Genomic DNA, 111,722 nt, shown 5'->3' with positions numbered 1-111,722 from the left:
TTTCAATAGTTAAAGCATACAATAATGATACACAATAATGTGTACCCGTTCTGAATGGGTTAAGGATTCTCATTGTCTGGGATATTATTAATGTCTTATACACAGGGTCTGATTTGCAATGGTGGAAAGTACTTAAAGTACTGCACTTAAATAAAACTTTTGGTACTTTTAATTTATTGGAGTATTTCAATTTTCTTTTATACTTTTACTATAGACAAATATTGTACATTTACTCCAATGCAATTATTTGAAAACTTCAGTTACTAGTTACTTTTGTAGATTTTGATTATTATTACGAAACAAACGTTAACCGCTTCAGCCCTATTTAAACTTTGGCTATTAAAACAAAATAGCAGATCTATTGTACAAGCACACAACACGTTGCGATGTGATGCGTTGTGTGCTTGTAGATCTGATATTTTCAAAAGATTGTGAAATGTGCATTTGCATAATGAGCATGTTTACTTTTGGTACATTAAGTATATTTTGATGCCAATATGTTTTGATTACCTGACTTTTACTTGTAATAGAACTCAATAGAATAGAAACTCAATTAAGTATGCATTTCCTTGAAAATGTAGACTCTGATATGTCATGATCGCTACAATGTGTTGTGAGTTTATAGATTGGCATTTTTTGCTATTTTGTTACAATATATATATATATATATATATATATATATATATATATATATATATATATATATATATATTATGGGCACGGTGGCACAGTGGTTAGCGCTTCGCCTCACAGCTAGAAGGTCCTTGACTACTCATGCATTGAAGGAAGCATGAGGTCAGTCCGTTGTCTCCCCAGGCGTGACAGAGGGAGAGCAGAGCCCAGGATTACATAGGCAATTGGCACTGGGTGAAAATGGGTTGCAAAATCGTGGGATAAAAATGATAGTCCACCCTCCACTCCATAGTATTGCCAGTCCATAGTCTGCATACAGCACAAAGCTGCTAGGGTCATGTCATCACAGAAAACGTGAAACCAAGAGCCACTTGTCAAGCTAGGAGTTCCTCGATGCATGTCCCACTAGGAGCAGACCCCATGGCAGACCAAGGACCAGATGGAGGGATTACATCTCCACACTGGTCTGGGAAAGCCTGGGGATCCCCCTGGAGGAAGTGGCTAATGTTGCTCAGGAGAGGGAAGGCTGGAAATCTCTGTTGGAACTGTTACCCCCGCAACCCGATTCCTGATAAGCGGTTGAAGATGGATGGATATAGGGCTTGAAGCTTGATTGATTGTCTTTGTAATAATTCTAACCTTAGGGAACGGCCACACTACACTTTTATTCGGTCTATGAGGGCAGATTCTGCCAATGCATTTAAATAGGAATTACGTGTTTTTTTCCCCCCCAGAAATCCGCAAATGGCAGCAAGCCGCTCGATTCCCATTGAAATGCATTTCCCTCATAGGTAGAATAAAAGAGTGGTGTGTGAATGTGCCCTTGCCAGTATCTCAAGTTATGGCAAAATGAATGCATTTGAATAAAAAACTGTCGATGTAACCCTTAAAAAAAGAAGGAAAAAAATTTTTTTGGGGCTTTTATGCCTATATTGGATATAGGACAGTAAGTAGACTGACAGGAAATGGGGGGAGAGATGGGGAGCAACACGCGGCAAAGGTCGTCCGGATCAGGAATCGAACTGGCAACGCCGCCAGGCATCCATGCCTATGTGGCAGTGCCTAACTGGTATGCACCCCGATTTATCCCTTTAACAAGAGTCTGTTTTTCAAGCCCCCCCACCCCCCATGAAGAACAGGGGGAGGAGGGACAGTGAATCCTTGTCCACGGGGCCCAGAATTTGATGTTCCTAGTTTCATAGCCTGGAATATCAACATTCCTTAATAGATGAATTAGGACACTTTTCAGATCAAGTACAAAGCCAAGTTTGTTTAACAAATAAATAAATAAAACAGATTTTTGTTGTTGTTAAAATAATAGCTCTATATTCCCATATTAACAATTGTTATAGAGTCTTTGACCAGTAACAGTTGTACAGTTGTCCAGCTCTTTATTAATAAGAAAATTCAGTTCATAGACACTTTGAAAGAAAGCAATGGGAACCCTGTGGAAAACCCAAACTACAAGGACGTAAATCAACAAGGTGGACAGTAAACTTAGTAGGCTACATTTACTTGAGTGGGTCTACTTGATTACATTTTCGGAAAATGTGTATTATTATTTGAATTATGAATACAAAATCCTTATTCTATAGGCTACTTAATCTATCAGAAGGAAAATAAAATGTGAAGAGTACTTTTATTCAATAAGTTGTAATAGTGTTTCTAAATGGTAATACAGCTACTTAAAACAAATCGGTAGGCCAGGCCCTACTTCCACCACCACTGACTAACTAATGATCTAAATCAATAATCACATTCACAATCACAACACGATCATGATTTATACTTCTGATCAATGTTGCACATAATAAAAACATCTCCAAACCACCACTAGGTGGCGCGGTTTTTCCTCCGATGTAAACAGAGTGACGGCAGCGTTTTGCAGTGGTGGAAAAAAAAGGACGGTCTGGTCTACGTCATTATCCACTATGGCGGAGGTTGGGTGAGCAGCCGGAGTGTGTACGTGAAGCGGCGTCCTAATCTTTCGCGAACAATATCACAGCCCCGTGAGACGTGCACGGTGCCCCCCACAGCGCCCCTAAAATGGCCCTGAACCCCAGCGCAGAGGGCAAGAGGGACCCAGAATGTACCGAGGCGGGCGATCCCCATCCACGCCCGGATTCGTCGTCGAGCGCCACCTCGGCGGCCGCGGCCAACCAAAATGGCGATCAGGCTGGATGCGAAGACAGTGTAATGCCCGAGCAAGAGGCCAGCGAGCGGCGGAAGAGCGGGCAGGCGGCGGGGGACGCAGCCCGGAGCTCCAGCGGCTCCTCGCCCCTGCCGCCGGGCCACGGCAGGCCGCCGGCGGCCGACGATCCGCTGCTGCCGCGGAAGAGCTCCTTCCAGATCCCCAGGAAGAAAAATGCAGGAGGGAAAGGTGCATGGTTGTTGCTGCTTGTTGTTGCTTTGCCCACTTTCGTTTTAGCTTTAGCTCTGGGTTCCATAGCCGTTACCAAGGAGTTCTCCTTAACGGCTATGTCAGCGGTGAGCCCCCTCGTCTGGAGCAAAAAATACAAAATACACTTTCGCGACCCACCAAAACAAAGACGGTTCTGAGATGTTGAAAGCCTACTTTCCTTGGTGGCAACACTCAGAGCGCCCCAGCTCACGTCTAAAATACACTTCTTGGACAGAAAAGAAAATGTTTCACCGTTGGTTTTAGCGACTCCACAGCGCCCTCTACAGATCCTGTCAATAGAAGATTCCATTGACCAGATCTAGCCTTCCGTTGAAACGTTTTCTTTCCCGGCCAAAACCAGTGTATTTTAGACGTGAGGTGGGGGGCTCAGAGTGTCCCCACTATGTAAAGTAGGCTTTCAACTCCACAACGCGCAACGCCGTCTTTGTTTTGGTGAGTAGCGATAATGTATGTTTTATTTTGACTACAGACGAGAGTCTGAGCAGCCAAGGGCTCATCGGTGTTTCACAGTTAAGGAGAACTCCTCTTCTAACGCCATGTACCAGAGCTAGCTTTAGCTTATTCTGGACGGAGACAGTCGTGCCTTTCATAATGCTGCTGCTGCATGTAGCCAAGTTAGCCCTTTTTAGCTAGCCCCGGACGGTGGTGTATGTGTGTGTGTGTTTCTAGTTCTACTATACACACATTACTTATATTGGCATAATGGGTAACATAATCCTTTGACACCGTTATTAGCCAACGCTGTCCCGTCGTTGGTTGTCTCTACGTCGCCCACATGGAGGAACGTGGGGTGTTTTGCCGCACATTGTTGCCTGTTGTCCACGGTTGCCCACCATGGAAGCTGCAGCAGACCCTTTTTCCTTGCTCTGACTCTTATGGAAGCGACAGGCCGGACAGAGGCACGTGAAGCGAGGCTGCTGACCCCAAGACAAGTCCCTCTTCTTAATTGTTCTTCAAAGGGATTGCTTTAGCTTACCGGATTCTAGGAAAAAAAACGTGTTGATTTCAAGAGCCACTCAACTGTGTGGCCCAGGGTGGCTCGTGAAATGTGGGTTCCCCCCTTCACAGTTCACACCTCACCTCGGCCCTTGAACCACCAATTCTGTCAGTTTCAGTCAATTCAATTTTATACACCACCACCACACCCATCTCACACACAGTAAAACATTGTAACCTTTTCTAAACGGTTACAAATGGATACAATTGGGCTTGTTTTCCTGTGTAGATCAGCCAAGGACTCTGAACATGGATACAATGAAGCCTTTTACTGTGTTGATCACCTAAGCACCCTGAAAGTGATATGTATTTGGCCGTTGACGACCATTTGAAAAGGTTTCGTGCCAGGGACCTCCATGAGTGAAGATGTCAATATAATATTTTCATAAAGAGCTACACAAGCTCACAACGCACGTTGCAAGCTTGTAGATTGGGCTCTTTCTGAATAGCTGGGAAAATAATGGGTCTTAAGTGTTCCTCATTTTGCTGGGCGCCCCCTCAATGACCCCACCTTGGTGTGGACGGCCTACAAGTGCCATGACCCCTTTGAGTGAAACCCCCCTCCCCAAAACATGGTCAGTTTGCCAAACCCCACCCGGATGCTTTTTAGGCTGTTTCCCTGCTCGAGTGTCCCTGGTACAAACTCAAAATCTGTCCCGAGTTAAAGATCTGTTCGATCTTTTGCAGTTCCCCAGCTGCCCACACGCAGACATGGCACTTAGATTCTATTTGGAGACGGTGGACGCCACTCGGATGAGCAGTAGTGGTTGTAAGCTGTGTTTGGCGTATCACGTGATTTGTTTATATGCAAAAGTTAAGGCAGTCCTTCCTTAGCTGGACCAGGGGCCCTCTGAGCCAACCCCACCGTGTGAACTTTCTACCTGTACATTGAGTGGGTTGATGTGCAATAACTTAATTTGTTCGACATAGCTTTGGAAGATTCACAAACCCAAGACCTGGCTTTGTGATTTCACCTTATCGATAACCACTCCTAGAGAGTGCTGCACAATTATGACTAAAGTGATAATAATCCTGATCATTTTGCAGAATATTGTAAGGGTTAATGATATTTGGTGGAAAAAAAAGGATGATTTGATTATAATCTAAATGTATTTGTTGCTCATTGTGTTTACTGCGGCATGTCTTTAGCCATATAATATTTAAAGTCCTCTGTGATTTTATTGTGGCGAGATAGCTTGCACAATGTTCATGTTATTAACCCCAACGTAACGGAGAGGAGACGAGACGAGGACAAGGTGCAACAGCTGACAAAATATGAATTTGAATTAATTACCCAGGTTTCACGATTACATGATTGTGGAACATAACATCACAGTCTTGTTGTTGTGGCTGTCAGTGTAGGGAGTAATGTCACTCCATATCCGTTTGAATTGAAATAGGTTTTCTATATTTAGGTGATAGGCAGCACATGGTGGTTACTGTTGTATTCTTTTTTTTTTAAACAGTTTTTCTAATTCATACTAGGTAATCTGGCTGATATTGACCTTCTATCCTGACACACGATTTGGTAGACGCCTCTGTTTGTTTATGTTGTGGAGAAACTAAATGTTCCACTGCAACATAGAACGGTTCGGTTAATATATAATAACTGTTCCAATTGTATTTACAAACGCAGTTTAGAATGCAGATGAAGCTCTCAACCAATATGTCGAACAAGGATGATTTGAAAATAACATGTTTTTTGTTGTTGTTTTGGTTTATTTGATCGGTACGTCCCTACTTGGTTTAGCATATGTGCAGAGTTGGAGTATGCAATGTGGATTGAGACTAATATCTCTCTGTTTCTCTCTCTCTCCATCTCATGGATATGTTGTGGAGCACACAGAGATCTCTTTCTTGGGCCTACTCTACTTGTTTTTGTTGAAGGGAATTGACATCCTACTGCCGATTCCAGCAATTTCCAGGTCTACCACTAGCCTAGTGGAAACACAAACGAAACGATGTTCTCAAAAGTCTAGTGATGATACTATTGATTATCCTTTCACGTACAATCCGATTTCATCATTATTTCGTCGGGAAGGTATGAGCATTTACACTACACTTTCTTGAAGATTATTGGGTTGTGTGTCCCACTGTGCGAGTAGACCCTTCACACAAGACTTCTTCCCCGACACCCCTGTGGTGAAATCTGACGAGGAGAGGGAGGGAGTGCTGCATCTCTGTGTTCGCCTGTGATGATGATACATGCTCAGGTGGATGGAACTTTCTTTTAGTAAAATCCATCAACGGAAAACTATTGCGACGTGACTGCAAGTTAATACATGTGTGGTTATAACGACACGTTGAGGCACAGTTGTTTACAATGCGATAGGCTGCCAGAGTTTTGTCTTAAATTCACAGCTGTTTTTTGTGTCATGACTGAATCCGAAATGCTTCTATACTTTAGCTTTTAAATTCGCTGGCGATGGATACATCTTTTCCTCCTCCTATGTTGCTGCGCCAGCCGCCTGCTTATTTGTCAAAACTCGGGAGAGATATCTTGACTAGCTGTTTCAACTACAAGATTTGCACCCCGCTGTGCGCTGATTTTCAAACGTGTCAGATATTTTCTAAACCGTCGGGAGGGTTGTAAAAAGCCTATTAACATAAGCGCCAGCCATTTCACACTACGCAAGAAAAACTACGCATCATGAGCGATTTTGGGCTGTTAATCGCCAAGGTCATAGATTCCCGAAATCCCACAACATTGGGCACAAACTCGGTTAGTCTGTGGGAGTCTTTAGGGTCCATGTGGTTAAATTAATACCCTGGTAGCAAGCAAATTAGTCTTATCTCAGGAATGTAGTCTCATCTCCCTGATTGTAATACATACATGAGTCTAAGCTCACTCACTGATAAAAGCAGTGAAGCTATTTCCATTATTATGTTAGCATAATTGAGTGAAATAAAAAATTATAACACAAATTGTCCCCCTACCCCTATACATTACAAAGCAATGCACTATGACTCAAAGACTGCTGCTAAATTAATTCAAAGATTTGGTTGTGAAGGCTGCTGCTCTTGGCAAAGACTGACTCTGTTCTCTGTATGTACGTGTGCACTCGTGCTTATTGTCTATGCCAGCGGTTCTCAAGGTTGTGGTCCAGCGGCACGTGAAAATAGACCCTTACAGGTCTGTAACACTGATAGTGTACAAATGGAACCATGGTTCCACTCGTACACTCTCAAGAGTTATGGGGGGGCCTTGAAATTAAACAGTTTGACAACTGGACCCATCCCTGGAGATGAAAGGGCAAGTGTACTCGGTCTGCGTCAGAAGTGGCATGACGTATGGAAGCGAGACCTGGGCCCTGAAGGTGGAGCATGAAGAGAAGCTGAACAGAGCAGAGTTGAGGATGATCAGATGGATGTGTGGTGTGGTGTCACTGAGGGACAGAAAGACCGGTGCAGAGCTGAGACAGAAGATGGGGGTGGAGGCTATTGTGGATGTGGTGAGGAGAGGCAGACTGTGATGGTACGGACACGTGAGGAAGGAAGAGAATGATTGGGTGAAGAAAGTAATGCCGTTTAACTTAGAGGGGACAAGAAGGCCCAGTGGCCAGCCTAAGAAGACCTGTCAGACGACCGTGTTGGCTGAAATGAAAGCACTCGGCATCGACCATGAGGCGGCCATGGACCGTTCCCGGTTGAAGAAAGCCATATTGAGAATCCAGTCCAACCCAGTGGTGCCTGGAAAGCGGACTTTAAATCGATGATGATGATGATGACAACAACCAGTGTTCTATGCTAATACTGTCTCTCCCCTCCTCTCTCTCCCTCTTTGTGTGTGTGTGTGTGTGTGTATGTGCGCGCTCGCAGGTACAGGTATGTATGACTTCCTCCCCCCTGAGAGCCGGGGGTTTGACGACCTCAAGAAGCTCCTCGCCTCCTTCTACCTGGACCAGTCTTCACGGGGGTCCTTCACCTATTGTAAAGCCAGGCTCATTCACAATGAGCTGCTGGAGAAAGAGGTTGGTTCATTCTAACAGTATGTCCACACTGGCTTTTCTGCCGTGGCTTTTAAGCATCCCACCTTAATTTTTACAATTACAATTGGCTCAAAGTTATTTGTAAATTGGTGTCTTTTTGAAGAATGACGTTCCTTTGTTTAACCACATCAACATCGACAATAGCAGATCCACGATGTCTGCATCTTATATCTGACAAAAGCTGAGAACCCCCAATTTAGCGCACACACTCATTCCAGTTCCTCAATGTTGTATCCGGTTCCTCTGGTTCCTCCAGGTTCCGGATGCCAACCCTAAGCGGGGCCTGGAATCCTGGATCCCATGTTGTTGTGTAGATACTGCAGAGTCTTTTGATTTATTGATGTGGTTCAAGACCATGATCACATGGTACTGTACATATGGAGCACAAACAACATACAATGAAGTTCAAAGTTCAAGTTAAAAAAAAAATCACTTTAACACCCTATACCAGAGTTCAAGGCCATGTACTAGGCCCTCGTTTGTTCCATTTACACAAAGTCTTTTCACCGAAAGTAGCCTATCTGCAGACTCACAAAGTGTCGCAGCCGCCCCCGCCGCAATACGGACACTTGGGTTGATTTGGTTAAACGAAGGCAGGTCATTCTTCTAAAAAGACTTGTCTAATAATTGTAATAACACAATTAATTTGGACCTTTCTTTATAATCTATTATGGTGACATTCTTACATTCACAGAAACGATGATGCTTCTCCCAAAAGGTTGTTATAATAAACGTTGCAGATTGTCTTGATTTCAATCCAACCCTTTATATCGTCCTTCCTATGACCTTGAGAATTCCGGCGGTGTTCAGCCTAAAGTTACAAATAGTCCTGTGTAACAGATACGTGTCCACATAGCGGTTATCTTCTCAGCAATGTTGCGTGTGAGAGATTCACCAAAAATGTTAAAGTAACAAAAAAATACATATATATTATCAACTATCTAATTCAGTGTTTCTCGACCTTTTTTCTGCATGGGCACACTTTTCATGTCCCAAGAATCCATGGGCACACGAACATAATACAGGGGTGTAAATATCGTCACTGTCGGGAAGAAAGTTTGTACGTTTCTTCGCAAAGGTTGTCGCACAACAGTAGTGAAAACAGCCGATCTACAAGCCTCGCACCGCGAGGCGTTGTGTGCTTGTAGATCGGCTCATTTTTAAAATAATAAATACAATACTGGCTTTCAAGCAGTTTCAAGGGGCACATTGGACCCTTCTCAGGGCCACACCAAAGGTCCCCAGGCACAGTGGTTGAGAAACACTGATCAAATGCACTGAGTTCTAGTAATATATTAGAGATTATGTTGCAAGGAAAACACCCCTGGACTGTGTTCTGAGTTCTAGTAACTACAAAAAAGATACCCAGGCTATTGTTGATGAGCTATGCATGTAAAGCCACAAAAACAACAATCACTTGGCTGCACCAAAATTGCTCCTATAATATTTTGTTCATAAACGTGACACATTTATAAAGAGGTCTATGACCAACAACTGTGCACACTTGTCGTGGTTGTGCAATTAGTGGAAACGTTGATTCTGGTCCAAATGGACATTGGAGCTACAGTATAAGCATATCATTGTTATTGTGCTGTTCAGTGTCTGTGATGCGCAAGATGCTTGTATTTACAACCTCTTGATGCTTGTGTTTGTGAAGTACAGACCACAGAGACTGATGTCAGTTTTTCCTTTTGCATCTTGCCAGTTCATAGAGAAGCGCCGAGCCATGAAACAGGAAGGACGAACCGAAGCGGAGTTGGCCGAGTCTTACTGCTTCCTTTTCCCCGACAAAGCCAGGGTAGGTCTGCCAGCCGAGCCTTGCCTCGAGCCCCAGAGAGACCATGACTCACTGAATGAAGTGGTCACGTGGTTCTCAAACCTTTTTCTATTCAAGCCCTTTGTACACTCTCAGAGTTACAGAGGGTCCATTTTGAACCCTGCTCAAGTAACCCAGAGGTTCCCCAGACCCCACTTTTGAGAACAAAATTTGTAAAACCGTTGAGGTGAGAAATTGATAATGCAGTAACAGAATAGTGATTCATATTTGATCATTACTTCCTACCGGTGTTTTCCGAGCCGACCATGTTCCGCCGGACGCACCTGGTAAGTTTAAATACGGATTAATTCATCACCGTAAGCAACAAAATCCTTTTTAAAATCAATCAGATTGTTTTGTTGTTACTTTTCAGGGTCAGTGTATTAGTTTATGTGTATTTAGTGGGATAGTATCAGAGTGCCGGTCGGTTATTGAGAAGTATACCCCTTCAGTGTGATAAAGATCCCTCTGCTTTGTGTCTAAATCACCCTGTCAGTTGTATTCTGCTCCCCATTGATTACCCCTTGCATAACGATGACGTAAAAACAAGTGAAACGATGCCCGGTATTTCGGTCGGGCTCTGCTGTGTAAGACAGGGCTTTTTCGACTCTGGGCACCCCTGTAAATAACCTTTTCATCCACGGCACCCCTGAATTACACTGTTAATTTTTGGAATCTTATATCATATTACGTTACGTAAACATGCACATCTTTCCACCTGAGTTACGGTATGTTATGGATAAATATCCGTTTCCATCAGAATAGACTTATACTTGGTGTTTAACCACCTGAACCCCAGCATCCCTTGTGAGCTTGTAGATGTGCTATTTTTGGCAAATGTTCCGCCACAGGATAATGGATGTTGGGGATATTTTGATTATCGCGATATCGTAAATCATAATTTCTTTCTGGTCACAATAATCGCGACACGAACCGTTCATATCGTCCCATCCTTAACCGAACAACAGTGATATGCTTTTCATGTGATTGTGAACGCCTCCTCTGATGTACCCATCTTCTGTCTGTGCAGCTCCCGTGGATCTGTGAGAAGGGTCTGAGCGTGGGACACTCAAGGAACAGTATGTTAGGAAACCCAGCATCGGGTGAGTCCATCCTCTGCATGTGCAGGTGTTGCATTTGTTTACTACACAACTATTGTTTTTAGTTTTTGTATTAACCCATTTAGGCCTAGAATTATTGAATGCTTTAACTATTGAAAAGGTATACAAGGTATACAAGCTCACAGCAGCGCTGCGAGCTAGATCTGCTATTTTTGAAATAATAATTTGATTTGAATAATCTTTTTTGAAAGTGAACATTTGTAACTCAAATATTTGCTCCTTTGGGGCCCCTGATACAATATTTTGAGATGGGGGGGTCCATGGCCAAATACATATCATTTTGGGGGTCCTTCACATGAAAAGGTTTGAGCACCGCCAACATAGAAACATATCTTTTTCAAAAAAAGAAGGATTCAGAAGACACTTATAGAATCGGGTCAAAATATTCAAAAAATAGCAGATCTACAAGCTCGCAGCGCGGCACTCGGTGCCACACTGAGCTTGTATATCTGCTATTTCTTAATAGCTAAAGCATAAATTCTTGCGCAATAATTCGTACCCGGTCTAAATGGCTTAATATGCTTCAGTCTCTGAATGGGTGCTCTCTACTTAATTTATTTAGAGGGAATTTGTTTTAAAATGTTTCAACAAAATTGTCTCATAGTGTTGAATCACAGCAAGTTTGTCTCAAGATACTTTACATTAGAGCGGGAATCTGCCACGACCGTGTCAAGGGGGAAAGAGAGAGAGAGGAAAGAGACAGCAGAAGCAACACCTATAAGGATAACGATAACGGCATGTGTAATAATAGTATAACATAATGGTAGTCCACAGCCATGTCCCACAAGATCATCTCTGCCCTTAATCTAACACTGATTGACTGTAAAGGGGAACACACACAGGACGCGGAGGCGACGCGTCAAAACATACACCACCATTATTTTTAATGAACTAACCCACACCGGCGGCGTCAGACGCACGCAGCCGCCGGTCTGCCGCATCGATACGCTGTTGTTCTATTTTTCCAGCGTTGCCGCACGGTGAACATGTTCTCCTATGGTTCTCCCCACCGGGGGAAATGGATGTGCTGCCGCATCCAGTTGGGGTTACCGCGCGGTCATTTAAATTCAATCCTGAACTACTGCCTTCTAATGACTACTGACTACATTGTATAATATCCATTCATAATTTATACATGTGTTATTATGCCTATCAACAGTTGCTACTTCATTCTTATTGCTGTCACTGCTATGATACCTTAATTCCCCTCCTTGGATCAATAACGGTTTTTACATTATCTTATTTTATTTTGTCCTCTGGCAGGCGTCTCTGACATGATATAAAGTTACAGTGGAGGATACCTAATACACAACTTAGCAACAGCTGAGAATGGCCTATAAACTGATGAGTCCTTGTGCTGTCGTATGATTGGCGTCGTATCAGCGTGTGCATGAGGTCTCTGGCTAGAGGTGTTCTCCTTCAGAATATCAACAAACATGACGTTGCTGTCGGACCAGTGTTGATTTTGTCGACTAAAACTATGACGAAAAATGTTTGTCGACTGCGTTTTTTTCACTGACGAAAACTAAATAAAAGCGAAATAAAAACTAAGCTGTGATGACTAAAACTAAGACTAAATATATTGACAATTTTGTCAACAAAATAAAAACTAGACTAAAATGTTAAGGAGGGACTAGTGCTGAAGAGAGTTTGGTTGCCCTCAGGTGTTGCGTGCTGAAAATAGCCGATCTACAAGCTCACACTAGATCGGCTATTTTCAGCACGCAACCAAGTGTAAAATCAGTCATTACGATGCCATCAAGGCCTGCCAAAATACATTTTAGTTGACTAAATCAACTGTAGATTTAGTCGCCTATGATATTTATTTACCGAGTGCCGCGCTGCGAGCTTGTATATCTGCTATTTTTGAAGAATCGTGGAAAACTGTGCAAGTCTATGAATATTTCAACCCGATACTATAAATGTCACGTAAATCCTTCTAAGGTTTTTGAAAAACGCATGTTTCTATGTCGGCGGTTCTCAAACCTTTTCACGTCGCCGACCCCCATCTCAAAATATTATGTATCAGACAGGGACCCCCCCCCCCCCCCCAGAAGCAAAGATTTGAGTTACAATGTTCGCTTTAAAAAAACGATTCAAAGATTTGCAAAATAATCTGCAAGCTTGCAGTGCTGCACTCGGTGCCGTGCTGTGAGCTGGGTTAACTTTTTGCATTTTTTTGTAAATGAATGCCCTTTGTGATCATGTAAAAAAAAAGAAAAAGTAACATTTTATTTTCTTCCTTTTCCCTGCCAAATCCACTCTTCATCACACAGTGAAGTGTCTATATATATATGACATAAATGGCTAATGCATACTTCTTTTCTGTCACGGCAGGTGTGTATCTCTCCAAATACTCCGATTTGCTGCAAATAAATCCGTTTGAAGCGGGTGTCTTTGGAGACATGATCGTATTTAAGGTTATGCGGGTAAGGAAGACCATTCATGACAGGATCTAGTTTAAATGATCATATACTGTATTACTAGTATCCATCAGTGACACGTATTTCAAACCAATGATTGATTGTTTCCCCCCAGGGCCGAATAAAGCACATATACGACAGCATGCCTAAGAACGCTGTGGAGCCGAACCAGAAGTTCGACTGTCACATTTCCAAAAGTGCCACCAGGGTTTCATCATTGCTGTCATACAGAGCATTTGAGCTCACGCAGGTGAAGCATGGGTTCTGTCTGATGCTAGAGTGCAAGTTGGGAATATAAAAAACTAATGAACAGTAAAATCATCTTTTGAGCGGCTGTAAGTGATATATTTTGTTAAAGTATGTGTTAAATATCTCTTCATATATATTCATAGTAATCATTGTTAGTGTTTATTCAGTGAGCAGTCTCCCCATCTCAAGCGCTTTTGTAAACCGAATATACATTTTCAGGTTGGGATACCAATTTAATCCTATCATCAGGAGAATTACTCTCAGAATGGAGCTTTAACAAAACTAAAACGTTTTTAGTTTTAACAATAACAAAATAATCACTTAAAGCACCATGAATTAATCCATTTGTTTATCCATTTATAACTCATTCATAACTGCAATATAACGGTGTGACTATCGATCAGTATTTGTTAATGCTATATGTTTTTTGTTCTTGTCTTACAGCAATACTTTTTCGAGTTTGCATTTGAGGAGATCAAGGCACGGCCAAGGCACGTGTGTCCGTACGCCGTGGTCACCTTTACGTACAGAGGCAAAGATGCTGTGTCGGCTCCATTGACTAGTACACACAGGTACACTTTTGTTTTTTAAGTAGATATGCAGGCAAGCAGCATGCGTTTTAGAAGCAAAATCTAAATGAAACCCTTCGGACAATTTTGTAGTTTTCCTCTACAGGCTACAAACTACAGAAGGCTAAAAGAAAACATGTCAGGCTTACCTTAGTAGAGCTATTCAGAGATGTTCGTTCGTTGTAAGCCATCGTAACAGTTTATTTTGTATTTGTTTTGTGTGTTCAGAGTTAGTTTCACAGTACTCTACTGTAGTAGTTCCAAAGACTACTGTATTGTTTGAACTCTACTGTATAGTTCCAAACACAACTGTAAACTGAATCCTCGCAATGGGTGTTGATGATATTATACTTGAATGTGATTAGTATCATGTGGAGATCAAAGAGTGAGTGGGTCTGCCTCATAGTATGCAGTGATGTAAGCAACACAACAGCAGCTAATGCAATTAGACATGGGTGTGTTAGATTTAGGTATGCTAATGCGCAAGTATTTACAGCTGTGAAACTTATTGTCAATATGGGCACATTGGCACTACTAAATCTAATCATCATTTAGCAATTTAACAAACAACACAACTGGCCTAGGGTCATTCCCTGTTAACACTTCTACATGACGATTAATGGTCACTCAAATAATTACGATTAATGATTTAATTGTGTTTTTGTCGTTAAGAATTACGCTTCTGTTTGGCTTTTAGGCAGATATGACACAACCTAAATACTTACAAATATAACGCGACGCGTTGTGAGCTTGTAGATCGGCTATTTCCACAATATATTGAAGATTTTTGAAAATATATTAAATGTTTTCAAAATGGAAACCATTATGACGAAATAATTGCGATTATGTCAAATAATTGCAATTAGATGATTATGTAATAGTTATGACAGGCCTGTTAACACTACACAAACAATCTATTGGTTTACTATGTAATAGTTATGACAGGCCTGTTAACACTACACAAACAATCTATTGGTTTACTATGTAATAGTTATGACAGGCCTGTTAACACTACACAAACAATCTATTGGTTTACTGGTGAATATAACAGTATTCTTCCTTTCATCAACAGGTTCAACATCGTTCCTCAAGCACACAGAGGTACGTATTTTGCATCCTACTGTACATGCTTATTTTCTTGAACTTCTGACAATACGAGGTAAAACTAGGACATTCTTTTGCTCCCGGTATCCACATAGACATTGTGGATCTTTGTCTGTTATGTCAGTCATCGATGATGTCAGTTGTCTCTGATCTATGATGTTCTTTGACATATGACTCCACATTTGGGCAAGGTCACGGCTCCATTGATTTTGATAATAAACATGAAGTTAAATATTTAAAAAGAAAAACATGTGGAAAATCGAGGTGTAATATAAGTAAAAACTGGTATTATGCACTGTAGCAAAAAGTGATAAAGTGGGTCAATGTATACAGCGTCTAAAGCAGGGGTCTTCAAAATCTTAGTCGAGAGAGAGATGAAGCAGGGACCCCCACTACCTTTTCAAAGATTCCATATAGTTTCATTGTTTGCCAGCACGATCATCAGTGTATTTTGGATTCATGTAAATTTGAGTTTTCAGATAATTAACCACTTGAACCGTCAAAACTTTATAAACTTGACCTATCACTCTGTTAGGCACTGCGAGGCGTTGTGAGCTTGTAGATCTGCTATTTTTGGTGAAGGTTCTCAGAATATAGACTCTAGGGTTCAAGTGGTTAATATAAAAAGGGAGAAAAAAAAAGTTTCTATCACACAAGGATTTGGAGGACCCCCTGTAGAAGACCCTTGCCCTAGACATGTGTTAACTGCTGTCTGGGTGTTTAGTCATGCTATGTAACCTGTGATGCTGATGTGATTCAGGAAAGAGCTGCTACACGGTGTGGAGTGGTCCACTGATGAACAAGGGCCAGGAAATGTTCCAGGTCTGCGTACGCTCCTCCACCCGCCCCTACCTGCCTTTCAAACTGTGAGTAAACTAAAAGACACATTTCTACTCTGCCGAACATATCGCCCGTCTAAACAAGCTCATGTACATGGGCTATAGGGCATAGCAGTGAGTTTACTGGTGCCACTAAAAGAATCTCCCTGCATTCCCCCCATAGACTTTTACAGAAATATTTATAAGAATTATTTTAAGCCTAGAATCAAGCCATCCTTGGTGAATAACACATTTGATTCTGCTACACAAAGGGTAATTATTAAAGTAGTATATTATTCAGTAGTATATTATTTAAATTGTATATTATTTTATTGCGACCTATGGTCGCAATAAAATCTTCACAGAATCAAAAGTTTAATGGTCATGATTCACCAGGATCCTGGATGGCTTGATTCTAGGCTTGAAAAAACCTGATGAAGACAGGTCAAAATGTTTCTTCTCAATCATTGATTCTAGGCTTAAAATAATAATAATAATAAATATTTTTGTAAAAGTCTTTGGAGAAAATGAAAATTCTTGGTGTACGGCATCATTGTTTGATGAAGTAAAATGAGCATACTGTAGTGTAGAACCTTATCTCGTTTCCATGTGATTACTTTGTCCAAAATATCGATTTTTCGGTGTTTGCGTAATGATAAAAAAACAAAAACAAAGTGCTGCACATTTTGTTTTCAGAACATGGTTGATCATTTCAAATAAAAGAATCAACCGGTATGAACGAGGCATCAACTACCGTACATGAATACCTTTCTATGAAATATTTCAGGCCCGAGAGGCTGGACCTAAGTCGGGGAATGCAGTTGGACCAGGCCAAGAGGAAGATCCCTGCAGTGCTGTTCAGCTGGGACACCTACACCATCACACGGGAAGGTCAGTGGAGCGCGTGCACCCCGTTCACATCTTCAGTTTAAGAGGCAAACAGTTTGGGGTGCAGCTTCAACAGAGCTGCATTCTCCCGCGCACACACCTGTCTCTGCGTCATTGCTCAACGTTTCGGTCAAACGCGGATACCGTGTGTTTGAGAAGTGTGCATCCAACGTTGATTGTGCGTTTGCTTATTTTTCATAAACATTCTTTCAATGCGATGGGTTTCTTTGCAATGCTACTGAATTCACATGAGTTGGGTGTTTTAGCAGCAGGACTGTGGTGCAAATAATAGTAATAATACATTGTAATGCACTTTATATTTGACATAAATCTCAAAGTACTACATGGCATAAAACTCAAGAAAATTGATAAAACCTAAAAAACAATTAAATTAAGGTCAATGGTAAGAGACCCTACGATTACTTCACAAACAAATGTATACAACAGTTTAGTTGCGGTTGGATAAAAGCCATGTTAACAAGCTTGTTGACAGTCATGAAGGAACTAGGCTACATTTGTTGGCAGAGCGGAGTAATAACAAAATCATAAGCTGTTGTCTCCCGTTACTTGATACATAAATAGATTAATGTAGAACTGTCGTATAAAAGCAATGACACACTAAAGGCTGCTTGGTGTACTGTAAATGAGCACAGCTGTGATTACATTTTTATCAATGCTTAAATCCCAACTATGCTGTTAAACAACTCAGTCACTCAGTCTCATAGGATATTGCTTACATAAAGACATCAGTGGCGTGAAAATTATAATTTGTAGAATACATACTTGTTGTTAACCAGTCTATCCTGTATGAGTTCTCTCTCCTGATTGTATGAAATTATTGGTATCCTGGCCTAGAAATGCATTTTCTTATTATTATTTTTTTACTGAAGAGCTGTAGAGTCACACTCCAATAGCAATGATTGCCATGGGAATGTAGAACGATTTAACACTTTTTCATTCAAGAATCGGGTGCATTTTCCAACTAGGGTTTATAATCTCATTTGAACGACCTGTTTGTAACGTTCTCTCTCCCTCGTCCGTCCACAGTGTACAAGTGTGGGATGTTCTGCAGCCTGTTTGAGGTGGTGGACGGGAAGGGCAAGCCCGCCAACGGCAGCTTGGCAGGATTGGTGCACAAACTGGAGAGGGACAGGATGGTGAGAGCACAGATTCACCCAAACGACCGATAAACATCGAGCCACTGGCCTCATGTCAATGTATAATTGAGACGGTGTCTCTTCTTCCCACTCAGGTGCTGGTGCAGCCCTTGTTCGACAAAGGCTTTCTCTTCCTCCTGACTTCCACTCAGATGGTCAATCCCGACGGTGCGTTAAAACCATTTTCACACTTTTTTAGAACTGCTGATTTAGAAGGCATTTGTAGGATTGCAGAGTGAGCTTGTAGATCTGCTATTTTTGATAGCTTATTTGTGCAAGTCTTTGAATATTTTCTACCCGATTCCATAAATGTCTTCTAAATCCTTCTTCTAAATCAGTGGTTCTCAAACTTTTTCATGTCAAGGACCCCCAAAATGACATGCATTTGGCTGCGTTGAGTTACAAATGTTCGCTTTTAAAAATATATATTCAAAGACTTGCAAAAGATTTCACGATTTTTCACCACCACGCTGTGAGCTTGTTGATCTGCTATTTTCAATAGTTAAAGCATGAAATAATTCCAGGCCTAAATGGGTTAAATAAACGATTGTGTGATGTTCCCGTCTGTGAACGCAGATCCCTTTGAGATAAGTTTGCTTGTGTGTGTGTTTATTCCCAGAGCGGTGGGGGCGAGTGGAGAAGACTCTACATGCGCTGTTTATCTTTCAGGAGTCGAGGGCAGTCGCCAAGTATCGTGAGTATTATTCCATAATATCCAGAAAGTATAACATGCTTTTTCTTCGCCCCCTTTTTAACATCCAGACTTGCTCCGATCCACATCAAACTTGTCACAATGTTCAGGTGTCTGCCATGGCAATATAGTCCCACCAGGTGGCAGCAGTGTTACAGCTCTGTGTTTGACACTTCAAATGGCCATAACGTGAACATGGCCTGATCAGGGCAATATTGGACTAGATTTGAGTTTTTGAGTTTCCCTATTTTTGCTATTTCAGCTATTTCAGTGTACAATGATTACGTGTAGACCTGTTTTGCCCGTTAGTAAATTATTTATTTTCATTATTGGTTTTGGTCATTGTCGGCAATGTCTTTGTAAATTTAACTCGTATTTGCCCTGCACAACTTGTGTTCACAAAGCTTAAAAGAAAAACAGAAATGCAATCATTAGTTACATGTTCCATTTGTTCAATGCCAAAACTACAAAGAAATCATGACACAGAATTATTGGCATGAACGATGAACTGTCAACCAAATTGTCTCGATCGTGACTAGGGATGGGACGATACGTGATATTATCGTTTGTCGTGATAAAAAAAACACTGACGATAATCGTATTGTGGAGATTTAATTTATCGTGATATTGTCCTCCGTCATGCACTGGGATCAATTCACCTTTTATTTGCCAAGCTTCATATCCAGTACCATTTAAACCGTCTATTGGTAAAACATACTTTATACAGTCTCTTTTTCACTCTCTACCAAATCTCTTTGCCAAAAATCTACAAGCAATGCACGTTGTGAGCTTGTAAATCTGCTATTTTTTGACAAATTCTCTGCCCCAGGATAATGGATGTGGGGGATATTTTGATTATCGCGATAATATTGTAAATTTCTTTTGTCACAATAATCGTGATATGACATTTTCATATGGTCCCATCCCTGTCCTCCCAGCACCCCCAGTACCCAGAGAAGTGGACCCCCTGTCGGTAGACCACCCGCCTGCCGTGCCGCCCCCCGTGGAGCCCTTCCTCCCGGCCCTCCACTATGCACTGTACAAGCTGCGGCCCAACCCAGGCAAGGACCTGAGCGCTGGCGTGGAGCACCGCGCCAACGAGTACCTGAGCCGCCTGGAGGTGGCCGGGGTGCGGCCCTTCATCGTGCCCGACTACAAGCAGAACCTGGACGAGCGGGGCAACAACTACCCCGCCCCGCGCGCCAAGCACAACATCGAGGGCCAGCTGCGCACGTACGTGCACAACCCCGGCAACTACACCTTCGCTCTGGCCAAGGCCCGGGACATGATAGACAAAATCCGGAACCCCGCGCCCCAAGTGGTGCACGTTTTGCCGACGGCACACATCGTGCCCACGCATGTTGTGCCCACGCATGTTGTGCCCACGCACATTGGGCCCGCGCACGTCGTCGTGCCCGCCTCAGCCGCCCCGCCGCTACCCCCGGTGGAATACAGCCCTGTGTCGGACTGGGGCGGTTCGGACATGGGCTCAACGCCGGCCGAAAGGTTGCAAATCCCGCCCGAGCGCTCGTCTGCAGAGAGGCTGGAAGGCGGCGCTAGCAGCAGCAGCAGGCGGAGCGGCAGGTCGGGGCACCCGTCCCATTCCAACGGCTCCCAGGCCGAGCCAAAGTCGTCGCGGCCGTCGTCGTCGCACGGCGGCGAGTACGGGCCCACGGCGGCGGACAAGGACAAGTACGACAAGGACAAGATGAAGGAGCTGCTCAAGCTGATCCACCAGCACAAGAAGAACCTGGGGGGCGAACCCGGACCTGGGGAGAGGAGGCCGGAGGACGGGCCCGACGCCGCCTGGGACCCCCACAGCCTGAAGAGGAAGATGGAGGCGGACGACTGGGGCCGCGCCAGCAAACACCCCCGCTCTGACCCTATGAGCAACGGGGAGCCCAGTAGAGGTGAGCAGGGCCCAGCGGGTCTGGATTAGGGGTGGGCGATATGGTGATAATTATCGTTGAGACGATACAATGTGTCCACGATATGCCTTTTCAGAGGTATCGTATATATCGTGATACAATTGAGGGAGCCTCATAAAATTCCTGTTTAATCGTTAATACGGAGATTCATTGGAGAATTCAATTTAAACCTGCATTTTGGTCTAAATCAGTAGTTCTCAAACTTTAAAATGTCAAGGTCTCCACTTAACTCTGACAGTATACAAATGGAACCAAATGGACCCGTAAGGGTCCATTTGGTTTCATTTGTATACTGTCAGAGTTACATACTTGTAAAGTTCAATTTAGACCTCCCAAAAGGAACCCAGAGAGTCTAGTTGTTGTCAAGTAACTTGAAAAATAACCATAAAAAACAATGTGAAAAAGAATCGTGATAAAATCGTGTATCGTGTAACAGCTTGGGAAAATATCGTGATATAGTATTTTTCCATATCGCCCACCCCTAGTCTGGATATATATATCGTCACTGTCCGGCAGAAACCTTGTATCTCCAAGTTTCAGATGTGTACCTGGGCATTCACAGAATACTCGAGTATTCGACTATTCGAATATCAAATCACTATTCGAGTACTGTACATCAAAGTCGAGTATTCGCCAATATTCATTTTAACTCATTCCCTGCCAGGCCCGATAGTCCCGAGATTATTCCAATGTCTTTCCCCGCCAGGCCCGATAGTCCCGAGAATTAAAAAAAAAAAAAAATTTTTTTTTTTTTTTTTTCAAAAATTTTTTTTTTCAAATTTTTTTTTTGACCCCCAAAAATGGAGTAGGCATGATAGCAATCGCGAAATTGCATGTTTAACCCCCATAGCAACCCCATCTTTCAAGCATGGCAGCCATTTTGGCAGCCATCTTTGTTAAACATAGTGGCTGTTATCTCATGAATGCCTGAACGGATTTCCATTCGGATTTTTTTGTTTGAAAGCTGTGAGCAATGTGAACACACGTGGTGCATTATCTAGGCATGGGTGTGCATGATCCGTGCACACCCAATTACATGGAAGTCTATGGAGACGAATGGCAGGTGGGAGTACGGAGGTATGTTAAAATGGCGGTCAATGTGTTAATATTATTATTATTATTTTTTTGTATTTTTTTTTATTCTAAGCAGTGGCAATCTATGCAGCAGTGAGCTCTAGTGTTGGTATTTCTCCTAATCCATTCATGGTTGATTGTTGTCAAATCATATCATACTGTATGTAGTAGGCTATGTGACGATGTGCCGTCATATAAGTGGCCGCCACTCAATGTAGGAGGGGAGGGGCGCCAAAACTGCAGCAAGCGCAATGCACAACAGTGTGTAAATACTTTACTTTACTTACTATTGCTGGCTTTATTACTGTAGTTTGTTTAACAACTTAGACTGTGTCCAGGGTAGCAGCCGCGGGTTCCTCTTGCTGAGTATATCCACAGTTTATAAGGACACTCTTTACAGAAGCTCTTGCGGTGATGTCATGCTTCATAATTCAACTTTATCTTTAATATGCTTATCCAATAAATGCGTCCAGCATTATTTTAAAGAATCCGGTCGCGAGTTATGCAACATGTTTGGAGTGAAACTGATGATCTTGTGTAGTCTATTAGCCTACATTATAACATGTAATCATAACGCATCTTAGCCTTGCAACCACTGTTGTGTTGGTGTCGAGTCACTTCACACCAGCCTACTCGTTTATATCATTTCTAAAATAAATGTTTGAAATACAACATTTATTCAAAATTCAAAAATAATTATTTGATTCAAATTTCAAATCCTTCTATGTTTTTTTTTAAAAACCTATGATTCCATGTCGGTGGTTCTCAAGCCTTTTCATGTGAAGGACCCCTGATATGTATTTGGCCACGGACCCCCATCTCAAAATATTTTGTTCCAGGGATATACAAGCTCACAGCACGGCACTGAGTGCCGTGCTGTGAGCTTGTAGATCTGCTATTTTTGAAAAAATTTTAAAATTAGAATTTTGACCCGATTCTATAAGTGTCTTTTGAATCCTTCTAATGTTTTTTGAAAAACCTGTTTCTCTGTCAGCAAAATCTGGCCAGCCATCGTCAAAGAAAAGGTCCTTTTCACATAACTGGAGCTCAGTTAGTCTGTTCTTGAGAGACTACTATGTCAGTGGTTCTCAAACCTTTTCATGTCAAGGACCCCCAAACTGATATTTATTTGGCAACGGTCCCCCATCTCAAAATATCTAGTTACAGGGACCCCCCCCCCCCCCCCCCAGAAGCAAAATTTGAGTTACAAACGTTCGCTTTAAAAATACATATATTCCAAGATTTTCAAAAATAGCAGATCTACAAGCTTGCAGCGCGGGCACTCGGTGCCGCGCTGTGAGCTTGTATATCTGCTATTTTTCACTGGTTAAAGCATTCAATAATTCTAGGCCTAAATGGGTTAAAAAATACATATATATTCAATGATTCAATGTCTCGGCAGACGACGCGGGCCTGGAAGACGGCGGGCAGAACTTCAACCTGATGTCGGTCATGGAGAGCATGGGAATCTACGACACGGACCTGAGAGCCCGCGGCGCCGCCGCCAACAGCGCCCCGAGCTCCTCGGTCAACGAGACCCAGCGGCTGCTCAAGATCCTGCTGGCCACCCTCAACAAGGCCATGACCCACGGCGCCCTCGCCGGCGTCGGCGGCGTCGAGCCCGGCTTCGGCGAGCAGCCCTCCTCGGCCGCCGGCCCCCCTGGGGTGCCTGTGGCCGCGCCGACCAACTACGTAGCGGTGAGTACCGGTTGTAACGAATCACGATTATGACATTTTTACGTGACGATTAATTGTCACTCAAGTAATTGCGATTAGACCAGGGGTCTCCCGACGTTTTCCTGCCAAGGAAGGGCCCTTTAGTTGAGAGAGGGATGAAGCAGGGACCCCCACAACCTTTTTGTGAATTCCATATAGTTTCATCGTTTGACAGCACAATCATCATTGTATTCTGACTGTAACGGGTCCCCATCCGGAATCAATGGGGGTGAATTTACTCAAATCAAATTTTTGTCTTAGGAATGTGACAAAAACCAAAACATATTATTGAACTCTAGTCTCCATGGCGTGACTAATCAATAGGAAAAAAAAGTCATTTTGGGGGTGAACTACTCCTTTAATATAAAAAGGTTTGGAAGATTTGTAGGACCCCCTGTAGTAGCTCTGAGGACCCCGTGTTGAAGACCCCTGCTGTAAAGTAACTGTGATACTGTGATACTTTGTGTTCACAGGAGGACATGGACTGCAGCCCTGCCAGCCCCCCCAGCCCCCCCAGTCCCGTTAGCCCAGGATCCCCGCTGGAGAGGCCCCATACATCAGATAACCCAGCCTGGGCTGTCCCCACCCACCAAGGTACTTACTGCACTGCCATCTATCTATCCACCAGTCCACTGTTTCATCCAAACACTGGCTCGGTATTTTAGATCAGGGGTTCCCAAACCTTTTTGTCTCAGGGCACCCCTTAAATATTTTTTAAATCCGAGGCACCCCAAACATTATAATTTTCACTCCCAGGCAGCACCTTATATTTATAGCATATCGTCATTGTCTGGTGGAAACCTTGTTATTTTCAAAACCGTTCATTTTTTATTTATCATTTATAAAATGTACTAAACTAGTGAAAACAGCAGATCTGCAAGCACACAACGCATCGCGAGGCGTTGTGTGCTTGTAGATCGGCTGTTTTGTGAGACAGTCTTGCATGATGAAGCAGGGCTTTGCTTTACCAAAAGATGTACACATTTGAAACTTGGAGATACGAGGTTTCTGCCCGACAGTGATGATATTTTAGTGATTATGTTGCAAGGAACACGTAGAGATTATAGCCATTTTGGTTAGAACTGACTGAAAATAACTTTGTACTTCAAGTCTAAAATGATACAAAATATTTTTTCAAGTGTCCAAATAAATTCCCAATATTATCAAATTATCTCGCGGCACCCCTGGACTGCCATCGCGGACCCCAGGGTGCCCCGTCACCCACTTTGAAAACCCCTGTTTTAGATAGTTATTAGAGAAAAGAAGAGTGTTACAATGTTTTCATTTACTTCTTTCTATCCTTTTAGTGATTTTATTTTTTTTAAAGCGACGCGTTGTAAGCTTGTAGATTGGCTATTTTCACTAGTTTGAGTCCCGGGCATATGTCTAATTTCTCTTTGGGTCACAGGCTAAAAAGTTTTGGAACCACTGTAGTCTGTTTGTTTGGGTCTTCAACCCTTTAAAGGAGTAGTTCACCCCCAAAATGACTTTTTGTCTATTGATTAGTCATGCCATGGAGACTAGAGTTCAATAATATCTTTAGTTTTTTGTCACATTCCTAAGACAAAAATGTGATAACAATAAATTTACCCCCATTCGTTCCGGATGGGGACCCGTTTCGAAACCGGTCCCCATCCGGAACGAATAGGGGCAAGTTGCTTGTTAAATGTAAGCATCATAATTTATAATGTTTTTATTAAGCCATTCAGAACGGGTACACATTATTGTGTATCATTATTTTGTGCTTTAGCTATTGAAAAATAGCAGATCTACAAGCTCACAGCGCGGCACCGAGTGCCGCGCTGCGAGCTTGTAGGTCTGCTATTTTTGAAAAATCTCGAACATTTGAATTTTGACCCTATTTTTGACCCGATTCTATAAGTGTCTTCTAAATCCTAATAGTTAAAGCATTCAATAATTTTAGGCCTAAATGGGTTAAGATGATCAGGTATAAAATGACAAGAATACCTGTTTACAGACATTCTCCCTCTGCCTCCAGAGCCAGTTCAGACGGTGCCTGAGCCTGTAGCCAGCGTGGACGCTCACGCAGAGCCCAAGCCGGCCACCGTGACGGAGGTAAAGAAGGCGGCCGTCGTGACGGAGGTAAAGAAGGTGGCCGCCGTGGCCGAGGTGAAGATGGTTGCTCCCGTGACGGAGGTGCTTGGGCTCGTTTTTTCTGGAACCACAACATTCATAATGACATTTAGATGGCATATTATTTAAAAAGACGCCTTGTTGTTTACTAGGGGTGCCACAATACTGAACCGAACCGGTATACAGAACCGAATGGCCCTGTACCGAACCGAACAGCCCATACCGAATGATCAGAATTTCTTATTTTTTTGGGTGTGGCCATATAAAAAAAATCTTTTCTCTTTCTGTACACTTTTTTGGAGTAAATCTTCCTCCTAGTATAATCATAATAACTGATTATCATGTTTTAGGGGGGAAACAAATGATTGCACCCCATCTTTAAAATTTACTGAACATTTTGGATTCTTTATTTTTTCATTTAAATTTTTTACTGTAGCGAAACCGTACCGAAACCGTGAGCCAAAAACCGAGATACGAACTGAACCGTGGCACCCCTATTGTTTACCTGCATTTATTATTTTAGTTTTATCCCATTTCAATGATATCAGTTATTTCCATTCATAGTAGTATTTCGGACTATTATGCTGCTAATGCTATATTATTGAATATTATTGAATATTTCGCTCCACTTCTTTCTTTTTTGGGGGGAGGGAATTCTCTGTGAACCACCAGAGGGCGGCCTCGTAACACAGGTTGAGAACCACCGGTTTTTAGACAGATGCAAGGTTCTTGGTTTATCTGGGATTCCACCCACATGTTGATGATGATCTGTAGATCAGCTATTTTCACAATTTCAGCTTCTAATATTCAGGGTTTCCACGGTTATGAAATTCCTGGATATATTTTTAAATTAGATTTTTTTTCCAGTACTGGAAAAGTTTTGGAATTGATCAAGGGTCCTGGAAGGTCCTGGAAAAATAGCTATGCATTGTTTTTGGTTATTGATTTTGTTAATGCCTCTGAAATGACAAATTAAACATTGGCCAAATTGTCAAATTATATAAGAGGCAGAAATAGCAGATCTACATGCTCACAACGCCTCGCAACGCGAGGCGTTGTGAGCGTGTAGATCGGCTATTTTCACAATAAAACAGTGTTATACAAAATTCCTCTACTCCCCAGTTCAAATATGATTATTTTGTGTGTCACGGCCAGAAAAGGTTAAGAACCACTGCCATACATTTTTTTAAAAGCGACGCGTTGTAAGCTTGTAGATTGGCTATTTTCACTAGTTTGAGTCCCGGGCATATGTCTAATTTCTCTTTGGGTCACAGGCTAAAAAGTTTTGGAACCACTGTAGTCTGTTTGTTTGGGTCTTCAACCCTTTAAAGGAGTAGTTCACCCCCAAAATGACTTTTTGTCTATTGATTAGTCATGCCATGGAGACTAGAGTTCAATAATATCTTTAGTTTTTTGTCACATTCCTAAGACAAAAATGTGATAACAATAAATTTACCCCCATTCGTTCCGGATGGGGACCCGTTTCGAAACCGGTCCCCATCCGGAACGAATAGGGGCAAGTTGCTTGTTAAATGTAAGCATCATAATTTATAATGTTTTTATTAAGCCATTCAGAACGGGTACACATTATTGTGTATCATTATTTTGTGCTTTAGCTATTGAAAAATAGCAGATCTACAAGCTCACAGCGCGGCACCGAGTGCCGCGCTGCGAGCTTGTAGGTCTGCTATTTTTGAAAAATCTCGAACATTTGAATTTTGACCCTATTTTTGACCCGATTCTATAAGTGTCTTCTAAATCCTAATAGTTAAAGCATTCAATAATTTTAGGCCTAAATGGGTTAAGATGATCAGGTATAAAATGACAAGAATACCTGTTTACAGACATTCTCCCTCTGCCTCCAGAGCCAGTTCAGACGGTGCCTGAGCCTGTAGCCAGCGTGGACGCTCACGCAGAGCCCAAGCCGGGCTCTGCGGGATCTACACGCTCACAACGCGAGGCGTTGTGAGCGTGTAGATCGGCTATTTTCACAATAAAACAGTGTTATACAAAATTCCTCTACTCCCCAGTTCAAATATGATTATTTTGTGTGTCACGGCCAGAAAAGGTTAAGAACCACTGCCATACACTACCTGTCTTAAGGCATTGCGCATAGGAGTAAGCAACTCGTTATTGACCTGAATTATTGTTATATAGTCCTGGAAATCGGGTTAAATATTCTGGAAAAGTTTTGGAAATTAATTGGTAAAGATGTGTGGGAACCCCCTGTATATTTGACAATTTGACCAATTTATAATTTGTCATTTTAGAGGTATTAAAAAGTCCTTACATTGTCACTTTAGAAATGTGCAGATACCCTCTATACACTTAAACTTTATGTTGGGTTGTTCACTGTTGAGTGAGAAAACAATTTTTCACATTAAGTTAATCATCTGGGGACCCCCCAAAATAATTTGGGCCACAGGTTGAGAACCAGTACTCTAGATAATAAGTGCGTCTAGCTAAAAACGCCTGCATTGTAACCCTAGGTGAAGAAGGTCGCTCCCGTAGCGGAGCTGAAGATGGCCCCTCCTGAGGCCCTGGCGGCGGAGGTGAAGAAAGGGGCTCCCGAGGTGGAGGTGAAGAAGGCGGCTCCTCCGGCGTCTGTGGCGGAGGTGAAGAAGCCTGCGTCGCCGCCGCCCCCACCCAGGATAGTGAACATAGTGGAGGAGCCCCCGCAGCGGCCCTCCATCAGCCTGGACACCATCCTCAACCAGGAGGTGTACCACCTCACCTCTGACATCCGCAGCCTCATGCAGAACCAGCACATCTACTACTCTTCTCAGCTGCCCCAGCGGCTGCCCCCGCAGCCCCGCTCCTGGCTCCCCAACCGCGCCTTCTCGGGCTTCGTGGTCCCGTACGTCACCCCAGTGCCCGTGCACGGGCACGTCAACGCGCTGTGCGAGAGGATGGGCAGGCTGCTGCCGACGCCGTTGATTCCTCCGACTCCCCCTCCTCTTCTTGCTTCCCCCAAGGTCACGGCCCCATCTTCCCACGCGCCGGGCTCTGACCTCACGGCGCCAAACCCATCCGTCGGTGCCGCCGCCGCAGCGGCCAAGACCAAAGCAGAGCCCTCCCACTCCAAAAGCGACCGTAGACTGGGCACCGTCAAAAACTCCTCCTCGGCCAAGGCGAAAGCGGAGGCCTCCTCCGCCGCGCCCGAGATCTACTCTCCGTCCCGCGTCACCCCCGACTCCCCGGAGCAAAGCCCTGCCACCCCCGCCCCCGGCTCCACCCTGCTCGCCAACAGCCTGATCGGTCAGCTGAAGCCTGAGGTGTTCACGAGCCTCGTGGAGATCTTCAAGGACGTCACCAAGAACACGGTCAAGTTCTACATCCACTCGGAGGGTGAGGGAAACGGCAGCAGCACCATCTGCAAAGAGATCCAGGTACGTCTTAACCCATTTAGGCCTAGAATTATTGAATGCTTTAACCAGTGAAAAATAGCAGATATACAAGCTGCCGCGCTGCGAGCTTGTAGATCTGCTATTTTTGAAAAAGTCGTGAAAATGTGTGCAAATCTTTGAATATATGTATTTTCAAAGCGAACAGTCAAGTTCTGCTTCTGGGTGGTCCCTGGAACTAAATATTTTGAGATGGGGTCCGTGGCCAAATACATATCATTTTGGGGGTCCTTCACATGAAAAGGTTTGAGAACCACTGACATAGTAGTCTCTCAAGAACAGACTAACTGAGCTCCAGTTAAGTGAAAAGGACCTTTGATGATGGCTGGCCAGATTGCTGACATAGAAACAAAGGTTTTTCAAAAAATCTTAGAAGGATTCAAAAGACACTTATAGAATCGGGTCAAAATTCCAATTTTCACGATTTTTCAAAAATAGCAGATCTACAAGATCGCAGCGCGGCACTCGCTACTAGCTACTGTTCAGGGTAGCTAGTAGCCACCACCTCGGAGTCTGGGGATTTGAATCCAGTGTATCCGTCTTGGCTGAGCACCTGTACGACCTACGAACACAATTGGCCGTGTTTGGACTAGGGAAGCTAGTGAGAAGGGCGAGGGTGAGAGTGTTTGAGAATCCCTCAGGTTAACAGTTCTTTGAAGAAAATCAGCATGACTGTTGAGTTTAATAAACACTTATGGAAATGTGTTGGAAAAATAATCCTGAATCCACTCTTAACCCATTCTGGACGGGTACACATTAAAGTGTATTACCCCCTCAGACCGGGAACACATTTTTGTTTATTACAGTATGTATTACAGTATGTACAGTCATTTCTGAGAATATTTCAAGTTTTTCTGATTTTTCTCTATGAAAGCCAAAGGTGTAAGCTATCAAATAGTTTGGAATTTTGTTTCTAACTGCTACAGAGGCTGAGAAATACGTTTTCCAGAAACACAGTGGGTAATTTTCAAATCGGACTTAGTTCTTTAAGGCTTTATTCAAATCTGTGGCAGATATTTTTTTATCTGTATCTACCATCCACTTTGAATGGAAAAATATCTGGAGAAAGAGATTTCTTTATCTGTTATCTGTCCCAGTGGGAATGGGCCTTTAGGCCTATTACTCAACATCTCTAGAAATTGTAATATACAGTATAATTTATGTATAGTACTAAAAATCCGTTGTGGACGCGCTGGAGCACTATGTTCTTTATTGACGGTGATCATGGCACGTTTTTTTTTTTTTTTTACACTCTGCAGTTCCACTGTATTGGAGTGTGTCAGAGTGTACGGCTGCAAATCTCATGCGCTGCTACTGTTTTATTGCAATCGGTCGGGACAGTCCTGCACAGTTGTCACAGATAATAGATTGTTCCACCGTACTGCAGTAAAAAATAAAAAAGTTAACAAGTGCAGCTCTGATAGACTATCCTCTGCTTTTATTGTATCTTCCTGCTGCCTATGTGTACAGTACAATATCGTCACTGTCGGGCAGAAGCCTCGTATCTCCATGTTTCACATTCGTAAAAAAAAAATCTCGCAAAGTAAAGCCCTGCTTCATCATACAAGGCCGTTGCACGAAAGTAGTGAAAACAGCTGATCTACAAGCACGATCTACGACGATATGTTTAGAAGAGAGAGAGAGAGAGAGAGAGAGAGAGGGGAGAAACATTTATTTCTTTATCACTAACATGGCAGCCTCATTTTGGGCATGTCGTTATAGATGGGGAAAAAAGTAAAAAATAAAACTGTTTTGAAACTTTCGAGGAAATGGCGTTATCTAAAAGCTCGGTGCGACGTGAGCGATAATATTTTCACGCGAGCGTGAAAATATTTAATATAAATATTTGATAAATACTTAAAATTTCAAAAACTAATATGGGAATGTAATGTCTAAGCTGGTCTCTCTCTGGTCCCCCCTGTGCAGGAGTACCTGCAGAATGTAATGTCTAAGCTGGTCTCTCTTTGGTCCCCCCTGTGCAGGAGTACCTGCAGAATGTAATGTCTAAGCTGGTCTCTCTTTGGTCCCCCCTGTGCAGGAGTACCTGCAGAATGTAATGTCTAAGCTGGTCTCTCTCTGGTCCCCCCTGTGCAGGAGTACCTGCTAAGGGAATGTAATGTCTAAGCTGGTCTCTCTTTGGTCCCCCTGTGCAGGAGTACCTGCTAAGGGAATGTAATGTCTAAGCTGGTCTCTCTTTGGTCCCCCCTGTGCAGGAGTACCTGCAGAGTCTGGGCAACAGGGAGTGCAACCCTCAGGCCTTCCTGGAGAACAGCGGCAGCCTGGACAAGCTCCTCATCATCATCCAGAACGAGGACATCGCAGCACACGTCCACAAGGTGGCGTCCTCCTCTTGTCATCAATAGGGCTGGCTGTCGCCGTTATATTTATATGATTATGATTTTACATAGGACGATTAACTCTTTTACTGGCATTTATAAGGATCTAAGGATGTCTTATAACGCCATCAAAGTAGCATACCCTTGCGATTTTATAGAAAAATATCCATCCATTATTTCCAACCGCAATCTTTTGTAAAAGACACCCTAATAAGTCTGTAACTTTGACAGTGTACAAATGGAACCAAATGGACCCGTTGGGGTCCGTTTGGTTCTATTTGTTTACTGAAATTTTGAGGTTTCCCCTTAACTTTGACATTTGAAGTTTGAGAACCACTGATTTATCTAATACATTAGCTATATTTGCAGCTTGTGGACAAAACAAACATGTCTTAATAATATTTAATGAAAATAATGCCTTGCCTTGTTTTTCCCTGTTAGATCCCAGCTCTGGTGTCTCTAAAGAAGCTGTCCTCTGTGAGTTTTGCGGGCGTGGACTCCCTGGACGACGTGAAGAACCACACCTACAACGAGCTGTTCGTGTCGGGGGGCTTCATCGTCTCCGATGAGTTCTTCCTCAACCCGGAACTCATCTCACAGGGTGAGCACTGAGCACGCTCCACATCTCCCCCGTGTACCCAGGAGGGACTCGCTAAAACACTGTTTCCCAAACACTGGGTCAGGACCCATTTATATGGGTCACCAGTAAATATATATTTTTTTATTCCTTCAATGTTGTAATTATTTAAAAAAGTATATTTTTAAGGGGGGAAAAAAAAGCTTCTTTTCAGAAAGAAAATTCAACATTTCTTTTAATCATAAAATCCAAGGAATTCCATGTAAATGTTTTTATAGAATTACTTAGATAAGTAGTGAAAATAGCCGATCTACAAGCTTACAACGTGGCGCGAAGCGACACTTAAACTTGAAGATCTGCTATGTTCACTAGTTTGCGTCCCGGGACAATGTCTAATTTCTCTTTTGGGAGAATTGGCACTGGTCCCAGCAAAAATGGAATGGCTAACCAGTTGTTGTTTTTTTGTTTGTTTGTTTACAGAGCAGTTACAGGGTCTGCTGGGGTTCTTGGAGGAGCAGTGCACCCCGGAACACCCATGGCAGTGGAAGGTGCACTGCAAGTCCCAGAAGAAGCTCAAAGAGCTCGGCAGGTCAGTGCCCCCACCCGTCGCTTTGGCCGTGCTTCCAGGAAGAGTACACACACACACACACACACACACACACACACAGTCAAAAATCTGTCAATTTAACTCAAGAGTGTGTGCTCATATGCAACCAAATCCATTCGGTTCTCTAGAGTTACAAATGATTAACTCTGTCTTACGAATGATTAAAAGCGTCCGTTTGAACTTGTCAAATGGATGAATGAACCGTGAGGATTTCAGTGTGGTGGCAGAGGTCCAGAATAGCTCGGATTGTGGTGGTAAAGAGGATTTTCTTTTTGTCGGGTGGAAACCTTATATGTCCAAAACTCTTACCTTTCGGGATTAATATTCAAAAGCAGCAGATCTACAAAGTTCACAATGTTTCGAGCTTGGATCTGCTACTTATGTGTAACCCTGTAGTAGGCGTAGTGGGATCACTACTTATGAGTTAACTCATTCGCTGCCTTTTCAAAATGGCTGCCAAGTACCTACCAGGATGCCAATTCCATGTAATTTTTAGTGCACGGATCATGCATGCCCATGCCTATGCCACCATGTCTGTGCACGCTGTTCACAGCTTTCAAACAAAAAAATCCGCTTGGAAATCCGTTCAGGCATTCATGAGATAGAAGCCATTATGTTTTCTTCAAATGTAAACAAACATGGCTGCCATGTTTGATAGATGTGGTTGGTATGGGGGTTAAACATACAATTTCGCGATTGCGATCATGCCTACTACATTTTTGGTGGTCCAAAAAAAAAAAAAAAAATATATATATATATATATATATATATATATATATATATATATATATATATATATATTTTTTTTTTTTAAATGGCTGCCAACTCGGGAAACTCGGGCCCTGGCGGCCTCTAACAACGGTAATAACTCGGGAAACTTGGGAGGGGGCAGCAAATGAGTTAATTTACGAGGGGGAAAAAAACACGATAAATTAAAACGTGGTGACGGCAGCGACATGTTTTTTTATTCCCTCCTGTCACGCCCCCACAGGATAAACTCCAACGCCATGGGACTGCTGAACCTCCTCACGGTCTACCAGAAGAAGCACTTGGTGGAGTTCCTGCCTTACCACGAGTGTGACACCCAGTCCCGCCAGGCGCCCGACCTGGACTGTCTGATCAAGCTTCAAGCTCAGCACACCCAGCAGCGGCACCTCATCTTCCTCACAGGTAGCAGCAGCAGCCGCATTATCAGTGTCAAGTAGGGCTGTCACAATTATTACATACTCGTCTAATCGCAATTATTTGAGGTAATCGCAATTATTTTGCATAATCGTCAAAATCGTTTCCATGTTGAGAAATGTTAATATACTTTCAAACACTTTAAAAAAGTAGTGGAAATAGCCAATCTACAAGCTCACAACGCGCCTCATCGCGAGCTTGTAGATCTGTTATTTCCTCTATCAATGTTCTTTTTTAAGTATAAAGTTGTCAAATATGTCAGTACTTTCTTTGTATATTTAAGTTATGTGTCATAATTGCCATGTGCAACTTCAAAGACTAAAAGCCCAACAGAAATGTAATTGTCAACGACAAAAACACAGTCGCAGTTATTTGAGTGACATAATTCAAAAATGTAACGTTCAGTTTACGCAGTCATGATGATTTGGGGTGCTATGGCATCTGCATGCTTTTTTCTTTTTTAGATGAATCTGTACATGAGACAATCAAGTGCTAGTTTATAAGCACTTCTCGATAAGTATAAAATCGTTGAAATAATCGCTGAGAAAATGATTCCTCGTCATAGGCCTAATGAGTGAAGTGTTCAGAGACTAGCTTGCGATTCTGTTGCATGTCGGGACACTTGAATATTCTTGAATATTTTTCGATTGAAGAATGCATATGGAAATTCTTTGACACTGTAAGAATCAAAGGCTTTACTTGTTTGTCCAGTCTTGTCCTTGAATAAATTGCAGCATTTTGAGCAAATTATTTTTATTTATTTTTATTCCTACTTGCCTTTTCAGAGAGGCCATTTGAGATGTTCCTCCAGTACTCCAGGAATGGAATAGTGATAGCGAGCATTGATGACATCATGACCAGTTTCCACAGCCTGATTGGCTCCATCGATCAGAATGAGCTGCCGACTCCGCCCTCTACAGGTGGGTAATAGTAACAGCAGCTTTTGGACTTGAACTCGTTATTTCAGGTTGGACTCATTTAACTGAATACTTAAGACTTTCATTGCATTCAGTTGATTTTATAAGGTAGAAAAGTTGGTGCTCTAAACTCGAGGCCAGCGTTCAAGTCCACAAATAACAGAAAAGGCTCACACACTGGGACAAAGACATTGAGGCTTTTTGGATGCAAAACATTAAATCAATGACTGACTGGCTGACTGACTGACTGACATCACTACAGTGCCCAAATTTGGAGATGACATCACATACTGGCCTGGTCAGTGGTCACAGAACACCATATATGGGCATAAAAGAGTTCCAGTCAGACGATAGATAGATGATGACTATTCTGCCCCAGTCTGGGTTCTCCAACATTACTTCTGAGACTCCTACAGTCAATCCCCCATCGCACACCCCCGGGCACAGGACTAGTATTGAATTACAAGGTGAAATAAGTGACACAAGGAGTGGACATTTCGGTCCTCGGACCGTCATTCACACTGAATACATGTAATGCAATTGATATAAACTTCCAATGAATGAAGAGGGCTAGGCTTATTTGTATCTATTTGTAGCACCACATTTTTAACCTAGGTAAGAAAACTACTGCAAAATAAATAGCTATTATTGCAGTTTTGTTTTGTTATGGCTCTTGTGATGAACGTTTTCTCTCTCTCCCTCTGCCTCAGTAGTGAACGAGGAGTGCGCGGAGGCGGAGGACATGTCACTGGACTCTGACGACGGCGGCGAGCCCTCGGCCATAGCCGAGCCCTCCTCCTCCTCCCAGCAGAACCAGAGACCCCCCGTGCCCCCTGCCCCCCAGGGACCCCCCGCGCCCCCTGCCCCTGCCCCCGCAGCAGCAGCAGCAGCGGAGAAGCCCCCGCAGCCCCCGCCCCCGGAAACCGAGGAGTTCCGCCCCCCGCTCCCTGACCAGCAGCAGACCACCCCCGGCAGCACCCCCAAGCTGTCCACCGCTCTCAGCACGGCACTCTCTCAGTTCAAGGCCACCAACCCCATGGCCTCGGCGGGCGGCGTGGATGTGGGCAGCATGTCGCCGGGAGGCTTCGCCGTCAACCCCCACCAGAGCTTCTTGTGCCCCACGGCCTTGTGGGCGTCCTACACCGCGGCCACGGCCTTCACAGCCTCGCCGGCCTATCCCGCTTCGCCCTGCAGCATCACCCAGGAACAGGAGTACCGGCCCCCTGCCCCGGCCTCCGCCACCACCGTCGCCCCCACAGCCCCCACGCTCCCAACCCCGGGGGCGCCCCCTGTACCTCCCCCCCCTCCGCACCTAACGCCGGCCCCAGTCCCCAATCTCCTGACGACCGCCCCGGCCCCCTCGCTTCTGACCTCGGCACCCAGTCTCCTGACCACGGTGTCGCCCCTGGCCAACATGGCCTCTCTCCCCATGGAGGTCAAACCTCCCCCTCCGCCTCACCTCATGATGCTGGGTCACATGTACGGCTCCGACCCCACGGGGGCCTACACCTCCACGAACAGCGCCGGCGGGACTCCCACCCGGCCGGGAGACAGGACGCACGGTGCACCCGGGGAGGCTGCTGTGTGGGGGGCGGCAGGGAAAGGCGCTTGTGACACTTCCACAATGCAGGGAGTGGCCCTTCCTGGTGCGGTGGCCCATAGTGGGCTGGTCCAGGCCGGGGAGTGGTCCGAAGCGGTTGGTGGCAACACCCCTGGTAGCCAGGGAGGCAGGACTCCAGTGGACTGTTCCGACAGCCTGGGAGCCGCTGTGGGAACACCCACAGTGGGGGGCTCGGCGGTCAGACCTAAGCTACCCACACACGCACTCCACAGCGGGCCCTACGGTTGTATAGGTGCTATTCCCGGACAGATGGACCAAGGGGCTCTGCGTGGGCCCATGGGTCCCGGTTCGTTAGGGGGCTACCGGGGGAGAGGGGTCCCGCCGGGAGCGCAATGGCCCAGGCCGGGACTAGAAGGGCCTGGGGGTGGACCCTGTTCCTGGGGCTATCCAATGGGCAGGGGAAGGGGACAGGATTACTACACATACTCTCACAGTTACTCCCCCTGAACAGACAGACAGACAATCATGGTGACCTAATAAAGGGGAACACGCCATACTCCAGAGACTTATTAGAGCTGGCTGAATGTATATAATTACTTGTCATAAAATAAAAACACGTTGATTTAAAAGAAAAAGGAAAGAAAAAAACAAACACACAAAAGAAAGAAGGATCCTGGTTTTTCTACATTAATAAATAAGAACTTGATACAGGCAGTGCCGAGTGTCCTACTGTCGTGTATACTGTATTACGTATGCTCTTTCCATGTGAGCCCTTTTAGACCCTGTCCAAACCACTATATTTATATTTGCCAAGAAACGCAATGGCCTTCCAGCTTCTCTCGGATTTGTCACGTAAATTTCTGTTTGTCCCAATTTTGGAAATGGTTTGTGAACAAGGGGCGAAGGCTGATATTTTTTTAAGGAATGACACTTTTGCTGTTGGTTTTTCTTTTTTTCTTTTTTTTTTTTCTTTTTTTTTTTTTTTTACATCCTTGGTTCAAAAGTCTAATACAAAATAAAACATGTTTCAGACCTTGTGTGTGCAATGGTTTTGATGACGGTGTCAAACGAGCCATTAAAATAATAAACCACTCCTGTCTTTTATGTCCTCTCTCTCACTCATATCTCATTGTTTTTTTTTTTTTTTTTTTTTGCTGTCCCCTTTAATGACAGCAAAGGTGGAACTACTGTGTCAGCCATATAAATCTCAGAGCAAGAGAAGATGACTGCGATGAGCAGTGAGAAGTTCCATGAAGTTGAAAGAGTTATGTGAATAAAAGCGTATGCCCTTTGAGAGCACAACTCTGACTCGGTACCTCAGGCCTAGGCCAGACAGAGCTGGATATGTCATATATCCCGGTTTTTCAGATATCCACATAGAAATATATCTAGGTCCACACAACAAAGATATCTAGGTCTAAATGTATCTGAGTCCCCAGAACTCTACTACGGGGACAAGAACACACACAGTAAAATCTTCAGAGATATCCGGGTTCCATGTCTACACGGATCCAGTGAATCAGATATTTTAATGTCTCCACTTATTTATCCGGTTACAAAAATATCCAGCTTTGCGGCCAAAATATCCAGCTTTGTGTGGCTGCAAGCCCCAAACGCACAAAAAAATGTCTAGCAAATGTCTAGCTTCAGAAATATCCAGCTCCGGGTAGCCGGCACCTTAGTCTTCCTCCAGATACTCTGGGACCTTGGTTTCCAAATGAAATGCAGAATCCAAGTTCAGGGGCGTCGCAAGAGGAAGAGTGGGACTGAGTTCCCAAGGTGGAGGGGCCTTGATTATTTTATACTTTAGCTATTGAAAAATAGCAGATATACATGCTCACAGTGCGGCACCGAGTGCCACGCTGCGAGCTTGTAGATCTATTTTTGAAAATGTGTAATAATTTGAATGTGTTAAGCGAACATTTGTAACTCAAATGTTGCTTATGGGAAACTGGTTTTTCAAAAAACCTTAGAAGGATTTGAAATATTCAAAGACTTGCAAAAATGTACAAGATTTTTCAAAAATAGCAGATCTACAAGCTCGTAGCACGGCACTCGTGCCACGCTGTGAGCTTGGATATCTGCAATTTTTCAATAGTTAAAGCACAAAATAATGTGTAATGTGTTCCCTTCCCAGTCTAAATGGGTTACCCCCCCCCCCCTGTCAAAGCAAACCTGGGCTTCCATAACACCTCAACAGTGCCACAGGCTGATCACCTCCGAAAGTTCAAAAGTATAAAGCGCATAAATTAACATCCTTTTCAAATGGTTGACATTTGGGTATTGTAAATCCTTTTGATTGGTCTTGTGTAATATTCTAATATTTTGAGATATGGATTTTTTATTTTCACTAGCTGTAGCCGGCTACGCCATAACCCCCCAAACAGTACGAAAAAACAAGACCTTTCAATATTTCTCTGCATGTGCAATGAATCTAGAATATATGAACGTTTATTTATTTGAATTATATTACAAAAGAGTAATACGTTCATCAGAGAACGTTTTAGAACAGTGGTTCTCACTAAATGACTAGAATATCTAGAGCTATTTTAATACACACCAGTATTATTTGATTTCAAGGCATTTGATGCAGCTGCAGGGATAGAAGGTGAACGGCAGAGGCCGCTGTTTCCTGTGGGATACTGGCTCAAGTTGATAACACCTGCTATAAAGGGCATACATTACAAATATTGTGGAAGATGGGTTAACTTAACAGCTTTTCCTTTTTATTTGCCAGGTAAGCTTATTACGAGAAGAACGTTATCCTCACGTGCCCAGCTAGCCCTGATACATGACTGCCTATCATGATGATAGATAACCGGCTAGTGTGCAGGTGAAAAAAATAGATAATTGGTACTTCCTGTGACGCAGTTGACTGATGAGTGCAGTTCTTCATTTCCGTGTTTCTTTTTTCGTGTGAAAAATGGTCATTATAGGCATAAATATCTAATGCCACTGTAGTAAAGTGGCCAGGGGCAACAATATAAGCCCTTAGGTAGCTGTGTTAGCGAAATTATGAACTATGAGCTCAGCTAGGACTCAGGAGACTGAAACAAACTACCCTAGAGAGACAGAGCAGAGGTAGGCCTTGAATGTTTAATGGTATGGTAGCCTATGTCATGACTTAATACACTTGGACATTAGCCTATCTATGCTATAGTGTAGCCTAGCTTATAAATGTTTAAAATACATATTATACAGATAGGCCTATATATGCCTATATAAAAAAACTCAGTGTTCACTCAGTGTTTTGGCCTACTTGTGGGACTGCTTGGATAAGTGGTCCAGGGGGTCCTCAGCTGAATTATTGATGATTAATCTTCACCATATAGGCCTATGTACCAGCACAACTAGTGTAGGCTACCAGAGAATAGTGACTATTAGACTTGCACTGTGATCATTGAAAGTAAAGGAATTCTGGACAAGATGACAGTAGCCTACCACAATGAGACAGACCAAATGTCTAACAAAACAAAACAAAAAACATGTAGAATTTAGAGGGAGGCTCTCTCCATTCCGACATGTCGCCACTCCGAAATGGACTTCTTATTGTCGGAGTGGCGACACTCCCCATGGGCCTAAGGTATAGCCTATCCCAGAGGTAAATCTTATTAAACATGGGTCTATGTATGTGCTGGGGTCCTTGAAACAAAGAAGGCTGAGAAAGGGTCACTGGTCACAATATTATTATTAGAACCACAGTAAAACTGATATCGTAGCCAATTTATTCAGGTGTTTGTACTGCAAAGATACAGTGGGCATTGTTGTAGCCCTAGAATATTGCTGTGATATAGCCGCAAATTGCAACACTAGATTTTTTTATACTCGGATGAATCTAGGGTTGCAATACCTCCCATAGGGATCCAATGCATGAAAACAGTGTTTTGCTATCTGATTGTATTAAACGACTTCAAACTCACCAATATTGTGGCTCTATGGAAAGCTTGGAATTTACTCTTGCTATCTGCAAAGTGTTTGTTTCTGAAAAATCCACCGTGGAATTGTTATGATTTTATTTTCTGTCAAGAAATTCAGTTCGGGTGATTATTTTTTCTAAGTGCTGGAGTTTGGAAGCGCTCGTGGGAAGTCACTCAGCAGTCCTGTGTACCAGCTGGTTCTGTCACATAGCCTAATGCAGGAGGCAGCGGGACGTGGTGTTATAGAAGACGAGCGCTTCCTAAGTTCAAGACTTAGAAAAAAAACATGGCTGCTCGGATTTTATTGACAGAAAATAAAATCATAACAATTCCACGGTGGATTTTTCAGAAACAAACACTTTGCAGATAGCAAGAGTAAATTCCAAGCTTTCCATAGAGCCACAATATTGGTGAGTTTGAAGTCGTTTAATACAATCAGATAGCAAAAAACTGTTTTCATGCATTGGATCCCTATGGGAGGTATTGCAACCCTAGATTCATCCGAGTATAAAAAAATCTAGTGTTGCAATTTGCGGCTAGCTGTGATATTAGGCCTACATACATTTCAAGACAAGTTTTATGTATTATGGGTTATGTATTCAATGTATTTGGAATACACGAAAAATGTATCCCTATGTATAATATCGCAGCCATTCAAGACCTACTATTGTTTATGCTGTGCAGACAACCTGACCCATGCCAGTTGAATGAGTAGCCACTATAACCCAACATTATGTTCAACATCTATTTGTGCTTGGTATCTCTCTCTAAACGCAACATCTAGTGGGAGAAATATGTGAAAAAGGTGTTCACTTCCGGCAGAAAGCGTGAAAATTTGCACCTAGGGGTATTTTTGTGCGCTGAATTCAAAAATTGACGGTCCCAAGCACTTTTCTCAAATTCACTTTTCTCTCATTCACTTACCATAGGGTTAGGGTTAGGAATAAAAGACCACCCAAAAATCTTCTTTAAGTAGCATGTGAGGGGTCTATCTAGGGGGTTTTCATGATTCTGAATCCATTCCAAGCATTTGTTTTGCACAAAAAACATTCCTTGGGCAAGAAATGGACCCCACAAACTATGGTTTAGTGATGAGTCATCACTTTTCAAAGTTTTGTTGTGTCCATTTCTCGGAAAGGAATGTTTTTCGTGCAAAACAAATGCTTGCAATGGATTCAGAATCCCGAAAAACACCTAGTTTGACCCCTCACATGCTACTTGAAGAAGATTTTTTGGGGGGTCTTTTTTCCCTAGTATGGTAAGTGAATGAGAGCCACCAGATCCCATGGGAAAAGTGCTTGGGACCGTCAATTTTTGAATTCAGCGAACAAAAATACCCCTAGGTGCAAATTTTCACGCTTTCTGCCGGAAGTGAACACAATTGCCTTTTTTTGTTACATATTTCTCCCACTAATCATCTGACGTCTAGGACAGTGGAGGGAGAGCTGAAGAAAGTACCACACCTGGGGTAGCCTGCTGAAAACAATGGCCCGGCCAGAACAGACATCTACATGCCAGCCGGCATAAAAGGCAGCAAGTAAGTAAAGTAAGTGTCTGTGTGTGTTTGTGTGTGTGTGTGTGTGTGTGTGTGTGTGTGTGTGTGTGTGCGCGTGCGTGCGTTTAACAGGCCCTAGAGTTTTAATAGGCCTTTTTTTTTCATCTTTAATACATATTCTAAATAAGGTGTCTTGTTAGAATGAGATGGGCCTTTCACTTTGTATGGGTGACAGTGGAGCGTGACGGTGACGGGCAGGGGTGTCGCACCAAATTCTGGGCCCTGGGTACAAGGATTCATTGACTGGGAACGCATTATTACGAGTTATTTTGTGCTTTAACTATTGAGCTAAACTATACAAGCTCACAGCAGAGCTTGTAGGTCTGCTATTTTTGAAAAATCTTTAAAATTTGTGTCAAATCCTTCTAAGGTTTTTTGAAAAACCTATGTTTCCCAACTCAACATATTTAGTTCCAGGGACCCCCCAGTAGCAAAATCTGAGTACAAATGTTCACTTAAAAATAATATTCAAAGATTTGCACATTTTCACGACTTTTCAAAAATAGCAGATCTATAAGCTCGCAGCATGGCGCTGTGAGCTTGTAGATCTGCTATTTTTCAATAGCTAAAGTATCCACCTCTTTCTGCGGGAATTTACTGGAGAACTTTTTGCACCACACTTCCGGTTAACAGCAGACATACAAGCTCACGTCGCGTCGCAGATGCAGCCGTTGTGAGCTTGTAGATCACACTCGGCTGCGACGCTGGAAGCTCCGTCCAACTTTTGCGCAATGCACGATGGGATGTCGGAAAGTTGTGGATAAAATAATTAAGTCCCCCCTCCACCTTGGGCCCTAGTAACTCCATTCCCCCCCCCCCCCCCCTTGTGACGCCCCTGGTGACGGGCCCTATGTCTGTGTCATAGTGTGTCTGAGTGGCTTCTCCTCCACTCTTCCCCCTGATGACTGTTTTGACAGTTCAATAATAGCCTTGGTTTGCCAGTGAGGGGCAACGCACCCCCTTGAGCAGTGAATGCAATTCCACATTCGTTATTATTCACAATAATAATTAAAAAAAAGAACTGTTCCCCCATTCGCGGTAATTAGATTCTTGAATCAAATCATTTTGTTGCCCCTTTGGATCCCGGCCCAACCACTAGAAAACAAAATAACCCCCAAAAGAGCCTCGTGCTTTTTTAATTGAAGCAGAGGACGGGGTGTTTTAGTCAACAGAAGGGCGCCGGTGCCAGAAGTGTTTTGGTCCAATGCCACTTTTTGAGAGTTCCTATAGAACAGGCCAGGGTAGGCAACCGTAGGCACGGGTGCCAACATTGGCATAGGGGAGGGTGGCACACTGGCATACTGTACGCGTGTGTGAGGATTTTTAATTAAAATCTATTGTTTTTTTAGTTTATTTTTTAATTTTTTAAATGATTACATTGATACAAGTAACTGGTATAGCTATGCTGTGTAGCTGAAACGTATTACGCCTCTGTCTTATTTAATTCACGGCTGACATTAAGTTATTGCAGCCATATCATTTGTTTTGGATTAAAATGGCCTCCAAATAGCATTAGGATGTGCAGTACGGATCGCTAATCCTAATTTTGAAATGCTGTTAACATGAAAAGGTTTATCCCTAAAGTCAACTGTTGGCTTACATAAGCAGGGCAGTCAGGACAGCTCTGTGAGAGAGGACGTTGATGATCACATTGTGGCCTGATGTGCAGTGGTGTAAAACAACTAATTACTAATTACTATGTACTCAAGTAGTGTTTCTCAACCACTGTGCCTGGGGACCTTTGGTGTGCCCCTGAGAAGGGTCAAGTGTGTCCCTTGAAACTGCTTGAAAGCCAGTATTGTATTTATCATTTTAAAAATGATTTAAACTAGTGAAAACAGCCGATCTACAAGCACACAACGCCTCGCACCGCGACAGCCTTGTATGATGAAGCAGGGCTTTATTTTGCGAAGAAACATACACATTTGAAACTTGGAAAATCAAGGTTTCTTCCGGACAGTGATGATATTTACACCCCCGTATTATGTTGGTGTACATACATTAACCACTTGAAAATAGCAGATCTACAAGCTCAAAACGCAGTGTGAGCTTGTAGATCTGCTTTTTTCAAAAGATTTGAATACCTTTTGGACATTTGAAAACTTGTGAAATGGGACTTTTACTTTTGGTCCTTTAAGTATATTTTGATGGCAATAGAGTATGCGCATGCATAAAGTGAATGGGAAATCGAGAGGCAAAGTGAGTAGCAAAGTCGCTTAACGTTGTTTAATGCAATTAGATAGGACTTTTCTGTTGGGATGTATGGGCTGTCAAGGCCAGAAAGTAGTTTTTTGCTACTCAGTAGACGATGCATAACTTCCGGGAATGAACTTTGTACATTTTTAATTTTGAATACCGGACATGTACGTACTTCCAACAGATTGTTTCGACAATAGGGTATTGATTCTTTTACTCAAGTAAAACACGTGAGTACTTATTCCATCACTGGCTCATCATACCATGAGTCCCAGCCCAGCTGTCTGTGTCTGGTGCGTCACAATGGTTGAAACAGCTTAGAGAGATTAAACAAAAAAAACAGCGAGAAATCGACAGAGCACCTGATTTCTATCCTCACGATAATCTCCTAATACCTAACCTCATCCCATCCCTCAGTTCATTGTCTACAGTGCTACCACTGGAAAACCACAGGTCATAAATAAATGGTACATTTATGTAGCGCCTTTATCCAAGGCGCTGTTCAGAGATTGTGCATTATATTCACCCATTTACACTCATTCATACACCGATGGCGAAGGAAACCATTCAAGGCACCAACCTGCTCACCTTGAGCAACTAGGGGTTCAGAGTCTTGCTTAAGGACTCTTCGACACCAACTCTGGGGGAGCCCGGGATTGAACTGGGAACCCTTCGGGAACCCTCCGTGTTCAAGACGGTTTCTCTACCCCTTAGCCACTGCCGCCCCTATTGATATAGTAGAACATAATAGTAATCATCTAAGAATTTGTAGCTTCCAACATGACGTTTGGGAGAATTGTTAACCCTTTAAGTGCCTATCCCGAACATGTTCGGGATATTCGGGATCAAAAACAATTTTTTATTTGCTATTTTACTTACCCCGAGCTGCTTGGAGCAACGTGGGTGGTCCCGGCTCGCCCAGCGCTCACCAACGAGAGACGCTAGATGCTCCGACGATTTATTCCATTGAAAATGGTTTAAAATAAAGTTTAGACCCCCCCCAATGTTCACCCAATGTTCATTGTAGGCGGCGCGACGTATTCCAGGGTGCCTATCCCGAACATGTCCGGGATATTTAATAAAATGAATTATTTTATCGGAGGCCTCAATGAAGCCCCGGTCTAGACGTCCATCCTTGGCCGGGACTTAGACTCGGCCATCCACGGGCCGTATTCGCGCTAACGGCCAAATCGCGCCGCCCACTCCAATAATAAATCACATTTAGACAGGATTTTCTCCGGATTGTGTCCCCAGACCCAAAGAGAAAGTTTTTTGCGGCTGAAATAGCTTTAGATCGGGCTTCTAAAGGGGTTAGCATTTTGGCTACGTGTCAGCTAGCTTCCTCCTCTCGACACCCAAAGCATTGACTGGAGTGAAAACACAAAGCAGTTGGGGGAGGGTCGACGAAAGCTATGGGGCTTTTAAGCCGTGACATCATTTTGTAGGCAGAGGAGAATCTGCCCCCAGAGCATTTTCTGTCCCTCGCTATTTCAAAAAATAACGACTAAAAAATAACGACTAAAGTATAATTCTAACACTTTCCTTTCAACAACAAAGAGAAGAAAAATGTCTAAATAGTAAAAATAGTAAAAAGATTCACGGAAACTGGGGGCAGAAACTCTCCTCTGCCTACAAAATGATGTCATACTTAACAGCCCCATAAAGAAGGTCTATGGAGATTTTTCTGGCACTCTAGCACCCCTTGTGGCCGGATGGCACTGTATGAGTTAAGATGGTGGAATTATTGAGTAGACAAATATATATTTATTGCGACCGTCAGGTCGCACTTACTATCAAAACCTCCACAAACTGTGAGTCAGTCAGTCAGTCAGTCCGTCCGTCCGTCCGTCCGTCCGTCCGTCCGTCCGTCCGTCAGTCTGTCTGTCACACCTCACACGTCACACTATTGCCCTGCTCATATCTCCGCAACCGTTGCCCCGATCCATGCCAAATTTTGCACACACACTCCTTGCCTGCCAAACTACAACCTCCAAGGACCCCCGGAGCTCCAGGGACCCCCAGGTCCCTGGGGGACCCCCAGATGTAAAAAATGACCAAATGTGCAAAAATGATCAAATGACCACCCCAACGGGGCTGCTCACGGGGAATTCCCGGGGACCACCGACTCCTGGTGCTCCAGAACGGATGCCAAAGTGGTGGCGCCCCCAGTGGAGGACCCCCTCCACTGCAGCTCACATAAAATGCCGAAACTCGGGCTAGGAGCGTCCGGGAGAGCCGGGGCCGGTACCTATTCGTCCGCCAAGGCAACGCGGAGACCCCACCCCTCATTTCTCACATGGCCCTCTTCTAGCGCCACCATGAGGCTGATTCTTGCAAAACACATTTTTGGACACTGCTCCTACAGATTTTGCCCTAAAATCACACAAATCGGTACACACTATGTCTACACTCATGTCATCAACATGGATCTGTCCCATATAGCGCCACCATCAGGCCGATTTCTTCAAGCACATTTTTGGACACTGCTCCTACACATTTTGCCCTAAAATCACGCTGCGACCTGACGGTCGCTTATCTCCCAATTAGGGAGTCTTACTGGTCATATATATCTCTATTCACATCCCTGGCAGCAAATCTCGGCTATGTTGTCAGCACAGGCCAACAACACCCTTTATGCCTCGTCACATTTTGTACACGCTGTAAATATGGTCATGATGATCGACTGATGCAGCATGTGACTGCACATGTGCAATGGAGGTAATTCTTGAACTGAAAATGTAATAATATTCGTGAGGTTTGCTTACCAGGGTGGCCAGTGGCAAAACATTTCTATTACTGATGTATGTTATTTATATCATGGGTCTTCCCCAGGGGGTCAAAATGTACTTGAGTAAAAGTACAAAAGTGTTGGTATGGATGGAAATGTGCTCATTGTGCACTGTGCAGAATGTCCCATTTCACAAGTTCAAAATATGTCATTTATTTTTTGAATGAGCTTGTAGATCGGCTATTTTCAAAGGGCCGAACAATACTCAAAAGCCACACAGTATAGTAACTAAAGTTACTCAAATAATTGTTGTGGAGTATGAGTATAATATTTGCTGCTGGGATGTAGTGGAGTAGAGGTAATGAAAATTGGAAATAGTCCAGGAAAGTAAAAAAAATACCTCAAAATGTTACTTGAGTAAATGTACTTACAGTAAGTACTTTACACTGCTGCATCTAAGCTATTTTCATCTTTCAGAGGGTTACTGTAGGGAAAGCTACCTGGGTTTGGCATTCTTCTTGTTGTCATGTCTTTGAAGCTTGTTGCTTTGCACCTCCCTGGAGCCTGTTGTGTGTGATATGGGATTGTGCTTTAAAGGCAGAGTGTCCTTTCTTCTGCCAAGAAAACTAAAGGGCACAAAAAAAAATCTATAAAAGATCAAGTCTTCTCTGAAATCGGTGCAACTGAGCGGGAAAAGAGCTGTTGCCCAAGTTGAACGCTGCCCAGAGAAATGGGTGATAAAGCCAGCCTTAAATAGGATAAGCTGCTCATCACGCCCAGGGCTGGACAATGTCAATCATCAGCTTATTTATTTTCTCCCTTTTTCGTATCTGTTAACGTTAACGTCAGTTTTGTTTGTTTTGGGTGTCAAAACCAAGAAAGGGATTTTGTATTATCTCACTTAAACACTAAAGCCAGAGTGCCAGACTGACTGGCAAAAATAGCAGATAGTTCAGACAAATTCACAACACGGCACGTTGTGTGCACGTGCTATTTTTAATACACGATCCTGGTGATCCTGAGGTCATGTTAGGATAACTTCTGACCGACGTACCTGCACTGTACTGTAGCAGAATGTGAGTTTCTATTATCAATGGAAAACATAGTTAATATAAAGTTGATCTTTATACTAATGCTAAACAAAGAGACAGGGTTTTAAGCAGAGATGAGGAAGATTGAATTGAGAGAATATGAGAATATCTCCCATGCATGGTTCGATAATGTGTTGCATCTTTATGCGAAACTCAATTAATTATGATGAAGTCTAACTTCTAATATCTTCACCAATCTGATATAGACAGACCCAAGGTATTGAATTGAACTGAATTGAAGATTGAATTGAGAGAAATATGAAAATATCTCCCATGCATGGTTTGATAAAAGTGCTGCATCTTTATGTGAAACTCAATTAATTATAATGAAGTTTAACTTCTTCACAGCTTCACCAATCTGATAGACAGACCCCAGGTGGTGTGACCTGGCACCAGCACCTCTTCCACATTTATTCTTGGCGCATGATTTACTGCGTACTTGGTTTGGTGCCAATATCACAAAAAAGGTTCACAGGCTCACAATGTGTTGCATTTGCAGCTTCAGTTTCCTCAGGGTCCTGCCCCCCACCAGCAACGCACGAAGGGATGGGACGATATGAAAATTTCATATCACGATGATCGTGACAAAATAAATCGTGATTTACGATATTATCGCGATAATCAAAATCCTTTATCCTGGGGTGGAACATTTGCAGACGCGTTGTGAGCTTGTAGATCGGCTATTTTTTGGCCAAGACATTTGATAAAGAGTGAAAAAAAAAGACTGTATCAAGTACGTATATTATAAGTAACTTTTACCAATTATAGAGGGTTTAAGTGGTACCGGATGCAGCTCGGCAAATAAAAGGTGAATTGATCCCAGTGCATGACGGAGGACGATATCACAATAAATTGAATCTCCATGATACGATTATCGTGAGTGTTTTTATCACGATAAACGATAATATCGCTTATCGTCCCATCCCTGCACGCACGCATGCACGCACGCACGCACGCACGCACGCACGCACGCACGCACGCACGCACACACGCACACACACAATTATTATACTGCATTTTTTACTTCTCTGCAATTACTGTAGTCACTTGTTATATATATTTACGCTATATGCAGTTATATTAGTGTTCTCTTGATTGCACAGTGTTCTCTTGATTAATTGTTAGTCTTGACTCATTTGTATTTTATCTTGTTTTACCTCCTGCAATGTTGCTACCTATATTACCAGCATGCTTTGTAATTGTATAGGCACACGCGACCCTAAACACCCTGAACCTTTTGAATGCTTAAATGCCTTTTGGACATAATGATTTCTACCCCACTATTATCCTCACTGTAAATAGTTTTATTAGTAATCATTTTGTAGTTCTACAACCAGGAAGTGAGTTATACAGTAGGGACGATGGTTCCCACCACCCCAGAGTTCCCATGCTTATTTCCCTGTAGGGTTTGCGATTTATGAAGAAAATAACGTCTGTGGTTAACGTACAGTATAAGCCTAAGAGAGTTTTACGACCTCTTAATATTTATTTTAAACCATAACTCTCAAAGCCAGGAGCTCCCAGCCAGCAAACTGGTGCTGCGGGATCTCCAGTGGTGTAAAGTAACTAAGTAACTGTACTTAAGTACTGATGTACTTAAGTACACTTTTGAGGTATTTGTACTTTACTTGAGTGTTTCCAATTTCCAATTCTTTCACTTCTACTCCACTACATCTGGGATCCAAATATTGTACTTTTACTCCACTAAATGTAGTAGTAACTAGTAACTAAAGTTATAGTTACTAGTTACTTTGCAGATATAAATGATTATTATAAAACATACATTAATCCACTTTAGCCCTGTTTTATACATTGGCTATTTGAAAATAGCCGATCTACAAGTTCACAATGCGTCGCATCGCGACGTGTTGTGAGCTGGTAGATCTGCTTCAAACATTTTGTACTTTTACTTTTGGTACTTTAAGTATATTTGATGCCAATACTTTCATACTTTTACTCAAGTACATTTTAAAATCTGGACTTTTAATTGTAACAGAGTATTTCTATATTGCTGTATTGATACTTTTACTTAAGGGAAATATGTGAGTACTTGTTCCACCCCTGAGGGTTAGGCATATAGTTTTACTTAGGTTAAGATTAGGAATAAGGTTAGGTTTAGGCATATTTTTTCTTTTACTGAGGTTACGTTTAGGAATACCTAGTGGCGACCGTTCCAAGGTTTTTGGGGGGCGAGCGTTCATGTATTCACTAGCTGAGATGACTGTAATCATCGTTGGAGGGCTCTTTTGAAGGCGACCTAGAGAGATGTGACGTTGCCCCTCTAAGGAGGCAAATCAATGTTGGTTTGTGTCCATCAGTGTTGATGTGTCCATCTCTGTTCCACAGATAAATATTGTGAACAAATGTTCTGAGGCATTGTCTGTTTTTGGAGGTAGTCCAACATTTTAAACATGTTGTACAAATCACAATTCATAGCTTTCATTCACTTTCAACCTGGCGTTTGGGCTTTGCCTTCAAAAAGACATCATCACTATAACACTCCATATAGGTTCTCGTCACACCGAGATCTCTGTCTCTCTAGGACTTAAAGCATTTGTTTTGATTAAGGATTAGACCGTAATCTGCTCCGCTTGACTTTCTCTCTATTTCTAGATGTACGAAGAACTAAGACGTGTGGTTACTGATGTCATCTCCTTTAACATTTATTTGATGGATTACATAATAATCCTCTCCAATCTCTATGCAGTGGTCGTATGATCCCATCCAGTAGTTGCATTCAAGATTAGTGTAAACGACAACCTGAAGACGGTGTAGGCTTTGCCTCAAAGGGATCGATTTTGCTTCCCCTGAAAATGGGGTTTGTTTTGTCTCTGAGGGTTTGGAAGTTTGCCCCTATATTCTTTATTTGGATCCCCATTACCTTTCACAAAGCGGTCGCGAGTCTACCTGGGGTCAGCTTAACTACAATCCTACTGCCTCTGTGGAGACTTGAGACAGCGTGCTGCTTCGCTCTCTTGGGTATCGTATCTCTGTGTAGAGACACGTAATGGTGCTGGGTCACAGGATGACGCATGGCCTGTCGCTGTCCATCAGCGGTGGTGCTGAACCAGTCACCAATCAATGCACGTAGAGTGTCCATTATGTCAGTGGTTCTCAACCTTTTCAGGCCGGGACCCCCAAAATAATCATATTTTAACTGGGGACCCCCCTCCATCCTGACGAGCACTAAGAGTTGAGGCATTACATTTTGTATAACACAGTTCTATTGAGAAAATAGCCGATCTACATGCTCACAATGCCTCGCGTTGCGAGGCGTTGAGCATGTAGATTTTTGTTTACTGTTGAGTGAGAAAACAATGTTCCACATTAAGCTAAATCATCTGGGGACCCCCCAAAATAATTTGGGGACCCCCCTGCGGGTACCAACCCACAGGTTGAGAATCACTGCATTATGTCACAGCAACTGGCAACCTGTGTGTTTTTTTTTGCTTGGTTGAAGAGCCCCTCAAGAGTGCCCCGGTCCATTTTCAAAGGTTATTTTCGAATATTTAAAAAAAATACGAAAGTTTGGACACTCTTGACATAAACCCTATAGCGTACCTGTTCTGGGCATGTCATTTTTTTCCCCCCTAAACGATAAATTGAAACTTGAATCGCTTTAAGACGATGATTGACTTTGTCCAGCCCTGGGCGTGATGACCAGCTTATCATATTTAAGGCTGGCTTTATCACCTTTTTCTCAGGCAGCTTTGCTTTCAACTTCGGCATCAGCTCTTTTCCCGCTCAAACTGTTTCTGAGAAGACTTGATCTTTATAGATTTTTGTGCCCTTTAGTTTCTTGGCAGAAGAATTGATACTTTGTCTTTAAAGTTAAAACAAAGTGCCATGAACCCTGGCACTGCAGCTTAAGAGCATTTTGTCAAGCCTCTCCAGACTCTGTCAGACAACTGTCGATTATGTTGGTGGTTATTTTATCGATTACTTACTTTTTTGATAAATCGAATAACGGAGAAGCAGATTTTGAGGGCAAACTTTCTTATTTACACCAAAATAAATATTCTAAATGTATTTTTAGAATCGACTGAATCCATAAGTTTGATTGACCACTAGAGAATCTCACAACAATCAGTTATCAGCTTGACGCGAAAATGTAACTAAAGAGCTGGAGAGATGAAGGGAAAACCCCTTGTTATTGAACAAACATTCTATAGCATAAAAAGGATGTCACATGACATCACTTCCTGTACTGACAGTCAGACAAGCTACGAGATTTCTCAGGGTATAAAAGTACATATATGGTCATTCCCAGAAAAAGAAAAAAAAACTTTTATGCCCATACATGGAGATTTCTGATGTCATAAATCCCAGGCCGAAAATGAGAATGTTAGGGTACCCCATTATGCCCATATATGGAGATCCACAGGCATCAAACCAAGGCCCTAACTCACCAAGGCCCTGCTTGGCATTACTAATTAATGTACCTTTTATGCCCAACTATCATGAAGGGGTCTCCATATATGAGTAACTGGTCCCATAAACATCACTGGCCAGATGGCCAAGAATGTCACCCTGAGGTCGCAAGTCACCCTGAGGTGTATCGATTAAGTTTGACCATAAGCAGGGATAAACCGTTCCCCACTCACACACACATGCACGCACACAGAGCAAATGCAACCCTGATGTAACTGGAGCTGATGGATCTGTAGGTCAAGAGATGTTGATATCAAGCCTGGCATTGTATGCCAGAGGCCTTGTTGTATTTGAGATCAAATCACAGATCCAAATCATCTTGGTTCAGTGAACAGCTCTGTTTAAGATATCCAGACAGGATTACACAGATTATTGTTAGATGTAGACAAGTCAGATTGGTCTCTCGTGTCATTGACCTAATGTTCTCATCCCACTGACATGTGACCTCACAGAGTCCTTACTTTGATTATCTCTGGTTCATTCATTGCTGAAGCCATATTGACATGGTGGCCGTTTGAGGTGCTGCAGCTTTTTTTTTACAGATGGGGCCAGAAACATGAACGTGCATCTTGGCTCCTTTGAATTGACTGCGCGTTCATAGCGGAAGTGCTCGTTCATGACTTGGACCCCAAGCACGTCCATGAACAAACTCTATGACGCAAAACACGTCACTTTAGGCCCACTACGTGACATTTCACAACCAGAAGAAGGGGTGAAATTTGGCTTCATGCGCTGGGTGAGCAACTCAATACAACGGGCGCGGATATCTGGTACCCTCTCTGTATTTATTATAACTCTATGGTCCACCCGCCTCCGCGTCCTTGCTTCCCAGACTGCTCCCCAGACGTGCCCTCCCGCTATATGCGAGAGCTGGGAATCTTCTGGGAACTCGGATTACCAACATGCAAACAAGTATAACACTGTGTAACACTAGATAGCTTTTTTACGGGTAGCTTTTTTGCAGCATGTGTCGCAATGTGCATATGCAGTGTAAAACTAAAATGATCTGCAAATGAAGCAGAAGGCAGAAGAATCAGACTCCTCTAATCACTATTCAATGCAGAATACAGACTCTTAATTGTCACAACTTTACTTGGGATGTGAGAAATTTCTTTCCACAGAATTAGCCAACTTGTAGTTTGCAACCACTTTCTGTTTCTTGTCCTCGGAGTAGGGATGGTCTTATGTCGTGTCGGCCCTGCTACTCTGTTACTGCGCCAGTAACTGTTGTGCAGTAGGGCTGTCACGATATGACATTTTACATGACGATTAATTGTCACTCAAATAATTGGCGATTAACGATTTAATTGTGTTTTTGTCGTTGATAATTACATTTCTGTTTGGCCTTTAGGCTTTGAAGTTGTACATGGTAGATATGACACATAACCTAAATATACAAAGAAATTACTGACATATTTGACAACTTACTACTTAAAAAATAACTTTGATAGTGGAAATAGCCGATCTACAAGCGTCGCGATGCGACGCGTTTTCGGACATTTTTCAACATTCACGATTATGACGATTATGACAAAATAATTGCGATAATGTCAAATAATCACGATTAGACGATTATGTAATAATTGTGACAGCCCTACCAGGACGGGTGCTTGAATGCATTTTTTTTCTTAAAAGTTAATGTTTTCAAATAGAAACTCTAATCCAATTGATGTACACTTTTACATATCTGTAAAAGCCCACAGGCTCTCCAAACTCGGGGTCAGCATTGGGGACTCCATTGATAACAACACATCCTCCGGCAATGAGGCATTTGTCACCTCAGTTCACTTTGTGTACTTTGTGTGTTTGTTTGTACTGTATTCCCCCAAAATGGTCAACTGTTCCCCTATGCTTTATCAAGGAGATTGTATACCGCGCTCGCTTTTGGCTCCTCTGCTAGACTTGTGCAGTCTGCTATTTCCTAGATAAGCATTACATCTGATCGAGGCATTGTTTATTACCAGATTAATGCGTCAGGTTTGTTTGGGATTATAGTAAATGGACCACCTCGGGAGGTGTTCCTGTTCTTTAGGCCAGCCGCCAGAATCATTCAGTTTCTTTCGTCACTGCATATTCAATCTATTTGCTGCGTTCACACCGGCAGCTACTCTACACAAGATACAAAGATACAAAGCGTATTTTGTGCGTATCTTCTTGCAGGTGAAGTTGAAACTAGGGATGGGACGATATGAAAAATTCATATCACGATTATTGTGACAAAAGAAATTGCGATTTACAATATTATCATGACAATCAAAATCCATTATCCTGGGCGGAACATTTGCCAAAAAATAGAAGATCTACAAGCTCTCAACATGTCACAACTTGACACATTGAGAGCTTGTAGATCTGCAATTTTTTGGCAAAGACATTTGATAGAGAGTGAAAAAGACTGTATCAAGTATGTGTATTATAAGTACCTTTTACCAATATTATAGAGGGTTTAAGTGGTACCGGATATGCAGCTCGGCAAATAAAAGGTGAATTTATCCCAGTGCATTACGGAGGACGATATCACGATAAATAAAATCTCCACGATACGATTATCGTGAGTGTTTTTTATCACGATAAACGATAATATCGTGTATCATCCCACCCTAGTTGAAACCAGCTCAATTTTTTGTAGCTGTTGTAGCTTTTAGCAGTAGCAGCTTGTAGCAGCTACAAACGTTGGATGTATCTTCATGTTGCTGGCTTCTGTTGAAAAAGAACGGTAGCCTGTATCCTTGTACTGTACATGTCATTGTGAACTCAGCATAACTCCAGTGATTCACTAAATAGTTGTATATTTCCCACATCCCTTATTTGAATTCATTATTGGGTTAAATAAATAAATAAAACTGGCAACCATCAAATAAAGAAATGTTTATTAAGAAATTGGGGGACTGTGGGACACTCAAAGGAACTGCCCAGAACCTCATGTCAAAAAATACTTTTCACAGAGAATGAGGGCTAAGTTAACTGAAGATTTATCTGACACATGCTGGGTTCATGCTGGGGTCCAGGAACCCCCGGGGGTCCTTGAGGCGGTTCTAGGGGGGGTAGTTAATGTAGCATCACAATGCTTTTAACCACTTTATCCATTTATATTTATTGTTTAGGCTGTTCAACACATTTTTGAACATTTTTTCTTTCTTTTTTTAATCTTAAAAGTATTGGAACACTTTGAATAATTTTGTTCAAGCTCAATTATGTGACGCTTTCTGAGCTTGTTTGATCTGCTGTTTTCCTACACGACACTGGATGTGCAAAGTATGAATCAGGCTTTATAGTCACATTGGTGAAGAGAGATGACATTCGTAGGGCTATCACAATTATTACATAATCGTCTAATCGTGATTATTTGACATTATCACAATTATTATTCATAATCGTCATAATCGTGAATGTCCGAAATAGTGGAAATAGCAGATCTACAAGCTCACAACGCGTCGCATTGCGACGCGTTGTGAGCTTGTAGATCGGCTATTTCCACTATCAAAGTAATTTTTTTAAGTAGTAAGTTGTCAAATATGTCAGTAATGTGTTTGTATATTTAGGTTATGTGTCATATCTACCATGTACAACTTCAAAGCCTAAAAGCCAAACAGAAATGTAATCATCAACGACAAAAACACAATTAAATCGTTAATCGCCAATTATTTGAGTGACAATTAATCGTCATGTAAAATGTCATATCGTGACAGCCCTAGACATTCGTATCCATTGACAATCGTTAGAACAGGTGGTTCTCAAAGTGGGATCCGGGGACCCCCTGGGGTCCTTGAGGGGGTTCTAGGGTGTCCCCAACTAAATGAATAACTGAGCACTCCTAAAACAAAATGTGATTGTGTCCCAACATTTCTCAAAGCCTTTCTTTATCTATGGAATTGATATACTTTATGTAAGTTTGCAGTCTCATTATTATACACATTGGCTATTTTTGAAAAATGTAAATATTTTAACAACACAAATCTTTTATGGGGAGTCCCTGGCATAAACTATTTTCTGACAGGGGTCCACAGCCAAATTATATTAATTTGGGGGTCCTTAACATGTAGAAACACTGGGTTAGACAGACACCCTATTATAGTCTCGCGTGCAGACTGGTGACTCCCTCGATTTGCAAATGCTCACGTCATACAGGCTGGTGCAACGGAAGTCTTATGATGGGTATGTGATAAAGTGGAAGTGAAGCCTCCTCCCCACTTCTGTTTCGTTTTTAACATCGCGCACATTTATCCTAATCTATCTATAAATGCGAGAAGTCTCTGCGTGTGTGTCTGTCTGTCTGTCTGTCTGTCTGTGTGTCTGTAATCCGCGTATCTCGAGAACCGTTCGTCCCACCGGCTTCAGATTCGGCACACGCGTTCCCCGCCGCGGCACGGAGTGCAGTGCCGGGTCTCGACCCGACCCGACGCGCGGTTTTCCCGAACCGGCGCGAAACGTTCGGAATCTCCTTATGCGGGGTTGATTGTTGACATCAGGCTGTTCCGGAGGAAATCGGCGAAAGCTCTGACTCATTGTGACATCACTTCATAAAAGGCTCTGACATCACGTACGCCACATGAGTCAACAAAAAATCTCTGTGAGTGTGTATGTATGTATGTAATCCGCGTATCTCGAGAACCGTTCGTCCCACGGGCACGCGCGTTCTCCATATATGGGCATAAAATGGATTGCAGACAGACAGATACAGATATCTCCATATATGGACATAAATGGACAGAGGCAAACAGATGGTCAAAGATCTCCATATATGGGCATAAAATGGACGCAGACAGACAGATACAGATATCTCCATATATGGGCATAAATGGACACAGGCAAACAGATGTTCAAAACGGGTCCTATGACAACAGGTATAATGAGGTTTGCATTAAAGGGGGAACCGGCACTGTGTCTGCAACACAGTTGGAGGCACAGACAGATACTCCATATATGGGCATAAAATGGACGCAGATAGACAGATATCTCCATATATGGGCATAAAATGGACCCAGAACTATAACTGCAGTGATCTCCACATATGGACATAAAATGGACGCCGACAGACAGACAGACACAGATATCTCCATATATGGGCATAAATGGACACAGGCAGACAGATGGTCAAAACGGATCCTATGAAAACAGGTATAATGGGGTTTGCATTAAAGGGCGGGGCATTCATTCCCTATTTACATTGTTCCGAGTTGGCCAGGTCGCCGACTAGACGCTGGGCCGCCCGAAGGGCGGCCCAGCTTCTAGTATAAATAAAAAATCATATAAGCATATTTAGCTTGTTGCTTAGCAGAAATTACATTTTAAAATGCCAGCCTGCATTACTCTGTAGTTCCAGACTCTAAATAGCATTCGGAGATTGTGGAATAGTTGTCTGGCTATGCGAGGCTAGACACACTACAGTGAACAGAGTTTTCATATCTCAATGATGGCGGCAGTGTAGGGAGTTATAGTCAGTCCCGGCGGGGTCTCCCACTCCCACTGAGACGACTGTGGTGGGTGGTCGGTGGCGGCGCCCTTCAGCCGCCCGTTCTGCATCTCCTTCGGCTCGATAAACGCCACGCGGCGGCTGCCGTCTGGCTTGGGCCTGGTGACGGAGGCAGAGAACACAGGGCAAAGGGAGTTGGGGTCGAGAGGCGCGGGGTTGAGAGGGAGCTGGGGCGGCTGCTTGCAGCAGCCGCAGCGGCAGGGCGTCAGGTAGAGGTAGACCAGGATGAGGACCATGGTGACGACGCAGCCCAGCAGCGTGGTGTAGCCCTCGCTGAAGGCCTCGGCCGGGGGCCGCGTCACGCTCACGGTCACCTCGCGCGTGGCGTTTGTCGCCTGTGAGGAAGAAATTGATGTTATTATGACATAAAGTTCACCCCCAAAATCTAATTTCTTTCTATTGGTTACTCACGCCATGGAGACTTGGGTTAAATCCATTTCTTTTGTATTAGTCGCATTCCTAAGACAAACATTTGATTATTGTAAATTTACCCCCATTGATTCCGGATGGGTCGGGTCCCCGTCCGGAATCCATGGGTATAATTGTATTGAAATCTATTTTTTGTTTTAGGAATGCGACACATACTAATTTATTTTTATTGAACTCAAGTCTCCATGGCTTGAGTAATCATATAGAAAAAAAGTCATTTTGGGGGTGAACTACTCCTTTAATGCGACATAGCTCTGTTTACACAATGCTGTGCCCCTTCAACTGTATATTATGTTCCCCATTTTCAACAGGTTTTATTTTATTTTAACACTTGCTTTGGCAATGTAAACGTATGTTTTCTCATGCCAGTAAACCGCGGTCGGATTCCTTGTGCTCGAGGCAGAACGACCGTGCCACAGGCCTGTGTGTACTCAATTTCACGTCTCCCCTGTCCACTCATTAAAGCACAACCACCACCACCTTAAAGGGAAACTAGGCAAGTCTGTGTGTATACAAACACATTCCCCATCCCCTGACTGGCATCAGACAGGTAGTTGTCTTTGATGCTTTCATTGATAAGAGAGATCACTAACGAGTTAGTTACCTAGTTTCCCTTTAAAGAGGTGGTGCCATAGTTTTGTACTTTTTCTGTTCTGTATGTGTCTATGGAGTTAATAATACTCTAATAGACCCCCAGGTGTGGTTATAATGTGTGAATTTGCCTTCCCTGTGTATTTTTGGTTACTTCCTGAAAGCCGAAAGCCTCTGAGTCAAAAGGCCCAACTGAAAAACACTGTGTTAATGACATCATATAATCATCTCCTCCCCTTTTACCATACACCCAACACTGTGGGTGTGGCTAACTTCAGCTGGGTCACCACCCACCTAGTCTCGCGTGGCCAGACTGTTACCAAACGCGATTTGCAAATGCTCCCGGCATACAGTCTGGGGCACGGAAATAGAAACGATGAGTGCGAGATAAAGCGGATGTGACACAGCCGCTCCCTTGGTGTAGTAACAATAACATGTCCTACTGGAAGCGTTATGTCTCCTTTCAACATTTGTGGGGGCGTTATTTCGTCTTTTTCTGGTGTTGTTGGTGTTCAAACGTGTTTTCAAACGTTGTTTTCAAACGTTGTTTTCAAACGTTTTCTAAAACTATACACCCATAACAAGAATATGCCGCTCGAATGACTTTGTCTGAGCTGTTGTGTTTCTGTAACCCCCCGGCTCCACCGAGCGCGTCGAGCGTCGCGTCAACGTCAACGCAGGGAACGCTCCCGTTTTAATCAATGAAGGGTGCTCCACTGCCGACGTCAACGTCCGCGTCGGACGCTCAAATTCGCCCCAGTTCATTTTTTGACGGCGTCCGACGCCGGCACGACGCCGTCATTTTGGTGGAGCCCTGGCCTTATGTTTCCAGTGGGACTACAGTTCAGTGCAGCAGCGGCTACTTCCGATACTCGCCGTTCGGGAGCTGCCGTTCCAGACTCTATATAGCATTCGGAGATTGTGGAATAGTTGTCTGGCTACGCGAGACTACCACCCACCTGACAACCAGGTATACTTAATGAACTGGTCATATAAAATCTAATTTTAACACTTTATGTGCACTTTTTTTTTGGAAAAGATCTTCCTCCCAGTATAATCACAATACCTGATCATCATGTTTTAGGGGGGGGAAAAAATCATGGCACCCCATCTTTAAGAATTGCCTCTGAGTCTGACACCTTTTTCATTTCATATCACTGATTGAGCATGAGCTCCACCGCACCTGCTTCTGGTCCACAGCCGTGCACACGTACAGGCCCGAGTCGTTGAGCGTGGCCGCGGACACCTCCAAGGTGCCGTTGGCCAACAGGCTCATCACGGTGCCGCCGTCGACGCTGACACTGTCCGTGACGACGCCCTGGCCGGGCGTCAGCCACGTGAACGAGAGGTCGGCGGCGGTGCCGCTCAGGGGCGTCTGGCAGTCCAGCTGTAGCCGCTCTCCCTCGAACACCGATAGGCTGGAGAGGAGCAGGGACGTGCAGAGAATGTTAGAGAGGCAGGGGCTGAAATCTCTAAAGGGGGCACACACTGGACGCGGGCGGCTGCGCAGCGTCGGCGGTATCGACGCACGTGAAGTGCGTCGATACCGGCGATACCGGCTGCGCGCGTCTGACGCCGCCGGTGTGGGTTAGTTCATTGAAAATAACGGGGCCGTATTTTTGGACGCGCCGCCTCCGCACCGCCTCCGCACCGCCTCCGCGCAACCTCCGCGTCCAGTGTGTGTTCCCCTTAAAAGGGCCTTTGGTGGAAATATTGAAAATAGCAGACCTCCAAGCTCACACGTTGTGAGCTTGGAGGTCGTCTATTTTCGGTGCGTTATACCACACTGAACTAAGCATAATCAAGTCAATACAAGAGATGTAGCGTAACGGCATGGATTTCTACACAGAAAGGGCAATTCTTTCAACATATTGAGATGCTGCATTCAAGAGTTTGGACAAGGCAATTTTCTTGAATGGCGCCTTCAGGTAATGGCATGGAAAGAGGGGGCTTTTGCATTTCTTTCACCATAGTAAAAACAGCATTCGTGGTCTGGAGAGAGAGAGGGCACCTTTTACAGACGGATAAAAGGGCAGGGGTTCAAGCCCCCTTTGATGTCTATGTGTGCACATGCCTGGAGAGGAGCACGGTCACGGGCAGCGCCATTTCCGTTATGCTCACGCCGCTGCAGTTGTGGAAGAAGCGGTTGTGCCGGAGGAAGCGGATGGCGGCCCGCGGGTCCCCGTAGACGGTGCAGGTGTACTGGTCGGCGAACTCCAGCACAGGCTCGTAGCTCCTCATCTCCCAGTGCCAGAAGACGCTGTACATGGAGCAGTCGCACGCCAGTGTGTTGTTGTGGAGGTACAGGCCCCTCTGCACCAGGCTCGGCAGCGCCTTCGCGCAGGGGTGGGCGATACAGAAAAATACAATATCACCATATTTGTCAAAGCAGATTCTTTCTCATGTTGTTTTTTATGGTTATTACAAGTTAACAAAAACTAAAATAAAAAGGAGCTACAGAACATTTTGGCCAGTGGTCCTTAAAGTGAGGTCTAGGGAATCTCTGGGTTCCTTTTTGGGAGGTCTAAATTGACCCTTACAAGTATGTAACTCTTAACAGTATACAAATGAAACCAAATGGACCCGTAGAGTTAAGGGGAGAACTTGACATTTTAAAGTTTGAGAGCAACTGATTTAGACCAAAATGCAGGTTTAAATGAATTCTGCAATGAATCTCTGCATTAACACTATTCAACAGGATTTTCGTTGTATCGTGATGTATACGATATCTCTGAAAGGGCTTATCATGCAGAACATTGTATCGTCTCAACAATATTCATCACCCCATCGCCCACCCCTACCTTCACGTCCTCCCACGGCAGCCTGGCCATGCGGTTGGACGAGAGGTCCAGCATGGCCAGGAAGGGGTGGCTGTGTTCCCGGATGGAGAAGAAGGGGAAGTCGGTGATGTGGTTGAGGCTGAAGTAGGCCTTCTTCAGGCTGCTCAGGCCGCTCAGTGCGCTGCCCTCCACGTGGGCGATCCTGTTGTGGAACAGCAGGAGCTCCTCCAGCCTCCACAGGCCCTGGAAGCAGTGTTGATGTTTGACAGAACATTTAGATTTGGTTTCAGTCATAGTCTTTTCATATATGACAGTGTTTTTGAGACCCAGTGAGATTGAGACCAGGAACGCTCATTTTCTATTGACCATGAGGGAGGTGCGCCGTCTCAGGCGACCTTGAGCCACGTGAGACACTGCAGAGCGAGCGGTAGCGAGCGAGTTCCCGTGTCGAGCGCCGTTAGAATGTGTAAACCGAATGTGGTCTCAATCTCATTGGGTCTCAAAAACACTGTAACACATATATTTAGTCATCTGAAATGTTTTAGTTTTAGTCAGGCCTTATTTTGGCGGGCCTTGATGGCTTCGTAATGGCTGATTTTACACCTGGTTGCATGGTGAAAATAGACGATCTACAAGCGATTTTCAGAGCGCAACACCGGAGGACAACCAAACATAAAATTACTTGTCTTTTAGCTCTGGATCTCTTCTCCACTAGTCCCTCCCTAACATTTCAGTCTAGTTTATATTTGTTGACAAAATTGACAATATATTTAGTCTTAGTTTTAGTCACCATAGCTTAGTTTTTATTTCATTTTCGCCAGTGAAAAAAGGTAGTCGACGAACATCTTTCGTTGCAGTCTCGGGCTGACGAAACCAACGCTATACCTGGAAGTAGTGGCCCTCCACCACGCGGAGCTGGTTGGACGACAGGTCCAGGTGTCTGAGGCTGCCGGAGACGTTGTGGAAGACTCCCGGCCCCAGGCTGGCGATCTGGTTGTTGCCCATGCGCAGGGCCTCCAGCCTGGGCATGCTGGCGAAGCTGCCGGGGCCCAGCCACGACAGCTGGTTGTAGCTGAGGTCCAGTGCGATGGAGGAGGCGGGCAGCAAGAGGGGCGGGCGGGTCAGGCCGCTGGAGCCGCAGTTCACCGTGTCGGAGGTGCAGAGGCACACGGACGGGCAGGAGGACCCTGCCGAGCCACGGAGGAGGAAATAGAGCAGTGCCAGAAGAACACAACCTGGATGCGGTCCAGAGGGCATTTTTTTCCCCAATTCCTTTGCACTTTGGTTTCCTTTAAAAGATTCTGTATTCTTCTGGTATGGTTTTAAACTGGAGATCAAACAAGGGGTGAATACATGACGAAATATATTAAAATATCATATTCTTGGCCTATTTGGTTTGTGCTGTCTGTGTTCTTTGTGACGGCCACATGCTCTGTGTGTCAGTCGATTGGTGAATGGAATTCCTGGGAACCCGGGGCAGATTTCTTGAGGAAGATAAAGATGTAATGTATCGCCTCTAAATCCCTCGAGCACTAATCCTCTTAACCCTGAATTCATTTAATAAAAAAAACTCACATCTTTCACTATAGTTTAAAAACAGAAAAAAACACACGATTTGTTGCATAAAGGGTTCAAAAAAGGTAAGCCACCTCAAAGTAGTTGTAGTGCAGTTGTAGTATACAGAGAGGTGCACATTTTTCTTAGGTGCAGTCACTTAATTTTCTGCCGGGGAGCAAACACATAAAAAAACAACTTCTTGACGACTCAATGTGATGCCATTGTTGACAAAAGGGGAAAATACTTCACCATAAGATGATCTTTCTTCTACATCAAACATACAGCCCAAACTTTACCAGTAGTACTGCTGATTCATACGAATATAACACTGATGCATGAATCCTGAATTGGCGTGAGGCAGGGAAATAAAACACACATCCGGACAGGCAGGACAAGGTGATGTATTAGTTGTTCCCCGATCTCATTCCACAAGGTCCACAGAGTGAAAAGCAGAACAGCGTGCACTCGTGCAGTCCTCCCACTTTGACTTGGCTTGTTGATTGGTTCTGTTCAAAGTTGTACTCCTCCAGTGTCAAACTCAAACGTTTTCTGGCTGATTCTCGTCTGCCTGTCATATCCTCCTCCAGGGCATTCAAGGGACATTGGACAGCCTCTTTCCTCGGCCAAGGTAGTCTCTCTCCTACATGGCTCTCCTACCTCGGCTCACATTGAGCGTGCAGCATGACAGTCATCATACAGGCGGTCTGTGACAAATGCCAGCGAGCTCAGAGCTCACTTAATCTCCCACAATCCCCTCCTCCTTCTGTCTGTAATTTAGAGACTATAGCTTTGTGTCCCCCTCATGATTAAGTAATGAGAGCGGTGCCCCCTCCTCCCCCCCCTCCCTCTCTCTCTCTCTCTCTCTCTCTCTCTCTCTCTCTCTCTCTCTCTTCATCTGCCTATTCTAACAATATCACTATTAAAGGGATACTTCACTTTCAAAAAAACTTTTGGTCATTTTATCGTCTAATCAGGCTTTTATGAACACCCTGAACAGTTTTTAAGTTGCTTGATTCAATATTTAGATATTTGATGTAAATGTTATCAGGCCCTCCTCCTCCAGGGCTGCTCCCCATACACACCCATTGTAACTTCAAACTCCATTTTAACTATGATAGATTCATTAAAAACACCCATTATTTTTTCTGGTGACTCATAATACCATCCTAATATGTGAGCAGTGAAATATACCTTTAACTTTGTCCATGATTCAGCAACTTGGCCGAGGCTGAAGTTTTAATTGTCAATATTTCTTTCTTCTTTATTATTATTAGTGTTCAAATTTAATTCAATTGATTGGCATGAGAAAGCATATGTTTGCATTGCCAAAGCAAACATGAAACAAAAGCATACACAAATCAAGAAATCTAATTGGAAAAGGGAATTAAGGGAATAAAGTGTAAACAGAGTTGTGACACAAAGCCAGTGGAATTGTGCATTTACGTTCAGAAGCATTTATATGTACACGTAAGCAGGCATAACTTGGTATATCGCTTGTGGAACAAATGGCAATAGTTCATGTTTAGCTGCAGTGACTGAGGCAAATAGCCATGCAGCATTTCCCTGTGGGAAATGAACTGATCGACAAGACGTAATACTATCCCAAGCATAACGCTTTGTATGCCTATAATTAGCTGTAGCTACAGTATCATGTTTGGCTCAATGTATACTCTAGATATCAAGATTACCGTCATTTCTATCCATACTGTACTGTACAGGGACGTGCAGAGAATGTTTAGAGAGGCAGGGGCTGAAATTTCTAAAAGGGCCTTTTGGTGAAAATATCGAAAATAACTGCCAATAAATGCCGCACGCTGTGACGCGTTTTGAGCTTGTAGGTTGGCTATTTTCTGTGCTTGATACTGAACTAAAGCATAATCAAGTCAATACTGGAGATGTGTTGTATGGCATGTATCGCGCTTGCCACGCATTGTGAGCTTGGAGGTCGGCTATTTTCCGTGCTTGATAACACACTGAACTAAAGCATAATCAAGTGACTACTGGAGATTCTTTATAATCATAAGACACTGCATTCAAGTTCAGGAGAGTTTGAACAAGGCAATTCTGCATGGTGCCTTCATGGAAAGAGGGTATTTGCATTTCTTTCACCATAGTAAAAACTGCATTCTACCACTCTTTGTGGTCACATGTTCAGATACTGGATTCTGATTGTCTTAAAACAGCGGTAAATCAGTCAACAACCTTGAGTTGGCTCATGGACCCCGCCCACTGTTGTGTTGCAGTTGATAACCTTGCAAGTTACAACTGTGTTTTCTTTCATTTGTATGGTAGAAGTGGTAGAAAAGCAATTTACCATTCGAGGGTCGAATGGTAAATTTACTCCCTCTCATGGTAAATGGCTTACTTCATGGCCTGGAGAGACGGATAAAAGGGCAGGGGCTCAAGCCCCCTTTTGATGTGTGCACGTGCCTGTTTCCTCCTCACTTCACAGTATCAGTGTAGCGAGGCATATCAGTTCCTCTTCACCCACCCCCTGCTATCTCACTATCGATGTCCTGCTGTGTGGGTCTGCTTCTCCTCTCCTCTCCTCTCCTCTCCTCTCCTCTCCTCTCCTCATGTGCAGTGTTGGAAAAAGTACTCAATTTCTTTTTAAGTAAAAAGTCTCAATACTGCAATGTAGAAACACGCTGTTGCAAGTAAAGTACAGAATTAAAAATGTACTTCAATAGAAGTACAAATGTTTTCGTACCAACATGTATTTAAAGTACTCAACAGTAAGACGCCTCAGGGCGACAAGCGACCGAGGTTGTGCCATGTATTGGCCATCTGGCCAGTGGTGTATATCGGACCAGTTACCCATATATGGAGACCCTTGGTACCCCTATATGGAGATCCATGTACTGTATATATTGGAGATATGATGTGAGACCCCAAACATGTGAAAGTTCTATGACATCTATGACATCTGACATCATACATACAATCCCTTTTATGCCCATATATGGAGATCCCTGTCTGCACAATCTTTGCCATATATGGATTCTGTTAGTGTGGTATGTGGCCAATGTGGCCTCCATATATGGGCATTCCCATATATTCCCATATGAAGTCATGTTACATGTGGGCTTAATATAAAAGGGATTCTGTTAGTGTGGTTCCCCTGACATCACAGTGATGTCAAAGCATGATGTCAGAGCGGCAAAACCATAGACTCTAAAAAAAGCGTACAAATCCAGACAGAGACATGATGTGCTGTTTCTCATACTAATGCAGAATGTCCCAGGTCACAACTTTTCAAATGTATAAAATGCTGTAAGAATAGCAGATCTACAAGCTCCCAATGCGTCACATCGCAACACATTGTGGCGCTTGCAGATCGGCTATTTTCAAATGGCCAAAATGTATATAATCCTATAAGGTTGAAGTGGTTAATGTATGTTTTGTAATAATAATCACAGTAATGGTAGTGGAGTCTCTTCCCAGTGGGGCGTGCATCGAGGACCTTCCTAGGAAGGCGCTCGGGGGGCATCCGTACTAGATGCCCGAACCACCTAAGCTGACTCCTTTCCAATTCATGGATATGTTTTTGTCATATTCCTAAGCCTATAATTTGAGGATACTCTTTTTGTCTCCATAGGGAACAAAGCAGACTCTTTGTGTCTCCGTGGGAACAAAGCATGCTCTTTGTGTCTCCATAGGGAACCACAAGTTATTGGCTTAGGAATAGTGACAAAAACAGTGAAAAAAGAAATATCCACAAACTCAAGACTCTATGGGGTGAATAATCGATAGAACCAAAGTAATTCTTTGGGTGAACTATCCCTTTAAAGGACAACTTTGTTTTTTTACAACAAGGGTTCATATTTTAGATTGTAATTAGAGAAAAGAAAAGATGAGTGTTAAAATGTTTTAATTTACTGCTGTTTTACTGTTTTAGCCATTTTAGCGAGTTTGATTTCAGTGGGTGAGGCATGCGTGCAAGTGGCTAAATATGTCTTTTTCGACACAATGAGATGACAAATTCTATGTTACTATTTACAGCAACATTACTAGCCCTAGTCACATCTAACCATGAAAGATTGCGGTGCATCTTGGGAATGGGGTTATTGTGTCAAAAAATACATATGTAGCCACTTGTATGCATGCCCCCAGCCACTGAAATCAAACTTAAAGCTATACTATGTAAGCTTTTTAATAAAACAAATCTTAAAATTGTCCTAACTATTAAATCGCTAAAGTTTTAGAACACCTACTCTGTTAATTTCAGCCCCAAAAGCCTTTTCTTTATATGTGTTCTACTGAGCCTGTGTGGCCGTGACCGGGACCCGGCAAAATTGTGTCATCTGCATCATTCTGTACACGTGTCTCCCTACTGGCCAATCACAGCCCAGATCATACACTGCCGGCCAATCACAGCGCATCTTGCGTCTCTTCAGGAAGTAGCTTACTTCAACAGCAGTGTTGTTTACGCTGGTCTAGGAGTCTAGCCTGTAACTCCCCAACCCTCTACGGATTTGTGGCGAGGCGGGCGAGGGGACGCGGTGGTCTGAAGGCCCGGTCCAGCGGCGAAAAACGTCCGAAAAAAGCAGACGCGACCACGGTTTGCTGTACCGCTACTGACCACTAGTTGAGCAACTTACACAGTATAGCTTTAAATAAAACGATAGAAAGCAGTAAATTAAAACATTTTAACACTCATATTTTCTTTTCTCTAATTACAATCTAAAATATGAACCCTTGTTGTAAAAAAACAAAGTTGTCGTTTAAACGAGGAGGGAGCTCTCTGCATCGGCTGTGTGCTTAGCCAACAATTGGTATTGTATTAAACTAGACATACTCAGGTTGTAACCATAATTCACATCGACAGTATAGATGTCGCACCACATTCTGGGCCCTGGGTATAAAGATTCACTTCACCATGAGAATGTTCTTCGTAGGGGGAGGGGGTTTAACCCATCTAGACTGGGAACGCATTATTACACTTTATGTTGTGCTTTAACGATTGAAAAATAGCAGATATACAAGCTCACAGCACGGCAACGAGTGCCGCGCTGCGAGCTTGTAGATCTGCTATTTTTGAAAAATATTGAAAATGTCTTTGAGTGTCAGTGGTTCTCAAACTTTTTCATGTGAAGGACCCCCAAAATGATATGTATTTGGCCACAGACCCCCATCTCAAAATATTTAGTTCCAGGGACCTCCAGAAGCAAAATTTGAGTTACAAATGTTCGCTTAAAAAATACATACATTCAAAGATTTGCACACATTTCCACAACTTTAGCAGATCTACAAGCTCACAAGCTGTGAGCTTGTATATCTGCAATTTTTCAATAGCTAAATTATAAAACAATTAAGGCCCCTCCACCTTGGGCCCTACTAACTCAGTCCTACTTTTGCCCCCCTTGTGACGCCCCTGTAGATGACTTTTGTCCTGGTGAGAGAACCACCTGGCAGAGCTTGAAGCTGAACTTCAAAAATAGTATACATTTTTTTTCAAAAATAGTACATCCATTTTACTGCTCAGAGAGGTTTATTTATTTGCGGCATCGCCGTCAGTGCATCGTATTAATCGTTCATCAAAGAAATTGGTGCCGTTAAAAGGAATTTGCGTTAACTTGTTATCGTGTTAACTTTGACAGCCACACACACACACACACACACACACACACACACACACACACACACACACACACACACACACACACACACACACACACACACACACACGATCTCGTTTTTGTGACATACTGAGGACATTACATAGACTTCCATTCATTTCCTGTGGCCTTACCCTAACCTCTATCCCTAAACCTAAACCTAACCCTAACCTTTGTGAGGCCCGGCAAATGTCCTCACTTTGTCTATTTTCTCCAATTCTACTATGCTTGTGAGGACCTCTGGTCCTCAGTATGTCACAAAAACGAGAGAGCGAGCACACACACACACACACACACACACACACACACACACACACACACACACACACACACACACACACACACACACAGTATATCCATCATACGACGCAGCTATGTGCATTGTCCTTTTTAGGATACATAACATAATGCCAGTGCAGTAAAAGTACTTATCTACTTCGCTACACTCTCTGGTCATGCCTCTGACCCATTTGTGATGTTCCCCCTCATCTCTGTGTGTGTCTCTCTGTGTGCCTTTTACACTGAACCTCTCTCTTTCTCTCTCTTTGTGCCTACAACACTATTAGCTGTGGGTGAGCCTGGATAGATAGTGCCTACTCTACTTCGTCATGGTGGCTCCTGATGGCTCTTGATTGTCTGACACGGTGAATTAGCTTGTCCTCCCTTCAACCACCACTATCACTATCGCCTCCATCCATCCAACCCTGGCCTCCATCCCGCTGACTCCCACTCTCTCGCTGGGACCAGGCAACATAGTCCACAGGCTGGGGGAGACCCGCAACTTGCCGCAAGTGCTCTTTTTGGTTCCTTTTGTACCATCTAAAGCAGGGGTGGGCAATTATTTTTTCCATGGGGCCCACATGAACATTGAACAACAAAAAATATTGTGGAGGGCTGGGCCAAAAGGCAGTGCTCCCCGCTAGATGTGCTCCCCGCAAACTAAACACACGGCTTTACCTCCGACTTGAGTAAATAAATACTTATTAGTCAAATTTTTGTTGAAAACCCGGCATTCGACATCGACTTTACTTTTTTTACTCACTTTAGCCATTTTTGATGGGTAAGGTAAGGCAGGTCGTCTTGACGTGTGACTAGTCTGACCACCTGCTTGTTATTGAGACAACATCCAATGATCATGCCCATTGCCCATGTGCTGATGTACGCATTGCGTCCATATGTACGTGAATAAAAAACTTGAAAAATAAATTAACCCTACAAGGGCTGGTCAGAGTGAACCAAAAGGCTGCATATGGCCCCCGGGCCGCGCAATGCCCAGGTCTGATCTAAAGGGTGATTTGTACTTTTGTGCGTGCCAGTGTCACCCACCGAAAATAGACGATTCACAAGCCCTGCAATGTGCCGCGCTGTGAGCTTGTAAAACGCCTTATTTTTTATGCCCGACACGGCGCGCAAACCAAGTATAAATTCGGGCCATAAGAGTGAAATTGGATAACATGGGTGTTTTTAGTGTGTAGGTGATGTTGTTGCCTTATGGAGTCTGTGGGACCGAGCACGATGATTGAAAAGACGATGTGCGCTGCGGTATTTCTGTTCAAGGACCATCTTTTATGGATTACACCGCATCTTGTCCCCCAGGCTGACAGCGGTCTTGGCAGGAGCATATATAAGCGATGCACACGCCCACACGTTGCATACATGAGATGTGCTTTAAGGGCTTCTGAAAAGACTCCACGGTTTGGTGTTATAGGTTCACGTAGGCTAGCTTGTCTCATGATTAAATATAAGAGTGTGTGTGTGTGTGTGTGTGTGTGTGTGTGTGTGTGTGTGTGTGTGTGTGTGTGTGTGTGTGTGTGTGTGTGTGTGTGTGTGTGTGTGTGTGTGTGTGTGTGTGTGTGTGTGTGTGTGTGTGTGTGTGTTCAAACTTTGCCTCAGAGTTAAAGATCAACTAATTGTTTTGGCATCCAACATTCATGTTTCATTGGCTTATCCTGTTAAACGGTTGCATAAAATGATGGCTTACATGCTCTGACATAGTGAATGCATAGATTGAAATGAACCACGACACACACATAGCGTAGGCCTACTACTATAGCCTATACTGTACAACATCTAGATGAGTATGAGCTGCTGATGATTCTTTGTCTTCTTCTCGACGGTACATTATGTTCCCATGAATGTCAGTATGGCGTTAAATGTGTGACATCCACTGAATCACACAAGTTCTTTTGTTTTGACAGTAGTGTGTGCCGTATACTTAACATCAGCAAGAGAGAGAACATGTTACCAACGAAAATCCGTAGGAGGGAATGCCAAGGGCGGGTGAGAAAATAGCAGCCAGGAGAATGAGACTATAGCAGGAGAACGCTGGCAAAGACATCCAGAACATGCCAGCCAGCAAACGGGACATCCAGAACATGCCAGCCAGCAAACGGGTGCTGTGGGAACCAACACACGGGCAGCGGTCACGAGGACGTCCCACACTAACATGCTGTACGTGGACGGGCTCAAGATGCGTGAAGTCCAGACGACCTGGCCAGATGTCTAAAGCAGGGGTCTTCAACCGGGGGTCCTGGATCCCTAGGGGGTCCTCAGAGTTACTACAGGAGTCTTCCAAATCCTTTGTATATTGACAACTCGAACCCTAGTGTCCATATTCTGAGAACTGTAGCCAAAAATTGCAGATCTTCAAGTTAGGCGTTGTGAGCTTGTAGATGGGCTATTTTCGAGTAACCCTGGGGAAAAGAGCAGACTAAGTCCAGAGTAAAAGGTCAAGTTTATTAGGTAACGACAGCTCAAGTGGTTAAATATCTGAAAACACAAATTGACATGAATCCAAACTGTCAAACTATGAAACTATATGGAATCTATGAAAAGGTAGTGGGGGTCCCTGCTTCATCTCTCTCTCTCAACTAAGGGGTCCTTGGCCTGAAAACGTTGAAGACCCCTTGTCTAGAGAACCAGGATGACTGGAGGCGACGATGGAGGGCTCATCTGAGGACGACTTAGAAAGAGAATGTTAACACCTGTAGGCCCCCACCTTTTTTCTCCCTGCACCAAATATCTGCCACGAAAATAGCCTATCTACAAGCTCACAACACATGGCCTTGCGATGCGTTGTGAGCTGGTAGATCGGCTATTTTTGTAGAATGTTTGTTTGCAGAATAGGGGGAGGCTAATAGGGTTTGTGTGGTCAAAGGAATGCGGTTGTTCTCTTCCAGACGTTGGCTTTACTTCTCTCCACATCACTGATTTGTCTGTCATTATTTACACTGTAGTATTGACTTCCATGTTTGTGCAACATCGACCATTGCGAGAAGCAGTCGCCTGTTATGGTTACGAAAACAGTGGGGAGCGGCCTTTGTGTAACCTTTACCAATAACCTTTTCCAACAGATAAAACTCAATTCTCTGTCTCTCTCTCTCTGTCTCTGTTTCCCTCTCTCCCAGTCATACTGCGTATGCCCCTGCATATCGTTACTGTCGGGAAGAAAGTGAAACCTTGTATCTCCAATTCAAATTTTGTTCTTTTTTTTCGTAGCAAATTAGGGATGTCCCGATTTCTTTTTTTTTCTTTTTTTTTGCTCCCGATCCGATCCCGATCATTTTGATTTTGAGTATCTGCCGATATTGATTTTTCCAGATCCGATCTTTCGGCAATGCATTAAGGAAGAAGAAAAGAAGAAATGCATTCAAGTTGTCCCTTAAGGTTGATTTTTTTATTTAAATGACAGTATCCAGTCTATCAAACATGGATATAGCTTTTTATTTTATTATTATTTATTTTTTTCCACTTAGAGCAGCTTTGGATCGAAACAAAATTTAAATAAAGCTCACCAGCTTATCATTTTTTATATATTCATAAAGAAATATTTCCCAGATCTTTTTCTTCCGATTACGATCTTTTGAAAATCATGTGATCGGCCCCCGATCGGCCCGGGACATCCCTATCGCAAATGTATGCCCTACTTGTCATACTGCAGTGTCAAACAAAGATGAAAATAACCCTAGCCCTAAAAAGATTGTATATCTAGCATATCTATGCGTCACATTGTGACACGTTTGTGAGCTTGTAGATTTGCTATTTTTGCTATTATTGGTCTGTCTGTGGGGTTTTATAAATATTGAACCGATGAAAAGTATTGACAAGCTGCTTGTGACTAAAAAAAACATTGGATCCACTACATTTTTTCCTATATTTCACAGTTGTTTTGGACATACAAGGTTTCCATCAGACGTAGACGATGTCCCATATGGCTTGTCGATCCCCAACCCGCTTTGCCCTGTAAATCCCATGTTCATCAATTATATCGGCGAGCCGGGCCTCCTCCTTTCGAATATATTATTTGATTAGATTGAGTGTAATATGCAAAGTAGGTAGGCATGTGAAAATCTGCCAGGTCCATGGACCTCAAAGCTTAATCCATTTAGACCGGATACGCATGTCACTTTAGCTTTGAACCACTTCAACCATTATTTTTATGCTTTAGATATTGAAAAATAGCAGATATACAAGCTTGTAGATCTGCTATTTTTTGAAGAATCGTGAACATTTGTGCAAGAATATTTTTGACCCGATGTCTTCTAAATCCTTCTTCTAAATCAGTGGCTCTCAAACTTTTTCTTGTCGAGGACCCTCAAAATTACATGCATTTGGCCGCGGACGCCCAATCTCAAAATATGTTGTTCCAGGGACCACCCAGAAGCAAATATTTGAGTTACAAATGTTCGCTTTTTAAAAATATATATTCAAAGACATGGACGGTGCCGCGCTGTGAGCTTGTATATCTGCTATTTTTCAATAGCTAAAGCATAAAATAATTCTAGACCTCAAAGCTTTAAACCCCCCGACCCTGATGTGTCCTTGCTGCGGCCCCTGGCTGCAAAGCGTTTTTTTTTTCCCCTGAGTCTACTCTCTATACCATCTGCTGCAGAGGAGGAGATCGCTCATCGCGGCAGGGAGATGCTCCGTTCCGCTCTTATCTTGCCCTTGAGCTGGGCTGACCATGTATGCTCAGCAATGAGCTGGATCTGTGAAGCCTTGTGGAAATATCCCGGTTATTATAGGACCATATCATTCTCCAGGAGTTCAAGAATCTTACTGAGTATTTTAAAGTTTTTTTTTTTTATGAAGTCATTTTGAACTTTTATCGAGTTTAATTCCCTCGTAAGCACTTCGGAACAGTGGCTTCATATAATCTAATAAATGCTGTCATTCTGAATTTGTATTCAACAAAATTCCGGATTAAAATGTATAAGTCACTTTTCGTTAAACCAAGGACGCCTATGTGTTACAATTTTACATGAGAGTTGGGGATGGTGAAAAATGACTACAGATGAAAGAGAGAGAGAGAGAGAGAGAGAGAGAGAGAGAGAGAGAGAGAGACAGAGCTTTAAAATACTGAAGAAAATAACTTTCGCAAGACATGCGAGGTGATATCAACACACAAGGTGGATTCCTACTGGAACAGAACGGTACAAGGTTGCTGCTGGTTGCTGCTGCCTGCCAGTGTGATCTCTTGAACCTGAGCGTGCGTGCACGCACACACACACACACACACGCACGTGCGCGCACGTCTATTTATTCTGCATTTTAACAGCTTTTTGTTTTCCTGGCTGGCAGCCAAACTCAAATATGACTGAGTCAGTCGTTGGCTGGATGAAAGTTCAAAGAAATTATTTGATTTTCTTTTTCTCTCTCTCTCTCTCTCTCTCTCTCTCTCTCTCTCTCTCTCTCTCTCCCTCCCTAGGTGACTTTTCAAGTGTTGAATGAGCTCATGGGTGAAAGAGGATTTCAGGCGGTGAGAGAGATTGTTTTGCTTCTCATTAGGAATTCTCCTGCTTTAAAACAGTGTCTGTTTTAATAGTGTTGTTGTTGGCAATGCCTTTTCTCAAAATGCTACATTGAGTATTGTATTCAAAGTAACTAGAACTTGTCACGCAGCACATTATGCTTGAGGACAGTGACAATACACAGCATAGTCCCCATAATGCATCCATGTGTAATCCAGGTATTCTTCACTCAAATTGCACCATCTAGTGGTCAACAGGGTTAAAGGGTAACGAAAGGAGATAATATCACCATCTAGTGGCTGGAGAATAAACTTGGCCCAGAGTGGGTACCCTTCCATTCCATCCTCTTTAGCCTCCTATCTCCTGCCTCTCCTGGGAACGTTATGTGCCCAGTAGACCTTAAGGTCTGCTCAACAGGGTCTGTTTTACACACACACACACACACACACACACAGCACACACACACACACACACACACACACACACACACACACACACACACACACACACACACACACACACACAAAAAAGAAACATTTCAGGCTGTTGCTCCTAAACGTTGGAATGCTCTTCCAACAAGTCGTTAGAGCTGCAGCCTCTGTGCCATTTTTTTTGTAGAACAACCTTTAAAACACTACTATTTGAACTGGCATTTGCTGATGTTACATGATGTTATTTTCCAAGCTTGTGTTGTTTGAGCTTGCTTGAGGTGAATTGTACTGCCCCTTTCTGCTTTAATACCTTTTTAATCTCTGTATGTAAAGCAAACAAAACGAGTTGGCTACTGTGTATACTAAACCATAAGCGGTTGGAAAAGTATTTCAATTGGGGAAAAATAGAAAGCTGTGTTTGAGTTACATTAGCCGCTCCGAAATGAGACTGAAGCACAGCTCCAGATTAGAATGCGGGCCCACGTCTCCTCCACCACGCGTGTCAATAATGCATAGAGAACCGCAGTGTGCAAAAGCGGGACGGTGTCAACGAGCTGCGTCGGTCTGCCGACACTCCCACCATCTGTGGTGATTGGTAACGGATTTTCAATTAGAACTCACAGGAGTTTAATGGGGATTGTCTTGCTGTTTTTTACCCATGCAGCCGCCTCCTTCGGAAGGAAAGGCATCTAATTATGCATAGACGGTAGGATCGTAGGGGTTGGCTATACCGGCCACTGTGGTAATAATGGCGGAGCCGCTGTCTTTGTGTGTTCACATTAGGCGAGGATATGGCTTGTGAAATGAACTCCACCACTGACTACTGTGCTGGTGCTTGATTGTGCCATAAAACATGATGGACCGGAACAGAGTAAATTGCGTGACATGACTGCGGGGTGGCATCCTGGGTCTCCTCTCTACCAGGGGCGTCACAAGGGAGGGGAAAAGTGGGACTGAGTTACCAGGGCCCAGGGCAGAGGGGCCTTAATTATTTTATACTTTAGCTATTGAAAAATAGCAGATATACAAGCTCACAGCGCGGCACCGAGATCTGCTATTTTTTGAAAAGTCGTGAAAATGTGTGCAAATCTTTGAATATATGTATTATTTTAAGTGAACATTTGTAACTCAAATTTTGCTTCTGGGGGGTCCCTGGAACTAAATATTTTGAGATGGGGGGGGGGGGGGGGGGGGGGGTGTCCATGGCCAAATGCAAAAAAACCTTCAAAGACTTTTCACGATGTTTCAAAAATAGCTGATCTACGAGCTTGCAGCGTGGCACTCGGTGCCTCGCTGTGAGCTTGTATATCTGCTATTTTTCAATAGTTAAAGCACAAAATAACGCAGTGAATCCTTGTACCCAGGGTCCAGAATTTGGTTCGACACCCCTGCTCTCTGTGTGTACCCTTTGTACGCTCCCTGCTTCTCTTGGCCCTGCATAATGCAGCTTTTTGCACAGGGCTGGAATCCAGTGGCTCTCAAACTTTTTCATGCCGAGGACTATAGGGCTGACCTTCGATACATTTTTTGGAAGACGAAGCTTCTGGGCCTAAAATCGTTCTGAATTAGAAATACAATATCATCAACAAATGTATAACACTAGGCTACAGTATGTGTACAGAGTAGAAAAGGGAAAATGATTGAGCGTGTAGATTGTCTATTTTTGGCAAAGACATTTGGTGTAGACGGAAAAAAGCGCTCCGTGTACAGTTGTTTCACTAAGACAAGAGGGTTTAAGTGGTTAAAAAAAAAATCACAATGTGCCATAATGTGACCCGTGTGAGCTTGTAGATGTGCAAGTATTTGCACTAGTTTTGGAAAATGTTCGGGGGGGGAAAGAGGATTGTCTCAATATTGATATGGAGGTACAAATATTGTGAGATTTCATTTTGTCCATATCGTGCAGTCCCCCCCCCCCCCCCACCCCTCCCTCCTGCCTGTCTCATCCTCTTCTTTCAACCTCTCCTCCGCTCCTGCCATCATTATCTTCTCATCTGTCATCTCTTCACATCCCTAATTGACTCCATTATTCTCCTCCTCTCATCTCCTCCTTGGTTGGTGGAACATGAGTTGTCTCTCTCGCCTCTCTCTCTCGACCTTTCCACACCACTCACGGCAGGTCGACGCACTCAGAGAATCCATCACGATGTGATCGATATGGATTATAGGACATTATGTTGGGATTTCATGGAATCGCGGCTGTAAAATTAATCATTATTTCATTACTCGGGAGGAATGTATTGCTCATATATAATCTGAAGAGTGTGATTCCGCACGTGGGCGTGTGATTGAATTGAACTCTGCTCACAGTATGATGCCGATATGCTGTGTGTGCGTGCGTGCGTGGTACAGGGAATGCTTGTGTATTATGTATTCACTGAATAGACAGACATATACATGACACTATCTCTCTCGCTCTCTATCTCTCTATATCAATCTACTGTATCTATTTCAATATTTCGATACCCCCTCCAATGCCTCCATTCGAGATTCATACATGTGCAATAATCAATATGTTTTAAGATTTTACTTGTTACATTTTTTAAAGGGGAACTAGGCAAGTCTGTGTGTATACAAACTCATTCTCCCCTCCCCCTCCCCTCTATGACAGGCATCAAACAGGTAGTTGTCTTTGATGCTTACATTGATAAGAGAGCACTTGACACTTTATGGCCCAATCAATTACCACAGTGCAGAACCCCTTTGAAGTTCAAAGGGAGCAATTAAGAGCTCTTGCCAGTTCCCCCTGACTAAAACATCCCTCCAAGGATCGAATGTCAACATAAACAATGGAATAGAACAAAAAAATACAGCCAGTGGGATGTCTTTCTCTAACGAAACACCCCAGCACAATAATATAGTGACTGATAAAGGGAAATGACTGCTAAAAAAAATTACAGTACATAAATATTAAAATTGGTCTTAAAGTTACCTAATTTCCCTTTAAAGAACTACAAGATTTAAAAAAAAAATGAATACACTGCAGAGAAATGGCAAAGGCATTAATGTGCTCTTTTATCTGATTGAGAGAGAGAGATAGAGGGAGAGGGAGAGAAGGACGCAGCAGGCAGGCCGGCACACAATGTTTAGTGGTACTCTTGACAGTGTTCTTGAGTTGAAAACAGGCAGATGGATCTCCTCAGCCAGCTGCCTGTGCGACCTGAGTTGCGGCGCTTCGCTTCCGCCGGGCCTGCCTGCCGTCACGTCGCTCTGCGCCAAGACGGCGCCCCTCTCTCTGCCGAGGCGGTGTGCCGCGCCGCCGCCGGGGGGACGTGTGAGGTGATGAGTGGTTAGCGCCTTCCATCAGGGATCTCCGGGGCCATCCTCAGAAAATGAAACCATCTCTGAGGCGAGGTAACTCAATTTAACTCCTGGCCGCCTTCTCTCCGGCGCTACAAGCACAAATACTTTCCCAGCTGATTGGAGGAGGTAACAGAGCATGTCCACAGAGTCGGCGAGCGGCAACGGGAGAAACGCCCGGTCTGCCCCAAATTGCTTGGACATGACCGAGGGAGGCTTATATAGCAACCCTATATAGATGGAAGAGTTTAGACCGAGAAGGAGAAAGGTGCAGGGATTTCTTTTTTCTCCTCGTTTTTCAATCAATGCAATAGACTGGCTTTAATCTCGGAACTATTGAGTGCTGAAGCTAGCAAAATGGAGAGTTGCTCTTCTGGAATGATTCCCAACATTGCCAACCCCCCCCCCCCCCCCCCCCCCCCCCACACACCCCTTTCAAAGGTACTTGTCTGCACAGGAGGGGGAAGTAACACTATTTGCGGAGTGTCAGATGGATGTGCAAGAATGTAAACAAAATACACCTATACCTCTAGATGGCCCCTTTGATGGTAGCTTTTGCCTAAAGCTCCACCGCAATGCACCTGACACAGAGAAATCTCGCTCTTTCGAACGACCATCATTTCGACAACGGAGCGTCGGGAGGGTTAGCGACTCACCCCACGGAGGTTAGGTTTAGGGTAAGGGTTAGGTTTGGGTGTCGAAAAGATCACACATAGAAACAGCAAAACGCTCCCCCTGACACCTGATATATATGGTCTCTGTCGGGTGAGAATTCAAAAAACAGCAAAATGTGGCGCAAAGAAGCTTGCAGATCGGCTACTTTTGATATTTTTGTGTGACGCCGAAGTGTGACCAAGTAGGGGCATTCATTTACGAAGAAACACAAAAAGTGTTTACGTGAAGATAAGAGGCTTCTTCCCGACAGTGACAATATCAACTGTTATCAATATCAACTGTTATGTTTCATCCTGTGAGAGGGATGCATTTGGCCAGGCTGTTGATTTTTATTGCGACCGTAGGTCGCATTTACTATCAAAACCTCCACCGGCTGTCCGTGCGTCAGTCCGTCAGTCACACGTCACACTTTTGCCCTGCTCATATCTCCACAACCGTTGCCCCCATCCACGCCAAATCTTGCACACACACTCCTGACCTGCCAAACTACTACCTCCAAGGACCCCCGCAGCTCCAGGGACCCCCAGGTCCCTGGGGGACCCCCAGGTCTAATTTTGCCCTGCTCCTATCTGCACAACCGTTGCCCCCATCCATGTGACATTTTGCACACACACTCCTTACCTGTCAAACTACAACCTCCAAGGACCCCCGGAGCTCCAGGGACCCCCAGGACCCTGGGGGACCCCCAGGTGTAAAAAAATGACCAAATGTGCAAAAATGACCAAATGACCACCCCAACGGGGCTGCTCACGGGGAATTCCTGGGGACCACCCAATCCTGGTGCTCCAGAACGGATGCAAAAGTGGTGGCGCCCCCAATGGAGGACCCCCTCCACTGCAGCTCACATAAAATGCCGTAACTCCTACAGATTTTGCCCTAAAATCACGAAAATCACTACACAGCATGTCTACACTCATGTCATCAACATGGATCAGGAAGATTTAGGAAAAACAAATTTTTGCCCTATTTGTGGAGATAAGCGACCTACGGTCGCTTATCTCCCGATTAGGGAGTCTTACTGGTGGATATTTAAGTGAGTTGGATTCAGTTACCTCTTGGGGTGCATCAGTTTATCAAACTAACCGATTAAATCTATTATCTAAAGAAATATCGACTTGAAATAATCAATTTTAACATTTTTGGTGTGCCCCGGTGCATGGCTCACCTGCTAGAGCGCATACCATTAAGGCTCAGTCCTTGTCTGGTCGGCCCCGGTTCGATTCCGACCGAGGCCCTTTTGTTGCGTGTCCTTCCCCGTTTCTCTCTCCTGCCATTTCCTGTCTCATCCCACTATCACTGTCAAATGAAGGCTTTAAAATGCCCCCACAAACAGGACATTCCATTATGCAGATAAATGATTTCTGTTCTATCTTTGCCGTCCTGCGTTTAATGAGACCAATTGAGACCAATTGATTTAGTCCATGACTCCATTATAAACACACTGTTTTGATTATCGTCTCTGTGGAAACATCATATGTCCAAAACTGTAACTTTTCTGGATTCAAATTCAAACATGGCAAAAGTAGCAGATCTATAAGTTGTGGATCTTTTCATGCTTTTGTGTGATGCTGTAGCATGATCAAGTAGGGCGTTAATTTGACAAAAATAAAAATAAAAACCGTTAAAATATGGCGATAAGAGGTTTCTACCCAGCAACCACGATATAAAACATAAAGAATATATATATTTAAAGCATGAAGATTGAAAAAGTAATCTTCTTCTTCTTTCGTGTATCATCGTTCTTGATGAGTGGTTGGCCACATTTTATTTCACAAGATCGATAGACTAATTGCTAAGAAAATAATCAATAGTTGCAGCCCCAGTTATACGCTTCAGGAACAGGTTTGACATTAATCTCCACATGTGGACAATTAGATGGATTAGCTCCAGTTTGAGATGGAGGCATCTTCTCTCGGCAGTCATTAGAAGGCTTTCTTATTATGAATTCCATAATTGTTCTCCAGCTAAATGATATCACCACCATGTTGACCTTTCCACAGTCATGCCTCATAGTCTGAGTTTATGCATCCAGGAAAGTGCAATTTAATGTGCTGCTTAATAACACTATCTTCTACTCTGTTATTAATTACAATGGAACAAAAATCAGCTCAGTTAATTGTTACAAATGTGATACGATGGAAATGCCATTGTGGTGTGAAAGCTCTCGGTTATTCCAGGGTGACTCATGTTCTGTTTGCGTCAACGTTTGTCCTTTTTAGCGCACATGAACCCAACTATCGAGTCCCCATTGTGTCTATTGTCGGAGCAAATATTTGGCCAAAAATGTGCCGGAAATAGCCGATAAACAAGCTCTCAGCACGAGAGCACTGCTTTGTGTTGTAAGGTAGCCGAGTAGATCGGCAAACTACGGCAAACCCACAACATCGATTCGGCATAGTGGGATAAAAAAAAGAGGGGATCAAGTAAAGACCCCTGTGGGACAGCTAAGTGTATTGGGTTTAAGTAGTTGATAAGATTGTTTTTATGAAAGCCAGCCACAACAGCACATAGATAATAATATGCTGTGAGATGTACTGTGTCTTTCAATAAAGTGCCATTGAATTATGGTCTTCCAGATACCCGTCTACAGAAAGCCATTTCTCTGCTCAGTTAGAAGCCAACTGTAGATAGTTATTGGTTGCCTGCCTTCATTGTCTGGATTTAGAACACTGGTGTGTCTCTAATAAAAACAGGATCTCCTCCCTTGATTATCGTGGATCATCAGAAACACCTACAAGCTCACTGATCAGCTATTCTCATGCAACATTGATGCACACTACAAAATAGGGCTTAAAGGGGCTCTAAGTGATTTATTCTTCATGTTTTTTCAGTAACAGTGGTGTCCCTGTCTTTGCAGCTCTTACTTAAACGGAAAACCAGTAAGACTCCTTAATCGGTAGATAAGCGACCGTCACGTCTCATACACAAACTTTAGAAGGCAGAAAGCAGACACAATTGGAACTAGAACACTATACGATTGAGGCTGATGGCCAAGTGGTTAAAGCGTGTGGATACCACACTCTCTGATGCCAGGTGGTGTGTCCCGGGTTCGATTCCAGAGCCCGGCAGTGGCTTTGTTCCATTGCACTCCCTCACTCTCCCTGTTTCCTGTCTCTCTCCACTGTACTGTCAAATAAAGGCAGAAAGGCCTCCCAGAAACATCTAAAAAAGTATATACATATATATGTTACAGTTAGTTGAAAAACCAGTTAGATTGGGAAATGAGTGCTTGTTTTAGTTCACCTGGAAGTGGAAGAAGCCCATGTCTCAGTGGTAGAGCATTTGACTGCATTGGTCCGACGTCTCATTGTTCCTCCATTAGTCCCACGCTGGTGAATGCTAACCTGGTGAATGCTACTATGCCTAACCCTAACCCTAACCCTAACCTCAGTAAAACTATGCCTAACCCTAACCTCGGTAAAACGATGCCTAAACCTAACCCTAACTTCTGTAAAACTTTTTGTTTTAACCAAAATATCACTTAGTCAATACTAAGGACAAAGCAAAAGCGATGTGCTTCCAGTTTCCAAAACAGACAGTTATACTATTTGGTGCCGTACTGTACTTGGTCATTGCCAGAGAAGAGAAAGGGAGATAAATAAAGAAACGGGAAGAGAGCGAGAGAGAGAGAAAAGGGGATTGAGAGAGACTGATTGTATAGCCTGCAGAGGTCTGCCATTAGGCGCACACCAAATTGCGTTAACAGATTTTCAATAAGATTGCGGCCATCAAATTTGAGACACAGACAATGCCTTCTCTGCCTCCTCGTATACCTCTTGTCTCCTGCTGCACCAGGTGCAACATGTTTTCTCTTCCACAATCCAATCGGGCTACAAGGAGTTTTCTACCTGTATTGCTGCTGATATCCCAGAACAAATCACTGAGTCCAACAGAATAGCATGGTCTGTGTGGGCTGGCCTCTGAGAGCAGGGACGTACAGAGAATGTTGGAGAGGCAGGGGCTGACATTTCCAAAAGGGCCTTTTCGAAATATCAAAAATAGCAGACCTCCAAGCTCTGCGACGCGCTGTGAGCTTGGAGGTCGGCTATTTTCGGTGCGTGATACCACACCGAACTAAGCATAATCAAGTCAATACTGGAGATGTGTCGTACGGAATGGACTTCTACACAGAGAGGTCAATTCTTTCAACATAAGATGCTGCGTTCAAATTCAGGAGTTTGAACAAGGCAATTCTCCTGAACGCTGCCCTTAAGTATGGCATGGAAAGGGGGCATTTACATTACTTTCATCACCATAGTAGAAACTGAATTCATATTCTGGAGAGGGCACTTTTTACAGAGGGGTAAAAGTGCAGGGGCTCAAGCCCCCTTTGATGTCTATGTGTGTACGTGCCTGTCTGAGAGAGTGTGCACTGTGCAGGCTCCGGGGTTTGGATCTGCTTTGTTGTTTGGATGATTACACATTAATGATTTTTGTGTCTGTGTGTGTGTGTGTGTGTGCGTGTGCGTGTGTGTGCGTGCGCGTGCACACACGCCTGCTTGTGTTCTTAATTGTGCCATAAGGGCACTTGGGGGATGTTAAATGTTCTTCATTATGAATATTTGAATAGCGAGCTGATAAAGTCTATCCAAACTGAAAACCCTATTCCGACCCCACCCCCAGCACTGTGAAGCTTAGCCCCTCACCACGGGGTAGAGCTAATTAGATAAAACCATGGAAATAAGGGAGTCTTCATTATTATATTAACCACTTAAACCCCGTAGAGTAGACTTCGTTGACCGGGGTCTCCTCCGATATGTACTTCCCTCTCCAAAGCACATTTTCTTTTTAATATCATCAATGCACCGCTATGCTATGCATTGTGAGCTTGATCGGCTATTTGCACTACAGTGGAATCAACAGTAGGCTACCATGTTTTGTCTTGTGCAGTATATACAGTATATCAGTGAAGTGAAGTGAAAGTCATAAAAATGCTAAAGTATAGTATAAGTACAGTTACTACAAATTAGTTTTACTAATGTTCAGCACTCGAGTAACGACTTTGTCACTGTCCACCACTGTTCATATAAAACCCATTAAACCCGGTAAAGCATCGGTGCGTCATTTTAGATTTTTGCGTACAAGCTTGCAGTGCCACGCTGCGAGCTTGTACAACTGCTGTTTTTTTTTAAGAGACAGCGCCGTGTCCAGCACACTAAATAATCCGGAGGAAGCAGCACGCAGCAGTGAGAGAGGTGTGTTTGGTGGAGTTGAAATGAGAGACGGAGGCGTGCTGTGTAGAAGACGGTGGCGGCAGCCCATCTGTCAGCGCACGCAGGCTGGCTGAAGTTGGCCCTCCTCGCCTCCGTTTTGATTATTTCCTTATCTCCCTCTGACTGGCTGGCGCTGAGTTAACAGTGACCCGCCCGAATTGCTTCCCGGACCATATTTCCTTGGGATGCCTCCTCTACGTTGCCATCCACTACAAAGGGGGACATCGGATTTATTTTGAGAGTGTACAAATCCCACAAACAGCCAAGAGTATCATCACTGTTCTGTGGACAAAAGTGGAGCGGGAAAATGATAGGGTAGGGTTTAAACACACGGCGAGTTTGAGCGCTGTGAAAAGGCAGTGCACTGTGAATGAGTGTTATCCTCTGTGCAGCTGTATAAGCCACATTAAAATCCCTGCTGCTATCAAAAAGCAAAATGTGACTGAAGATCCTTTGGTAACATTTTCTATGTCGTGAGACCAGTTCTGCTGCTCGAACTGAGGGCAGGCAAGCTCGTTTCACTGAGGAGCGAGGACCGCACGGTCGTGGAATGATTTGCAGGCAAAACTTAAATTGGATCATCTTATCTCACTGCAGGATTTTAAGAGTCAGATAATGGACATGCTCTCCATGCTGTCCTGTCCATGATTATTTTCAATTTGAAATAGGCTACTAATGTGGTATTGGCAGATGTTTGAGTATTTGTTTATTCGTATTCGTTTTTTGGCTGCCTTGGTTACATTCTGTTGTTTATCAGGTAATTCTGTACTGCTTTGACCAGGTCTTGCAAAAGAGATTATATACCTCAACGGGACTTTACTGGTGAAATACATTTTACATACTGTACTTACATACATGCATGCATGCATGCATGCGTTCATACATATGTCTGTGGTGCATAATAAACATGCATGCATTAGTCTGCTCATAACACTTCACAATTATAGTTAGAAACGCTCAAATATGAATAATGCGTTATAACAATTGCAACAAAAACTCACAGTAATAATCGCTGGATACTTAGTGGATCATAGTGTATCGTAATTCTCATAGTTATAATGATATAGTGTGATTTACATTACAAAGTGGTCATTGGGTGGTTTAAGTAATGAAATTCCTGAAGTCTTATGTAGACATGTTGATGTTCTTGCATAGCCTAAAGCCAGCTCTCCACCGCACAGATCGGCCGCGAAAGGAATTGTATAGAATCTCCTGCCGACAACTTGTTGTCGATAGCGCCGTGCTGACGGGTTGATACCTGGTCGGGACTTCTAGTCGGACGTCGATTGCCAACCAGACTTGTTCGGTCGGGTCCCAACATGCTAAGCCTGTCATTAGCCCTGGCTGGGGAAAGGTGTTTTGTTTTGTTGCAGATACAGAGACTCCGATATTGCCAGATTCTGTAAGTGAAACAAGCGACCAGGTCTATGAAAACAAGCCAAAAGAAGTGACCAGTTCATGGTCACTGGTGGTGCCACTTGAGCCATATTACATCAGCAACATACATTTTACATTTAAAAAATAATCTAACTACACTTCTGAAACAAGCCCAAACTAAAGCAACCCGCAACTATGAATATTTAAGAGACAATACAGGTAAAACAAGACCAAAGTCGCTTATAATATGCAGACATGGCAACACTGGCAGGCCAGCGCAGACCAGCATTGTAGACTTCCGCCTCCTGGTGTGGACTGTTATTATGTCATCTGAATGCATAACTGATTTTAAATGCCAACAGAATACAGCAGATTAGCAGTCTGTTCTAGTCTGAAGTAGTGTGACGTAGTCTGATTGGTGGGAGTCACCTTTAACGGGAATGATGCAAAGTCGGGAACGATTATAACTCAATACCTGTTGTACCCTGTTTGGCTGTCCATGTCCCTGTTCTGGACACCCCCACTTAGAAACATCCCCATTCAGAAATACCGCCACTGAGGTTGAGGTTAGGGTTAAGGTTAGGTTTAGGTCAGGTGACATCTCCATTTAGAATAATGGAAGTCAATCTTCTGAATGGCAATGTTTCTGAATGGAGATTTGTAACCTCCCTCAGGTCCTCTGTGACATCTGCGCCGAGTTTGAAGTCGGCCGGTTTGCCGGTTCTTGAGATACGTGATTTATACACATTTATAGCACGTCACGTCTAATGGATTATAGACATGGGCCTCATAGCAAGGCTATATAACCCCCTTTTTTCCCCTTTTACTCCTGAAATGCTCGCCAAGCCCCTTTGTACAAAGGATGACATGTTCTAATAATATCATGTATGGCCTATTATTCCTGATGGAACTATATTTCTTGGCGGAGCCGAATAAAATGACAAGATTCTTGGGTAAGCTCATAAACCGTTGTCTCCCATTACTTGATAAATAGTTTATAGTGGAACAACAGCATGGAAGTAATATCGCACTGGAGGGCTTGGTGGGATGTTATGATGTTTACTGTCGCTGTAGGGCAGAAAGCTTGCTTCTCCATACTTAATCTATTCAGAACGGGTACACTATATTGTGTATCATTATTTTATGCTTTAACTATTGAAAAATAGCAGATATACAAGCTCACAGCGCTGCACCGAGTGCCGCGCTGCGAGCTTGTAGATCTGCTATTTTTGAAAAATCGTGAAAATTTGAATTTTGACCCGATTCTATAAGTGTCTTTTGAATCCTTCTAAGACTTTTTGAAAAACCTATGTTTCTATGTCGGCAATCTGGCCAGCCATCGTCAAAGAAAAGGACATTTTCACTTCAACTGGAGCTCAGTTAGTCTGTTCTTGAGAGACTACTATGTCAGTGGTTCTCAAACCTTTTCATGTGAAAGACCCCCAAAATTATATGTATTTGGCCACGGACCCCCATTCAACATATTTAGTTCCAGGGACCACCCAGAAGCAAAATCTGAGTTACAAACGTTCGCTTTGAAAATACATATAGTCAAAGATTTGCACACATTTTCACGACTTTTTCAAAAATAGCAGATCTACAAGCTCGCAGCGCGGCACAGAGTGAGCTTGTACATCTGCTATTTTTCACAGGTTAAAGCATTCAATAATTCTAGGCCTAAATGGGTTAAACTTTTTATGTTTTTTTCCTGTAAATTAGCATCGTCGTAGTGTCGCAAAGCAGTGAAAATAGACGATCTGCAAGCTCGTGATGCGTCGTGAGTCGTGGCGCGTTGTGAAATTTTATATCAGCTATTTATTTTCTTTTGATTTCATTAGATTTTTTTACACTTGTTTTTACAATACAAACAGCCCAAAGGGCTGACGCTGACACAGAACAACACAAAATAACAAATAACCATATAAAAACGGGTACATACACACAACAACACAATCAATTACAAGGAGAACAATGTAAAAAAAAAGAGAGAAAAAGGGAGGGAGGAAGGCTATGCTATCTGTGAATATAATTTAGAACCACGTATAAACAAGCAGGGACATACAGTATACCTATAACAGGGGGGGGGGGGCAGCCCCAGTAGTCATCGGCCATTAACCCATTAAGACCTGGAATCATTTCAACCTTTATTTTATGCTATTAAAAAATTGCAGATATACAAGCTCACAGCGCGGCACTCGTCTTGGTGCCGCGCTGCAAGCTTGTAGATCTGCTATTTTTGAAAAATCATCAAATCTTTGAATATATATTTTTAAAAGCAAACATTTGTAACTCAAATATTTGATTCTGGGGGGGGGGGTCCCTGGAACATAATATTTTGAGATGGGGGTTCCGCGGCCAAATGCATCTAATTTTGGGGGTCCTTGACATGAAAAAGAGAACCACTTATTTAGTAGAACAACTTTTTATCTACATTTATAGAATCGCGTCCAAAATATTCAAAGACTTGCAAATTTTTTCAAGATTTTTCAAAGTATTGAAATTATTGAAAGTACACCTCAAAGTTGTGCCTTGGTATAGTACTTGAGTAAATGTACTGAGTTACTTAGTTTCCACCACTGCTATCCACGGTTTACGACCGTACCACAGCTGTGCTGATATACTATACTTCCTCTCGTGATATAGTGGTTAAATATGCAGTGTGTGTATTGTGAAGCTACCAAAAAAAAAAGTTTAAATGCTTGGATGCAAACATGAAATAAATATTTAAATGTGAGGTTTAGAGTTAAAAATGGGATGTAAAACTTTTACTATCTGCATATTATGGCCATAATTGATATGCCTAAAAGAAAAGATAAACAAACATCTGCCATTTGTTGCTTGTGCACTGCAGGCACATGACTCCCCGGTCCCTCTCTCTAACCCTTGTTTGCCTTCTACCTCGACGTTGGCACGCGTGTCTTTGAAGTATTCCTTCCATGTTAATGACCAGGCAGGTCTAAGCGACAGGAGCGCCCGGGAGAAATATTAGCTCAGCAAGGTCAGAGCCAGACAAGGTCCCATCTGTCTCTCTGCCTCCAGTAGTGTGCAGTGGTGGAAAGAGTACTCGCACTTCAGTAAATGTATCAATATTGCAACGTGGAAATACTCTGACTGTTACAAGCAAAAGTCGGGAATTCAAAATGTAAAAAAGTACAAAAGTATTGGCATGAAAATGTACTTAAATTAGCATAAATTAAAAGTACTCGTTATGCAGAATTTCACATTTCAGAAATGTTCTAATGTATAAAAGTCTTTTGAAAATAGCATGTCTACAAGTGCATCGCAACACATTGTGGGCTTGTAGGTCGGCTATTTTCGAATGGCCAAATTTATATTGGGTTGAAATGTTTAATGTATGTTTTGGGTGTAGTAAAAATACAATATTTGGATCTGAGATGTAGCGGAGTAGAAGTAAAAGTGTTTGGAAATACTCAAGTAATGCACATATACCTCAAAATTGTAAGTAAGTACGGTACCTAAGTAAATGTACTTAGCTACTTTCCACCACTGTGTGGATCCTAGGCAGGCCCCTCATATTACCCCCGGCCCCTGGGGCGAAGGGAGAGGAGGATGCATCATCCATCTGATTTAGGAAGACTCTTCTGGCCGGCGCTGTAATTTCAGAGCTGAATGAATAACGCTGGCTTTCTTGTTCCCGTCAACTGTCGCCGCCGGTACACCGAGTCACGGGCACACTGTGAAATCCTGAGTGTTCCTTTTAAACACTGTCAAGACCGAGGCCCGGTTCCATGTACAAATGCTTTCCAAATCGGTAGTTGCCAAGGGGACCCCAAATTGATCCCCGTTTGAAAATGTTTTTGTGTGAGAGAACCCTCCCAGAAGAGATTTTAAATGATTCAAAAACATTTTCTTTTCTTTTTAATTCATTTTTGGGAAAATTAAAAAAGATTGATACAATAAAAAGATTATTAAAAATGAATGAAAAAAGTTTATGGAAAAAACACGGGCTGCTCATGTATTCGGAGGATATCCACAAGTTTCCAACATCCCATCGGGCATTGCGCAGAAATTGGACGGAGCTTCCGGCGCCGCAGCCGAGTGTGATCTACAAGCTCACAACGGCTGCATCTGCGACGCGACGTGAGCTTGTATGTCTGCTGTTAACCGGAAGTGTGGTGCAGTGTGGTGCAAAACATTCTCCAGTAAATTCCCGCGGAAAGAGGTGGATAGGAGTCACCAGAAAACGGACAGGTGTTTTCATTGAATCTATCATGGTTTAAATGGAGTTTGAAGTTACAATGGGTTTGTATAGGGGAAAATCTGTTCTCTATTTTAAGAGCTGTAGATCTGCTATGTTTGAATATCTGTTAATTTATTAAAGAATCACACCCGGTGTGAAGTGAGTGGTGCCTTTTATGAGTTCATTTAATTAAGCGTCCCGCGAAAGCGTACCGCTCCAAAAAGAATCATTTAATAACCAGTAGGACTCCCTATTCGGGAGATAAGCGACCGTCAGGTCACATGTATACACAAATAGGCCTGTAAGTGGCATTAGTTAGGAACAGTGTCCAATGGTGGCCTGCATGGTGACGCTAAATGGGACAGATCCATGTTGATGATATGACTCTAGACAAACTGTGTACCGCTTTGCATGATTTTAGGGCAAAATCTGTAGGAGCAGTGTCCAAAAATTCGTTTTGCAAGAATCTGCCTCATGGTGGCGCTAAATGGGACAGATCCATTTTGATGACATGACTGTAGACATACTGTGTACCGCTTCGCGTGATTTTAGGGCAAAATCTGTAGGAGCAGTGTCCAAAGATTTGTTTTGCAAGAATCTGCCTCATGGTGGCGCTAGAAGAGGGCCAGGTGAGAAATGAGGTTGTGGTTTGGCAGCCAAGGAGTGTGTGTGCAAAGTTTGGCACAGATGGTGGCAACGGTGGCGGAGATATGTGTAGGGGAAAAGTGTGACGTGACGTGACTGACTGACAGACTGACTGACAGCCGGTGGAGGTTTCAATTCAACATTTTTGTTTGTATGTACGTATGTGTCCCACACTTGGCTCATTGGCCAAAGCTTGGCTCATTTGCCAAATATTTGAAGTTTTTCTGAAAACTTATGTTAGGCTTTAGAAGGCATTTTTAGAATCTGACTTAGGTCTAAATGGGTTAAACTGTTGCAGCCCTAAACAAAATGGATTTGTGCCATCAACATCACCAGAGCGGTGATGTTAAACTTGTCTATAAAGTGCGTCTTGTCACACAAAGGCCCAGACCTTCAGAGAACCTCACACCACAACCCTCCCCCCCATCCGCAGCCCTCTCAGGTGCCACGTTTAAAGGAAATACTCGGAGTCGTGAAATGTGGTGAGTGCCCCATAAACGAGTCTGAAGCTGCCTAAGCCAAGTATCCAGTGACTGCGCGTTCTCGGCGGGCTCTGCATTGTTGGGGTTAATACCCTGTGACGGGCATCAGGTTTAGAGTCACTCGGTTCAACTCCCTGGCCGTTCTCTCGTTGCCCACTTCATAAAGTGACAGACACACCGTTTGAAACGGCTTCAGATGAGCCTTTAGAACAGCCTCTATCTCTCTCAATTGAACATCATTTATACCAGAACTGTGTAACATTGCAACACTGCAATCGAATATAGCCAGGTAAGCTTTACTAAAAATATAAAATAAAATAAACATTGCAAAAGAAAATCCTTTTTATTTTTATTTTTCATCTTTATAACTTTTGTACCGTATTGTGCCGAATATAAGATACCTAATTCCAATAAAAATATCCTAAAACATTGGGTTGTATATCTTAATCAGAGTCGTCTTATATTCGGCTCAATACAGTAAATAAAAAACGTTGTTTTGAGTTTATTAATACAATACAGTATATAACAAATGCATGGCTTGGAGGTGGTCTCCCAGCTCTTCTACTGAGGCTCACATGGAGATGACTCGCCCTGCCAAACATTGTCTCTTGTCATGTTGGCGATGACCTGGGGCCTCCGGTGCGATGTATTTGCTGTGGTAATTACAGTCCTATGTTCCGAGATTATCTTGCAAATATGGCATGGCAAAGGAGGCCTATGTGCACTCTGATTTCTTGCCTAGTTGGCAGGTAGTTAGAAAGCGAAGCTCTGTTTCCACCTCATTTTGTGTGCAGTAGCGGATGCAGACACTCAGTTTTCTCTGGGGAGCCAGTCGTCTGTGGTGGCCTCTCTCAATGGCAAGGCTTACATGCTCACTGAGTCTGTATAAAAGTCAATTTCCCTTAATTTAGGATCAGTCACAGCTGCTCACTTAATCTGCTACTATTAAGCATTCCAATTCTCTCTGGTTGATTCTTTCCAACGTGTCAGTTGGTCTGCAGTGTAGGAATCACATCTATATATTGTGAGATCTCTCTCTTCACTTGTATCGGCAAACGTTTCTTACGCAACAGCCGTCATGTTGTACCTCCACAAAGATCCCTTCTGTTGTCTCTTTAGTGAACAGAAAATAAAATGTTCAGGTCTGGATATCAACTTTATCCAACAATCAGGAGAGAGAACTCACTCAGGATACAGGATGAACGTGAAACTGAAATTGATGAGAAAACACAAAGCAGACTGAATTGGAACACAATCTCAAACTGATAATTGGGTTCTCTCTCCTGATTGGATGACATTTCTATTTTATTTTTTATTTGACTTTTTTTTAGCAGTGCTAACCGCTCCAATACATGACTGTGTGAAATGTCCATGTGGTTTTCCAAGTGATTTTCCATCGTATCAAATACTAATGTCTAGGCATACATGCACCGATAGATTCAAGGCCGATACCGATAATGATGTTTAAAATAACAATTTAGCCGATAGCCGATACTGATACGTTGTTGGTGTTGTTTCCCCTTGTAGGCCAGGGAAAACAAATACATCAACATTATAAGAAATAACTAAATAACTGTTCAGAATCTACTCTCTACTCTTGGTAGGCTGCTAATAACCAACACACCAACATACAGTAGGCAGCACAACATGTATGCTTATCAACAGCAGATAAATATCGGTTACTGCCATCGGTTAATGTCAGCCTTATTTGCCGATACTGACAGATAACGGCAAACATCGGCCGATACCGATGTGTGGCCGATATATCGGTGCATCCCAACATGATGCTGTATGTCCCTATCCTGTGATGTCATAACATCACCATCATCATCATCAGCCTCGCCCACATCACACAGGTGGGATTTTTTTGTTTACTAAAGAGCTAGAGCAAGGGTCTTCAACAGGGGGTCCGGGACCCCTAGGGGGTCCTCAGAGTTACTACAGGGGGTCCTCCAAATCTTTGTGTGATAGAAACCTTTTTCTCCTTTTTTATATTAACCCCTTGAATCCTAGCGTCCATATTCTGAGAACTTTAGTCGATCTACAAGCTCACAACACCTCACACTGCGAGGCGTTTATTAAGTTTATTAAGTATTGACCGTTCAAGTGGTTAAATATGTATGAAAAAGTTGTGGGGTCCCTGCTTTATCTCTCTCTCAACTAAGGGGTCCTTGGCCTGAAAACGGCCTGATGGTGAGACACCTGAAACACTCTAGAGTAATGATTATGAGTTTTAACATAAAAAAAGAGAAATTGTGTTAACCATAAGATATCACTTACAGCACTTTTAAACTATTACAACAGCATTTCAGCATTAAGTGACTGGCAGCCCTTGTGTTTTTTGTCCTCTCTTTATGTTTATTTATTTCAAGATTATGCCTCGGTTTGGCTCTTAAAACTATGCCTCACACACACACAAACACACATCAAGGTGACGTTTAGAAAATGATATACGACAGTCTACCATTGGCCTGACTTGAGGAGAGCATCCATGGCTTTTGACAGCAATTTAGAGGAGCACCTGTCTGTTGATTGATGCCTCCCTCAGGCTGGATGACTGCTGGCTGACTCCTGGCACGTCGGGAAGCTGCAGGGGTATTTAGTGCTTTACTCTGAAAACGGACAGCAGACAAGCGAAGAAAATCATCACCATGACTTTACCACCAAGACACATTGCCTTCCTCGTCGCGGTATCCTGGCCGCCGTTGGCAGCCTCACACAGCAGCACTATTCCCACGAGAGCGCCGGCATTGAAGAAGGTGACGATGTAGGTCTCAGCCCCGAACTGAGCTTGAGTGCTGGGGTGGATGAAGGTCTGTTGCCCGCTGGCGTGGTTCCTGTACGCAAAGGGCGCTCCTCTGATGTGGCTCCACCTCTCCCCCGAAATCAGAAGCAGGACGCAGCACAGTGTCGCGACGGACCAGATATTCTCGTTGAGAATAAATGAGAAGTTGCCGTGTTTATAATAGGCAAGTCCGCCAACTAGAGAGAAGACAACGACCCAAGAAAGCGGGGTGGTATAGTCGGGAGGACGAATCACATGGATGCGTACGTCGGTCTGGTCTGCCACCCATCTAGCCAGCTGTTCAGCTCTAATGCCTCTGTTCATCTCATAGTGATCAGGTTTTCCTTGGGATGGGAAATGGAGGATCGACGGAACGTGATCCAACTTGAACATCTCAAAGACATCTGAAGCTTCATCGATATCCACAGTTGCAAAGAACACTTTGTTTGAGAAGTCAGGGGAGTGTCGCCAAGCGTTAGCCAGCTCACGGAACTCTGCCAGAGCTTCCTTGCATATCCCACACTGGCTTTGCTGCTTTACCGCTGTGAACATGACGACTACCGAGTAGTTTCTGGGGGACTCCTTGACAAAGCGATTGAACATATCTCCATTCATCCTGATGATGGACTTCTTGGAAGTCCACTCCATCAACCGACCGACCTTCTCCAATTCTGTATTTTGAGCGTTCAAAGGAGTAACATTCAAAGCGAGGAGCATAAGTAATGAAAATAAAACTTTCCGAAACATCTTGGAAGACACCATAGCACAACCTTTGCTGGACACGAATCTTGACCTGAGAAAAGCACTACTAATGCCAGCGTTATTACTTATAATGGTGCGGTGACACAAACGTCATGCTATGCCTGACCAATCTGCCAATCCGATCAATTGTTCTGGCCAATCAAAGAAGCCGACAATCTTATATATGGGAAATTGGGCATATACTGATGACACCAGGGATCTCCATATATGGGAATAAAATGGTCAAGGAGTCCTTGTTCCCTTTATTCCCATATATGGAGATCCCTGATGTCATCTGTATTTGGCAGTCCTTGACAAGGACTGACAAATACAGAGATCTCCATATATGGCCATAAAAGGCACAAGGACTGACACACACACTGGATAACCTCTGACAGCGAGAATGCTCCTCCCTAATTGGCTAAAAGTTTATCTAGAAATAATAAAGCTGCACTAGTACTTATAGTGTGTTGCCCTGTTGGGCAACCACACTAATAAAAGAATAAACAAATACATACAAATAAATATAATATTAAATATAATCCAACACATAGGAACACCATATAAAACACTCTGGGGGGAAATAGCAGCATCGTCAAACCAGATAAAGTGCTTCAACTGCTTTACCATTCAACCTGCCAAGTGGCCTGCAGTGCTATATGTTTTAAGTGTTAAGGAGGCGGACAGCTTCAGGACATGCTATTCTTGGAACCTGGGTGTTCTGCTCTTAATGCTGCTTATAGTCTTTTTGTGGGAAGGAAGGAAATTCAAAAGGTCGTTAAGCCGGGTGAGAGGGCTCCTTAAAAAAAGGCCCTGCTTCAGAATTATTATCTAGCCATATAAATATCCCTGCTATAGGGGTGGGAGATCACATCCAATAATTGAATAATTTCTCCCAAAGTGAACTTAACGAGAACATTCTTACCTTCAAATTTTGTTCAAACGTTGGGGCATACGATCTTTGCAACTGTGTCCTACAGCTTTTTGATATTGCATACTGTTTAGATTAACTCGCTTCCAAAATTTTAATCTCTTCAACTAATTTACTACCAAGATAGTTTTTCGACTTTGGTTGTTCCCTACCACGCTTTTTCTCGTTTTTCATACTTTTTAAGAGTAGTCAAAGCATATCCATCTCAAGTAAGATCCTGTAGATCATGATCCACACGCATGCCGCACCACAGCGGCGATGGCAAAAGACTGCACTTTCCAGAGAACAAGTTAGCATTGTTTATACTGCGGACACTAGGCAGGATCAGGAGACATTTAACAATGCAGATCCGTTTTTAGTTGCTTTTTCATAGCCGGTATGGAACGTTTCTGGGTCAAAACCAGATGCGCTACTTTATATATATATAATCTGTCATACCTCATCAATGGTAGTGATTGAGCTAAGTTACTGAGGTGTCTAGACAGCAGCAAATGTTGTTGAGGGGCTCCATAGAGTGCACTGCCAAAATCGCTTTCTCTTCTGACCTTACAAGGCACCCCAAATGTGAGAAGTTGAACTATAATATAGTTTCTAGGCATATTATGCCTAGAAATGCTATTTTTTTTCGAATATTTTTTATCCCACGGTTTTTGCAACCCATTTTTCTCACCCGGTGACTACCTAACCTGTAGTCCTGGTTTCCGCTCTCCCCCTGCCGCGTCAGGGGACATTGGGGAGCACCCAGCTGGCTAGGGGGAGGTAGTATAGAAACCAGGACTACTGCATGTTTTTGTGTGAGGGCCTATGCCCAAGGAGACATGGGGAGAACATGCAAACTCACCACAGAAAGGCCCTATCGCCAACCCCACCTAGGGTGTGGGTGCTGATGACGCGGGTGGAGGAACACGCCCCCAGCGCCCACAGCTTCCCCCGGCGGGAATCGAACCCAGGACCTTCTAGCTGTGGGGTGAAGTGCTAACCACTGCACCACCGTGCCCCTTAGAAATGCTATTTTAACTTGGATCATGAAAGCTGCAATCGATCCATGACTTGCGTTGGGGCAACCAGACTTTGCGATGTCTCAAACTTGTCTAGTTTAATTTAGGATGCCATTAACACCACCACAGGCCTTCTTAGTTTCATGTGATTTTACCCTGTAGTTTTTAGCTACATTTGGAACTCTAAACGTTGTATCTATTCTTCTCCACTGGACTGAAGAGATTGAAAAAGTGTGTTTTTGTGTTCCAAGATGCTTTCATGGATTCCTAAATAGCACAGTACAGTAGCTGGTGCAGTTCATATTTTCTTCCCTCCTTACTGTATTTTTATTCTTTCCTAGGTTTTTACATGCATTGTCAAACCATTTGTCATTGTTATATTTTATTTTTGCTTTTCTATTTGAGGCCCCTCTCTCTCTCTCTCTCTCGCTCTCTCTCTCTCTCTCATTCTCTCTCTCTCTCTCTCTCTCTCTCTCTCTCTCTCTCTCTCATTCTCTCTCTCTCTCTCTCTCTCTCTCTCTCTCTCTCTCCCTCTCTCCCTCTCTCCAATCTCCTGCCAAGGACGGTGGTATTTGTGGAGTCTGACACAGTCAAATGCGGTGTGAATAGCTGCAGAGCCCTGTAGATAATGAGGCTGTAATCCATTGGATACCCCATGGACAGAGTCGCTCTCCTATGAGCCTTCGGGTGGGGGAAGAGAGCCAACCTGCGACCCCCGGGGGGCAGGCATTACCATAAAGAAATTATGCTTGAAAGTGAACGGCAGTTTTTGACATGTGCAGGTCAGGGGCTTTGCTCAAGCAGCACCTCCCGCTGATGGGACTTTACATAAGACTCTTGTAACGGCAAACAGGAACAGTGTGTTGGTGGGATCCTCTCTCTCTGGGCAAATTTCTGTCATCTTCTCGCGCTGCACCTCCTGCCCGCCCCCATACTCCGCCCCTATATACTAGGGGTGTAACGATATAGTAACTGAATCGAAAAATCGATTTTAATTTGCAATGATCTACTATATCGTTTGCAAAAGCAAAATATCGTAACGTTTTGGCTTTGTATCGTTGTATCATTAAGTAACTAAGTATTTGTGCATGGTATTTAGCAATTTTAAGAAGGGAAATGAAAAAGAGGGCTTTAATTACTTTTCCATTCCATATACCGGTAGCAACTCTTGGTCTATGTCTGTGTTCATGTCAAGGTGCGGGTTTGTCCATATGTGTTGAAATATAATGTCCATGTATTTGCTAGAGAATCACAGTGTTTACTTATTCATATCCATAATACTAGATTTTTCCCTTAAAAACATGCACTATTGACACGTTTCACACAGATTTAATTTCTTTGCTAAATAGTTACTATATCGATTTTAACTCATTGAATCGAATCGTATCGTATCGCCATGAATGAACCAATATCGTCCATGTATCGTATCGTCAACCATGTATCGTGATGCGTATTGTATCGTTGTTAAAATGTATCGTTACACCCCTACTATATACACCCCCCCACCCTCCACCTTCTATACCCAATCCCAGCAGTCGTCTTATCATCCGCCTGGCCCACCTACGGAGTCTCCTCTTAAGCAGCTTCCAGCATGAGCAAATACCGCTTGAACGTTCCACTATCTTGTTCAGAATGGAGCCTGGCAGAGGGAGCAGGTTGTCTCCACTATAACACAAGGGTTGTGTTATTATGGGATCTTTTCAAAGCTGATTATTTTTTTCCCTAACATCCCCTGGCCCCCAGTCTTGTAAATTAACACGAAGCCGGCCAAGACAGAGGATTCCACCACCCCAAAAGTCAGGCTTGCCGCCAGGTTGACGTAACCTTTTCCTTTTTCCGTTTGCCACCATTACGTGTTGGGGTTCAAGCACACAGCTGTGAAACAGCAGGACGCATCGCACTCCCTGGCATGTTGAAGACCGTGCCCGCCCGGCTAGGATACAAGCAGGTGGCCTTAAAGTCTCGCTTGCCTCACTCCCGCAAAGTTTTGACCTAAATAGAATAAAAAGTACTGAGATGTACTAGTGGAGTAGAAATATAAACTATTGAAAAAAACTGTCATGCTCAAGCAAAGTAAAAGTACCCAGGGGCGTCACTAGAGGGGGGGGGGGGGAGTGGGACTGAGTTACTAGGGCCCACGGTGGAGGGGCCCGAGTGCCGCGCCGCAAGCTTGTATATCTACTATTTTTGAAAAGTCGTAAAAATGTGTGCAAATCTTTGAATATATGTATTTTTTAAGCAAACACAAACATATACATTTTGCTCCTGTGGGGTCCCTGGAACTAAATATTTTGAGAAAGGGTTCCGTGGCCAATTGCATATCATTTTGGGGGTCCTTCAAATGAAAAGGTTTGAGCACCACTGACATAGTAACATAGGTTTTTCCAAAAAAACCTTAGAAGGTTTTGAAATATTAAATATTTTTTCATGTTTTTCAAAAATAGCAGATCTACAAGCTTGCAGCGCGGCACTGTGAGCTTGTATATCTGCTATCTTTCAATAGTTAAAGCACAAAATAATTGTGTGGGGGCCCGGCCCGCAGTGAATCCTTGTACCCAAGGCCGGCCCAGAATTTGGTGCGACACCCCTGAAAGTACCTCAAAATTGTACTATAGGAACGGTATACTTGAGTAAATGTTCTTGGTTACGCTCCACCACTGTTGTTATTCACCTGCACCAGGCTGTTTTGTTTGTTTTGTTTGTTTGGTAGGTGGGCTTCCAATCTCAGACATTGTTAAAAAAGAAGCGGATCTGCTTAGTGTTGCACTGCAAAGCCATGCCGCTCAGCCCCAGCCCCGTACATCCAGGGGCGTCACAAGGGGTAGGAAAGTGGGACTGAGTTACTGGGGCCCAAGGTGGAGGGGCCCTAATAACTTTATCTATTGAAAAATAGCAGATATACAAGCTCACAGCGCGGCACCGAGTGCCGCGCTGCAAGCTTGTAGATCTGCTATTTTTTAAAAGTTGTGAAAATGTGTGAAAATCTTTGAATATATGTATTTTTTAAGCGAACATTTCTAACTCAAATTTTGCTTCTGGGGGTCCCTGGAACTAAATATTTTGAGATCGGGGTCCGTGGCCAAATACATATCATCTTGGGGGTCCTTGACATAGGTTTCTTGCACACATTTTCAAGATTTTTTTCAAAAATAGCAGATCTACAAGCTTGCTGTGAGCTTGTATATCTGCTATTTTTCAATAGTTAACATTCATGGGGGGCCCGCAGTGAATCCTTGTACCCAGGGCCCAGAATTTGGTGTGACGCCCCTGCGTACATCTCTTGTTCTCTACATGACATTGTAGACACACATTGTGGTCGGAGAGAGAGAGAGTCCTCTCCCCGCAGGTCAGAGCTGTATTGTGTCGTATTGTGTTCTCTCTGGCAAGGTGAGTGTCACCGAGGGGTCTTTTAAGAACCCATTTAGGCCTGAACACATTATGACGCAATATTTTATGCTTTAAATATTAAAAAAAATAGCAGATATACAAGCTCACAGCGTGGCACCGAGTGCCGCGCTGCGAGCTTGTAGATCTGCTATTTTTGAAAAATCGTGAAAATTAGAATTTTTCACCCGATTCTATAAGTGTCTTTTGAATCCTTCTAAGATTTTTTGGAAAAACCCATGGTTTCTATGTCAGCAATCTGGCTATAGCCATCGTCAAAGAAAAGGTCCTTTTCACTTAACTGGAGCTCAGTTAGACTGTTCTTGAGAGACTACTATGTCAGAGGTTCTCAAACCTTTTCATGTGAAGGACCCCCAAAATGATATTTATTTGGCCACGGACCCGCATCTCAAAATATTTAGTTCCAGGGACCCCCCCAAAGCAAAATTTGAGTTACAACCGTTCGCTTTGAAAATACATATATTATTCAAAGATTTGCACACATTTTCATGACTTTTTCAAAAATAGCAGATCTACAAGCTCACAGCGCGGCACTCGGTGCCGCGCTGTGAGCTTGTATATCTGCTATTTTTCACTGGTTAAAGCAGTCAATAATTCTAGGCCTAAATGGGTTAATAAGAAGAGGATTGCATGGGTGGGTTTTTTTTTTGGCAGGGAAGGGCCTCAGGTGGAGAACCACTCCACTCCAGTGAGGATTAGTGTCATCCAGCCGTATGCAAATGACATCGATGGAGGAGGCATTGACAGAACCTCCTCCTTCCTCCCCATGTTTTCTGTCTGCCATCCCTTCTCCAGTCCTCCTCTAGGTCTATAGTGTTGAAATAGCACTGAGTACCGCCTTGGGAGACAGTGATAATATCCAAAGATGCACCGCTATAATGGCTATCATCATTCACGTTTAATGGAGAGGAGGAAAAAAAAGAGAGTGGTTGAGGCAATGTAAGTAGACATGTCATAAAACAACTGGGTGTTTTTCTTTTTTGTTTTTTTTTTTCTACACCGGATCCGCTCGCTGATTAGCATCAAACTAAACGTACTTCTCTCTGTTCCTGTGGATGCACAACGTCTCCGTGACAGCCTTATCATCTCCTCATGCTAGGATTTTATTTAATGTCTTAATCCCTCAGCGTATTGCGAGGAGATTATCTTTCTAAAATTAACCAGCCCCTTGAGACGCCATAGATAGCAGCTGGGTTTTTTTCCCTTCTTCTTCTCTTTTTCTCTTGGCGAGTCTTCAACAAACAAAGTGGCTTATTTGCAGCCGGGAGAGTGTAGCCTACTTGTGTTTCTTCTCTACCCCCCTCCCCCCTCCCTTTTTTGTTTTCCTTCCACGGCTGTGAGATTATATAGGAGGAGTATTATGCCACTTCCCTCTATACCGCTTGATGGCATTCATGTAAAAGGAAACGTGGAAATGGACTGGGGGGGATTCTTCTTCTTCAGGAGAAAATCCTTTTCCCTATTTAGCATAATGTCGTGATCGGTTTGGGAAGCCTTGCATGTCCAAAACTGTTACTTTTCAGGAAATGGAAGGCGGGGACCTGTGTTCCAGTGGAACACAGGATCTTTAATACTTTTTGTTGGTAAAACCCACAGGCACACTGAAACACTTTCATGTCATTTTTTCCCCCCAGTTAAAATAGCTGATCCCCAAGCTTACAATGCATCGCGAGCTTGTAGATCGGCTATTTTTTGCGGAATGTTCGCTCCAGTATAGACCGATTTCCTGCATGAGCGCTCCCCTGTACAGAGCCATTGCTAGGGTGTAAACCGCAGGCTCCGCAGCCAGTGGTGGAGTAGAAGTAGAACTATTGAAATGGGAACTACTCAAGTAAAGTACAAATACTCAATATTGTACTTAAGTGTAGGCTACAAGTTACTTTACACTACTGTTTACACCGCAGTTAATGGCGGTGGCGCCCTCTACAGGGTGTCCGCTTAGGAAATCAGTCCTATATCAGTGGTCGTTTTCAGGCCAAAGACCCCTTAGTTGAGAGAGAGATGAAGCAGGGACTCTTTTCATAGATTCCATATAGTTTCATCATTTGACTGTGCGGCAGTGTCTCACACGGTGACACGGACAATGTAGATCTACTGTTTTTTTGGTACGAGACATGGAGCATACAAAGCCATAGTAACTCCTGATTTGTATCTAGTTGTGCACTGGTCTCTCACATAGAATCGACAGCTGATCTACAAGGTAACGTGTCACAGTGCGAGAGACGTTGCTAGCTTGTAGCTTTGGAGCTGATGATAAAGTAGGGCATTTATTGACGGGGAGAAAAAAAATCATAAAAGGTTGAATTATGGAGGTACAAGGTTTGTACAGTATCATTGAAACAACTATGTGCTGTGCATGTTGTTTCCGTAATGTACCCTCCTGTCTGCCATTTATGAAAGCTAGTCAATCAACATTACTCTCGGGTGGACCTTGGTGGATATGTGCCAAAACAACCAACAGTCGGCACATCTGTGCCGAGTAAAAATTAAATGAATCATCATTAGTGCTGCCTGAAAACCCGAGATTTCATCAACAAATCCCAAATCCTATATTAAAACTGGCTTAAGGGAGGACCGGAGGGAGGGCGAGCGGGGGGACCTCTGACGTCACTATGACTCAGACATAACCATAAACAAACCCAGAGGTCTTTTTTTGGCAGGGAAGGGCCTCAGGTGGAGAACCACTCCACTCCAGTGAGGATTAGTGTCATCCAGCCGTATGCAAATGACATCGATGGATGTCAATCCCCCTCCAACTGTATATATGTTCCCCATTTTCAACAGTTTTTATTTTATTCGTGACACTTGCTTTGGCAATGTAAACGTATGTTTTCTCATGCCAATAAAGCTCCTTTGAATTGAATTGAATTGAATTGATATGCCCTTAAATAGGCATATATGGATCCGGTTGTCAAGCCACAGATCCAACCGCTATGCACATAATATATGGAACCGCCTGACTTCAAACTCGGCTCATGCATCGGCAAGGACTTGAGGGAGTGCGGTGTCCGCCGCGAGTTGTTGACACATATGACACATATGTCCATATACGGGCATATGTGGATATCCAGTTGACCAGACCCGCCCATCCAACCAATATGCCCAGATATGGCTACATCAGGATACATTATATGGGTATACTAATGACATCAGGGATCTCCATATGGGCATAAAAGGGACACAGCTAGACAGACAGACAGAAACAGAGATCTCCATATATAGGCACAAAAGGGACACAGAAATACATGTGCAAACTGTACGCTGACAAATCCGCGAGGAGTTCTATCACAGATTTTTGTAAAACGGTCACACCACCAGTTGCAAATGAAAATTCATAATTCCTCTGAAAATGTAGTCTAAAACGCCTAATGGATATGTTGCAAATAATGCAAATACAAACAAACATGCCTAATAAATATACACTTTGCTACTGGTGCCAATGACATTAATTCCCCCTGAAAAATTCGCTACACTACAAACAACACTGAACTAAAGTAGAAATTATTATGAACTACACCTGGCAGCCCTTATTTAACGAATGGATATCATGCAAATAATTATACACACACACACACACGCTCACACACGCACACGCACGCACACACATAATAAATATACGCAATTAGGCTTTTATTTCCAATACACAACAATTACCTCAGCACTTATAAATCCTTTGAATCCGTTGAGTTCAATTATTTGTGTAGTTACTGCACTTTGGCGTTGGCAGAATGACATATTTATTTACAGATAACAAATGATACAATCGCGCAGAGTCATAGAGTTGTGTTTACCAAACAAGTGTTTAATTTTGTATCTCTCGCTTTGCCTCCCTTCTGCATTGCGAGCCTGTTGGTGACACAGTGATTGGGGGCATGACCGTTTTACAAAAACCTGTCATAGATCTCCTCCTCGCGACAAAGCACACAACACTGTGACGCTGACATAACTGTATAGGTCGGATCGGATGGGCAGTGTGACATACAGTAGGTGTCTAGTTGGGAGGGCCGCGTTAGCAGTCCGAACCTCTAATAGTTGATTAAAATTCAATAGAAGGGTTATAGTCTCTTTGACACAAATATCCAACAATAATATAAAATGCAGGCGCACAAACATAGAGACCCATACTACTGTATGTCTGCTCTCTCTGCAGGTTTCGCAGCCCAGCCCAGTCCATGTACGCACATGCATGCACGCGCGCACACCGCTTTGCCGAAAATAGACGATCTACAAGCTCACAACTCCTCGTAGCTTGTAGATCTGCTATTTTCGGCCAAAGATCTCAGAATATGGACGCTAGGTTCAAGTGGTTAAAAAGTAGAAAAAGGTTTCTATCACATAAAGATTTGGAGGACCCCCTTTAGTAACTCTGAGGACCCCCTTTTGAAGACCCCTGGTCTATAGGCAGGCACACTAGGGTTCATGTGGTTAACGCCTGATTTATAGTTAGTTGTGCGGCAGTGTCTCACACCGACAATGTAGATCTACTGTTTTTTTGGTACGAGACATGGAGCATACAAAACCATAGTAAATCCTGATTTGTATCTAGTTGTGCACTGGTCTCTCTCATAGAATCAACAGCTGATCTACAAGGCTGATCTCTCTGCAGGTTTTGCGGCCCAGCCCAGTCCATGTACGCGCACACACACGCATGCATGCACACACACACGCACGCACGCACGCACGCACACACACGCACGCACGCACACACAAAAGCGCAAGCTTGGCTAACCCCAGGCTTAGCTATCGGCCAAAGAGAGCTCCACCAACAGCAAATGACACAGTTGTCTCGCTGTGCACACATGACGTAAAGACCATGCTTGGCTGTGTGAAGGCCAGGAAAGCAGCAGGCCCTGACGGAATGGCTGGCCGTGTTCTCAGTGACTGTGCCGGTCAGCTGGGCTGCATGGGCTTTTTCAACCTGTCCCTGTCACCGGTCACTGTATCCCCCACACGCTTAAACTCTCAAATACCTGGAACACGCCCGCGTCACATTAGATTTGAACCACTTTAACCATTATTTTATGCTTTAACTATTGAAAAATAGCAGATATACAAGCTCACAGCTGCGAGCTTGTAGATCTGCTATTTTTGAAAATTCGTGAAAATGTGTGCAAGTCTTTGAATATCTTTGACCCGATCTTTGACCCGACTTCTAAATCCTTCCTCTAAACCATGCTGTTCTCAAACCTTTTCATGTCAAGGACCCCCAAAATTACAGGTATTTGCCCACGGACCCCCATCTCAAAATGTGTTGTTCCAGGGACCACCCGGAAGCAAATATTTGAGTTACAAATGTTCGCTTTTAAATAGATATATTCAAAGACTTGCAAAGAAATATCATGATTTTTCAAAAATAGCAGATCTACAAGCTCGCAGCGCGGCACTCGGTGCCGCGCTGTGAGCTTGTATATCTGCTATTTTTCAATTGTTAAAGCGGTCAATAGTCCTAGGCCTAAATGGGTTAAAGACAGCCACCATTGTTCTGCTGCCAGAAACGTCCAGCCATCATGAAGCCTTGAACCGTTTGACAGAGCGGGAACATACCACATCCACAGAGGATGCTATTTCCACCCCTAGATATGATATGCTGTACAATACATAGAGGCACACTGGTGTGCTTAAAATAATGGCCTGTGTCAAGTTTCCTAAGAAAAACGAATCCAAAACAAAACTATATGAGATTTCTTAATCGTCATTTGGTCTGGGCCATGAAGCATCACACTACTATACCATGGTATTTAACCGAGCCCACAAGGGGATGTCAGCATTGAAGCTGGTTTGGGAAGTTGACCTTAACACCTCAATTACAGATAAAGAATGGGATAAGATTTGCCAGAATATTAAGAAAACATCTTGGGACATTGGAATCATACTTATCCAATTTAAAATACTTGGACTTTTATTTGGACTCCACTCCCTCAAGGTTACACAGGATCGGAATAAAAGATACAGCAAATTGCTGGTGTGAGAGAGCAGAGGGTACATTATTACACGCAGTATGGTCATGCTCTGCTATCCAAGAGTATTGGTCCCAAAGATTATATTAGACATTACAAAGGAGACAGGCTGTAGGTGTGGCACATAATGTATATTTTTCCTGTTATGTAAGAATGTTGTGGACTGATTGTACGAGGCTTTATCATGATAGAGGTGCAATGCAAAAGTGTGTTTTAAGGTATGTGTTATGTTTTTGGTCTTCTTGTCTAACTGTTAGTATGCGTTTTGTTTGTTCTGTTCTTATTTAGTCTTTTGTATTTTCTTTTTTTTTTATGGGGACATGATCCATCCATACTGATATTATCTGGCTACCACTGTCATATATGACTATTGACATAAATATAACACTGTAAATAAATAAAAATAACATAAAAGGATTAAATGTTATAAACCTGACCAAATTATTTACTAAATTACTTGGACAGGGACCGCCATACCAGATTTGTGTAAATAGTCAATGTACAAGCTCAAGCGATGCAGCGTGTTGTGAGCTTGTAGAGATATGTTCAAATAGACGACAAGTCACGGCAGTATAGTTTCAAATTAAACTGATCTTGATGCGTGCGTGCGTGCGTGCCAGCGTGTGTGCGTGCGTGTGTGCGTGCAAACCCAGCAACACCCAGCCGTGCTTTAACCATAAATCATTATATATTATGTACAGTATATGTATAGGCTACTGTATACTGTATATTGTTTTATAAAATAAAAGCTACAGTACATAGTATCTCTCACCACTGTTCACGTAGTCTTTAGTACCTACTTTCTTATGTTTGTTTTTACTTTTCACTATTTGAGCATAGTAACTGTAATGTGTGTGTGTGTGTGTGTGTGTGTGTGTGTGTGTGTGTGTGTGTGTGTGTGTGTGTGTGTGTGTGTGTGTGTGTGTGTGTGTGTGTGTGTGTGTGTGTGTGTGTGTGTGTGTGTGTGTGTGTGTGTGTGTGTGTGTGTGTGTGTGTGTGTGTGTGTGTGTGTGTGTGCGCGCGCGCGCGCATTGCTTATGGTCGCTTCTTTTAGGCTTGTTTTCGCAGACCTGGTTGCTCATTTCTCTTGCAAAATCTGCCAATTTTGATCCCTGTGATATTCAAAGGGGTTGTGCACTGAGTTGATTGATTGGTCCATAAAAGTGTCAAACGTGTACTGTGCTCGTTAGTGCTGTCTCTAATCAATGAATGAAACAAAGACAGCAATCCCTTTGATAGCTGTCGTGACTCAGATCTGCGTTTCTACCGAGTATGCCTTTAACACTTGACTTTCTTTCGTCTTTTCTTCTTCATTTTGCCAATTAATTCAAACCCTCAGCCTCCGCGATGGGCAGGCACTTTACAACTGCACCCCTCGAGCGCTATTTAATACATTACTGTACAGCAGCTGGCAGTAGAAACAGACAGACGCAGGCAGATAGAGAGAGAGAGACAGATAGACAGACAGACACACACATTTGTCCAGAACTTAATTGGCATTCCAAATTGTGCCATTGCATCGGGAAAGTGTGCGCCAGGCAACTGAATCCCCCGGACAGGCTATTAAAGGGTACAGCCTCAGAACACTGCAACGCAACAGACAAGATGATGGATGCGGAAAAAAACGCAGAAAATCTAACCTGATCCGAAACCTTGAAATAGTCGGGGAGCCCAAAAGCTCAAAGAATAGTGTTTTACCTGTTCTGAATCCATTGCAAGTATTTGTTTTGCATGAAAAAAACATTCCTTAGGCTAGATTTCGGCCTCTCAAAACTGTGATTTTTGATGACTCATCACTTTTCACCGTTTTGTGGGGCTGAAATCTAGCCTGAGGAATGTTTTTCATGCAAAACAAATGCTTGCAATGGATTCTGAATCATAAAGAACCCCTAGTTTGACCCCTCACATGCTACTTAAAGCGGATTTATTTTTGTATTCTTTTCCTGTATAGTGACGTCGATGGGACTTTTCTTTTTTTCGCAATGTTTCTGGCAGAGCAGGCCTCTCATTCTGTGTACCTTATTGACCAAATTAATAGAAAAAACAAAAATAACAAGTATGTTATGACATCACAGGTCCTCTCAAATTTTGGGCCTGTGGCTCCCTGGCTAAAAAGAAAGGCGACTCGTGTGCAAGAGCCTTAAACTCTCTGACAGAGGTCATGATTGATTTCGGAGGGGAACAGAGGTGATTACGCTCCTGTGCCAATCAATGACGACTTGCAGTGGAAAGCGTGGCCAGTTTTAAATTCCTGTGCATTCACATATCGGAGGATCACTCACGGACACTCAGCACCACCCACCACCTCCTTGGTTAAGGAGCAGTGGCTCTGTTCCCTGCGGTCACTCAGGAAAGTCGTTTGGAAACTAGAAGACGTGTCCCTTTGATTGATTGATTGATTGATTGATTGATTGATTTATTGACAATATGCACAGAACAAAGCAGTGTACACAGGAAAACGTCAAAAGAATAAAACAAAAAAGCCAGGAGCTTCTTGTTTCCATTGTGGTCCCATGTGTCCCTTATTGAACTGATGAGGGACAGACACACTCTGTTCCTTATTTGGGGGAATCAATCAATGACACAAATTTCACGTTCACAAAGCTCTTATTATTTACTGTAATACAGGTTGCTAAACGGAGCCTGAGTTTTGTCTCCAAATTCTCTTTGCCAAAAATCGACAAGTCGTTACTTGTGAGCTTGTACATTTTGGATAATGCCCCACCCCCCACAATAATATGGATGCTGGGGTTCAAGTGGTTAATAAAAATATACAGAAACTGTACATAATCTATACGGTGAGGTAGTTGGTGACCCGCTGTTGGTGACCTTCCACCACTGCACCATAGAGAGCATCACATACAGTACTGCATCTCTGTGTGGTACACCAGCTGCTCCTGTTGTTTTTAGGATGTACTATTATATATTTTTTTATGTATATTTTAAAATGCTGCTGCCACAATAGCTTGCCTTAAGGGCCATCCACTCCAAGCATTATAACTACAGTAGCCTATAGTAAATATATTGCATTATTAAAAACAGAGTGACAGAGTCCACACCACAACTATAACGGCGACAGCGGTCTAGTTATTATATTTAGTTAAAGTGCTTGGTGTGGACGTGGTTGAGCATTTTTAATCTTGAAAGTTGCAGTGGTTCTTCTGTATTTGATATCCTTGGATCTTGTGTCCGAGTCTCCAAGCATGTGAACAGTGTCCAGCGAATGTCATCTGCATATTAAGCACTTTTACTTTTGTTATTTACTGAAGTATGTTCTGATGCCAATACTTTTGTACCTTGACCCAAGTATTTTTTAATACCAGACTTTTCGATAGTGCTGTGGTTCTCAGATGATTAGCTTAATGTGAAACACTGTTTTCTCACTCAAAAGATAACAAACCAACAAAGTTTAATAGTCAGAATCAGAATCATTTTATTTGTCACTTCCTTCATATAAATACATACATAAAGAAAATGAAATAACGTTCCCCCTCAGTCCCTTGCAGTGCAACATAAAAACATTAAGCCTGTCTAAAAACATAAAAGGTCCTAAAACTAAAAACAGCATAGACAACATTTAAGAAGAAGTATATATATATAAATAAAATGAACGAGCCATTGTGCAATCTTCTTCAAAAACATTATCAGCACAATAAAGTGCTGTCGTGCATTTTTAAAAGTGCAATCATGTCATGTCCAGACCATCACAGCCAAACAATGCAAGTCAGTTGGCCAGGGAGGGGGGGATAGGCAGGGGGCACAGCGCATTCACAGTCCTCACTGCACTAGGGAAAAAGCTGTCCCGCATCCTGCTGGTCCTGGCCTTAATACTTTCGTACCTCTTCCCGGAAGGCAGAAGGTAAAAAAGGCCATGTGAGGGGTGATGGAGGTCCCCTATGATGCTGACAGCTCTTCTGGTGCATCGCTCCGTATAGAGCTCCAACAGAGATGGAAGAGTCCAGTCATTATATGAAAAAACCTCAAACAAATTGCAATAGTAGCAAACTCAACTGATTCTGTATCCTCATTATGTCCTTAGTGAGGGAAAAAAAGTCCCAAGGAATCCCATCGGGGCAAAGTTTTGAAAACGACCTACCTACCTTCAATTACTATACACTACAATATAAAGGAAAAAAATACTGGAAAAAAATCTGCTTTAAGTGGGATGTGAGGGGTCAAACTAGGGGTTTTTAATTATTCTGAATCCATTGCAAGCATTTGTTTTGCATGAAAAACATTCCTTGGGCTAAAAACGGACCCCAAAAGACTGTGAAAATTGATGACTCATCACTAAACCATCGTTTTGAGTGGCCATTTCTTGCCCAAGGAATGTTTTTTGTGCAAAACAAATGATTGCAATTGATTCAGAATAATTAAAAACCCCTAGTTTGACCCCTCACATCCCACACTACAGCAGATTTTTTTTCCAGTCATTTTTTCCTTTATATTGTAGTGTATAGTAAGTGAAGGTAGGTAGGTCGTTTTCAAAACTTTGCCCTGGTGGGATTCCTTGGGATTTCTTTTCCCTCACTAAGGACATATTGAGGATACAAAATCAGTTGAGTTTGCTACTATTGCAATTTGTTTGAGGTTTAGCCTAATTTTGGCCTAAAATGACTGGACTATAAGTGCATAGAGGGTATAGTATAAGCACATTTTAAAGTGACAATTTAAGGACTTTTTAATACCTCTAAAATGACATGTTAAACATTGGCCAAATTCTCAAATTGTGAAAATGGCAGATCTACATGCTCACAACGCCTCACAATGCATGTTCACAATAGAACCGTTGAAGTAGAGCTCGGCTTTGGCTCTGACGCAAGTTCGTTTCTCTCCGGCAGAACCTCTGACGAATGTCTGTTAGGACTCTTTCAATACCTAGCCCGTCCTATCCCTTTGGGTATATTGCTCTAATCGTTCTATCGAGAGTGCTGTGCTTATGTGCTTAGCTTAGTTATTGCTATGCCTAGCTCAGTGCTTCTTCCTGTGTTCAACTGGAGCCGCTGGAATCTGACCCCGATCTCGGTGAGAAGCCGGTTTATATGCGTTTCTCTGATGTCATATTGATGACCTCACTCTGACACGTATGCCGTTCATTCCTCGTTGCCATTGACTCCGGCCTAACAAATGGCTACTGTCTATGACGGTAGTCCCATATGACATGATGGAATGGACCATCTCCATATATAGTGTTCTCCACATCTCCATGTTAGGCCAAACAGGTTCGCTCCATATCTCCATGTATAGGTCTAAATCCCCAAGGTTGAGCTTGGCAACGAAACGTTCCTAACAACCGTGTTATACAAAATGTAATGCCTCAACTCGTTGTGCTCGTAGGGTGGCGGGGTCCCCAGTTAAAATATATAAATATTTTGGGGAGGTTATAAGAACCACTGCTATAGGGTATCGATACTTTTACTCAAGTACTTAAGATGTTGTCTCAGAAGTGAATTATGCCCCTCAGAAGTTGCACAGAAAAGCCATATCTCATCTAAAACACCATTTGTCAAACTTTTCCCCCGGAGCTCCACATCTCTGAAATAAATTGCCTTTTGGACCCAAGCTAATTTTGTGGGATCTCATCTAACGAAAATGACCCTATTTTATAGGCTATTAAGACTACTGGCCAGAAACATTTCCAGTCAACTTATCTTGCATTGGCACATGCTACTTCTGTATGGCAGCTTAATATAGGCCGCTGGCTTCAGACATAATTAAAACATTTCCAAAGGAATACCATTAAGTATTCTGTAGAATAATTTGAGGGCCAACTCTAATGTTCTTATAATTCATACACAGACTGTATGGTTAAAGCACGGCTGTGCGTTCAATTACAGTCCATTTCAGTTGTGCGGTGTGATAACGCACGCTAGCATATACAGTAGAGTATGATAACAGGCAGGTGCACACATAGACATGAAAGGGGGCTTGAGCCCCTGCCCTTTTAACAGTCTGTAAAAAGTGCCCTCTCCAGACCATAAATGCAGTTGTCACTATGGTGAAAGAAATGCAAATGCCCTCTTTCCATGCCATACCTGGAGGAGGCAGCATTCAAGAGAATTGCCTTGTACAAACTCTCCTGAACTTGAATGCAGCATCTTATGTTGAAAAATTGCCCTCTCTGTGTAAAAATCCATGCTGTATGCGCCACATCTCCAGTATTGCCTTTTTATGCTTAGTTTAGTGTGGTATCAAT

The 111,722-nt window shown here is 43.3% G+C and overlaps 2 protein-coding genes across 5 annotated transcripts; one reads left to right on the top strand and one right to left on the bottom strand.

Annotated features, from left to right (window-relative positions):
• Positions 1-2,575: 2,575 nt before the first annotated feature.
• tasorb (transcription activation suppressor b) lies at positions 2,576-37,365 on the top strand. Of its 4 annotated transcripts, none has more exons than XM_080733805.1 (24): positions 2,576-3,013; positions 7,871-8,022; positions 9,746-9,838; positions 10,887-10,959; positions 13,315-13,406; positions 13,516-13,650; positions 14,094-14,221; positions 15,291-15,319; positions 16,083-16,188; positions 16,928-17,031; positions 18,076-18,185; positions 18,281-18,353; positions 18,805-18,879; positions 19,815-20,786; positions 23,281-23,576; positions 24,068-24,188; positions 25,594-25,670; positions 28,178-29,077; positions 31,306-31,428; positions 31,870-32,029; positions 32,486-32,594; positions 33,604-33,782; positions 34,580-34,714; positions 35,422-37,365. In XM_080733805.1, exons 1-24 carry the CDS (start codon positions 2,680-2,682, stop codon positions 36,777-36,779), a joined length of 5,934 nt encoding a protein of 1,977 aa, XP_080589931.1. In that variant the 5' UTR covers positions 2,576-2,679; the 3' UTR covers positions 36,780-37,365. The 4 variants fall into 4 exon arrangements, with proteins under 4 accessions (XP_080589931.1, XP_080589930.1, XP_080589929.1 ...); XM_080733804.1 differs by having other exon boundaries at positions 25,594-25,697; XM_080733803.1 differs by having other exon boundaries at positions 25,594-25,724; positions 35,425-37,365.
• A 20,222-nt stretch (positions 37,366-57,587) lies between these two features.
• LOC308290690 (amphoterin-induced protein 3-like) lies at positions 57,588-94,142 on the bottom strand (the record flags this gene model as incomplete). The annotated part of the gene is made up of 6 exons (XM_080732600.1): positions 57,588-57,995; positions 59,864-60,098; positions 60,755-61,014; positions 61,482-61,703; positions 62,346-62,647; positions 93,371-94,142. 6 exons carry the CDS (start codon positions 94,140-94,142, stop codon positions 57,588-57,590), a joined length of 2,199 nt encoding a protein of 732 aa, XP_080588726.1.
• Between the last annotated feature and the right edge of the window lie 17,580 nt (positions 94,143-111,722).

This window comes from Nannobrachium achirus (assembly GCF_963921795.1).
Source record: "Nannobrachium achirus genome assembly, chromosome: 9".
Classification (NCBI taxonomy): domain Eukaryota; kingdom Metazoa; phylum Chordata; class Actinopteri; order Myctophiformes; family Myctophidae; genus Nannobrachium; species Nannobrachium achirus.
This window is presented reverse-complemented; position numbering and strand designations above follow the sequence as displayed.

Excerpts from the sequence above, each read along its gene's own strand:
- tasorb (XM_080733802.1), top strand. The coding sequence starts at position 2,680 with ATGGCCCTGAACCCCAGCGCAGAGGGCAAGAGGGACCCAGAATGTACC. Across the intron at positions 18,186-18,280 it reads AACTGGAGAGGGACAGGATG|GTGCTGGTGCAGCCCTTGTT; the intron begins GTGAGAGCACAG and ends CTTCCCACTCAG. Across the intron at positions 20,787-23,280 it reads CAACGGGGAGCCCAGTAGAG|ACGACGCGGGCCTGGAAGAC; the intron begins GTGAGCAGGGCC and ends ATGTCTCGGCAG.